The sequence below is a fragment of the Mya arenaria genome, chromosome 12 (genome assembly GCF_026914265.1).
Source record: "Mya arenaria isolate MELC-2E11 chromosome 12, ASM2691426v1".
Taxonomy (NCBI): Eukaryota; Metazoa; Mollusca; class Bivalvia; order Myida; family Myidae; genus Mya; species Mya arenaria.
Window position 1 is genome coordinate 65482987 of NC_069133.1, and position 121896 is coordinate 65604882.

General features: G+C 36.5%; 4 protein-coding genes, 1 non-coding gene and 1 pseudogene across 10 annotated transcripts; 4 read left to right on the forward strand and 2 right to left on the reverse strand.

Moving 5' to 3' along the window:
* Nucleotides 1-6758: 6758 nt before the first annotated feature.
* LOC128212657 (U1 spliceosomal RNA) lies at nt 6759-6896 on the forward strand (annotated as a pseudogene).
* A 374-nt stretch (nt 6897-7270) lies between these two features.
* Nucleotides 7271-7389, forward strand: LOC128212566 (5S ribosomal RNA). Its single transcript, XR_008257486.1, has one exon. It is a non-coding gene; the product is annotated as a 5S ribosomal RNA (ribosomal RNA).
* A 10097-nt stretch (nt 7390-17486) lies between these two features.
* Nucleotides 17487-45961, reverse strand: LOC128210279 (NACHT domain- and WD repeat-containing protein 1-like). 2 transcript variants are annotated; one of them, XM_052914514.1, is made up of 37 exons: nt 45820-45961; nt 40806-40987; nt 40235-40349; nt 39431-39500; nt 38537-38666; nt 37962-38047; nt 37110-37226; nt 36807-36922; nt 36381-36498; nt 35451-35544; nt 35167-35298; nt 34908-35033; nt 34589-34794; nt 34207-34355; nt 33827-33932; nt 33171-33383; nt 32788-32958; nt 32465-32624; nt 30063-30215; nt 29789-29938; nt 29280-29502; nt 28818-28974; nt 28398-28569; nt 28002-28172; nt 27450-27638; nt 26954-27205; nt 26194-26300; nt 25020-25189; nt 24303-24432; nt 23394-23559; nt 23080-23192; nt 22612-22711; nt 21971-22108; nt 21466-21627; nt 20898-21064; nt 19572-19740; nt 17487-19126 (listed from the first exon to the last, which is right to left on the reverse strand). In XM_052914514.1, the coding sequence occupies exons 2-37, from the start codon at nt 40960-40962 to the stop codon at nt 18960-18962; spliced, it is 5322 nt and encodes a 1773-aa protein (XP_052770474.1). In that variant the 5' UTR covers nt 40963-40987; nt 45820-45961; the 3' UTR covers nt 17487-18959. The 2 variants fall into 2 exon arrangements, with proteins under 2 accessions (XP_052770474.1, XP_052770475.1); XM_052914515.1 differs by lacking the exon at nt 45820-45961 and adding an exon at nt 44081-44170.
* Nucleotides 45962-46854: 893 nt separating this feature from the next.
* LOC128210894 (cyclin-J-like) lies at nt 46855-61413 on the forward strand. Its single transcript, XM_052915248.1, has 9 exons — nt 46855-46928; nt 53367-53509; nt 53984-54170; nt 54464-54657; nt 55427-55538; nt 56056-56215; nt 57392-57539; nt 57720-58022; nt 61267-61413. Exons 2-9 carry the CDS (start codon nt 53417-53419, stop codon nt 61411-61413), a joined length of 1344 nt encoding a protein of 447 aa, XP_052771208.1. The 5' UTR covers nt 46855-46928; nt 53367-53416.
* A 3845-nt stretch (nt 61414-65258) lies between these two features.
* Nucleotides 65259-80522, reverse strand: LOC128212229 (cilia- and flagella-associated protein 99-like). Of its 4 annotated transcripts, none has more exons than XM_052917570.1 (19): nt 80393-80522; nt 77411-77524; nt 77049-77193; nt 76632-76726; nt 76170-76282; nt 75579-75670; nt 75222-75280; nt 74326-74433; nt 72248-72400; nt 71461-71502; nt 70366-70454; nt 69888-70092; nt 69632-69690; nt 69273-69355; nt 68376-68569; nt 67987-68070; nt 67472-67551; nt 66820-66997; nt 65259-66458 (listed from the first exon to the last, which is right to left on the reverse strand). In XM_052917570.1, the coding sequence occupies exons 2-19, from the start codon at nt 77516-77518 to the stop codon at nt 66333-66335; spliced, it is 2013 nt and encodes a 670-aa protein (XP_052773530.1). In that variant the 5' UTR covers nt 77519-77524; nt 80393-80522; the 3' UTR covers nt 65259-66332. The 4 variants fall into 4 exon arrangements, with proteins under 4 accessions (XP_052773530.1, XP_052773531.1, XP_052773532.1 ...); XM_052917571.1 differs by lacking the exon at nt 80393-80522 and adding an exon at nt 79647-79668; XM_052917569.1 differs by lacking the exon at nt 80393-80522 and adding an exon at nt 79915-79950 and having other exon boundaries at nt 65260-66458.
* On the forward strand, nt 80091-121457 carry LOC128212230 (uncharacterized protein ZK1073.1-like). 2 transcript variants are annotated; one of them, XM_052917573.1, is made up of 14 exons: nt 80091-80241; nt 80436-80486; nt 82811-82868; nt 85901-86018; nt 99075-99137; nt 99834-99894; nt 103485-103571; nt 105966-106043; nt 110673-110691; nt 112595-112712; nt 115359-115394; nt 116778-116922; nt 117372-117423; nt 118547-121457. In XM_052917573.1, the coding sequence occupies exons 1-14, from the start codon at nt 80221-80223 to the stop codon at nt 118720-118722; spliced, it is 1083 nt and encodes a 360-aa protein (XP_052773533.1). In that variant the 5' UTR covers nt 80091-80220; the 3' UTR covers nt 118723-121457. The 2 variants fall into 2 exon arrangements, with proteins under 2 accessions (XP_052773533.1, XP_052773534.1); XM_052917574.1 differs by lacking the exon at nt 110673-110691 and having other exon boundaries at nt 112597-112712.
* Nucleotides 121458-121896: the final 439 nt, after the last annotated feature.

A 121896-nucleotide genomic window follows, 5' to 3' on the forward strand; every position in this document is an offset into this window, starting at 1 on the left:
TTTTGTTTAAATATTATATGTATTAAAATACGTTTTAATGCACGTTTTCGTGCAGTTACGTGTACACACTGCAATTATTTCACACAAAAATGCAAACTTTTGTGAAAATGCGTTACATATAGGACCACTATCGCTGAACAACGTTGTTATTCGTATTTATGACGTTGCGTCTAAGAGTGAACGTCTCTTGAGCGCAATGACGTAGAAGCGCTGCCGTCATGACGTTGTGACGCGATGTTAAATTTCAACTGACGTCGCAGACTTGGCAACGTCAGGAAGACATTAGTTTTTGCGTGGATGCGTTACGTTACGAAGCAAGTGTTTGTATTGACACATGTTTTTAAAATGATGTGAATTTTGCGCTTTGTTGTTACGACATACTTACATGAGTCATGGCTACTTATACACACATATTGAATGCAGCGGTTACGTACAAACCGGAAGCACCACTCTAACCTTGCATACACAAAATATGCGTTTTAACGAAAATGCGAAATGAGAACGGGGTTTCTGCCCAAACACGGAAACAATGTGCGCAAGCGAATACAGCGCGCGCGACAAGACCGCGGTACCCTTGTTTGACCAGGCCTGTACTCGGAAACTGTATTCATGTTGGTATATAAGTGAAATAGCCGCCGCTGCCCAGCATACTTACCTGGCACAGGGGATACCGTGATCTGCATGCAGTAATTTCGTTTTCCTCGTGGAGCTTTACTTAAAGTGTATTTCAGTGGAGTGTTAAATAAACATGACTAGTATTGCTGCATACTTTCCCGCATTAGTGGGAAAGGCAGTTAGTGCGGACATAGAAAATAGATCCGTGAAAATTTCATGTATGAACAATAGAAATGTTTCTATGGCTGACTTAGTCATGATGATGGGAAAGTATAATGTAGACGCAGGAGAAGTGGACACCATTTCCAGGGGACCTCCGGGATCACGATTTTTCGAAGTGTCTTTACGCAGCCGAGATGTGGTGGAGCGATTTATAGGAAATACTGATTTTTCATATAGAGGGAAAAATTTCAGTGTGGTTGATTATCATAATCAAATCGTTGAGTGTCGTGTGCACTGGTTGCCAGTGCACACATGTGCAAATGTACTTCATAGCATTTTTGAACGTTATGGAAAGGTCCTGGGTATTTCTGATGACGCGATCAAGTTCGGGGAAAATTCCGTTAAAACAGGAATAAGGATTGTCAAAATTTCAGTGAATGAAATAGAAAAGGGGCAAATTCCCCACATCTTGAATTTTGAATGTGGAACTCGAGCATTGGTGACAATGCGGGGACGTGCTCCTCTGTGTCTGCGCTGCCAGCGCATTGGCCACGTGAGGAGCACCTGCCCCGGCATTGTCACTAATGCTGGGGCAGTTGTTTCAGGTGAGGCAACGCCTGATCCTGAGGCTGTTGTGAACGAGGTCGGGGCCGAGGTCGTGGAAGAGAAGGTGCAGGATGTGCAGACAGGAGGGGTGGAGCAGACCAGGGAGGTGGAAGTCACGGAGGAAACTGGGATAGCTGCAGAGGTAGAAGAAACAGAAGGGGATAATGAGGGTGAGATGGAGTTTTCGTCTGAGGCCAGAGGGGAGAAGCGTTCCGCTTCCGAGGAGACGGACCCTGGTTGGGATGTCGTCGACCGTCGGAGGCGGAAGGCCAGGGGCGCGTCTGTGGCCGGGTCTGGGGACTCCAGAGGTCTCAGTGCGATCCTCGTTGAGGATCCTCTGACACCCGAGGAGTCCACGGCCCAGGACACGGTCATGGACGAGCTTCTGTCTATGCAGAGTCCTTTTCATAATTAATCCTTTTTCCTCTTTTTTCCTTTACGATTATGTCTAACGATTTAAAACCTTGTTTTTGCGGAGATTTACCTGAAATGTATTATGGACAGTGCCTTTGCCTCACGATTTCTATTTACGGCGTTGCCGGGTCTAAAATTCACTGTGTACATGTATATATTTTGCTTCTCTTTAGTTGAGCAAGGTTTATCGTTGACACACCATGGTCATATATATAGGCGTTCTTTTTCCAATATATGTCATTTAATACTGTCTGTTTATTTCTGTCTACACGGACAATGTACAGAGTTTACGATGTATCGTCTGCCGTCCATACTACTAGTATTGGATTTTCGTCTGCTAATAGTTTACACCTTTACTTCTTTCGTATTAAACTACTTTATCTCAGAATATTGTAAATTTAGCGTTATTGCCTACATATATCTGTACGTTACAAGGTTTAAATTGAGTGTTCGTCTGCTAGTTATAAACTTAAATCAGAAACAAACTATTTCGTCTGCTTTTGGTTTGATTAGTTTAAACTTAATCTCAAGATTGACAGGTACAATACGGTTTAAAATGATTTATGTACACAGTGTTTATTTAAAATGGCTTTAAATATATTTAGTTTAAATATTAATGGACTTCGGTCTAAACCCAAGCAATCCTTTATAAAGGATTTTATTTCTGCTAATAATGTAGATATACTTTGCTTGCAAGAAACGCATATTAATAATTTCTTTTTCGTTAAAGATATTGAAATACACATTTCAAATAAATACAGATATATATGGAGTTATGGTTTCGGACAGTCAGCTGGAACATGTGTCATAATTATAAATGATAAAATTAATATTGAAAGTTTTCAAACGGATTTTGATGGTCGGTTTTTATATTTAGATTTAGATATTTGTGACTTTAAAGTTAGATTATGTAATATATATGCACCAAATGTTCCTGGGGAACGTAATGAGTACTTTACAAATATTAAACAGTTTTTTGTTACATCAAGGAATTTAATTATTTTAGGAGACTTTAATTTTATTTTTGATACTAGGCTAGATAAAATTGGAGGTAATGTTGATAAAGGTAGTCTTGGTTCAAAAATATTTTCTTCAGTTATTAAAAATTATGGTTTATTTGATGTTTACAGGAATAAACATCCGAATACGGTTAAGATATCTTGGTGTAAAAATGGTATTGGGTGTAGGTTAGATAGAATTTATTTTTCTTTAAAATTCAAAGGCGAAATTATAGATACTGGTTATATGCCATGTCCTCTTTCGGATCATGATTTTGTCTACTTTAAACTTCCTTTAAATAATGATATAAGTATAGGAAAGTCGTATTGGAAATTAAATAATTCCATATTATCAGATGAAGATTTTCAATTAGGTTTTAAGTTCTATTGGAAAATTATTAGTAGAACTGATGAAATTACCCTTGAGTGGTGGGACAAGATGAAGTTATTGATTAAGGAATTTTGCATTGATTATAGTAAATGTAAGAATATTGAATATCACAAAGAGTTAAGAAATTTAATTAAAGAGTATCAAAGTTCAGCGTCTATTAATGAGAGAATATTTATCAAATCTAAAATAAGTGAATTATATAAAGTCAAACATACTGGTGCTCTGATTCGTAGTAAAGTCAATATGATTAATCATAATGAGAATATTTCAAGCTTTTATCATGATGTGGAATTTTCTAAAAATAAAGACAAAATTATATACAAGATAGTCGATAATAACAGAGAGAAAAATACATCTCTTGGAATATTAGATTCTTTTAGGAATTTTTATAAAACTTTGTATGCAGCTGAATATATTGATAGTTCATTAAATGACATTTTTCTACAAGATTTACCCAGAGTTTCTAATGATGACAATGATGATTTAATTCAAAATATTACTGTTACTGATATTGAAACTGCCTTAAAACAAATGAATCACGATAAAACCCCTGGTAGTGATGGGTTAACGTCCTTGTTTTATTTGACATTTTTTAATATTTTTGGTCCAATTTTAGAGAAATTATTCAATATATGCTATGACCTTGGAACTATGTCTAATTCTCAGAAATTATCTTACATTACTTTATTATGTAAAGATAAAAATAATCCGTCTGTTATGAAAAATTATAGACCTATTTCTTTATTAAACGTAGATAGAAAGTTGTTATCTAAAATAATTACTAACAGACTGACCAATGTTTTACCAAGTATTATTGGTATAAGTCAAACATGTTCTATTAAAGGTAGATCTATATTTGATAATATACATTTAATTAGGAATCTATTAGACTATATTGAACAGAAAGATATTACTGCTTGCTTTATAAACTTAGACCAGGAAAAGGCTTTTGACAAAGTGTCGTGGCCATATATGTTCTCTGTTTTACAGAGTTTTGGTTTTGATGATAAATTTATTAAATGGATTAAAGTTTTATATAATGATGTGTCCACATCAGTTATTGTTAATGGACATATTTCAAATCCGTTTCAATTAGAGCGTTCTGTTCGCCAGGGTTGTTCTTTATCTCCGTTATTGTATGTTTTATGTTTAGAACCATTAGCCAAAAAAGTACAAGATGATAAAAATATAAATGGTGTCATAGCTCCGGGTGGTAAATTTCACGTTAAAATGTCTTTATATGCAGACGACAATACTACAGTTCTAACTGACAATCAATCCATTAATTTGTTTTTTAAACATGTTCATAATTTTCAAAGATTGTCTGGTTCAAAAATCAATTTTAATAAGTCATCGGGTATGTTTTTAGGAAAGTGGAAAACTCGAGACGATCATCCTTTTGGTATTTCGTGGGTTGAAAACTGTAAATTATTAGGTTATAAATTTGGTTATGATTTAACTAATGATGATATATGGGGTAAACTATTCAATAATTTTAGAAATACTTTGAATTTATGGTCGTCACGAGCAATGTCGTTTAAAGGTAAAAGTCATATTTTAAATAGCTATGTTGTTTCTAAAATATTGTTTTATATATTTGCCCAGGACATGCATCATTATTACTTGAATAATTTCCAAAAATCATGTTTTAGATACATATGGAGTAGTACTTTTGAACCAGTTTGTAGGAAGTCGTTATACTTACCTTTCAGTCAAGGGGGTTTAAATATACCTTGTATTTCTTTGAAAATTAAAGCTTTCTTTTTGTCGCATATATGTAGATATTTAAATAATGATGATATTCCTTGGAAGTATTTTACAACATATTGGATTGGGATACAAATGCGTACATATAACCCCTTATTTGCTTCTAATTTAATTCCGCATAGTGATTTTGTTCCTCCCTTTTATATTAAATGTCTGAAATATTTAAAAGAATTTGAAGAAATTTCTTCCTTTGTGCCTAACCTATTAAATGCAAAGCAATTATATGCGACTTTTGTTACAAGGAATATTGAACCAAAGTGTGTAAAAGATAATCCATATATTAATTTTAAAAACGCTTTCAGCAATATTTTTTCAAGAGCAGTAGACCCGATATGTAGAAATACTTGTTTTAAACTTGTTCATGACGTCACATACGTTAACTATTACTTATCAAGATTTGATCGTTCTTTACCAAATAAATGCACTTTTTGTGATAGAGTTGAGACTATTGACCATTTATTTATAGAATGTAGCTTTGTTCTACCTTTGAACAAAGCATGTTTATATTTATTCAATCTACTTACAAATGGCAATTATTCATTTAGTAAAAAATGGTTTCATTTCTTTGACATTGAATGTAATCACAATGTTAAATATGTCCTTCTTATTATTTTGTCAGAGTCTAGACATATTATTTGGTGTAGTAGGAATGATGTTAAAAAAGAGAAGAAAACTTTAGCCTCAAGTGATCTCGTTTATAGGTTTTTTAATAGAATAAAATATAGAATTTTAATTGATTATAAAAGGCTACATATTGATAAATTTAAATTGTATTGGTCTGAATTCTGTCTAATAGAACACAGTCAAATCAAGTACTTTACCATTTTAAATCCAAAGTTTCATATTAAATAATATCTTGTGTATGCAATGCTTTCAGTGTCTTTGCTGTTTGTGTTTTTCTTCTGCTTTCAGGTTGATGGCTGCGCAGGAAGGGCATAGCTTGGACTGACGGTCATTTCCCTGGGGGCAGAAGATAGCCATATTATTTGCATTTTATGTATTGTTTGTATTATATGTCTTTTTTCATAGATACTCTGTCTCGCTCTCTCATTTCATGCATCTCATTCATGTGTATATATGTAACCCAGTCAGGGATTCATATCATTTCATGCATACTTTCCTCATTTCACTCACCCTTCATATGTATATATGTAACCCAGTTTTGGGACCATTATCTCATTTCACTCATTTAAGGTTTCGTCAGGGTATCTCTAACCTTTTCTTTATACCAAGGCATTTTTCTAAAATTATTGCTTTTTCGTAAAGTCTTCTTTTTTACATTTCATTTCATTGGTCGGGGGTGAGGGAGGGGACTTGGGGAGGTCCGCACTATGAGCCTCGGTGCGGAACTGCTCGGGTCGTCATCACCATCTTCTGCCAGATATCTTTTTAAATGACAATTCAAAATTATCCTGTTTTTCAAATGTTTGAATTTTTTCACCTTGGTATACTACTAACATACTTGCCTCAGCACCACCAGTTTATAATGTATATAATTGTCTGTATTATGTGTTATTTGCTTCTCCCCTCGACGCTGAGTTTATCTAAAACAGTTTAAATATATAGATATTGACTTTTAAAAATAGTTCAACAAGTGAAAGTGACTTTCAAGTGACTAATAGTGAAACGATATAAAAGTGATCGATTAAGTGAATATAACAGTGACTTTTCCAAACTTCAAAACTATTGCATTATGTTACTTTTGTTATTTATATCAATGTTAAGGTGCTTTCTCGAGGCAAGTTGGGCGGGGCGCTTTACACCCCACCCACATGTTATTTTATGTGAATAAAGTTTTATGAAAAAGAAAAAAATGGCGGTTCCCCCAGGAAGAGGCTCTTCCATTGCACTTCGGTTGGGCTGGCGCCTGCGATTACCCCAAATGTGGGTAACTCGGGTGCGCAATTTATTTGTGTGGGAGATTGCGTTCGCGCTAACTCCCGATCATAATAAAACAAAACTAAAAAATAAAAACATAATAAGAAGGGGTCTCGTCTGACAGCGTGGCCGCTCGTCATTCTAAACGGTAAACACGTGTGCGAGCGCACACGAACGATAGTGTATTAAAAGTGTTACGCGTACAAGCCTGGTATATGGTTATGCTGGTTGTACTTATAAATACGGAATACTTGTTCTATTACCTATTATTTTTAATAATGTTCACGTTTTATATCATTACCAACATCGCCATTATTATTATTATTACTACTATATAATTGAAATGTTGCTATGATATATAATTAAATGTGAAAACTAAAAATAGAACACCGTCTGCTTAAGCAACACCTATATAATGCTTCGTTTTACAGGTACTGATGTCTACGGCCATATCACGTTGAAAACACCGGTTCTCGTCCGATCACCGAAGTTAAGCAACGTCGAGCCCGGTTAGTACTTGGATGGGTGACCGCCTGGGAATACCGGGTGCTGTAGACTTTTACTTTTTGTTTAAATATTATATGTATTAAAATACGTTTTAATGCACGTTTTCGTGCAGTTACGTGTACACACTGCAATTATTTCACACAAAAATGCAAACTTTTGTGAAAATGCGTTACATATAGGACCACTATCGCTGAACAACGTTGTTATTCGTATTTATGACGTTGCGTCTAAGAGTGAACGTCTCTTGAGCGCAATGACGTAGAAGCGCTGCCGTCATGACGTTGTGACGCGATGTTAAATTTCAACTGACGTCGCAGACTTGGCAACGTCAGGAAGACATTAGTTTTTGCGTGGATACGTTACGTTACGAAGCAAGTGTTTGTATTGACACATGTTTTTAAAATGATGTGAATTTTGCGCTTTGTTGTTACGACATACTTACATGAGTCATGGCTACTTATACACACATATTGAATGCAGCGGTTACGTACAAACCGGAAGCACCACTCTAACCTTGCATACACAAAATATGCGTTTTAACGAAAATGCGAAATGAGAACGGGGTTTCTGCCCAAACACGGAAACAATGTGCGCAAGCGAATACAGCGCGCGCGACAAGACCGCGGTACCCTTGTTTGACCAGGCCTGTACTCGGAAACTGTATTCATGTTGGTATATAAGTGAAATAGCCGCCGCTGCCAGCTGGAAGAGTTTAACCTGCTTTTCTTTATTAGATATTTATTAGAGCATATACTTATTTGTTATGAATCAAAACTATGGACATGTGCTGATAAATGCACAAAAGGTTATGATAACTCCTTTCAGTTCTAAAAAGTTCGCGATTAACTGTCAAAATCCTATGTATTTATACATCCACTTCTCACGAACAGTGTCTATAATATGAACACACGGACGAGGGCAGGTAACTGTGGCCGTGTGCATGCTGTATTAAAAGAAAAGAAATGGTATACTGTAATCAGATTGGTGGCAGTTTCGAATTGCTATATTATTCATTTTATCACATTATATACCCTTAAATGACAGACCAAATACATTATATGCCTGTATATATTTAAAAATAAATAACGCAACACCGACATTCGTTTTGTTTTGTGTGTATTAAATTTTGGGATCCCCGGATACGTCAAACCTGCCAGAAACGAACTGAAACTGAAACAGATAATTTGGCGGAAAACGAAACTGAAAGTAGGGTTTGTATATATGTTCAACTTTGTGTAACAGTATGGGCGAAACCGTTTGCAAACGTGCGAACAAATCACAACGCCATCATTCTGGACTACGTGATATAAAACAGTGACGAACTACACTCGTGATTAAATGAACTTCAATAAAGCTATTACATAAAGAAATGTGAAAGAACGTTGCAGCTGTTGCGCAAAAGTGTGGTCATGTGTTGTGGGGAAACCCCCCGAAGACGCCAAATGGCGACAACACGAGCCCGTTTGATGAGCCTTTCACACAGTCATAATGCTTGTCCATGCAATTACAATACAGAATTACATGGAGGTTAACAATACATGGAACCTGCGAAAATACGCAGCAGCATGGTGGAACTCCTTTGCAAGATTTTTTTTTTGCATGGTAAGGATACAGCCCTACTAAGGTTCAGTTAAGACCAGTCCTATCAACAATACTTCTTTTGACATTAAACCTTAAAGTGTGACCTTAATCTTTGAGGTACAGACCTAGGTATTGTTCTTGAGGCGCTGCCTCATCTTGTTAAACCTTTATTGCATTTTTTTAAATGTTTCATGGTACAAACAGCCCGGACAAATTAAGTCCGATCAGACGGACGAAGTGACGCACGCAAGCATGCACCCACGCACGCACTCACGCACGCGCACCCGCAGATACACGGAACCACCATTGTGACAACCATGTTTCGTTCACCGCAAGCGGACTCGCCAAAAACGGAAGTAAATATTGTTTCGCAAAAAAACTTTAGCATACAAAATTGACCAAATCTAAGAAACTTTCTTCCTCTCATAGAACTTGTAGTATCGTTTGACAAAGTTTCTTAATCTATAATAAATGGAGCGAGCGCACTGGCTGAGACCAAAACGAACTTATTCCATGTAAGCACTTATTTGACCCACTATCTCCGCCCGTCTTGTAATCACATGATAGTTTGGCGCGAAAGTTCAAACGCCCAGGCGTTCGTTCATTAAATGAGTGTCGGGCAATAGTAAATCGTCGCAGATTGATGTTTGTACAAAACAAATGGAAACGCACAGAAACATGAAAGTTAATGGTACTTTTCGTTTCAAAATCTTAAATCTAGATCATTTAATTGCCTAGGTATGTTGCATAGTAAAGTACTTTACTGGGATGACCGTTAATTTAAAGGAATAAAAGTAAAAGCCTGATTTTAAATTGCCTAGCGACAGAGTTACTTATCCATAAAAAAATAATATTCACCAAAAAGTGCCTTGTTCACAATATCGTTGTTGTGAGAAAGTAATGTATACGATACGTATAATTCGACGATGGTTCGTATATCTCAAGGTCTGCCAACACGCAGAACATAAGTTTACACTGATGTGACCAACTTATTTAAGAAAGCGACATTTATGTGACTATGTTCAAGCTGCTTTTAGGGGCGTAGCTGGAGATACGTGCGTTCTATCGCGCAAACGGCAAACGTGGTGAAAAGGGTGCGGGGGACGGGTCATTACTATAAAGATTACCTGTTTAAAATTACATAAAGCTTGCCTGTATATATATACTTCTACATTCAACAATCGATACGTGCACTCATACGGTCGACAAATGAAGTAAAATACGTACTGTACAGTAATTGATTCCCAAATTGACAAAATAAGTGAAGGAGGGGGGGGGGGTCAGTTTGGCGAAATGCTCAAGTCCGAATGCCCAAGGACCCGACGCTGATTGCATCTCTTCTGTGCCAATACTATACAATTATACATCTCTGTGCTACATGCCCGATATGCTTTGCACTAAGTATAACACTTGGTGGGCTTTAAAAGTTTTGATTATTCCATACACAAAAAGGATTAAAAACAAGATATTCAGGTGGTTCAAATATTAATCGCTAGTGAGCAATTGTACCGACCGTATGCAGTTGTGGTGAAAGTAAGCAGTAGTTGTGAAAGTATGCAGCAGCGGTGACATTATTATGTAGGCTCTATGCAGTAGCTGTGACATTATTATGTAGGCTGTATGCAGTAGCGGTGACATTATGCTGTAGGATGTATGCAGTAGCTGTGACATTATTATGTAGGCTGTATGCCGTAGCTGTGACATTATGTTGTAGGCAGTATGCAGTAGCGGTGACATTATGCTGTAGGCTGTATACAGTAGCGGTGACAGTATGCTGTAGGCTGTATGCAGCAGCGGTGACATTATTATGTAGGCTCTATGCAGTAGCTGTGACATTATTATGTAGGCTGTATGCAGTAGCGGTGACATTATGCTGTAGGATGTATGCAGTAGCTGTGACATTATTATGTAGGCTGTATGCCGTAGCTGTGACATTATGTTGTAGGCAGTATGCAGTAGCGGTGACAATATGCTATAGGCTGTATACAGTAGCGGTGACAATATGCTGTAGGCTGTATACAGTAGCGGTGACAATATGCTGTAGGCTGTATACAGTAGCTGTGACATTATTATGTAGGCTGTATGCCGTAGCTGTGACATTATGTTGTAGGCAGTATGCAGTAGCGGTGACAATATGCTGTAGGCAGTATGCAGTAGCGGTGACAATATGCTGTAGGCTGTATACAGTAGCGGTGACATTATGTTGTAGGCAGTATGCAGTAGCGGTGACAATATGCTGTAGGCTGTATACAGTAGCGGTGACAATATGCTGTAGGCTGTATACAGTAACGGTGCCATTATGCTGTAGGCTGTATACAGTAGCGGTGACAATATGCTGTAGGCTGTATGCCGTAGATGTGACATTATGTTGTAGGCAGTATGCAGTAGCTGTGACATTATGTTGTAGGCTGTATGCAGTAGCGGTGACATTATGCTGTAGGCTGTATACAGTAGCGGTGACAGTATGATGTTGGCTGTATGCAGTAGCGGTGACATTATTCTGTAGGCTGTATGCAATAACGGTGACATTATGATGTAGGCTGGCTGTATGCAGTAGCGGTGACATTATGCTGTAGGCTGTATGCGGTAGCGGTGACATTATGCTGTAGGCTGTATACAGTAGCGGTGACAGTATGATGTTGGCTGTGTGCAGTAGCGGTGACATTATTCTGTAGGGTGTATGCAATAGCGGTGACATTATTCTGTAGGCTGGCTGTATTCAGTAGTGGTGACATTATGCTGTAGGCTGTATACAGTAGCGGTGACATTATGCTGTAGACTGTATGCGGTAGCGGTGACATTCTGATGTAGGCTGTATGCAGTAGCGGTGACATTCTGTTGTAGGCTGTATGCAGTAGCGATGACATTCTGCTGTAGGCTGTATGCAGTAGCGGTGACATTCTGATGTAGGCTGTATGCAGTAGCGGTGACATTCTGTTGTAGGCTGTATGCAGTAGCGATGACATTCTGCTGTAGGCTGTATGCAGTAGTGGTGGCATTATGCTGTAAGCTGTATGCAGTAGCGGTGACAATATGCTGTAGGTTGTATGCAGTAGCGGTGACAATATGTTGTAGGCTGTATACAGTAGCGGTGACAATATGCTGTAGGCTGTATGCAGTAGCGGTGACAATATGCTGTAGGCTGTATACAGTAGCGGTGACAATATGCTGTAGGTTGTATGCAGTAGCGGTGACAATATGTTATAGCCTGTATGCAGTAGCGGTGACAATATGCTGTAGGTTGTATGCAGTAGCGGTGACAATATGTTATAGCCTGTATACAGTAGCGGTGACAATATGCTGTAGGCTGTATGCAGTAGCGGTGACAATATGCTGTAGGCTGTATACAGTAGCGGTGACAATATGTTGTAGGCTGTATACAGTAGCGGTGACATTATGCTGTAGGCTGTATACAGTAGCGGTGACATTATGTTGTAGGCTGTATACAGTAGCGGTGACATTATGCTGTAGGCTGTATACAGTAGCGGTGACAATATGCTGTAGGCTGTATACAGTAGCGGTGACAATATGCTGTAGGCTGTATACAGTAGCGGTGACAATATGCTGTAGGCTGTATGCAGTAGCGGTGACAATATGCTGTAGGCTGTATACAGTAGCGGTGACAATATGCTGTAGGCTGTATGCAGTAGCGGTGACAATATGCTGTAGGCTGTATGCAGTAGCGGTGACAATATGCTGTAGGCTGTATGCAGTAGCGGTGACAATATGCTGTAGGCTGTATGCAGTAGCGGTGACAATATGCTGTAGGCTGTATACAGTAGCGGTGACAATATGCTGTAGGCTGTATACAGTAGCGGTGACAATATGCTGTAGGCTGTATACAGTAGCGGTGACATTATGCTGTAGGCTGTATACAGTAGCGGTGACATTATGCTGTAGGCTGTATGCAGTAGCGGTGACATTATGCTGTAGGCTGTATGCAGTAGCGGTGACATTATGCTGTAGGCTGTATACAGTAGCGGTGACATTATGCTGTAGGCTGTATACAGTAGCGGTGACATTATGCTGTAGGCTGTATACAGTAGCGGTGACATTATGCTGTAGGCTGTATACAGTAGCGGTGACATTATGCTGTAGGCTGTATGCAGTAGCGGTGACAATATGCTGTAGGCTGTATACAGTAGCGGTGACAATATGCTGTAGGTTGTATGCAGTAGCGGTGACAATATGCTGTAGGCTGTATGCAGTAGCGGTGACATTATGCTGTAGGCTGTATACAGTAGCGGTGACATTATGCTGTAGGCTGTATACAGTAGCGGTGACATTATGTTGTATGCTGTATAAGGCTATATACAGTAGCGGTGACATTATGCTGTAGGCTGTATACAGTAGCGGTGACATTATGTTGTAGGCTGTATACAGTAGCGGTGACAATATGCTGTAGGTTGTATACAGTAGCGGTGACATTATGCTGTAGGTTGTATGCAGTAGCGGTGACATTATGTTGTAGGCTGTATACAGTAGCGGTGACATTATGCTGTAGGCTGTATGCAGTAGCGGTGACATTATGCTGTAGGCTGTATGCAGTAGCGGTGACATTATGCTGTAGGCTGTATGCAGTAGCGGTGACATTATGCTGTAGGCTGTATACAGTTGCGTTGACATTTTGTTGTAGGCTGTATACAGTATCGGTGACAATATGCTGTAGGTTGTATACAGTAGCGGTGACATTATGCTGTAGGCTGTATACAGTAGCGGTGACATTATGCTGTAGGCTGTATACAGTAGCGGTGACATTATGCTGTAGTCTGTATACAGTAGCGGTGACAATATGCTGTAGGCTGTATACAGTAGCGGTGACAATATGCTGTAGGCTGTATACAGTAGCGGTGACATTATGCTGTAGGCTGTATGCAGTAGCGGTGACATTATGTTGTAGGCTGTATACAGTAGCGGTGACATTATGCTGTAGGCTGTATGCAGTAGCGGTGACAATATGCTGTAGGCTGTATGCAGTAGCGGTGACATTATGCTGTAGGCTGTATGCAGTAGCGGTGACATTATGCTGTAGGCTGTATACAGTAGCGGTGACAATATGCTGTAGGCTGTATACAGTAGCGGTGACAATATGCTGTAGGCTGTATGCAGTAGCGGTGACATTATGCTGTAGGCTGTATGCAGTAGCGGTGACAATATGATGTAGGCTGTATGCAGTAGCGGTGACAATATGCTGTAGGCTGTATACAGTAGCGGTGACAATATGCTGTAGGCTGTATGCAGTAGCGGTGACAATATGCTGTAGGCTGTATACAGTAGCGGTGACAGTATGCTGTAGGCTGTATGCAGTAGCAGTGACAATATGCTGTAGGCTGTATGAAGTAGCGGTGACAATATGCTGTAGGCTGTAGGCTGTATGCAGTAGCGGTGACAATATGCTGTAGGCTGTATACAGTAGCGGTGACAATATGCTGTAGGCTGTATGCAGTAGCGGTGACAATATGCTGTAGGCTGTATACAGTAGCGGTGACAATATGCTGTAGGCTGTATGCAGTAGCGGTGACAATATGCTGTAGGCTGTATACAGTAGCGGTGACAATATGCTGTAGGCTGTATACAGTAGCGGTGACAATATGCTGTAGGTTGTAGGCTGTATGCAGTAGCGGTGACAATATGCTGTAGGCTGTATACAGTAGCGGTGACAATATGCTGTAGGCTGTATGCAGTAGCGGTGACAATATGCTGTGGGCTGTATACAGTAGCGGTGACAATATGCTGTAGGCTGTATACAGTAGCGGTGACAATATGCTGTAGGCTGTATACAGTAGCGGTGACATTATGCTGTAGGCTGTATACAGTAGCGGTGACAATATGCTGTAGGCTGTATACAGTAGCGGTGACATTATGCTGTAGGCTGTATACAGTAGCGGTGACAATATGCTGTAGGCTGTATACAGTAGCGTTGACAATATGCTGTAGGCTGTATGCAGTAGCGGTGACAATATGCTGTAGGCTGTATACAGTAGCGGTGACAATATGCTGTAGGCTGTATGCAGTAGCGGTGACATTATGCTGTAGGCTGTATGCAGTAGCGGTGACAATATGCTGTAGGCTGTATACAGTAGCGGTGACAATATGCTGTAGGCTGTATGCAGTAGCGGTGACAATATGCTGTAGGCTGTATACAGTAGCGGTGACAAAATGCTGTAGGCTGTATACAGTAGCGGTGACAATATGCTGTAGGCTGTATACAGTAGCGGTGACAATATGCTGTAGGCTGTATGCAGTAGCGGTGACAATATGCTGTAGGCTGTATGCAGTAGCGGTGACAATATGCTGTAGGCTGTATACAGTAGCGGTGACAATATGCTGTAGGCTGTATACAGTAGCGGTGACAATATGCTGTAGGCTGTATACAGTAGCGGTGACAATATGCTGTAGGCTGTATACAGTAGCGGTGACAATATGCTGTAGGTTGTATACAGTAGCGGTGACATTATGCTGTAGGCTGTATGCAGTAGCGGTGACATTATGCTGTAGGCTGTATGCAGTAGCGGTGACATTATGCTGTAGGCTGTATACAGTAGCGGTGACAATATGCTGTAGGCTGTATGCAGTAGCGGTGACAATATGCTGTAGGCTGTATGCAGTAGCGGTGACATTATGCTGTAGGCTGTATACAGTAGCGGTGACAATATGCTGTAGGCTGAATGCAGTAGCGGTGACAATATGCTGTAGGCTGTATACAGTAGCGGTGACAATATGCTGTAGGCTGTATGCAGTAGCGGTGACAATATGCTGTAGGCTGTATACAGTAGCGGTGACAGTATGCTGTAGGCTGTATGCAGTAGCAGTGACAATATGCTGTAGGCTGTATGAAGTAGCGGTGACAATATGCTGTAGGCTGTATACAGTAGCGGTGACAATATGCTGTAGGTTGTAGGCTGTATGCAGTAGCGGTGACAATATGCTGTAGGCTGTATACAGTAGCGGTGACAATATGCTGTAGGCTGTATGCAGTAGCGGTGACAATATGCTGTAGGCTGTATGCAGTAGCGGTGACAATATGCTGTAGGCTGTATGCAGTAGCGGTGACAATATGCTGTAGGCTGTATGCAGTAGCGGTGACAATATGCTGTAGGCTGTATACAGTAGCGGTGACAATATGCTGTAGGCTGTATGCAGTAGCGGTGACAATATGCTGTAGGCTGTATGCAGTAGCGGTGACAATATGCTGTAGGCTGTATACAGTAGCGGTGACAATATGCTGTAGGCTGTATGCAGTAGCGGTGACATTATGCTGTAGGCTGTATACAGTAGCGGTGACAATATGCTGTAGGCTGTATGCAGTAGCGGTGACAATATGCTGTAGGCTGTATACAGTAGCGGTGACAATATGCTGTAGGCTGTATACAGTAGCGGTGACATTATGCTGTAGGCTGTATGCAGTAGCGGTGACATTATGCTGTAGGCTGTATACAGTAGCGGTGACAATATGCTGTAGGCTGTATGCAGTAGCGGTGACAATATGCTGTAGGCTGTATGCAGTAGCGGTGACAATATGCTGTAGGCTGTATGCAGTAGCGGTGACAATATGCTGTAGGCTGTATACAGTAGCGGTGACAATATGCTGTAGGCTGTATGCAGTAGCGGTGACAATATGCTGTAGGCTGTATACAGTAGCGGTGACAATATGCTGTAGGCTGTATACAGTAGCGGTGACAATATGCTGTAGGCTGTATACAGTAGCGGTGACAATATGCTGTAGGCTGTATACAGTAGCGGTGACAATATGCTGTAGGCTGTATGCAGTAGCGGTGACAATATGCTGTAGGCTGTATACAGTAGCGGTGACAATATGCTGTAGGCTGTATACAGTAGCGGTGACAATATGCTGTAGGCTGTATGCAGTAGCGGTGACAATATGCTGTAGGCTGTATGCAGTAGCGGTGAGAATATGCTGTAGGCTGTATGCAGTAGCGGTGACAATATGCTGTAGGCTGTATGCAGTAGCGGTGGCATTATGCTGTAAGCTGTATGCAGTAGCGGTGACAATATGCTGTATGCAGTAACGTCGAAAGTATGCAGTAGTGGCAACCGTATGCAGTAGTGCCGTCTTTATGCAGTACTGGTGATATTTTGCTGTAGGCTGTTTACAGTATTGGCAACGGTATGTAATAGTGGCAACCTTATCGAGTAGTGACGTATGTATGCAGTAACGGCGACCGTATGCCGTAGCAGCGACCGTATGCAGTAGCGGCGACTGTATGCAGTAGCGGCGATTGTATGTAGTTGTGACGTCTGTGTTTTGTAGCGGCGCCCGTACGCAGTAGTGACAATCATATGCAGATGTGGCGGATGTATACAGTAGCGGTGGCTATATGCCGCTAAGGCGCCCGTGTACAATACCGGCAACAGCGGCGACCGTAAAACAATAAAGACGACCTTACACAACAGCGGAAATAGCGGCGACCGTAAACAATAGCGGCGACCGTATACAACAGTGGTGACCGACTCTATAACCTAATTTACCTTCACATTTCAGCCAGGGTTTAGGTCTTGGGTGCGACTTTGCAAAGATAACATTCAGTGTTTGTGTAGTTGTTGGGTTTATTAACAATCTGCGGAATAATCTAAATATAAATTATATTAACAAATAATATCACAGTTTCAATCTTCTATATGATAACAATACTATAAAAACCGAAAACATATCCAAGTCTTAAAGTTTATGTTCAAAATATATATATAAATATGAGCATTTTATGGTATTCAAACGAATAAATTATACGGTCTTTTAAAATAAGTTGTTGACATATGTGAGCATTAAGAAAATGATAACATTTCCAACTAAAAATGACGGTGGCTTTGAAAACTGCACACGTTTGAAGTGTGGACAGCCAGCCTATAACAACTGAAGATTTAAATAAATGACATTGAAATAATGTTGACAAAATATTCGAAAAACAAGTGTATGTTGCGTAAGTGAACAAAAAGAAAAAAAATAGAGACGACCCTAAACATTGACCCTAATAATAACCTCATCTCTTTCCACAAGGTACTAGCGGAAAAGTCATTTTTATGTCAATCATTGAATATACCCGCTTTATACATGTATGATATCTCAAGAATCGCCATATAGAACACACCTTTACTCAACGAGTTCTGGGAATTTGTAAGTAAACTAATTGAATATAATTGTGTATAATTTGGCGACAAATGTCAGATTCTTTTATCACATAACCAAACAGACCTACCTGTTCTATCTGAGCTCATGATCTCATGAGCAGCCGAATACCCCACACTCACAAAGCAATGTCATTTCCCACGCTACATGCATTTCAAAAATGTAGTACCATTTCATTTCAAAGAAACTTGAATATTTAGATGGTATCCAGTAATAGTCACAGCATAAACACTATAAATTCATTTTGTAACATGTTCATGGCGTCATTTCAGTTTTAAAAACAGAAAGTGATGAATGTTTGAAGAATGAATTTCATAAAATCAAAGAGAAAATATCACGTGTGCAACTGGTGAGTTTTATGGAAAATGAACTTCTTTAATCGAACAACTCTTTATCTTAAAATATGAGAAAATAAAGTATGATTACCTGAAATATTACCAATAAGCAATTATTTCCAGTTAAACTGTTTACAAACACACCGGAGTGATATTATTAGACTACACGTGTGTTATTCAGAAAAATTAACGATCGTTATATTAACCTGGAAACAAGGTTTAGCATGTGAAAACATTTCAGCGGGTCTGTTTATCAAAAAGAAAGAAAACAATAATATATACAAGGTAATCAGGGAAGTTCTGTTGAAGTTGTCGACGTCGTTGCTGTGCCCCAAGACGAGCAATTGCAACTTGATAAACATGTTGCCAGATATACAAAAATGCTGGACACACCTTACAAGTTCGGTCAACTTGCAATGTCACCAGTATGTTATGAAAATGATTATCAGTTATTGATATCCACGAAAATAAACTCTTAATATGTTATTTCTAGCCACTTGATTCTATTTTCCTATGACTTAAATGTGGTATTAAAAAAGCAGTCTTAAGTCAATTGATTTTCAGTTCACTGCCCCCTCCTCGTCATCATCATTTTCATCATCGTCGTCATCATTATCCTCATCAGAGTCACTAAAGATCTCTTCGTCAGTGTCGGGGTCGTCGGCCTCGGGAGTGTAGTCTTTCGTCACTTTCGGCGAGCCGGTAAAGTTAATAGGAGGAAACTCCACTGCACAAGGAAGAAACAGAACAGTAGACATGCATGACGAACTTCGCTTCTCTACTAAAATTTCGCAAAACAACTAATAGCGTACCGTTATATATCATGCGTATTTATTCTTAACAATAAAAGTTTTTCGATGCCATAAGCAGTTGTAACCATAAGAAGTTCTCTGGATATAGTTTTAAAAAAACATACAACATAGTAACTTTCCATTTCGTAATTACTAGTCTAGTCATAATACACACTTGAGGATATTGCATTTGTATTTATTCCCACAACAGCTGTTTGGGTAATTGTTCTCACGCAAACAAAATTGACCAAATCTAATTGTTGAGCTGCTCGACAGTATCTCCCATCCGATGACATAACAATGACAAAAATAACATCATCATATGATATCTTACCATTGTGCATATTGTGATCATATAGTCACCAAATGTGTGCTTCTCACCTCTTTCATTGTATATTGGCGGCGCGGCCTCCGGTACCCTTCCAGCCATGTGGGCGTCCCCGTAATTCACAGTCCATCGCACCACCCCCGCCTCCGCTCGTCCGTCCCGTATACCGTTACTCGTCATGTAGAAATACGACCCGTCATCGCTCCAGTACGCCTTGTCCATCTGGAAAGGAAAATAACATAAATTATATTATGCGCTTACATCTACAACCAAAATATCATATTCCATTTTTTTCATTTGTTGATACCACTCATTTCTTTTTTCCTCTACGTACAAGTTATATTTAGACATTTACCAATGACTATTATCCGAAGCCCGTAGAATCTAATATTTCGAGGAGGGTAGCCTGAATTAGGTCTTACTAAGTGTCATAACTCATATACAAAATAACAGCTCTCGTGTTGTCCCCCTCATACAGAAGCAGTAAGGGGCTAGGGGAAACGTGTTGCACCCCTCTCGCAGAAGAGGTTCGGGATCAGGGGGGGGGGGGGGGGGGGGGGATGTTGATTTGTTTCGTTTATTTGAGTTTATCAAGGTCTTCCGCGCTATTGACTGAATTAATTTTGACGTGACCCCGCCGTGACGCAATGACGAATAAAAATAGATTTGTATGTGTGACATTTGTCCGAAGTGATTGTACTTCCCAATCAAATCCAGATATAGGTAGACTTGAAGGACATAGTGAGATAGACGAGATCGTGGTGCGATACCCTAGCTATTTGCGAAGAGACCGCTTGGTTCCTTCACGTGCTCGATACACGGAATACAACTTGCCTAGGTTTAACCAGACTGAGTACATCATTGTATCAGTTATAACCTTTTTTAATGCCGATCGCTAGGCAAAGGAGCTACTGGTGCCAAATGTTAACGTCTTATGGTTTTGTCGCGGTCGGGGTTCGAACCCGCCAACTTCTGCACCGAAGCGAGTGCTCTACTACTGAGCTTTGGGACACGTTCACGCGACCATTCAACATTTATAAAGACATAAGGACTTCATATTCAGAATTATTCACCTCGTAGTATCTGACAAGTGTTTCAAATTATTTAAACTTATGCTTCAACATTTGTAAAACCCTATGCTTAGAAAATAATGTCAGCTATAAAGCCATAACATATATTTGTGAAAAGTGACTATTGAAGAATTGTCGAATTAAAAGAGAGGATAAAATCCGTACATTTTGTGAAAACAGTCTGTTTTTTTATCCAGGAAACGCAACTAAGCGTGGTTCATAATCATCTTATAATTGTGATAACAGTGAAATCGAATACGCATATTTTAGTGGTTGAAAATATCATCAATATGTTTTTTTCAGGGTTACCTCGCTATCCAGGCTGTAGGTCGCGACCCGAGCATACGTGACCTTGTCCCACAGCATGAGGCAATCCTCCTCCGAGAAACAGCCGTACGTGACAATATAGGGGGCGCGCGGACACAGCGCCATCTTCACCGACGTCCTGTGGCCCTCCAGCCGGGAAAGCAGCTTCCCTAGGGACAATGGTGATTCATATTCATCAATTAACTACGTTTAAAAGATCGCATCAATACAAAATACGGATAGTTTACATGATAATGGTCATTTTAGTTTCAATGTATTCTACATTTAAACAATAGTTTCTACTATAGAATGTAAAGCACACGTTTCTACGGAATATCATTATTTATATTATATTAAATCAAACATGTTTCCTAAAAGCTTCCTTTTGATTTGTAATTAAGACATTACAAGAGAAAGCTTATAAGGTCTTTTTAACTTATACTAAAATTACATAAAAAGTACTGACTTTAGACCAATACACGGTGTATGTTATCTGTGTGTTTCAATACATTCTTTGTGTATGAATTCTGCTTGTTCTTATTTGAATACTATTCAGAAAGATGGGCTTCACCTGTCTGTATATCGTATATGCGACACACGTTGTCATAGCATGGCGTGATGATGCGGCTCTTGTCCAATGGGAATACGTCCTCTATTGCCGTAGTTTCGTCATTCTTCTTGAGCTGGTGCCGACGTTGGCCTTCTAAGTCAAACATTCGGAACAACTCGCGATCTGACGGGGTAATATATTATGAGCATGACTCTTTGTATACATAATTCAAATCGTGGAAATATATCAATTGTTATAAATAACACGTATACATAGCATGGCATGGCATAACATCTTATGCGAGTTAGTTTGTTCTAAACACTTTGATGTTGTCAAACAGAAGCTGCTAATCTATTTCATTGGAAAGTTGAAATAAATACATATAAATATAAAGTATAGAATATTATGTATACAGAGCTTTAGTGGTGATCCTCATAAGGCACAGGTTGAAATATGATTTCAAAATATTGAGCTCTATCTCTTTTATCTCACTTCCATCTCATTATAAAATTACTGTAAGACCTACTTTCCTTCACATCCCAGGCAATGAGATGTTCTACGTCTTCCTTGATGGCCTGGTCTATCGCCATGTCGGCACTGAAGAACAGCCTGCTTCCAGCATCGTCCAGCCACAGGTACGTCCCGAAATACTCCCCGTACTTCTCTGGTGTAAATAGGTCGGAAGAGTTTGAAAATTATATAAAACATGAATTGTGTGCATATACGAATATGTTTATACGTATATCTAGTTAACTGCCCTTAGACGTAGGGTATTTATTGTTACTATTCATAAAATATCGAAAGTATCGGTAAACATATTGTGTTCAGGCAACTGTTGAATTGTTCAAGAACTTGTGTACAGTCAGTAGCCAGTATGTAGCCACAGCATATAGCACAGCCAGTAGTCACTATGTAGACACAGCATATAGCACAGCAAGTAGCCAGTATGCAGCCACAGCATATAGCACAGCCAGTAGCCAGTATGTAGCCACAGCATATAGCACAGCTAGTAGCCAGTATGTAGACACAGCATATAGCACAGCTAGTAGCCAGTATGTAAACACAGCATGTAGCACAGCTAGTAGCCCGACCATTTCTGTATACTTAAAGGAAAATTGTATAACTGTTTGGTATGTTAAGTTGTATGTAAATGAAAAGTGTACGTACCAGTACCTATGGTACATATTACAGCCCTATTGACCAGATCAAATACCAGGATGGGCCCCTCATCGTAGGAGATGGCGGCCACTGTCCCTGGCTCATTCACCTAGACAAACACAGGCAGTTAGGACTTACCCTAATATTTCATATTACTTACAAACTGGTTGAAGGCTTTCACCTGGACCCTTTGCCGCCGTTTCAACAAAAGTTGGGTATCTACAGTTTGCCATTACAACTATAATCCAATAAAATACAGTCTTAAATAATTAATGCCACGATTTATATTTAAATTGAACCAATTGGTTTATAAAGATTAGAGTTCAGTTGTGTAAACGCAGTGTTCTCATTGACTGTACAATGATAAGTTGAACTAATAATCAAAATGGCTGGAGGCTTATGTAAAGCCTATGTATCTCAACTTTTTTCACATTTTCTCTACAAATACATTTCAATAAAAATGTATGAACTAAAAACCTTTAATTCCTGTGCCACCTTCTTCTCCGTGGTTTTGATGATGAAGTCAACTTTCCCACTGTCCAATGTGTACGCCTTCAAATGATGTCCTCCTCGCGTGCAACACAATAACCCTGTAGTGTACCAGTCAAACATGAATGATAAATGGCTGTAAATGCTGCATGTACAATGCCATTTAAAATTGTAGAATTCATAGTCTGTTCTACTCAAAAGTTTGAATAAAAAGTTATTAAACATAGTTTGCTTCATCATTTAATTTTGAAAATATATATAAGATATTGTAATTCCGTGCAACTTTTATTGAAGGACCTTACTGTTCTTCCCAGACGCAAACACACTGTTGTTACTGTCATGGATGCCTTGCAAGGTCACGGGAAATGTCATTGTATCAAGATCAAGGACGTGCAGTTTCCGGTTGTAACCCAGAATGAGGCGCCGATCATCCAATGGGTAAAACTTGCGTATTCCATCCAAACCGACCTGGACAAAATGTAATGAAGGTAACTTTTATATGAGTTTTATTCTTTTTTCCAACACGGCATTCATAATATGATTATAAATGTTTATTTTTTTTTTTATAAACAGTGCTTAGAATACATGTTTGTATTAAAAGAAAAAAAAAAGATTAAATTCCACGGTCACACGAAATTCATTTCTTGATAATTTGACAAGATATAAAGTATTACTAATATAAAAATAAAGTAGAAGTTTCTACGTGTTGTGACATTCACGCTAGTTTGATTTAAATAGGAGAGAATTAATGTAAAGGTGTGTATCTGTGTTTTTACCATAACATAAATTAGTATGACGACTTTGCATTGCTCAGGGCAGTTTCTTCTAAGCCAGTGCATGCGTGAATCATTGCAATATAGTTTTACAACCCGCGATCACGGATATTCGCATGTCACGTAAAAGACAAACAAACTTAGTTAATATGGAATTTCTTTTTGAAATCATATCACCATAATAATCAGCAAATTTATGTTCTTTCACCATCGCCTGCTCTTAAAATATCACAATTGAATAAAACTCTCTTTTTTCTCTCGCTCCATTTTTACAGATTAAATCACATGATCATGAAATCCATCTTATCATTTTAAGGTTAAACTTGAAATAGAAAGTATGTATATGTCAGATGATGTGAAGTTGCAAAACAAGGCATGTAAGTAATAACAATAATAATTATACGTGTTCATTCAACAAAAACACAAGAAGAAACGTACAAACGTTCTGAGTTTCACGTATTTCATCTGTCCAACGTCATACACGCCTAGGATGACGTCATCGTTACTGCTTCCACTTGCGGTCCCGTGTACAAATATGTAGCCATGGTACGGCAGGGCAACAGGGGTACTACAAAACACAACACACGTGTTAGCTATGTTGTCTTTGAACTGCATTCAAATAACATGTTAGCATGTACCATTTACGAGTTTCCGGTCAGGATAAGAATTACCGAGCGCACTTGCGGAAGCCTGAAACTAGGCTTGCAGGACGCTTAAGTCACGAATGAGTAAAACACATGATATATATACTCTTTCTTACATACCTTTTAGACTAAATTGTTCTGAAATTCATTGCAAGAGATCAGAAAGGCGAAATAAAAGTGCTTGTCCTCAAATTGAGCATACAACTTTGTTTATGGTGTCATGGCACGCACTCATTTCAATTCAAATATAATATAACATATATATTATAATAGAGCGTGATGCTATCACGAGGTTCTGTCAAGGTTGTGAAGACTCAGAAGCAGGTATATATGCATGTTAACGACATCCTAAATCCATGGCAGATGGACTAGTAATACAATTTAAACGTTTCCTCTAAACAATGTGTTAGGGAAACGTAAATAATATAATAATATAAATTAAAATTATACTCAATTACAGTCGAACATGAAAAAGAATAGTTTGATTAATTAGTAATGGGAAGTTTTGAACCTGTATTTCTTGATTGGTGTGAACGGCTCTACACACGTGGTGGAGGTGACTTTCTGTCGGCGGCGGTCCCACACGCGCAGGTTGCTGTCCTCCGAGATGGTGACCACGTTCAGTGAGTCGGTCGTCCGCACACCAATTATGTCGCTCTTATGCTCGAGCCGGTCAATCTCCTGCATGGACGAACGTTTACTTCAATAAGGCTCTTAACATATTCGGCCCACAGAAAACAGGGTGAGGAATCACGTGACTTCAAAGGTGTTCTCACATGGGTCACCGCGGGTCACAACCGATGTACAACTTAAATTCTAAATAACTATTGCGACAGAAAAAAAATACGAAAATATGTCTATTGCTTGTATTTTAATGCTGCAATCCTTGGCCAAAACTTAAACTTGACGGAAATTGGTGGAGCGATGCCCAAGAATTGCATCATCAAAAGACTTGAATTGACACAAGATGTTTTTTTATTTGACATATAATGGTAAGGAAAACCCTTTCGAATGTATCCACAACTGGATAGGAAAAATATTGCTTATGGCTCAATGTAATAACACGAGCTCTTTCCGTAAGGCTGAAGTCGGTTTACGACTACGCGTAAAAAAGTATTCTTCAGTTTATAACTGATTAAATGTATTTTATGTCAGTTGAAAAGTTCGATATGTTAATTGCACTGTCGCATACAACTGTCATTATCATGCTAAGTGATTATGTTAATGGCATAACGATGAACTTTACATGTTCAAGTTAAAAATAATCTAATATTCTCAGTACTGTTCTCTTCTCTTCTGATAATCATTAGCGGATTTAGACGAGGTGCACCCGGCGCGCGCACCCTCTAAAATTGTTAAGGTTCACTTTTTTATGTCAATATCCGAGGTACAATATGACAATGATGGACTAAAATGCAATATTTCAGACTCAATGTCTCAATATTCCTTGGGGACGACTTAAAGTCCCAATTAACCCATTGAAAACCATGGATTGTTCGTATTCTTTGGGAAGCGAGCGTTCGTTCTTTGTTGCCTCTCCAAACTGCGCCCCCTCTAACTCGAACTCCTTAAACCGCCCCTGATATTAGTTATGTTCACATTTCCTACGAACTATTCTTAAGTTATGAGGTGCCTTCTTTGATGTAACATATATGTTGATATCTCTTAATTCGGTATATGCTCACCAGTAATGATGCTGTGTCGTAGAAAATCACAAAATTGTTGTTTGTGACCCAGAAATGTTTCCCATCTCCGTCAAAGCCCAAGTGATTGAATGACAGTTGTTCGTTTGCTGCAATAGGAACCACGTCTGTCACCACGTCAAACTCATACAATATAAGGACATATAAGGAGATCCAACATGAATTTAAAAAAGGTCAAGGTTTACAGACATTGCTTTTGACTTTCAGCCGTATTAAAGATAATAAGTGAGGATGATGTGGTCGAGAGAGGTCTATATCCGATACACAAATGTGTGAATATTGATAACTGGTTATCCCAAAGTATCTCGATATAACCACAGTGATTTTTGGAAATTTGTTGTTATAATTGACCATTCATGAGTTGTGCCCATTCTCGAAGTCATTGTTCATTATTCCATCGACAACATTAGTATTAATTATGCAATAGAAAAATACGTACCTGGTACTGGTAGCAAGCATTACCAGTTTCAGGTACGTATTTTGTGGAAGGAATAATGAACAGTGGCTTCGAGCATGGTCACAACACATTAATGGTCAATAATAACAATTGATTTCTGAGAATCAAGCCAATTTGCATGTTTATAACATCTAAGTTTCTCTTTCCCGTTTGGGCGGCTAACGTATCTCGTTAAAACGAGGTCGGATTTCTGGCGTACCAGTATATTTGTCAAATATAGTTCGTGCGAGCTCAAAGTTGGCTTATTACAGTTTGGTATAAAGCGAAAATCAAAAACAACTATACGTGGAATGGAGCGTAGTCGGTTGCCATGGAAATCTGCGAAGACGATCTCGCTGGTGAACAATGTTGTATACATGAGGTGGGTCTCGTCCGGGTGTATGGAGATAGCCTCGACCTCGTGCTCATCGAAATCACCGTCATCTGTGGGGATCTTCTCAAAACCACGGAATGGTGGAATAAATTGGAACGTCTTATGGTCAAGGACGGTTATGAAATATTGGTTCGCATCGCACACCGCTAGAGCTGTGTTGCTGGCTGAAAAAGGAGCGTCAATCCAGTAGCCAAAACTTATACACACCAGGCAACACAAAATGACCGCATTGAAACTGTAAATGAAACAAGAGTTCACTGAGGGTTTAAACTAGTTCATCAGTTCTCGATCTCACACTGGTCTCAACTGTCACATGTTTAAAAGCATGAAATATACTTATAACAAATGGTAACAATTTTATACCGTAGTGTGTTTCATCCATCTATACTGCTGGGATACTGAACTTACCAACAGGGTAGCTCACGGAGCCGAATGTAAGCTGGGAGTCGAGTGTGTGTGTACACGTCTGTGTCTCTATGTCGTTGACGAGACATTGATTCCGGTTGAAGGTCACCACCAGCCCCTTATTTGGTCCCGCAACACAGAATGTCTTGGACGTGTTGCCCCCAGGGTAGGGGAATTTGGCACATAGTTTGCCTGAAAAAATGAAGGTCAACTTCACCGCTTTGAAGCATAACAGTCAGCATTTGTGTTGTTCCTATATAAGCAATATCACCATGCTTGCAATCAGTTACGTCTCGAGTTACGTTTCGTCTTATTTAATGGAATTCTACGCAAAAAGAGCCGAGAATGACAGTAATATGGTATATCATAAATTGTGCTGACGTCATTTCGTCTTTCAAAAAAACAACATTAAAACTTAAGTACATGTTTATAATAAATTACATACTTCTACGCACGTACATTTGCAATTTTTCAACATAACATTATAAAGAGATCAAAAACTGTTAACATGTCCATATCAACGCCCTAAATTCTTTTGGTTTCTGTCAACCATACCCGTTTTGACTTCCTCCACGTGTATGGTGCTGCCGGCCTCGGCTACGACGCATGTGTCCCCCTGGCAGAAGTAGGCAGCCGTGCACTGGGCTTTTCCCGTCACCTCCCGTAGAAGGCGTGGTGGGTCCGACATCATGTCCCATATCTTTACACGCTTTTCAGATTGACACACTGAAAAGAGTGCGGGGAAAGTAAATGAATATATTGTTAAGTTTATCGATTTGAGCTGCATTCGATGAAAAAAATACATTCAACTATTTCACGTATTGTTGATACCCTATGCAGAATGTCAACGTCAAACGAATTCACTGCGATAGTAAAGGTTTTAAACAGCAACATAAGTGCTCACGACCAAACAAATTTCAACCGGCTATCAGTCACCGCGAAATGGCATACCTGTGACGACGTACATTCCATCCGCGGACATGTCAATCATATCGACATCGCTACCATGAGCACTAAAGCAGTGAATTAGCTGACCGCCTGGGCGCTCCAGAATGTCCAGGTGCGGCTCTAACCATGGCTGCTCATCATACGCCCGCAGACGCGCCTTGAACTCCGACACGGCCTTTGACATGAAGATGATGAGACCGAGGTTACAAGGTGATTTGCATTGATCTTTGCTTTATCAAACAAAGGGAAGTGGGTTTAGGTAGAGAAATAAAACATTAAGTCGGAATCATCCTCTCAGGTGTTTAATCCCACATTCGCAGCGGACTCGGCAGGATAAAAAACTAATAACATATCTATTATAATACACACATTGTATACACAAGCTTTGGTTTCAGTATTTGTCTTTGTAAATATCATGCATACCGGCGAGTCAGCGAGTCGCCCTAGTAGCTGTGGGACGAACTGGACTTGGTCCGTCTGCATCCCCTTGCGGGAGAGCAGCAGTGCTTGGAGCACTTCCTGTAACAGCTCGTCATCAGGGAATCGCGATGTAGCCGCAATGTAATCGTCCAGGAAGTTCCTGGATGGAGACAAGAATGGCTGATAAGAATGAAATTTCGCGCTTACAAACAAACGGACAGTTTTCCTTTTATATCTGACAACAATGTTTGCATTAGTAAGTGTGACTGAATTTAATGGAACTGAAATAGTTAATCATTTAGGTTTTCGCAGTATTTATTATGTTGACTTTCATATCTTCCGGGTTGTTTTAACACTGAATCAAAACACTTGCTCGTTCAAAATGTATTTTGAGTATGATATAATTTATGGTTCTGTTAAGTTTGATTTGAGATTTAAGAATCCATAACATCCATTATAACTCACTCTACTGGCTGTGCCTGCAGCTTGGTGACGGCGAACTTGATGTTTGCGAGACACTCGTCCTTGAGGAGCTGGAGCTGCCCCGCCCACATCCGGTGGTAGGGGAGGTTGTTGAGCGTCCGCAGGTTGAACTCCCCTTTCTCCCCGAAACGCAGGGGCTGATCGCTCACCATCCGGTCCTCCTCCAGGTGCTGTCCACTAGCATTCGTGTAGGCCTTCTTCCGGCCTGGTGGAAAAACATAATTTCAAGCATTGTCTTATAACTATAAAGACCCTGCTGGTGTTATTCAACTGTGTATTGCTATTCATTATAAACATGTATAAAAAAGAATGATGCAATTGAGGATGTTTGGTCGCTGTTTGCACCATTAACGTCTTATAATGAAGAACGTTGTTATCATGTAAGGATATGGGTATATGCTTAATAAGAAACCATACTTCACATATTCTTTTTACCAATTTGAAAGATGTTTCACTATACTTTTAAATGTGGGAATATTGTGTTCAAATACCGTTTGCCCAGGTTCCATTAAAGAAGTCCGCGAGGTTGGCGTGCATGACCTTGGTCTGTTCCGGGTCGCTACAGTAGCGGTCCGTGGCCGCTTCGATAAACTGGCGGTGGTACCAGCACAACACGCGCGACCCGTCCGCTCCCCGCTCAGCTGAAAAGGACAAATCATCATCATCATCATCATCATCATCATCATCATCATCATCATCATCATCATCATCAAATTTATCTTTAAAAAAATTCTAGATGGTAATTAAGGTACAAATTTGCTTTACCGATGTACTGGTCTATATCCGTCCGCACCCGGACGAGGAGAAGTGGCGGCAGTCTCCGCATGGGCGGGGTCCAATACATGTATACGTCATTTAGCACGTCATCGTCACAAGATAACACGTCCTCCAACTCAGATTCCGTTATTCCATTACGCGCTGAAGATAAGAGGGTGATATTTTACTTTTGCAGGGTATGTGATATAAAATGGTGATATTCTACCTTCACATGGCATGCGCTATAAGAGGGCGATATTATACCTTCACATGGCATGCGATATAAGAGGGCGATATTCTACCTTCACATGGCATGCGCTATAGGAGGGTAATATTCTACCTTCACATGGCATGCGCTATAAGAGGGGTTTATTCTACCTTAACATGGCATGCTATATAGTAAGGCTATATTCTATCTTAACATGGCATGCACTATAGGAGGGCTATATTCTACCTTAACATCGCATGCGCTATGAGAGGGGTTTATTCTACCTTTATATGGCATGCGCTATAGGAGGGTAATATTCTACCTTCACATGGCATGCGCTATAGGAGGGTAATATTCTACCTTCACATGGCATGCGCTATAAGAGGGCGATATTCTAACTTAACATGGCATGCGTTATAGGACGGCTACATTCTACCTTAACATGGCATGCGCTATAGGAGGGCTATACTCTACCTTAACATGGCATGCACTATAGGAGGGCGATATTCTGCCTTCACATGGCATGCGGTATAAGAGGGCGATATTCTACCATGCAATATAAGAGGGCTTCATTCTACCTTAATATGGCATGCGCTATAAGAGGGCTATATTCTACCTTTATATGGCATGCGCTACAAGAGGGCGATATTCTACGTTTATATGGCATGCGCTATAAGAGGGCGATATTCTACCTTTATATGGGTGCGCTATAAGAGGGCTATATTCTACCTTCACATGGCATGCGCCATAGGAGGGCTATATTCTACCTTCACATGGCATGCGCTATAGGAGGGTAATATTCTACTTTCACATGACATGCGCTATAAGAGGGTAATATTCTACCTTCACATGGCATGCGCTATGAGAGGGCTTCATCCTACCTTTACATGGCATGGGCTATGAGAGGGCTTCATTCTACCTTTACATGGCATGCGCCATAGGATGGCTATATTCTACCTTCACATGGCATGCGCTATAGGAGGGTAATATTCTACCTTCACATGGCATGCGCTATGAGAGGGCTTCATTCTACCTTTACATGGCATGCGCTATAAGAGGGCTTCACATTACCTTTACATGGCATGCGCTTTAAGAGGGTGATATTTTACCGTTACATGGCATGCGCTATAAGAGGGTGATATTCTACCTTTACAAGGCATGCGCTATGAGAGGGCTTCATTCTACCTTTACATGGAATGCGCTATAAGAGGGCTTCATATTACCTTTACATGGCATGCGCTTTAAGAGGGTGATATTTTACCTTTACATGGCATGCGCTATAAGAGGGTGATATTCTACCTTTACATGGCATGCGCTATGAGAGGGTGTAATTCTACCTTTACATGGCATGCGCTATAAGAGGGCTTCATATTACCTTTACATGGCATGCGCTTTAAGAAGGTGATATTTGACCTTTACATGACATGCGCTATAAGAGGGTGATATTCTACCTTTACATGGCATGCGCTATGAGAGGGTGATATTCTACCTTTACATGGCATGAGCTATGAGAGGGTGATATTCTACCTTTACATGACATGCGCTATAAGAGTGTGATATTCAGAGCGGTGATATTCTACCTTTACATGGCATGCGCTATAAGAGGGTGATATTCTACCTTTACAGGGCATGCGCTATAAGAGGGTGATATTCTACCTTTACAGGGCATGCGCTATGAGAGGGCTTCATTCTACCTTTACATGGCATGCGCTATGAGAGCGCTTCATTCTACCTTTACATGACATGCCATTGAGAGGGCTTCATTCTACCTTTACATGGCATGCGCTATGAGAGGGCTTCATTCTACCTTTACATGGCATGCGCTATGAGAGGGCTTCATTCTCCCTTTACATGGCATGCGCTATGAGAGGGCTTCATTCTACCTTTACATGGCATGCGCTATGAGAGGGCTTCATTCTACCTTTATATGGCATGCGCTATGAGAGGCCTTATTCTACCTTCGCATGACACGTGCTTACTGAGAGGTTGTTTTATTTCAAACCATATTGTATTTTAGTTTTTCAGTTATAAAGTAAATCTGCGATTGTTCGAGCAGGCGATCGTTCGAGACCTGTCGATTTGTTGAGGTCGAAGTTAGGTCCCGACCCTTCTATTTTCATATAAATTATTCTGTACTCAGACGTTAAAACACACAAATGATAATTAACCTAAAATGACCTTATTCATTTAGTTGGGAACGTACCGAGTGTGAGATATCCGAGCGCCCTGCTGGTCAACATTTTCCCGTGCATCTTCTCCAGACGTGTAAATAGGCTAGTGACGGCCGCCCGGACCGTGGTCTCAAGCACCGTCCGCTCCCCGGCGTCAAACGACCGCCACAATATTGCCTCCTCCACACACAGCTGAAATGATACACGTACATATTGCGTAATTAAAAAGTCATTTAACTTTCTTTAACTGCAGTTAATATTAAGACAAAACTACGAACATTATATGAATGTGGCGATTTTTAATGCTTGCCGCCATATTGATCTTCAATATGAAAACAAAAAATCATTGACCTACCTTCAAGAAGAGCGGTGTCGGGTTTTGTTTAAAGGTATTAAGGAGGATATCCGTCTGTGCGTGTGTGAGGCGGCGGTTCCGACCCTCCAGTAAGGCTGTTACGATGGTCCGTGCCTCACCTTCTCCCAAGTCCGGCACCCCAACATGCTGACCCTCGTCCGGTACCAGAGTCTATAAGGTTTATCGATAAAAAAAATCAGTGTGTGATGGCGACGTCCATGGATGTTCACAACTAAAATACTTGTTACGATTACCAATGTGTTGTTTTCTATTGGAACAGCTTAAACCGTTTGTTGTTGAAGAAATCAATCATCTACCACATATAGTGGTCACACAGATATAGGCGTAAAGCACCCATTATAGGGTTGTGAGGGCAGACATACCTTGAATGCGGGAAATGCCTCATACTTGTCGTCTGGGAGGGTGGAGACGATGATCTTGCAGTGAGGCGGCAAGACAGCCGGGAGCCACGCGAGGCGGCGGCCCCCGTGGGCGGTGTCCAGCTGGTCCAGGGAGTCGATTATGAGCACCAGAGGCTTGGTGGGCTTTGCCGCTTTGAGCGTCAGTTTGAATCGCATCTTAAGCAGCTCTAATACCTGGTAGATTATAGATTATAGTAAGATGGGACATACGTAAATTAATATTTTAGATTCCAGAAAGGTACGAGGCTTTAATAACTGGAGAACCAAGGCTTTTTGAAAAATTTGCTTTATTATTTTTATTTGAAGGTAGTATGTAGGGTTGAACAGCTTGCAACACTGTAATATTTCATGTCATATATTTATAGGCTCAATGTTTATAGTATAATACACGATATAAATAGAATGAATAACGCAAATTGCCATGTGAACCATTTACCTTGTACCATTGTGCAGGTACATACCGCCCGAACAGCAAAGGTCAAATAGATTGCTTAAATGTCTTTAAAAACATAAGTAAAATGTCTGTACTGTAGTATGATATTTGACAGTCAGGCAGAATGAATAAATCTACGAGGTTTTTCGTGTATATTAAGGTATAACGATGGGTACGCGTGTACCTGAGAGGTTTGGATGGATTTCAGCCCGAATACCCGTATAATTTGGCTGAGTAAGGAGTAGAGGAGTGGAACCACGGAGGAACTGAACCGAGTCGTACCTAGGAACCTGTAAAGACACACGGACAGACACAAGTATAAACTTGAATAGACACACGTATATGTACACTAATTATAATTCATGTACGTTATTTAATTGCTCTATTTTGTAACCAGCATATGATTTTATTGTGAATAGTATGTTGACGAATTGACGAAATACATGTTATAGACATATCTACAATGTGCCATTATACGCTAGCCCATAGAATATAACCAAGCTTCTGGTGATTAAATATTGTATCGGTATAAACCACCATTACACCGATACACATTCCATTTACCTGAGCATGACGACTGCATTATTATTGTTGAGCCAGGTTCGGGCCTGTTTGGCGACCATGGCCATGATGGACGTTTTTCCGGTCCCGCTAGCGCCGTGCAGCACCAGTGGCTTCGTGTTGCCTGTGTCTGTCACGTACGCCTTGATTTTCTATAAAACAATCACTCCATGACTTAGATCTAGGATTATACAATTAGCATACTAGTAATTGTATTGTTAACACAAGGCCAAAAGTATATGTATCCCAGATGGGCACAATAATTAATGTTGTTTTATTGAGTTTCTGTGGTTATCTAAATGTACATACATCCTGTTTAGGTGAAAGTGCCATGTAAGTCGTACTGTGTGTCCCTACGACATGCTTACACAGAAAGCTAACTCACTTCGAGTATTTCCTCACGGCCCTGGAAAGTCTCACACTTGGCCTGGCACATGCGCACGTGCTGCAGGATCTCTTCCGGCAGTGCACCGTGCGTGATATTCTTAGCCTTCACTGCCTGTTCCACCAAGGACACCATGTTGCGTACAAAATCCTCGCACATCGAATCCAGGTATTTCCGGTGGGCGGCATTCGCGTCCGGGTCGATTCCTGTAGAGTATATCTATGTGTTAGTGTTTTTGAGCGTACTATAGGTTTGCGATTGTTTATAGCTTCGTTCAATAGGCAGAGCAGTCTATGAGCAATGACGTTGGTGTACGTACCCCCGGACCATGTAACGTGGTAGTTGAGTATCTGGTCAGGGGAGAGAACCTTCTGCATTCGCTGTTCTTTAAGCTCTCGCAACATTCGCTGGGCCCTTTCAACCTTCTCTGTAGGACCCAGGCACTCTGTAAGAAACAGGAAACCGGTGAAGGAATGAGAGCAAAAACTTCCTGAAAGTTATCAAATATGTGCAGATAGACCTTTCTCAATGCCAACCTCCACCCAGTGAATAAAATGTATTCTTGACCACTGAAATACCCATATATCTGGACAATGCGTAGTTTTTCTCCTGGTTCTCAATGTCGTCGATGTCCCTCTTGAGCCAGAGGGCGCACTTGACCGCGTCGCCGGTCGCTGTTAGGAGCCCCTCTTCCACTTCCGTCTCCGTTACTAAAACAATAACATTAACATTATCGAATGAAATGATATTGTCTTACATAATTGACAACTAAAAGATGATCATACGCAAGTTTAGGGACTCGGAGGTCGGACTGAGCGTGCTATATGAACTTCAGCTCAGTTGCGACATGGGTTACATTTACCTGACATGATGAACTTCCTGGCGCGTTCATGGTCGAAGGCTGCCCGGGCCGCAGCGTCCAGCCAGTCCTGCATCTTTCCGCTCTCTTCCCACCACTGACATGTGTATAATGAGCAATATTTTAGAAACAGTTCTGTTAGGACTGATAAGCTTTCCATCCTATGTCTAAACTCGGCAAATAATGAGCTAAGAGTCACCTATATGTAGAAATTGAAATCGCATGTAGTTTATTAGAGTTCATTGACACGCAGTTTGCAATGAGTGGACTTCTGTAGTGTATCTGGTGATAGGGGTTGTTTTTTTTTTTCTCATTTCTTGTACATGCTTAGTATTGATTTGTCAAAATGTCCTTGATCTTGGCCTTCTTCTGGGAGATTCAGTTTCATTCCGAAGTTATTACATTACATATAATAGTGTGAACACTCAAACAAGGATATCTTGATCCCGTTATATTATGAATCATTCGCTGACAACGTAAAATGAACCATTAACGTGTTTCCAAATGAGTCATTTTCACAACTTTTAACGTGATGATGATACTATTATTCACGTATTTAAATATAAGTTTTGCCCGTTGACCAGCATACACTAATGTAGTAGTAACTACAGAGATACTGCTTCCGTATTTGCCCGTTGACCAGCATATACTAATGTAGTAGTAAGTACAGAGACACTGCTTCCGTATTTGCCAGGTGACTAGTATACACTAATGTAGTAGTAAGTACAGAGATACTGCTTCCGTGTTTGCCCGTTGAACAGCATATACTAATGTAGTAGTTACTACAGACACACTGCTTCTGTATTTGCCCGTTAACCAGTCTAACGCACACATTTTGGAATCATACTCAAATTGAGGAAATAGTGTAAAGCAAATCCAATCAACTGATCAATAAACGAAACCCCTAAAGACAATGCAACGTCGTGTCTATACCTGCTGCTTGGCGACCTTCTGTTTTTCGCGGTCTGTGCTGATGAAGTCTGGCAGGTTCGTGCTGATGGACGAGAGAACGTAGGAGGCCGGGACATTGTTGTCGTCGAGCCGGTACCACCTGATATATAAAACTATTATTTTTATTTTTGAAAGCGCTATATGATTAAGTTAACTGAATATGATATATTTGACGTTCTTTCTTTCAAAGAATATGTGTAGATTTGTATATTGAATGTCAATGTATTAATTTCAAAAACTTAACTTTGCACTGTCATATGTACGTGTAAAATAATTCCACGTCCCTGTTGACGCGTTTTACGTATTTTGTTTTGCAATTGAGCTTACCCTCGAGTGGAAATAAACAGAAAAAGAAAAGCTTAAATGTATGAACATTTCCAATGGGTTAATAATACTAGTATCACAAACTTGTCGAAGAGTGTCTTGGTGTCAGCATCCGTGACGTGTTCCATGAGCGTCTGGAACTCTCCCGCCTCGATCACCCGGGGAAAGGCCGTGTACCCGTACTTGTGTGACAACAGCGACTGCAACAAATCACTTGTTAAAACTCCGCTATATTGGAAAGGTTAATGATTGTACTGTAGTAATGCCTCAGATGCAGCATCAACGTAGTTGACGTTACAACATATCTTTATTACTTCTGTATGATTATAAGATTATAATATTACACGATAAGGTGTTTGAATATTTGCCAATGTTCCAAGTACGTACTACAAACGATGGCCCTGTGGACAGTTTCCGGCAGAGGGCGAGCTCCTTGAGACACAGCTCGGTGCCCATATGGTCGTCCGTCGCCTCGTCCCGCACTCCCCACCGCATGTCAACCACCTGAAACAAATATAAGAAATATGATTTAATAATTTGTGATCATATTGCACGAGTCCGAATCGGAGATAAAGCTCCTGGTGCTACAGTTCGCACATATTGAAACGAAATCGGAGTCAACCTGTAGTATAATTGCACTTACACGGTACCACATTTTCGAAATATGTAAATTTAATAAATATGTTAGATAAAATGTAAGTCAAACTTATGTGTGTACAAATAAACAAAAGGCACAGCTGCACAACGGAAGTGTCCTAAGCTCATTGTCTTTGCATCACCGATAAGTGGTAGAGCTGGCGTTTTGTAGGCGTGTAATGGCTAATTTGTTTTTGTCACAATCGCAGATTTCAAATACTGCTTTCGTCCAACGTGTATTACATTAGTGAAGTAACAAACTTGAATGTGCTTGCGACAAATTACATGTAATTCCTGTGCAATAATTCAAATTGTATATTCTTAAACGAAGTTATTGTTTGACCAATCACGTGCATGTTTATTGCCCCCTTTTCATGGGAATATCTTAATACGCTGGATCAGAGGGTCCTTGGATCGAGCCCCATACGGAGCTTTGTCGATGCTCAGTAGAACGAGAATATTAATCGCACATACATGTAAGGATTTAAAACTGTGCATATGTCCGTATCTTCGTCGCTATAAAAGTGCTTCAGACATTACGTTACTTGCTAACAATTGCGTCGTTAAATAAATCTTACTCTTACATTATCTTATATTTATTACCTGAAATTCGTATCCCAATTTTCGGCAAACCTCCTTTACTTTCGGGTAGGCGTATTTCATCAGCATATTCCTTTCATGCTTTGTATCTATAATAATAAAAAGCACACAATGATCTATAAAATTGGAATGTACACAATCATCTATAAAATTGGAATCTACACAACCATCTGTATCAATGATATATACACAATAAAAATGTGATTAGTTAGAATAAAGGTTTGAAAAAAAACACATCAAAATACTCTACAGTTGTTGTCCTATTTTACTATCAAGTTGAGATTTACTTTTGTTATAAAGCAAAAGCATTGACTAAAGATTCATTGGACTACCAGTATTTCTTTCAAATATAATTTAATGAAAGTAGAACTTAACTTACACATTCCCCTATACAAACCACAAATACAGTAGGCCAAAGAGGTACACGACGAATTGAAATGTTATGTACAGTGGATTAGAAATTATCATCCCTGCTAGACGCACAACTCCAGTACAGTGCACTTTCAGGTGCTGGAGGTCAGCGTCTAGCGGGTGTTGGTATTTGGCGAAGGGTTGCATGTTGTCAACGGCGGGTATACCTGTGAATGTACTGCTGGTGAAAATGCGGACGATCTTTGCAGACGGAGGGCACTCAACACCCATGTTCCCGCCAACAACCTCGTTACCGAGCGCCGCCTTTTTCGCCTGTCCGTCCACAGTTTTTAAACTCTAAGAACAATAAGGTTTCTGATGTCATGTGATAAGATATAAATTCATTGTGAACTAACTTTGATCGTTTTATTAATAGTACACATGGCAATAGTTAACTCTGAAGCAGAATTAAACTACCAAACAGATTTTTTTTTAAATTTAATGTGTTATTTACATGACTTTGAAATGATGGTTAATTTAAGACCATTACAAGGACCTTCACGTGTGGGATCTGTTTTTGCTTTTTTCATGCTGATTCAAAAGTAATTGCTAGTCTCGAATCCTTCTAGAGAGTACTTACAATCACATGTACACCTAAATAATTGGACTTACAAAGTGTGAGACGTTTTCAGGCTGTAGGCCACTTAAGTACCGCAAATCAAAATCAGGTATTGTCAGATCTACTTTTTGAAATGAAAATGCGTTGACTAAAAGACCGTGCTTTATTTTACTAATTACAAAAAAAGTCCCCAGGCCCAGCCACTATCGGGTTTCATTAGCAATAGACATGCGAGATGAAAGTATTGTTCATATATCCTAGTACATATTGGTTTAGCAGTTCCTGTTAAGAAACTGGCTAATTGTATTCAAACATCATCAATTTTTACCATCATTACCTTTTCTTAGCTATAGTTAATGACAAGCACTTAAAGGTTACAGATTGGGGCCACTCAAAATAGTTTCTGATTCGAATTTCATTGCCTGTGAACAGAGTAGTTAAAAAAGGTAAAACAACGCTTGTTGCGCCTACAGCCTTTCAACGTTTTCAGCGCGTTCATTACCCCTCTTAACATTTTTTCAATTTCGTCGATTTGCTTCAGGAGATCGTTGCATTTCTTTTTCTCTTCCTCTCTGAAAACAAATAGACACGAACAGTATGTGTTAAGGAACAGCATCTTCCTGAATGATGATATGTTAAACGGTTTAACAACATTTATTTGAACCATGCTTGAATGTTCTACCACATAACATTACATTGACTAGCATACGAGTGTCGGTTCATTCTTTAGGAATCCACACTGGTAGATATGCAACTAGCACTATTCCTAAAAAAATATGTTTGGAACTCCCATGATTTAGATAATTATCGTTTTAAATTTGTACGTCCTTTTTAAAATGAAATTAGAAGTTAATAATTAAAAGATATTATGTAAGGCCAAGTATTACGTTATGTGTTGAAACTATTGAAGTCTTAAAGAATAAAATCTGTATTCAAACTGTCCAAATATATATATATATATATTAAATAACCTCTGAAACATAGATGTTGTCTTATTTTTGTTGTATACTTATGTATTTATATTTATATATGATCTGTAATTGGTGACACGTTGAATTAATTAATATACATATATGTATATCAAAATAATTAGTATGGATGCTATGACTTTGTCTTATGTCGGTATAGGTCAAATATACATTTATCTTTAAATTCACATTTTATTCTGTTCTTAAAAACCACGTGTTACCTTAATTCATAATACATAAGAGACATCAGTATATATGATTCAGCACAGTATGATTTCGCCAGACTGCCGCGCGCTTTAAACACTGCCATTCATCACATACTGGACAGGCGTACGTACATTTTTTCCCTTTGTTCCGGGGTCATCTCCTTCTTTGATGCACTCTGACCTGTGATGACAGGCTGAACATCGGATGGGCATCCAGGCGCTGTGCCCGGCGCGACAGTTCCGACACCTTTAGAGAGCCATCTCATGGTTAATACTACTAATTCATTTCTCTCTCTCTCTCTCTCTCTCTCTATATATATATATATGTGTGTGTGTGTGTGTGTGTGTGTGTGTGTGTGTGTGTGTGTGTGTGTGTGTGTGTGTGTGTGTGTGTGTGTGTGTGTGTGTGTTTATAGGCGTAGGTCTCTCACAAAGAGCTTAACCAAATTTCTTTTGGTGTCTAAAAATTGACATCAGCTCCGAAGGATATATTTGTTTGATTTATTAACATTTTAAACCGGCCACTTTTGGTCAACAGGAAGCAGAATCGAAACCGATACATTTATTCTGAATGTAGCAACCGTACTTGATATTTATATTATAACTTTAAATATGTTGGTATTTTTTGAACGAAAGGTTTGTTGAGTATGTAAATATTAGAAGTATTTTATTGATTTTTGATAGTTAGTTTTTGTAAGAGTACCTGAGCTCCCATTTCGGGTGGCAACATGTTGGCTCCCAGCGCCGACAGCCTGCTCGTGTCCCTCTCTTTGTTCAGTTACATTTGGCTTGACCTGCCGCTGGTTTAGTACGGAACCAATCACCTTTAGGTCTTCTTCACGTTTATAAGCTCTGTACATCTTGTTCGATTACCATGACCTTCATCTGTATGTGTGTTTTTAGTGAAAAATGTTATAAGTACTATCCTCTAGACGGTTCTGAACAATATATAAACTTTTGTATTATGTAAACAATTAAGAATTCGCTAAGTATTGGATATGAATTTCTTTAGGCTAATGCTATTTTTCTACTAAACAAGATCTAAAAAACTTAACGATTATTTTCATAAAGTTTAACTTAAAATATGATTTACTACAATTACTTTGCTAATTAAATTAGGGAAATCATTTATTTCTGCGTTGTGTGTTCTCAAATTCTAAAAAAAAAAACATTTTCTGAACGATTTGTCGGTGAAGATTACAAAACAGTTCTTACAAAGGTGTTAAAATTCCGCCTCATTAAATGGTCCCGCGAGCCGGCCTACGGCTAGTGTCTATAGTCTTCAGTGCAATTAACATGAACTTAAACGAACTCTGTGTAATGTAAAAGTTTAATCAAGTTGTTGCAAAGTACCTAAATGACCATTGGAGTAATTTCAAAATGTCGTATGGAAGTGTTTCAAATTTAATTCAGCACTGGAATATTGACATAATGGCGGTTAACACATGTAAAAAAGGTACGAAGATTCGTTTAGAAAATACATTGGAATTAGAAATTAACAAAGCAAAGGATTTACTTAAAAGTGATGAAAGAGAATTGGCATAAACGGTGCATCAGTGTATGGGAGGATTCAAGTGTATATTGAAAAGGACGGTGTTAAGAGCGAACAATTGGTATCGAGTATGGACAATGTATATTTACATACATTGTACTTACATAGAACTTAAACAGCTTAAAGAATATTTGTTTCAAATCAATCAGAAAGATGTGAGTCCTAAACTTGAGTCACAAGCAAATTTCAGAGTCATCGAAATTGTTCAGTTGCATCAGGACATGCATCAACTTTTATCAACTAAAATGCAGCAGCAGGAGTTTACACGTAAACATGAAGTGTATTTTTTATATTTTACTTGAGTTGTTACAAGTGAGGGCGTGTGTTTAATGTGGTTTAATGAATGTTCATCAAAGACGTTTATGTCCGAAGAAGTTTCAATTGAAACACTCATTAGCAAATGTGATGAATGAAGTAGAAAAGACGAAAGATGAACATGATGAAATTTGACGTACGTCTATGAATGACATGATGTTATGTTGAAACTTTTCACTACTGGGCTTGTTTCTGTAGTTTTTCATATCGATATTAATGTAGACAACATTGACAAATGTATATCATCCAATGACGAATGAAACTACACAAATTCGACTTCCAATAGCTCATGACCTCATAGCAGTAAAAACATTAAATGAATTATCATCTGACCAAGTTCAAGATATTGTGAAAAGTGTGGATCTCGCAGAGGTTATTCCTACAGAAAATTTCTGGAATAGAACTGTTTGTAGGAAGTAACTACTATTTGGACTTTATTCATTGTGAACAAAAGAAGTTTTCCCTGGATCGTATTTAAATGCGTTAAAACTGGGTTTGATATTGAGCGACAGAACTATTGATACGGATACTTATCTCGAACTATCGCGTCCATTGATATTTTACAAAAAAAGTGGCATCACCAATTCGCATATATTTGCAAGCATCGATGCCTCAGTACCAACAAATGTTGATAGTGTGGACTTGTGGAATATTGTTTCTACTGGAATATTTGACAAATGTGTTGACAAAACAGCTGATGCCATTGTATTTGAGGCATTCAAAGACAATTTAAAGTTTGAAGAAAACATATGTACAAAGTAAAATTATCATGCAAAGACGATGATCCAGATCTTCATACAAACAATGAGTTAGCTATGGGCCATTAAAAAGATTACAACAGACGGAGCCCAACAGACTAGTTCAAAACATACCGCATCACAGTTAAGGGTGATAAACAATGCATTTACCAGACCAAGAAAGGAAAACAAGAGCTTGAACGAGTGTCTATATTGGGGCCAGGTGATGATGAACGATTTGACAGGTTTTCTCCAACGTTTTCGGACTCACCCTATTGCAGTTGTTGCCGATATTGAAAATGCATTCTTACAGATCGGATTACAAGAGGACCAACGTAATGTCAATAGATTCCTTTGGCTTAAGAGTGCTGAAAATCCCGAAACGGATAAGAAAACATGCAAGAATATCGTTTCAAACGAGTTTTCTAGTACGTTCTTGTTAGGGGCTTCCGTACAATTGCATCTGGACTCAAACACCAGTGACGTAAATGATACAATCAATACTAGTACTGTTTCGGAAGCAACATCATCGTACACTGCATCAAAACAAATGTTTAACGAGGGTTCAATGAATGAAGGGAATGGTTTGCAAACAATGATTATGTTGCTAGGACATTTGCAACAACATATAAAGCGGATGGCACAGTGAAAAAGATTTTAGGTCACAAATGGAATAGAATATGAAAACAGATTCGTTTATAAGATCAACGGCCTCGGAAATATTTCAAAAAGGTGTGTCAACCCATAATGTGAAAGTTGATTGGGATGAACTTTTGTCTAATAAGGACATAGAAGATGGAAACTATCAGCATCCTCAATCATGAACAATTTGAATATCGCCTCCTCTGTTTCTGCAACGCATCGAAAACGTAATATTCAACAATGATTTTCTTTTAATTGCTTGCTGTTGTGATCGCTGTTCGGTGTATGAACTTTGTAAAGAGACACATGAATTTGCCAATTAAAAATGATTAGCTAATCAATATTTCTGATAATGTGCTTATAAATCCACCTCAAGATGTCAAGGATTGTAAAACTATACACCAACCGCTTGAAAGTCCACTGGGGATTGAAATGAACCGAATTTCGTCAGTTACAAAGCTTCTACCAGTTACGGAATTAGCGATTCGGTTTATCTCGAAATAGTAAAAGCGAAAACGAATTATTTTCGGTTCATGAAAATTAGTAATAGAGACCAAAACGTGTCAGTGGATTCTGTTACTTATGTGCCTCATGACAAGAGCTAGCCATTTAAAGCTCGTGTGTGATATGTCTACATCGGAATACCTTCTATTTTTCATCATTTAGTGAAAATGCAATGCAGTGTCACAAGGCTAGCACTGTTTTTGACGGTATTAGGAATAAATTACATACATGTGATGGTGTTCGGAGATATGTGCCAAATGCTGGAGTTAATTTGACGTTCAATGTTGAGCTCGCTACCTGGAAGGGCTCTACGAATGTTTGGTCGGGTGAGTAAAGCGCTCCCTACGAAAAACAACTGAGAGACGATTGTCGACAGTATTCTAGTTTCAAACACTACTAAAAGAAATCGAAAATTATCATATCATTCCTCAATAATGGAACCTTGTTATATCAATTCGAAATCTCTTATTTGATCCAACACTTAGCCAAAGCCTATTTGTTTTGACCCCGCCTATTCAGCACATTATGTATGATTGGAACTCGATGGAAATGATATAATTGTTATCTGGTATGTTTTCTGGATAATTTTCACAAATTTATTATTTCCGCTCATGAAAATGTGTATAGGCTGAAGCAGTAATATCTATTTTTATCATTTGTAATTATTTTGAGCGGTACAGTTTCGAAAACTGTTGAAAGATGCACTAGGGAGAAATGCCGCTATTTTTGAAAACATTTTGTTTTTAAATCAACTACAGGGGGGAGGTTCCATCCCCCCCCACCCACACACACACCACTTAAAATACTAATCGTCTTCCGGGGGGACATTAAATGGGGGTACCGTGTGACAATAGCTCTAACCTCTGTGCACCATGCCTCAAAAGCCTTATATGACTAGCAATCTTATCGGGGCACTCGCCGAATGAGCTTTGGCCGAGTGAAAGTATAAAACTCAAAACCACCTAGTTCTTCATCGCTTCATGCTCGTCGAATGGGTAAACTTGAACCGATTGCTAGGGTAAATAAGCGCCCCCCCCCCCCCCTACCACACACACACACACCCAAGCTCTTCATTCTTTCATTGTGGTGATGACAATCATTGCGTTACATTACATGGTATATGTTAATAAATATTTGAGCTCTCTAATAGGGTTTACACACTGCTTGTCCGAACTATACATTTGAACTCTATGGCTTCGGTACCGAACTTTCCATCATAGCGAAAAGTATAAGTGAGGTTTGAGCTCTAGAGAATCAAATTGAAAAGCCGTATAAAAAGAGTCTATTAAACTATTCCAAGTTCCTAGTTGTTTTTTTAAACATGAATATCCTTATAACAATAGGCAAGGAGAACGGTAGCAAAGTCCCCTATTTTTATGTAAAGTGACGTTAGAAGATAAAAGTCAACAATAATTACTTTCACTTTCAAATAATGTTACCAAATAGTTGGCAAAGTGCATGGCCAGAGGAAAATTGTTGTATAAAGCTGGAAACAGGCTTGCCCCGGTACATTGCATTTTATTTCTTTATGTTTTATTATATAAAAGGGTTGAGGGCACACCCTCCCCCCGCAGACTGTTTTTAAAGTTTTACTTTGTAAATTAAATGCTGCTTGAATTATAAGAATGACCAGTAGTGTTCGTTATCGGTTTCTATTGTACATTGGAATGGTGCACACTAGAAATGATTAATGCATGTATTTAGAAGATTTTAATCTTCGAATGTACATTACACATTGACATTGTTATTATTCGATAAAGTTCAATTAATCTATAATCAAAACATTTAATGAAATATACATTGCAAAATCATACAATATATAGGAACTTGTACATGTTCAAAATGCTAGGAGTACATCACTACGTGCGAAGTATTTGATCAAAACTGACAATAAAGTAAATGTGTTATAATTAAAATGGATGTCTTAATTCGTGAATAGTCAGATTAATCAGAAAGAGTGTACTCACAGGAGTGTCAGCATCTTCTTGTCGGATAAAGGTATCCGAGTGCTTTTACAGCTTGTAAGTCTTGAAATCATCCAAAATAAAATATAAATGTAGTCTATATATTTGTAAAAAAGATCATTCCTCCGTTCAAAGTATTGATATTGATCACCAACTGAACATTGACATTTAACATATATATTGATAGATACTTATAACAAGGTAGTAAGAGCTATTTATAGGAGTGCTCAATAGCTTTACCGATTTCCAATACGGGTAAGATTCCTGTTTTGAATAACAGTTTTGAAGCATTACTTTAAAACCCCGCTCTCAATGTTGGACCTATAAGAGTACTTTCAGTTAAACAAATAGATTGCCTTGGCCCTCATTCAATACTCATCCTAGAGACGGTATTGTGATGTACACATGTTTGGCTTTTGAACATACAACTGAATGCCTTGCATACAATTACTGAAGTTGTCGTCTTAATCTGTAAACTGAAGTAGCATGCACTAAATTAAAAGCAAGTTATTCGTGTCATTATATATATGAGACAGAGTAGTATTCATGTAAGGAATGTCACGTTGTACATGTTATGGCCTTAAGATACAGTTTAGTGTTCAGGCTTATGCTTCCACCAATGAGATCGCCGGGCAGTTTCACACTTAATTATTTAGAAGAGTTTTGACAACTAAAAATTATTTCAGCAGATAGAAAATCGTCAAATTTTCATTTAGTAACAAAAACAACCGTTAAACTTCCATTTTGTCGCTGATTGGTTTTATTAAGTGTGTTTTTAAGAAGCTATATAACGCATGCGCCTTGGCTAATATCAAGGCATTCGCGCGGCATTTGGCACTGAACCTTAAGAAAGTATTTATTGTCGGTGTTCTAAACGATCAGTTGTGCCTGCGTCCGGTCTTTTTAAACTTAATCGTTTAGAAGACCAAAACTAACGCGAACGTTACTTTTTGGTAAAAACTTTTTGGAGAAAAGAGAATGAGCCCACCAGTCTACTTAAGGCTAGACCGGTTCATTCTGAGCCGATTTATGTGTCAAGTTTTATACGGTGGCGGGTTTTAAAGACTTCCTGGATGAAAGTTTATGAAATGCTTTGATTTGAAAAATAGATTGTTAGTAAGTTTGGTGCACTTGTATATGTAATGAAAAGTATGATATTTATATATTTGTTGTATTTTTCTATTGCCCTTATTATTACAATTAATTGTAACTCTGAAATTGAAATTTAATGATGGAGTCTTGAGAATAAGAATGCGACTTGTTCACAGGGATAATTTTTTGGAAATTAAATGTTATTATTGACAATACATTTGTTGTGACCATGCTCGAAGTCATTGTTCATAATTCCATCCACAATTTACTCATGCAAAAGAAACATACAAACCTGATACTTGTAGCTATGTATGAGCTTTATAAAGTCAAGCCAATCATGCCCAATGTGAATTGTATTGGAAATTATAATTTTACGTATATAAATTATACTGGTTGACGGTACATTTCCTAACACTTTTTGAGGTTTTTCACAATTATCGAGGAGAGTTTTTATTGTAGTAAGTTAAAATTGCATATGAAACATCTTAGGTTAATGTGACAACATCTGTTAATGTACAGATTCACGATCTCATCAATTTTATGTCGAAAATCGTTCATTTTATAGACAGTAAATCACCCTTAAATTCATGCTATGGAGGGCACAAATACCGAGCACTTGAAAAACGAAAATACATGGTCATACAATAATTAATAAGTATGCTATATTAAATAAACACTTGGCTGCAAAGTTATTTATTGTTTCCGATGTTTTTCAAAACATGAAATTCAAATGTAAAGCGTGATTTCTATTTATAAATATCTTGAATGTAGGTCAACATAACTGCAAAACCTAAAGATGCGCATGCGCACTCTGACGTCATTCCCCGTGTGCTACATTTTGATCTTGAAGCGTATAAACATTGAATGGCATTTAACATTGAATGGCATTTTTTAGAAAAATACTCAAAACAAGATGAAACTTCGCAAGTGTGACCAAGGCAAGCCTTTCTATTGATCTAGATCATAAAATAATCGATCACGGTAAACAAACGTGTGTTTTAGCTGGTGTTCGGGATTTGTGCCCTGCTCGGAAATGTACCATCAACCAGTATGCACGGTTTACTTTAAGAAATTCTGTGCCTAAGCCCTTGGATGTTTCAAACAAATAATGTACACAACAGGTGTTTTTCATTTTAGACTAAAATTTAAAGTGGGGTGAAATAAATCTTTAATTATCACAACACTTGCAGATTTGAAAGTGACTCGCTCATGTTTCTGATAAAAATCAGCTTACCGGGTAAATGCATCTGAAAACACTCAGGTGCGCGTTATCTTGCCGCTCAATATACTAAGCGCTGCGATCTGTCATTCTTGGCTAGGAAAAAAGTGGGATATGGACGCGTAGAGTCGCCAAAACAAAAATTGTCAATGACTCTGTTTATACGGACTAGGCCCCATGAACTTATTTAACAGTGATGGATATTTTGACCTTTTAAGAATAAAGTTACGATGACATCATTTGATAATGTTAATTTACTCACACAACAATAAATTGCTGAAACCTGTTAGTGAATTGTGGTCTTGGAAGAGAAGATTTGACCATGTCCTTTAAATAGGTGTGGTGGGAGAGCAGAGACCATAGTAGGGGGAATTCAAGCAAGCCTGTTGATTTTTTTTTTGAAAAGTTATGTATAGAATGCACCAAACTGCACCATTTAACTTTTAAGAGTAGTATTTGCTAAAAACTTGTTTGGAGTGACTGTTTCAAGGCTATAAATTTCAGTTCTTGAGGGCCAGACTTTCATGTGATTAAAAGTATTAATTACAAAAAACACTGTTGTAAAATTGAAAAAGGAAAGCAGCTACATCCAACAGCTTACCATTTACTTGTACACCTTTTTCAATTAACATGACACAAACATGAACCAAGCTCTGCCTTGTTACCAAACTATAATCCCTTTATTGGACAGTTAAAAATGACAATGTATCAATGACAATGTCATATTACTTTTTAACAAGTGAGAAAAACGAGGTTAAAGTAGATCCCTGATCTATTATTTATAAATATGTTTTACCACTGCATGAAACTTTGTGTGTACTTGTTGAAGGCTTGTATATATCCATTGGCAAGCCAGCAATTGCACGGATAATTTTGACGATTCAGATTTTGGGGATTGTTCAATCAACAAATTGACAAATGACACTTTACAATAAAAACATAGAGCTTGACCAACAATAGAGTACTTAAAATTATGATAAGGGCTGCAACAGGATTTGGTGTATAATATAGAGAAAATCACTGAAGGGTACCCCAGATTATAGTCAACAAATCATTTATAATAAGCTACTGTGAAAGGTTCAATTGACATTTTCATCTGAGTGTTTCAACTGATCAGCAAAACTACAGGACATATTTGGCATACAGGGACTAGGTGTACATGCAGCATGTTGAGTTTATTTGTGGTAAGGTCACTTTAACATTTCATTTATTTTTCATCTAAAATTTCATTAAAGTGCCGTACCTATTCAGTTGTATTGAATATAATTATCTTAAGGGTTTATAACAATTTACTATTGTGTATTAGGGTTAAAAATCCTTTTGTATTAACAAACTGTGATAGCCTAAAGTGGATGCTCAAGTGGCCATATGATGTTCAGCGTTGTGCTGTTTTACATGTTTATTAGCAGACTATAAAAAACACAATGTTGTTTCAGAAGCATTATTTATTAACCAGGTTGTCACATAGTGAAACCTGGTTATTAGAATGGCGAACGTCGTTGTTCGGGCGGGCGGGCGGGCGGCGTCAAACTCACCTATGAAACTGAATAACTTTAGTAAGGGTTGACATATCTTGACCAAACTTGGTCTATAGAAATAGTTTATGGGTACCTTTCATGGGATTGCATTTGGGGTCCCTAGGGTGAAGGTCAAGGTCACTGTTACTAAAAATAGAAAAACAGTTGAAACTGAATAACTTTAGTTAGGGATGACATACCTTGACTAAACTTGGTCTATAGGAAGAGTTTATGGAGACCTTTCATGGGATTGCGTTTGGGGTCCCTAGGGTCAAGGTCAAGGTCACTGTTACTAGAAATAGAAAATCGGTTGAAACTGAATAACTTTAGTTAGGGATGACATACCTTGACTAAACTTGGTCTATAGGAAGAGTTTATGGAGACCTTTCATGGGATTGCGTTTGGGGTCCCTTGGGTCAAGGTCAAGGTCACTGTTACTAGAAATAGAAAATCGGTTGAAACTGAATAACTTTAGTTAGGGATGCCATATCTTGACTAAATTTGGTCTATAGAAAGAGTTTATGGGTACCTTTTATGGGATTGCATTTGGGGTCCCTAGGGTCAAGGTCAAGGTCACTTACTAAAAATAGAAAAACGGTTGAAACTGAATAACTTTAGATAGGGATGACATACCTTGACTAAACATGGTGTACAGGAAGAGTTTATGGAGACATTTTATGGGATTGCGTTTGGGTCCCTAGGGTCAAGGTCAAGGTCACTGTTACTAAAAAAAGAAAAACGGTTGAAACTGAATAACTTTAGTTAGGGATGCCATATCTTGACTAAATTTGGTCTATAGGAAGAGTGTATGGAGACCTTTCATGGGATTGTGTTTGGGGTCCCTAAGGTCAAGGTCAAGGTCACTGTTACTAAAAATAGAAAAACGGTTGAAACTGAATTACTTTAGTTAGGGATGACATATCTTGACTAAACTTGGTCAATAGAAAGAGTTTATGGAGTCCTTTCATGGGATTGTGTTTGGGGTTCCTAGGATGAAGGTCAATGTCACTGTTACTAAAAATAGAAAAACAGTTGAAACAGAATAACTTTAGTTAGGGTTGACATATCTTGACCAAATTTGGTCTATAGAAAGAGTTTATTGATACCTTTCATGGGATTGCGATTGGGGTCCCTAGGTTCAAGGTCAAGGTCACTGTTACTTAAAATAGAAAAACGGTTGAAACTAAATAACTTCAGTTAGGGAAGACATATATTGACTAAACCTGGTGTACAGGAAGAGTTTATAGATGCATTTCATGGGATTGGGATTGGGGTCCCTAGGGTCAAGGTTAAGGTCACTGTTACTAAAAATAGAAAAACAGTTGAAACTGAATAACTTTAGTTAGGGTTGACATATCTTGACCAAACTTGGTCTATAGGAAGAGTTTATGGATACCTTTCATGGGATTGCATTTGGGGTCCCTAGGGTCAAGGTCACTGTTACTAAAAATAGAAAAATGGTTCAAACTGAATATCTTTAGTTAGGGTTGACATATATTGATCAAACTTGGTCTATAGTAAGAGTTTATGGATACTTTCATGGGATTGCGTTTTGGGCTCTCTAGATTCAAGGTCAAGGTCACTGTTAATAAAAATAAAAAAAACAGTTGAAACTGAATAATTTTAGACAGGGTCTACATATCTTGACCAAACCAGGTATTAAGGAAAATTTTATGGATACCTTTCATGGGATTGTGTTTGGGGTCCCTAGATTCAAGGTCAAGGTCACTGTTACTAAAAATAGAAAAATGGTTGAAACTGAATAACTTAAGTTAGGGTTGACATATCCTGACCCAACTTGGTATAAAGGAAGAGTTTATAGATACCTTTCAATGTATTGCAATTGGGTTCTCTAGGGCCAAGGTCACTAAAAATAGAAAAACAGACACAGGCTGAAGTTCTTCCGTCAATCATTAAAAACCTGGTTTTGTTGCATTGCGGCGTTTCTTGTTATTTATTTATTATATATAATTAAGGGGATGCAGAGTGAACTTTCAATATGGCAAATAAACTTGATTACCCTGAAAAGTTAATGCCATTTAACTCATATCATTTCAATATGACAACACCTCTAAATATTCAATGTTTTAGCTCACCAAATAATATATCCCATACTTTATTCATCTAAAAGGCTTTTACATTATTATATCATCATGTTTCAATAAAGAAATTTCTTTCTGTAGTACTGATAGGAAAACAAATGTTTTGATAACCCCTAAAAAAAACTATCAAAAGTGTTCCTAAGGAATCAATGAGTACAATACCGTTTATTTAAGGGCCTGTTAATGATGCATGATGTAACCCTATTTAATAAAGTTATCCTTAAATATGATTGAGCATCGAATCATTCTCATCTTACCTTGTGATAATTCTCTGTATGCTCAGTCTTGATGTAATTTACATGATTTGTCCATATCAAGAAATCAAAAGGCAAACTTTGTTAGTCAAATCGCCCCTATATGTTTCCATACTGAGCACAGAAAATGCAATTTTAGCTTGACTATTAAGTATTAAGTTGGCGTTTTCACTTCATACTTTGTTCAGGTTTTGACCAGCACACAATTGGGTTACATTTAAACTCCATATTATCATCCTAAATACAAATTATGGCCCCTGATTGGCTAAGGATTTTAGGTTTGGAAAAAAAAATGGGCAATGAATACAGTGTCTAGATAAGATTTAAGGGCAAGTTGGGATTTTCACTAATAAGTTCTTTACCCATCATACTTGAACGCAATTGTTGCCGGCCATCATAAAGTTAAGTCATTTACACCCATGTAATCGTAATACAAATTATGGCCCATGAACAACTAAGAGTTTAGTTCAAGTTTTAGGTCAACTCTGATCTCAAATCTAATTGACTTCATATTAAATCACACAGTTATTTACAGCCATCACACAATGGGGTTACATAACTCCATATTAACACTAAAATTAATACAAAATATGGCCCTTGATTGACTTTTTTGTACCTTTTTTTAATAGTCTTTTTTTGTAGCTTTTTTATTTCTTTCGACAGGCACATATGACATCATACTGAATTCATTTCTAAAACAAAGCGGCTTATGGTTGAGAATGCTGTCCTACAACACCTTCATCATTGATCTGTATATAAACAAACTCATTTTTAAACGGGTTTTGTGTACTAGTGAACTGTCATAGAGAAACCCAGACATCATTTGTTGGACTTAAGTGTGCAGTTAATGTATGTGTAACATGTTAAAGAATAATGCATTTGATATTCTGCTTGATATATATATTGTCAGCATCATGTTTTATATAGATAGTGTTGTTGAGCATGCTCAGCTTCTTCTGGAACTGTTGTGGTATTTTCTACATTATCTTTAATATAGCCCCTTAGTTATGATGCAGGAATATTTGTAAAGTCAATTGAATTATATTAATTGTCTTGTTTTTATTGCAGTTGTTTCATATTTGTTATCATTTCATATGGCATTGCATTTATATTAAATATTAAATTATCTAAAATTTTATTTTAACTATTGATAAATAACAATGAAAGCTAAGATTTTGAAATAAATATATTTATAAACACAATGCACAATTATGTTTAAAGGGACTATTATAACTTTAACTATTATAATCTCATACTTGTCTGGTAGAACATATTACCTCTACTTTACTATGAAATCAGTATTTTTTTGTATTTTTGAAATTTGAATAAAGTATGAACAATTGAATCAAATGATATTTTATTTCAGATTGCAGATGATATGTACACATAGGTGCCACAGATCAAAAAGAGGCGAGGATGACTGTAGAACAGGAGTGGTGGCGGAACAAGCTAGCTGAGGACATCTACGCCACATTGCGGCTCAAAGAACAGACACTTCCACACTTCCAGGTCAATATCTGTAGATGTGTAATGCATACATGCTATCTTTGACGTCTCTCATATTTGCTTTTAACTCAACTCAACTCAGAATGATTTTATTATACACAATTTACAATTCAGTAAAATATGTAAAATATACATCTATCAATCAAGATATGTTAAAAGTAAAACAACTTCAGGTAGAAAATATAAAACAGTATAAAGTCAGCAACAGGTTACCCATCTAAAATTGTTACAATTTCCCTCAATCTTTATAGTTGTGACAGAACATGGGATCATGCAGGCTAAAGGGTCATTAGCCAAACATGATGCGAATACAACTTGTACTAAGGGATGTTTTGCTTGATCTATGGTATGTTTTGACAATGTGTTATGTCTGGCACTGTACACAGCTTTTCAGACAAAATTACAGAATATTTCTAAACAGTGTCCATAACAATTTTCTTTAGGAAATCAATTTATGTTGTCATTACGCAACTCCAGGGTGTGTCCCCGCAGCTGTGGATCCGTCGGCACCTGGTGGACTGGTTGTCTATGATCGTGGGTGAGCTGGATATTTGTGCAACAGCCCAGCACCTGGCTGTGTACCTGCTGGACATCTTCATGGAGGGACTAGAGGTGGAGCTATGCTACCTTCATCTGGTGGCCCTCACATGTCTCTTACTGGCAGGTAAATGAGTGTCCTACATAGTTTATTATCCCCTGCCAAACCAAAGGTTTCTGGAGGAGGACATTGTTTTGGCATTGTCTGTCTGTCTGTTATTCTGCCATTCCAACAGCAGAGTAATGGGAAGCTTGATTGTTTAACTATTGCTAGCAGTTTGAAAAAAGTATATTTAACATCTATAATATGAGTATATATGACTTGAATAAAGAATGGCTTTGAAATTGTAGAATGTCAGTAATGTGCATGTCATATCTGTATCACAGTTTGTATATTTTCCTAATGTAAATGTTTTCCAGTGAAGTTTGAGGAGCACTGTGAGCACGTGCCGTTGTACAGCACACTGAACTCGTACGTGCATGTGAACCAGTACAACGGTGGTCAGCCATATACAGCACGCCAGTTTCTTCAGATGGAGCTGAACATTCTCAGGTTCACAAACTTTGAGCTTTGTGTGCCCACTGTACCTCACTTCCTCCCATACTTTCTCAAGGTAACATGAGCTCGTGTGTTTTTTAAGAAAAAGGGTCAAGGTATTGTCTTAGCCTTGGTGTCATTTTCTAGGTCGTCATCAGTGTTGTCATCATGCATTACCTTCGCAATAACTCAAAACCCATTTCATGATTTGCGGGTTTTAAATTTAACCTAGTTCTATTGTTGCAAGAAGCAATACACACATGTACAGCAAGACCCATGACTCTAGCTTTAATAACAGTTGAGTTATGCACCTTTTTTAACTGGAAATTTTGACCGTTGGCATTCACACTTTGGCGCTCTTGTTTCATAATGCAATGGGAACTTGAGGGACAAGCCCAGTAGCCAAACATTAAACAAATACCCAGTTTAACAGACGAAGGTCATCAAGTACAGTCATGGGTTAATCGTAATCAAGTGATTGTAGTATAATGCAAGACTACCATCAATTGCTTGTCCGGACTCATTCTTTTCATTTGCAAAATACTATTTTATTTCTTGTCTCCACACAAAGTTCTGATCTTGGTGATTCAATTTAAAGGATTATTATGACTAATAATATTGTTTCAGCAATCTTTTAATCAACAAATTCAAATCCTTGGTTTATGAAATTGTAAACAACCTGGTATTTATAATATTAAACTTCCAAGTCTGAGAATGCCCTATAACTGAGTGAAAGCTCTAAATTACGGGTTCTTGACCATTATGTTTCTATGATTTGCCATTTATTTATGCAGAAGTAGTACAATTTGCAGCCATGTTTTATTGTCCAACTCTGCCTTCCCCAGGTAGCAGTAGACGAAGATGACCTCCGTGACGGTATACCCATCTCCTCAAAACTGACTGTGGAGACCCACCTGGAGAAACATGCAGCATACTTCCAGGAAATTGTACTTCAAGGTGAATAGGCAATTATAGCTCCATTTCACTTTTGCTTCTTAAAATTGAAGCATATAAAAAAAAATCCTTTTTTAACTAGTTTTGTTATAGTTTTCACACAGTCGTCTTCAGCATTGTAGTCGTCAGCATGTACAAACTTTAACCTTGCCATACACTGCTAAAGTTATTTAAATGAAACTCATGGTACACATGTTGCGGTAAAAAACATGCAAATACATTGTAAAGTTGTCAGATGCTCAAAACTCTGGCTTCAATTATTGTGAAGTTTTGTCCCCTTTTTTGACTGAAATTAAACAACGCCTATTTTCACTTTTGTTAGACAGATAAGTTTTAAAGAATAAGTAAGTAATCATTTTTTTATCATACTATGACTCTTAAGGGTGGAGAAAAAAAGTATTAGTTTGAAATTTCACCTGACATGATAAATTTGTTTCTTTGATTATTTTGAGAAATAATTAAGATTACTGTGTATTATATAAAAAGTTATTGTCTTATTGCATTGTCTTATCTGCTACAGATCCAATATATCGTGACTACCCACCATCCCAGGTGGCAGCCTCCTGTGTGGCCGCCGCCCGAATCTGTCTTCACCTCACGCCAACCTGGCCCAAACAGCTTGAACTCATGACAGATTTCTACCTAGAGCAGCTCTTGCCGTGCCTGAAGGCCATGCTGGGGTACATTATATCATTCATTTGTAGATGATAATGCTTAGAACTTCACTAGATAAAATTTAAATGTAGATGAATTTTTTGTTGGTCAAATTTTATAATTGTACTTACCGGTAGTTTGAATTGAAGTGAGAGAGTACATTTTCATATTTTGCCGGTGTTAAATCTTACCCTTAATGTACTGTATCAATATTTGGCCCCTGGCAGGCATGTAGTGTCTTAAAGGGACTGTGTCACAGATTGGCACCAAAAAAAGTTTTTTTCTGTAACGAATCTCAGGACAATTATCTAATAGAATGTGTTACGCTTTGATATCATAATTGTAAAAAAAGTACCAAAATGTAAAAAAAAATTGTGTCGGAGACCGGGTTCGAACCCGCGTCGCCAAAATTGAAGTCCAGCGTCTTACTCACTGAGCTACAAAGGCTTATTCTGATCGGGTGACATAATTAAGCTATAGACCTACCTCGGTAATATCACGTGATAACACAGACTAGCCAATCATGCAAAAGGAATGAATTCCACCTGGTAGACATACCCAGTAATCTTTTTTAATGGAAAAATACGAAATAACTGCTAAACTTAAATAAATTGTAAACTATGTGGTACTTAAGTTAGTAAGTTTCAATGCATTGTACACATCGATGCCAAGTTTATGTCAGTTTTTGACAATTTTTTTTTTTTTCGCTATTTTATCATATGTGAGACAGCCCCTTTAAGACAATGGGTGATTCCAAAATAGAAAGGTTTATAAAGGCCTGTGAGACTGCCACCAGGGAAAAAACTTTGCCGCAATATTTTCTAAAGGGTTTTCAATGCCTCAAATATTTCCAATCCGGCTGATTTTGACTAATTTTGCCTCTCCAGGGGTTGTAAAATGTAAGACAGTTTGCAGTTCTTCTCAAAAAACCCTGCGTGTACTAATAATGTTCATTCAACTGATGAATCTCAAATTGGTCAAGATGGTTATTTCAATGTACCTTGCAGTCTTTTCTTAGATTTGAAATTGTAAAAAAATCTGGGGATTTAAGTAGAAAGAACCTCTCAAATTGTGCTTTTTAAGGTATACATGTATGCTAAAAGTCTTTTAGTATTAGGCATTAGTTTGTAGGAAATTAACTGTTGTAATTGTGAATATTTGAAAGGCCTTGTTATTTAAAAATCCCATTTTATTCACCTCAGAACTCATCAGCGAGACTCAGCCTCTACAACAGCAGTGGGAGGAAGTCTTCCTAGCCAGAGTTACCTCCCATCCATCTCCAGTGTTCAACAGAGTTACTCCCCTTTACACACACAATTATCAAAGAGTAATCCTTCCTCACAACGTCAGGTACAACAGAGTAACTACCCATTGGAGAGTCATTTACATCAGAGTTGTCCCCCTTCACACACTATAGACAGGCATAATCCATTAACTCATACGAGTTACAAGAGTTGTGCTCCTCCACACGCTATAGACAGGCATAATCCATTAACTTATACAGGTTACAAGAGTTGTCCACCTTCACAGACTGTAGACAGCCATAATCCATTAACTCATACTAGTTACAAGAGTTGTGCCCCTTCATCCACATCTCAACGTACCAGTGCTTTCCAGAGGTACAAACCTTACCAGAAATCTGGGTACCTACCAACAAACCTGCCACGTGAACAGGTCATTGTTGGAACACTTAACCCCGCTGAGTTCCAAGGACCAGGATATTCAAATGCCAACGTTTATTCAAATGATGGTGCTTTTTCACATAATGGTGCTAATATTGCTAACAGTGCTTTTAGACATTTTGGTGCGCATGACGTTGCTGTTCACTCAAGTGTAGGTACTTATACAGACAGTGTGCCGCAGCTTTGTCCTCGTATTAGAGGCTCATAGACCCACATGTATGTTTTGTAATGTAGTGATTGTATTTAGTATTATAGTGTGATACGTGTAAAAATATTGTCAATTTAATATCATTAAAATGCTGTTTATATATACAAGAACCTGTTGCTTGCAGCCTTTTGATGGACATCACTGGTATTTATATATAATTTTATGTTCTATTATGAGTTATGTTCAAAATGCGCTTGTACACAAGTACATTATAATATACAACATAATTTACAACATATGGATGAACAAATTCAGTTAGACAGTTTTTGTTGACTATATTTTTGAAAAAGACAGTTTTTGTTGACTATATTTTTGAAAATAAACCATCTCTGTGATTTGAATGTCATTTAAGTAAGGAAAAGATGTAAAAAGGAAATATATTTATTTAGTTATTTCTGCTCCAAACATCAATGTAACATAAACCTGCTTTATGATAATTGTCCTTACATACATGTTATGTAATGTGTAATAAATGTTGTAGAATTTAAAATATAAATTCTGGTGCATAAATGCTGGGTTTTTTTTTATTTTTTATTTTTAATAGGAAATACTACCAGTATGTGAAGTTTTACCATAAGATGTGACCTGTTTCACATGGTACAAGGAAAAGATTTCACTTTGTCATGTTGTTGTAATTAATAACCTTAGGATGTGATCTATCTAGGTTTAGGTTCAAATGTAATTTGCGGTCTAATTGTCTTGTTTTTATAACAGTTTCATTCTTCCTAGTGTTGATGCAGTATGTAACTAACCTATGATTGTAAATGATTCCCACTAAATTCTAAGACAACATAATTTATACTGGATGTCTAAAAGTTTAAATAGGAAAAGCTGTATTTTTTAATGTGTTATTTAAAATAACAGTATACTTTATTTATTTGAATTTTTGTACATGTATGTAGCACTCAACTGCCAGCAATGTCAAGCAACTACTTTTTGAACTGTTTCAGATTGCCATTTGATTACTATTTGTTAACCATATTGTGTTCTGTTTAAATAAAACATCTCATTTCGTGTGTACTGTGTTGTTTTATATTTCCTTTGAGTCAGATTTCAGGTCCAATATGTCCTGGCGGTGGTGTAAGAATGTTGTACAAAAGTTTCCTTCTTTTTAAAGATTTCCTTAAGATTGCTCTTAACATGTAAGAAAATATCGAAAACTGTATTTAAATGTGATTTTAATCGCAGATTCACCCTTACAAGTTCAGGAAGCATATTTAGGACCTACCTTAATTGTTTTAATAAGAACAAACTCATTATTATACAGTCAGTTAAGTATGTATCAAAAACCAAGCACTGTTTCAAGAAAGTACCTATAATTCAAGGTGTGCATGCAAGAGGTCAGTCCTGTGAATTCCGATAGTTATATATAGTAACTACAGTCATGTAGGCACCGCTTGATATTAAATGTATTAAATTGATATACAGGATATGTTTAAAGAACCCAGTAACGATCACCCTGTCATCTTTGCAAGTCTCTGCCTTTTTTGTATTTTTGATTACGTTCTAATGTTAACAATAGACAAGTATTTGCGGATTATAAATTTTCTGATGATACATTTACTGTCCATTTAACAAGTTTATTTAGATTAATTGAGTTTGATGCCTTGTCTTAATTTACATAGTCATCGTCTTTGTAATTAAGCAAAATATATGTTTGGCAGGTTATATGACAAAGCTGTTACAATTTATGTTCACAATGTGAAAATGTGAAAAAAATAAAAATAAAATAAAGAGTGCCATCTGTCACATAATACACCTGTTTTAATTTTAGGATTCCAAGTTTGGTGATAAGTGGTTGTACATAAAAACAAAATTAGAGAGTGGAAACTGTCAAGACACTTTTTGCAATTCAAGGACCATAAATATGAAGTGACTGAGGGAACACAGTAGTTTATCGAACCTGTCCAAGATATTCTGCCTGTTAACGATTCAGACCTAATTTGGTGATGATTGGAAAAAGACTTCTAAAGTTATTGATTGGACAAGACCAATTTGAGGTAATTTTTATAATTTAAGGGTGATAACTCAAGTGGCTAGAGTGATATGGCTGGTATTCGAACTTATCCGAGATGAAATGCCAATACATATTCTGACCAAATTTGGTGATGATTGGACAAAGGCTTTTCAAGTTATTGAGCAGACAAGACCAATTTAGGTAGTTTTATTACTAAAGGGCAATAACTCTTGAGTGATTTGACACATGGCTGGTTATCGAAATTGTCCAAGTAATGATAAGACATAGATTTCTAAAGTTATTGAGCGGGCAACATTCCAGACTCTGCCTGTTAAAATGTTTAGCTACCTGAAAAAATTAATGTTTCCAATACTTTGTAACAATTAGACTTGAGACAGATAGTAGGGTTTGAGATGAGATATATATCTCCTGGTCTAAGCTCTACTTAAATACTCATCTTAATAAAAAGAAACAAGACAAAATGCTTTCACCCGACGTGTTATTGTAATACCGGCATGGTCGAGATACAAATAGTAATGTATACATGTATATATGTGTTATACAGAAATATATATGATCTACAATTGAGCCAGTTACCAAACAAAAAATATATTCAGCTGTGACTCGAATCGCCCACGCAAAACCAGAGATAAAAATGGCCTTTTTGAAAAAGTCACTCTGGAAACGTGTGCCCGTTTGTCCCTTTTGCCGATAAAAGGTTTCAAGTCACCATGTCGGGCCTCACTTGCTGAATATGTTAACAATATGACTGATAAACTAACTATCTGACAAAAACAATTATTGTTTAAATGTTTTGTATCAAAAATACATCAATAAAAATATTACTTTTTTTTTGAAAAAATTTGATGTGCACTGTAAGCAATCGTCCGGTAGAATGAACAATATCCAATATCTTTCCTGCACGAAAACCTCGTGCATACAACTAATCTTTATAATACTGTTCCGCATAAGACAATATTTTCTTCGCTATTCTACGAAACGCTTGAAAATTCAAGTCTAAGCTCTACTTAAATACTCATCTTAATTAAAAGAAACAAGACAAAATGCTTTCACCCGACGTGTTATTGTAGAAAATAAAAAGAACGGGCTGAGAAATATGATTTTAAGTACGTTTTGCAGCTCTTTTACAATTCCAAAACTCGAGACACTTCCAGTCTCTTTTCAACAGAATCTGCAATATAGCCGTCTTTGCTTGAATCGCATTTCCAGCGGCCATGCCGCTTTAAACAACAATCAGAAACCCCAGAGTTTGCTGCCCTTGTGGCGCCACCTGAGCGTAAAGAGTGCAAGCCTAACTCTAACGTGCCGGCGACTTCTCTTAGCCGACCGACCAAACACTCTCGAGCCCTAGTGTAACTAAGTGCTTTATCCTTGTATATCAGTTTACAATTTGTTTTTGATCGAAAACAAGGTCGAAAAAGGAAATTGTCCGAAAACGTGTTCTGTCCAGATAATTTCATATACTTCTCTAACAAAAGATAAGGACAAGCGGCAGAATTCCCTTTACAAATTACTATTTCGTTAATAAATCTGTATTGGTCAGTTTTACTTTTTCTTAATTTTAAGGAAAAATATGAATCAAAGAATTTCATATCAGAACATCTCAAATTGCTAAGTTCATCGATACGTAAAAATCCAGCATATGATACAACTATCATACATAAATCTCTGACAACAAGTAAATCACTTACATGCGAATATTTGTTACAAAGCTGAATTAACATTTCTGAAGTAACTGGCTCTTTCTTAACTACAGGTTTTGAACACGATCGTTAAGCAGTCTCTAAAAGATTCTTTACAAACATATTTTCTGTAGGATCCGATAAATTTCGCATGTTATGCGCCCACTTAATTGCATAAACAGTAGAAGAAATAACACTAGTTGAACACTTGTTATCAATCAAATCTGTCAAGTAAAGTGCCACATAAATAGGCGAAGCTGGTAAAGCCGATCCGCCTTGTGGCACAATAAATTGTTACCACTTATTGAAATACGAAAAATACTTCACATTTGTATTGTCACTTTTACTCTGTGTCATCATGGTAGCCATCTTCTTGGACAAGTCCATAAACCGGCTATTGTCTGCCTCCCCGGCGCGAACTTCCGCCTCTATGGCTTGCTCGATCCGTAGGCCTGAATATATCATAAACAAATCAAAATCTGCATTTTAATGCTACAAAGCCGAATTTAAGCGGCCTTCCATCAAATATGCCGTTTCTACCTCGGCCTGATGACGTCAAAACTCCGGGCTGAAAAAACTCAACGCTAGTAACAAAGTACGCGCGATCTCGATCACCTGCAAAAAGCAAAGGCCAAAAAGGCGCACTTTTCCATATTGGAACCATCAGTGTACATTTACATTTTTCTTTCTCAATTTTTCGAATACATTTGCATATAAATGCGGGAGGCGGAACAAGCCAGTTTATATCATACGACCAAATATGTGCAAAAGCATCAACACCGGAAGTACCCGGACACCAGTACCTAGAATTAAAGCATAAGCACTTTGCATTATAGTCTGTAGCGAATCTATCGCAAGTGTGTGGGCCCCACAACTCGTCCAGCGATCTGAAAATCCAATTACAAATAGACCAGTCGTCACAGTCGCCATTTCTACTTAACGTATCTGCTTGAACATTGTCACAGCGTGGTACCCATTTGGTTTTAAGATCAATGTCTTTTTCTTGGCAAACTTCGTTAATTGTCAAAGCAATTTCATGCAAATATGGCTTTTTACTGCCGTTAGGAATTATTTGTACAACATTTTTGTTGTCGGTGTTAACAAGAACTGCACTTCCTTCCAGCATTTTATTTTCACTACGTACCACACGATGAACAGCCTCTAGCTCACGCCAGGTAGAACTCAAAATAGCTTCTTCTACTGACCAAGAACCTACTACTTCACTGTTCTCGTAGCCCTCAATATAACCACCATAGCCTGTAGAGCTAGCATCGCAGTAAACCTGCACACTATCGACTACATCGGATACTGCTATACTAGCAACATTTAGAGATTTTAAATGTTTCTTCCAAAACAAGAGCTCATCTAGAGCTTTACTCGTCACTATGACGGGAGCCTTCCAGCTCGCTCTTAACAATATACAGTCATATAAAGACCTGGTTCGGAGCCTTACAGCAGTGCCTACAGAACTTTTCATTGACACAATCTGGCCAACTAATTGTGCCAATCTACGGGCAGGAATTAAAACGCCTCCAGCGACAACAAGATTAATAATCTCGTTTAACAAAACCAAAGCTCTTTCGAGCCTTTCGTCCGTAACATAAATCTCACCTTTTCCATATCCCAGCGATAACTAAGCCAAACAAGCGTCTGACAAGGAGCCCAGTGACAATTTTCATCAGCTATCAAGAAACCAAAGTTTACCAAATCCGAGTGTATATACTCACTAGCCTGCAACGCTCTTACCAACTGTTGTTCACCTCCAAGACCATCATCTAAAAACATTATTACCTTGTAACCCATGGCTCTCCATTTGCTAATAACAGCTCGCAAACATTTGGAAAAAATATACCCAGCTGTGCTCAGTCCGAAAGCTAAGACATTGTAAACAAAGTAAAGATCTTTTCCTGGAAAATGCCATAAAAACCCAGATATCTGTTATGTTCTGTAAAAAAATGGATATGGTGGTATGCCGACTTTAAATCAAAAGTGAAAATAAAATCCCCTTTCTTTAACATCGTTTTTGCAACTTCTTGATTTTCAAAGCAAAATTTGAATTTGTACAAATGCTGATTAATATGTCTACAGTCCAATACAAGACGAGCTTTACCATTTTTGCCATATGCTACCGTAAGCGGGTTCACCACGTGCGGGACGTCTGTCACTTCACTTATACATTCCTTAGCTAAAAGCTTGCTTATTTCAGAATGAACGAAACTTACGTTGTCCCTGGCAGATTTGTTATTATCCAAAACGACCCTATCTGGAATGTCCTTGAATGGAATCTTATATCAGTTTCGGATAACATCTAAAACATGATCATTTGCTCCTGCCTCAGCCCAATGTGCGTAACTGGATTTTAATCTACCAACTGGAGTTTCAGTACCAGAACTTACTGTTTTGCCTGAACTTGTTTCACTAATTAGCACGCTTTTACAAGCTGAATCAGTATTTGAACATATATGGTCGCCATCAGCGCTAAGAGAGCAAACCAAAGTGATACTTCAATGTTTAGTATTATCCGACACCGCTGCCTGGGCCGCCCCGGAACGAGCCCCGTTGTGGTCGCAACGCCAATGCCCGGGCTTGCCGCACTGGAAGCAAACGCCTGGACGCCTGGGAGCCGGAAGTGACTGCGACACTGGCGGAGAAGGAGCCGTGGAATACGGGTTGAAACGCCTAGAACGAACCCGACGCTCCTCTCGGATATTGCGGTCTGCCTTGAGCTGCGCTTTGTATATTTTCTTTTCGTCGTCAGAATCTTCGGCGAGAGGGTGCGCTTCATACTCCTGAACCACTTTCCAGCCATGCTCAGAACTGTCAGCCAATTTTACCAACTTTTGCCTATGTTTGAGTAAGTCTATACCTTCTACAATCTTTTCACGCGCTTTCAGAAATGCCTCTTCCGGTTGGGCTGAGGTGACATCTTGTAGACTAGAGCCCGCCTCCTGGAGTTTCTCAAGCACGTGCGCGTTAGCCTCGAACTGAGCCTCATTTCCTTTTTTCTTAAACACATAATTATTGCTGGTTGACAAAGAATGTTGAATTTGCGTACTTAAATCCCTGTGTACTATTAATTCTTTGTTCAAAAAACGAAAATTTATCGTCAATTAGTTTTTCAATGCTCGTCAAAAGCACGTTTTCAGAAGCCATGCCGATAACAGTGGAAAAATTTGATGTGCAGTGTAAGCAATCGTCCGGTAGAATGAACAATATCCAATATCTTTCCTGCACGAAAACCTCGTGCATACAACTAATCTTTATAATACTGTACCGCATAAGACAATATTTTCTTCGCTATTCTACGAAACGCTTGAAAATTCAAATCCTAGACTTGTATCATTTATAATGATTAAATAAATGACAGCTGCAAGAATCCTGCTTAAGGATTTCAAGGATGTGTTTATGATGTTTATGTTTTTTTATTGACAAATGGCTGAGGCCAAAACATGTTTATATTTCAGCATCAACTGTGTTTCAACACCAGCAGGTCAACCCATACAGATTATTTCTCTCTTTTATTGTCAACAAAAACTAGCATTATCACCAAAGTATTTATGATTTTCAACTTTGTTTCCAGCAATATATAATCTTAACACCAACCGCTCAGCTGTGGCAATGTCTAAATGTTCAAAACAAGATCACTGTAAATGGAAGCCTATGCAGAACATATCTCTCCTTTAATCAAGGGACATTACTCAATTGATATTTAAGCCTTTGGAAACGGCTTCTGACACAATACATAGTCACTGGATACTTGTTAGTTCATTATCTTTTTCAGGGTATTCTTTGAAGAGAAAAAATATACACTTATTTTCATTTAAATTTATTATAAATAATATAAAACATCAACAAAGTTCATTTATTGGACGGAGGAATTTTACGCCAATCTAACAGCAAATGTTTATGAAACATGGAAAATTGACATTTAAATTGTATTTTATCTGTATAATGGATGGTCTGAAATCCACTCATTGGAAAAATAATGTTGCCATTAAAAATCTAAATACACAATTTTACTTTGTAATAGAACACAGAATACCATAATGAAATGTAAAATGTAGGGGTAATTTTTGGCTGTATGCCCACAGAAACATAACTTATCCCATGTCATGTAAACCCACATAGTTAATGGTTGGAAAAAGGAATTCACAAAATATTCTTCACTTATCATCACATCATCAATATTGTAATGTACATGTAATGTTCATTCTGAATGCATAAACATAACCATTTAATACATGTATCGTTATCACAGTGGCATCTATAAATACTTTGGAATCTGAGTTTAATTACAACACAAACATGACCAATACTGTCAGAGGAAACATAATTTATACACAATATATCACAGACATAAATATAAGTACAAATAAATTTCTTCAGAATTTAATAAAATGTTTAAAATACTGTTTCCTTTGACATAGGTTAATAAAAAATAATCAGCAGCAATATCAAATACTAAGCATTTTGACAAATTCGTTTTAAAATATTTTCTTCTAAATATCGGTAAATTGAACAAAAAATGTCATGATTCAGTTCCTATGCACACACACATACACACACACTCCCACGCTGTGTACAGCAGCCATGTTACGTGACGGAGGTGAGAGCGGTGTTGAGACGGGTGGCCGACCGGGCGTAACTCTGCTGCATCACCTGGGCAGATCTCTCCCTCGTAGCCTCTAACTCCCGCCACCGACTTTCCTCAAGGTTTTTCTGGAAAAAAGGAAGAGCAATGCGTGTGAATAACACTGAACTTGCAGTAACACCATTCATTTTACAGCTACACTTGTAGTCTTTTGTCACAACTTACTATTTAGGCTCAGATGAATACATCAAGACATATTTGTTATCAACCCAGGCTTTTGAGTGATTGTTAGTTTAAGAAATAATATAACAGTCATAATGTCAGTCAGTTAACAATCTTTAACTTCACAGTTCACAAATTTAAAATGAACAAAAGCAAACAATTAATCACTTTGTATGGATATTTGATTTTTTTTATCAGAACAACTCTAAGATAACAACATCCAAATGGTAAGCCAAACATATCAGGAAACATCGTAAATTGCCCAACCTTCTGGTTAATGAGGCTCTTGGTTCTCTTTGCAGACTTTGCGTTTGGAGCCAGTCGTGAGGACTCCTGGCCGTGCAGTCTCTGCTGTCGTCTCTCCTCTAGCTTTTGTTGTAGGGCAGATAACTCTGGTGTCTCAACAGTCATCTTCCTCGGCTCGCCTTTCTTACGACCCTCCAACCTGCAGGCAAAATAAAAAGAAATTTGTAAATCTCAGGCCTTTTTCATTCTGCATTAATTTTGGTTTAGTATGGGTTGATGACCAGTTAACAGAATACAGCAGATGACTATAAAATCAAGGGGTGAATGCCAGAACATACCAAAGTACTATAAATTAGCATTGGGAGTCGAACAAAATTTTAACTATTGATTATCGAAAAATGCATCACATCTGATCAATTTCTAATATTAAAAGTTTCCATTCCTGTACAAATATGTCCAATTCTCTTGCATTTTTTGGCTGGTGTTATGTTAATTTCATTCATTTAGCATTAATCCCAAATGGAAGAGGTATGGGACAAAATGGTTTAAAGAACTTGGAACAACTCATTATGATATATTTATTATCATCAATTATGATAAAATGGCTTCCTATAGTCAACAATGTTGACATAGTTTATAATTATTATATAATAAGCAGGAGGAGGTGACATACTTGACGGCTGCAGCCTTGGTCTGTTCCAGGCGGTGTTTAGAGATCCTCTCCAGTGTGTCCAGTAACATCTGATCCTTAGCCTGCAATACACAATACACTGTCAAGTGGACCCACCTCATTGACATATCAACATCATTCTATACGACTAATTGAAGTTTTCAGTTTTGATTTAATACAAAGTTATAAAAAATTAACATTAAATGATGGTTAGTAGATTTTTAAGTGAATATAAGGTGTCATCAGTATCTACATCTTTGTGAACAATATGGTGCTTGAACCAATACAGTTAATAACAAAAATGTGCTGAAAAATACCAACATATCAAAACATATTAGGAGGATTGCTTTAAATGATATCAGATATCGTACATATATTATTATTTTTAAGCAATCAAATTTTACAAAATTCATATCTTTTTCTTTGACAAATTATGACAATCCCACAATTCATTCTACATTTCTGCCAATGTTATTTTTCACTCAGCTTGTTGAACCACAAGCCAGATCAACTGTTACCTCTTTATCCATGAGAATGTCATCTCTCTTCATTTCCTCTGCCTCCTGCTCTGCTGTCCGTAGAAGTGCAACCCTCTCACGCAACTACAGGGAATTAACAATACAGAAGGTTTAAATTAACTTCTTTATATTTATATACAAGACTGTTCTACTTTTAATGTATTTTATATATTCAAATTTCATGTGTAATCGCATGATACTGTATTTCCAAAACAAGTGCAGAAATGTAAGCAAAACTAAACCTAACAAGTCTATAGTATGACTTTTTATTGGGGAAATAATTTGTTAATACATTTTTTAATAATGTATAATACAAAAGTGCAAGAGACATTTCAAACCATAATAGTCAATATTAATTAGTTGCCAAACTTTCTTTTATCCCAACATACCTCAGCAATAGACATCTCCGACAGCAGCCCATGGCCGGCAGTGGAGGTGGTGTCAACAAACTTTTGCCGGATGACGGGAACCGCCTCCATGGCGCGGATCTGGTGGATGAGCTCCATCCTGCGCCGCATTTCTAGTTCAGCCTCTTCCACGGCACGAGCCATCATCTCACGGCTTTCCTCGGCTACCTCCGCAACTGTAGGTAAATATAGTATGGTGTCATAAACAGTTCTTGCAGTTTGAAAGTTCGGTTAAAAATCATAATCAATCATCAGAAATAATCCAACATATCATTGAATTAATGATTGATTATGCAAGAGAACTAAAAAGCAAAATTCTTTTACAATTAAGTGGTAAGAAAGTGTAACAAACTGCATTTACCTGCAGACTGATTTACTTAATGATGATAAAACATTTTAAATGTCTGCAAACAATCAGTGACCTCGGTTGTAAAATTATCCATTTTTAACAGTTTTTGATCATTACTTTGAACAAGTGATGAGAATGGTACATGGCAAATATTATCGACTAATGCATGAACAATATAGTATTGCCACAGCAACTAAATTTGACAACTGAGATAGTATAAGCATATTCTTAGTAATAATGCATACTTAATTTGAATTGACATTGACATTTCAAACAATTGAAACTTGACATTATATTATGAGGCATCAGGCATTGACGCTGAAATGCTTGAAATGCTATAAAATGTACATTTGTCTCTCTTTATAAGTAGATATATGAGAATTTTAAACTGAACTTAATTTAAGCGCTCTCTCAAGATAAATGGAATAAAGGTTCAGTTAATTAATTGTTTTGTCACAATATGGATGCTGCAAGTCAAGGTTCGATTTGTTTTGCAAACAACGTTACCGGGTTTTGAAAAAGAATGTTACCTATTTTTTGTTTGTACTCCATCAACTTTTTCTTGGCTTCTTTTGCATTTTTATGCCCTTTCATGGTATCTTCCACTAATTGCCTGTAAGAAAAATATGTACATTCAATATGAGTTCTCATTCAATGTGGTGCTTTATTAATTTAAAAAAAGAGCATTATGATAATTCTTAAATTTTGGGAATATCATGTCATGCCAAGTATCTCATGGCAACATAATGTCAATCCTGTTTTAATATTGAAAATTTGCATTCATTATTAAACTTGCAATTTGCATTCATTCTACATGTCAACATGATTATAGCAACACAGTAAGGCTGAAACAATATATGTATTACAACTAATGTTAAATAACACTTACTTCATCTGTTGTTCTTCCTTGAATTTTTCTTCCAAATATCGTTCAAACATCTTTTCGGTCTGAAAGGTAGACATTCAAATTCCATGTTAGAGACAGCAGTTAGGCAGATTTCCATAATGCTACTCTTATTTATTATTTAATGTAATTGTTTGAAAGCTTATTCCTAGCATGATCAACTAAATAACAGTGTTACTGTTTTGTTAAAGCAACATTTATTGATTTCAAAATGGTGTTTGCAATCACTAGCACTACCAACCTCTTCCTTCATCTCGGTGACCCTCTGCCTGTTCTCCTGTACGATGTTTTGTCGCGCCAGTATTGCTTCCTCATGACTGATCTTTCCCTCGAGTCTCCTTCGCTCAATCTCTGCGAGGTCCAGCTCTGTATCCTTACGTCGCATCTCTGTCTGCCATTTCTCAAAGTCTGACTTGTCCTTCGCCCCAGCCTCCAGGTTCTCCAGCCTGTGGTGTAAATAATTTACTTTGAGGACACAGCCCTCACCATCTTTAGGGGAAAGGGGTTGCTACCCTTATGATAGGCGAAATCTTAAACAAACTTTCAAAAATAATATTTACTAAAATAATACTGATAATTCTCCTTGTTTACCATTTATCATATTGATAATTCTACACTCTTTAAGTAGGCTATGACAAAACATGGACTGCTTTTTTTTAATTTGTTTGAAAGAAAAGACTAGCAGAAAAGTATGACTGATGCTGTGAGAATTTTTTTACTTCTTGATCTCCTCTGCCTCTCGCTGCTGGTAGAGGAAGCCTTCTCTGAGAATGGCTGCTGCCGTCATCTTAACTGGTACCTCCTGGCTCTGTTAAACATAAAAATGTATATTTAAATATTATGAACAAAGAGTGCCGGATACTACATGTAGAAAATCAGTCTAATATCATTATCAATCATCTCAAACAATTGCCCACGCCATTTTGATTACTGGTAAAATATTTCGATTAAAATATTATACTATGAAAAAAAGCTTATTTTTTAAAATTAAACTAATCTAAAAAGAATACCTGTAACCAGTAAAAAATACTTTTAAATGTTTATAAGCAAATTGAAAAATGGATGAACATTAAAAAGCAAATTCTTAAGGTGTTTTTTGTTATTTATTTTGAAGTAATTTTTCAAAGATAAGCTTGAGATATTTAGCTGAATAAAACATAATTTGTACTCTTGTTCTACCCTGTTTCTATTTTTAAACGATCATTGATTCCATGAGTGTGCAATGTTCATTGCTGACTTCAATCATTCAATTTCCATCTTCACAAAGATTGAATAGAATAGTATTAGATGAGTTTAAATTGCATTTATTTTATTATTATATAAACATGTTTTTCATATTTTCTTACAGAATTTTTTTTTTTTAATAAAGCACTATTTATTCTTTGGCCTAAAAGCATTTTTTGATAATGTTGCAATCAACAGCAGCCAACATTGACACATAGCAAGCACATATAGACACATGTCATCTAGTGACTGAAGCAATGAGAACATCTCCTGCACTAGTTTCTGTTTAGAAACTCCATCAGTACAATGATGAAAAAGCAAGCAAACAGAAATTTGTAGACTGTGATGACCAGGAACTTCTGACTTGTTTAATACATGCTGAAAATGTATCACAGTGTGAACAACAACCTTCTTCATTGTTTCATTAAACACACAAAACACACACCAACATTCCACAATGCCATATCACTTGAAAAAAGCAAAGATTGATGATGCATAAAGCTGAAAGTAAGCCCTCCATTGACAATTCTGAACCGTAAAGCGAACACAATGCACACACTTCCAGATGCTGCTGTGTTAAAGCCACTTACATGTTTCCGTGACGACGTGGAACGATTAGAGCGAGGTGTATTCTGGTATAATACAGTGATATAGTATATCAACATGTGTTTTTAAAAGAGGATTTCAAGGAATATTGAATAACTGTCCATATTCATTTTAAGCAGAAAGACAAAGTTTGAATGTTAAACAAAAAACATGCTAGTGCTATAACAGTACATATAGAAATTAAATATTTAAGATATAAAATAAGTAAAACAACATTGGCCAAAAAACGAAGGATTGAAATTTCAGGAATTAAAATGCACAATTTCAATGTTATAACTAATGGTTAATGCGGAAACCCTATTAAAGCCAGATTTTTTATTTGACAGATGCGTTTTTGCTGCAGGATTTGTAAAGAAAAGGTAAATGCTGTTGACCTTATAATATTCACAATGGTTCAACCAAGTTTTTGACCTGAGCTGAAGCATAAAGTATTGGATAAACACTATTAAATTTATGAAAGGATTAAGAAACTTTAACACAAAATATTGGCTTTATATGAGATGACCTATATTTGCACTGGTCCTGAATATTATGCTGACCCAAATTCTGTCCAAGTTTCATAGAGATCTGATAAAAACTGTGGAATTTATGATAGGAAAACACATACTTAAAAGCAAAAACAGAATGATAAAAAGCCCACCAAAAACCCTGCATGGTTTTCCCCAAATCCAGGAATTGTCTATTAGGTTTGCCTTTTTTTAAATACTCAAAAGATAAAAAAATATTTTTACTGCAAACATTCCAACATGTTAGCAAAAACTAACAACATACCAGGAAGGATGGGGCTTTGTTTGTCTTGGGTTTGTCAAACTCCAGTTTCTGATCTGCCTCATCTAATATCCTCTGTATTTTCTCTTTTGTTTTCAGGGATTTTTCAGGGTTGGCACAGGCGAATTGCTTCCTTGAGGCATCCATTAGTCGTTCCTGAAGCATTTATAAAATGCATGAAAAAATGGATTTGTTTCCTTTATTACATGACGGAATATTAAAAAAATATTTTTTAAGTAGGAAAATGCAAAAATTGACATAACCTCTTTTTTTTTTGTTCTGAGTAGCTAAGCATTGAGTCTGGTTTCCAGCAGATGTTCTGTGTATAGTTGGATAATAAATATTTACACCTCAACTTCCATTCCTTAAATGAACTGCCTTTCGGTAAATGCATTTATCAATCGATGAACGCAACATCTTCTGATATGCTCGGATTGCAATTCATCGCATAACAATATACATGAAAAATATTGAACTTGTTATTGTTTGTACAGTAGAAACTCACTAAACCGGAACTCCACAAAACCGGAACCCCGGAATTCCGGACAAAATATCGAGAAAATTTGTTAGTTGTCAACGTAATTTTACCTCACAAAACCGGACATATATTTGTTCCAACATGTCAAAATGATTTTGTGTATTAGGAATTTGCGAATCGCGTGTCACTTTGTTTTGACAGCTGGTGCGTCGTTAAATATTGCACCTGTGATGTTGTGTTAACTCGATAATCGATAATGATGATTGACCTCCGCATGATAATCAAACTTGTGAAAAGAAAATTGATTGAAACATTAATTTGTTTATTGCAGAAAATAAAGAACTAGAAACGGTTATTAAGTGATCATTTTGGAGAGTTGTTTTATCTAAAGACTTCTATGATTGAATCAAATTAGAGCGGTGCATTAATTAAACTATCAAACATACTTAACAAGCATTAAATTACAGACAATTGGACAATTTGTTTGTTTGTTACTCAAATCAAGAACTTTGATTGGTGATGAAGTGGTCATTTTCGCCAGTTGTTTTATTTTAAGACTTGGAAAAAAAGATGATAATAAAAACGCAGAAATGTTTAATTATGTTTATCTTTATGTGTTTTCATTTTATTCCAGTTTTCAACTTCCCTTTAAAGGTTAACTCAGTTAATATTATGAGTAAACTTTCTCCGTACATCAAATATTCACTAAACCGGAATCCTCACTAAACCGGAAATTTTGCCCAGTCCGGACCATGTCCGGTTTAGTGAGTTTCTACTGTATTATGACAGCAGGTCCTGTAATTTATAGGTCAACATTTTAAAAAGTGTTTATTTATTATATTTGAAATAATTTGTTGCCGTGAGTATTTCAATTTTACGTTTAAAAGTGATTTCAAGTGGTTGATCTTTTCCCGCGTTATTGTGATGTGATTTGAAAAAACTGTTTCCGGTTACAGTCGGATCGTTCTATTTACAGAATGGGTAAGAAAGGATTACTGAAAGGTTTTCTTAAATGAAATGAAGTATTTTTTTTAACAATTATTGAATGAAATTATAAATTATTGGTGTAAATATAAGTAATGAGGGATTGATGTCATTATCGGGGATATGGACGCAATTGGGCTGGTCAAAGTACCTTCGGACTCCACACACATTGACCAGCCCAATTGCGTTCATATCCCGATAATGACATCAACCCCGCAATTTCTTTCCTTAAATGGTCATATTTATAAGGCACTTAAATTTTTTGGCCTTCCCATGCAATTGACATTAAATAATATCCTAAACTGCATTATGATAATTGTAGACAGTTCTTGGTGCGATGTGGTTTTAACTGACTAAAAAAATACTATAGCTTTTGGTAAAATATCTGATTTGTCTTGTTTGTTTGAGAAATATTGACCATTTTAAATTTCAGAAATGCATTGAGAACAGTCCCAGGTTCCCTAAGAACCAGGAGGCTGTTTCGTCAAACATTCTAGAAGCCCTTTTCATTCTTAGGAGAGATTAACAGCAGCGCAGTTTATAAATACTGTTGAAAATATTTCATATACGAAACTGCATTAAAGATTCTTATTGAGAATGTTCCCAGTACCCTACTGACCTCAGCCCTGCGCCTGTTTGCTTGGCGGACCTGTTCAATCTTCCCTAGTTCAGATGGTTGTTTGTACAGTGTCTCCGGAGGGGGGCGACTACGCTCCAACTTGGGAATCTGCAATCAACACTCAACTGCTGGGAAAGGGTCTTTAAGCATGTGAGAAATTTATTGTTATATTTGGTAAGCCAACTACAGGGTATATTGCACATCAGCATCAAATTCAAAATGACAAAGAAATGTAAATGAAATTTGGCGGACTGATTTATAAAACAAAACAGGTACAAGTGTGTGTACACAAAACAAGATAACAACTTTTTTACAATGTAAACAGTTGTCATGTAAATATCTTATTTTTCAGCAGCATGCCTGTAGAATATTGTTTATAAAGAGAAAACTAATCATGCTGATGGTGAATTCAAACTTTTTTGAGAAATAATCAACTCTGTGAGGAACTCTCATTCATTTGCTTAACCTCTATAACTATATTGCATTGAGAGAAAATATACAACAAACCACAAATTTATAAATCTGGCATGAAAATAACTTTCATAACAATCTATGTCTTGTTGTGCTTTACAACTAAATTATGTGAGGACAACATAAATTCTAATATAAGTACCTCCTCTTTTATAATCTGTAAAACATATCATTTAATAATTTATCTAAGATTTTTATTTCAATAATGATTCGGAAGAGAAAGGTTAGATAAACATGTCAATGAAATTATTTAAATAATAGTTACTTAAAGTAACCTTTCCTTTCATATGTACTATCTGTATATTGTGGCATATATCTTATACATCATCAGGGCAAACAAGCAATGGCACTAAACATTCTATGTAAAATGACATATTTTAGAAATTAAAATTGATGTTGAGTTTGATAATGGCTTCGTTACTTACCGGTTCTGGGACAGGGACACTCTTTGGTCTTGGCTGTGTGATTTTGAAAGGTTTGATCTCTGGAACAGAAAACAGTGCAGTTTTGAGCCTAATTATTAAATTACAATAAGGTTTAAATCTAGTTCACACAATGCATTAACTCATATTTGTAACTGATAGCTCTTTACATTTAACTTTTGTTGACAACTTTGCTTAACTGAATGATAACCAAACACTTTTTATTCAAACAGATACAATTTAAATGTTAGATATATAGTATTAAAACATTTTGAACTATGGAAACATAGTATCAAATGTCAAGACACATTTTCCAAGGAGGCAGAGCAATGAATTATGGTGAACTTGAGAGAGTATTACCTGTGGTGGTGAGAGCCTTGCGGCGGGGCTTTGTGATGTTGTCAATCTTTTCACGCATCTGTCCAACCATCTCTTCAAGCTCCGGAAGCCACCTGTAATGTGAAACTATTTTTAATGCTGTTCCAACTGCATTACTTGGTGGTACATAAGATGTTAAAACAGTATTGTCTTAGGCCATGAAAAATCAGCTTCACTCACAGTGTACTTCAGGGAGAACATCATTGGCTGGAAATCATTTTCAAAAAGCCAAATAGTAATGCGAGGATCCAGATATCTTATAGATATAAATTCTAATTATGATGACTGAATAAATGGAAGATTTGTTATGAATTAACAATATTTAATGTAAAATGCAAAGTATTGAGCAACAAATTCATAAATGTCTGTAGACATCAATGCATACCTACTGTTTGTTATAATGCCAAGCTTCATTATTTACACTATAAAGTGTTAACAAATAATTACCCTGATTCAAAAACTTAGCTGTACTATGGTGGTTTTGTATCTGTGTAATGATGGTTTTGTACCTGTATTATAGTGTTTTGTACCTATTTATGGTGGTTTTGCACCTGTATAATGGTGGTTTTGTACCTGCGTAGTGGTGATACAAGCTTTGTCTGTACAAATGTGTGTTCATAATACTTCTGCCATGTGTCCTTCATCCAGCTCGTTACACTTTTCTCATTGAAGAAGAACTGGAGAAACTGGAAATCAACCACACAACTGGTAGTAGTTTTATTCGTGTATGTACTGTCAATAATTCATAGTACAACAGTACATGTTACAACAAAATAACCAATATCACAAATTGTATAGTATGATACTCTGAATCATAATAAATTATATAACAGAAAGTTAACATGAATTAAATCATACATGACACTAGAGCCCCTCAAGAAAATACCAACATTTGTCTTTTTTTTCTAGATTTTTTTTACAAAAAAAACATACTGACACAACAATGTTAAGATGTTAACAAAATCCAGTAAATCTGTAACCAATTTTCAAAAGGTATATTCATACATTGAATATCAATGTTGTAAAATTCTGTACCTTGAACATTTTGTTAATATCCTGTGACCTGACAAACTGTCTTAAGTTTGCCATCCCGAGTTCATCTAGTCGAAACAAGGCAAGATATGCTAACACTGAAAAAGACATATTTGTTCTTTTAAACGGTATATAATAATTAATAATAATTTTTAAAAATAAACTGACTAATATCTGTATGATGAATTTTGTAGAAGATAAAATTAAAACAGGTTCATATAGTTAAGTACTGATTAGTATTTAGTACATTGTTTTGCAAATATATTTTTTAATTAATATTTTCAAATAATTAATTAACTTCTGTTAAACATTCCAGATAACAACAAATTTGAATTAAAAAGTTAGTACAACATCATTTAACAATATGCTCTAGACAGGAAAGTCTGACTGTCTTACTTAGAATGGTGAGACTTCCTTTACCTGTGTACAAGTTCTGTTGTGAACGTAATGCTGTTTTGCCATCTTTTGCATAGAAGCCGTTGACCACAACAGACATGACATTACTGTAGCGAACACATCCGGAAAATACCTCAACAATAAATGTCTGCTCATCCTCATCATAAATCTAAACAGATGAGGAAAAAAACATAAACCAGTTAGAAAATATAACAGCATTTGGTCCTAAGCGATTTTTTGATCTAAACTTGAACAAAAGCATTTAAATATTTTAGTAAATCTACCGTCTTACGCTTTGTAAAATTTTGTAGTCAAAGTGAAAACACAAATATCATGTTAACACTGGTTACAGACTGTATCTGTATCTTACTAATCAATAGACTCACCCCATAGTCCTTAAGATACTGGTTTACATGGTCATCTACAGAGTGGATTTCTTGATTGAAGGTGTCCAACACACCAACACAGTGATCTAGAAGTAGCTTGTGATCCATTGTTTCCTGAAAAAATCTAAGCTGCTCACTTACAGTGTCTAAGGAAATATCACATTAAGAGACCTGCCTTGTGTACAAAGATGCTTGGAGATTTTTGTAAAACAGGCTCCTCTTGCAAGGATTTTTGTTATTGAAATCTAACAGGCAGTTTCAGGCTGGTAAAGAGTAAACTATCATACATGTATGTTATATAATTAATAACCATTCCTGTATACCTTAAATGACTGGTTATAAGACACACTTTTTTCCCTCAGATTTTGATTTTAAAACATGCCTTCGTCTTACAAAAGGTAACACGCTTTTGACATTCTTTTCTGAGTTCGATTTCAGGCCGAAATTGGCTCTTCAGAGAAGTAAATGGTGAAAAACTATTTTGTTTAGATTAATGTGGAAAGGGATGTCACCAACATCATCTCGATTGAGTTTATACAGATTAAAATGGCAGTTGAAGATTGGGATATGGTGTTTCATAAAACGCTATTCTAAATTTTTATTTTTGTGTGGCAATGTCCTGTAGGTGTCGACATTTTGAGAACACTTACTTTTCATTACCGACTAGTTATCGTTCACGATACACCGTCAGAAAGAAATCTTACAAATTGCCATAAAAGGTGCCATCCACTTACAAATTGTCACAAACAGAACATTCAGTGCCTATCTTACATGCTTCCCATAATGGGGAAAGTTCGAACATAATACACAGCATGATAAAAGCTAGCTATCATCAGCTGAAGAGCACAGCAAACATACAGCGTGTCCCCAGTACACCATGAAGCTAACATATTGCATGGTTTAAAATAACCATTGCCATTTTCACGAAAAAAAATCGTCACTGTCAACAAACATGGTGGCCAATGGTGGAAGGCGATTTTAACATGTTTTCAATGCGTCCTATAACCCATAACATTGATTAAAAGGTTTTTTGACAGATTTGTTTGCTTGCGTCTTATAACAAGTCATTTAAGGTACTGTGAAACTGGTTTGAAGAATTATTATTAGTTAAAAGTCTTTTAGCAACAATTTTGAAGTAATCAAATGTACAATATTTTTGAATATTTTCAAATACACATATAAAATTTATCATTTATATAAATGAAGGTTATTCTTTATAAACACATTTCATAATTGTCATGTAGTCTGTCAACATTCCAACCACAGTTGTCAACATTTCAATTCATTCAAATGTTTATTGTATTAGGTGAATTGAACAGAACTATAATAACTTAGGAATTTTAACACTTTGATATCAGGTAGAATGTCAATAAGAAATTAAGAAGTGTGTTCAAGGGACCTAACGCATCCATTTATTTCTTTTATTATTCATAAATGCAGACAAATATGGGCACATCCAGTTTAGTCATCCCTACAAATACATTTTTGTCCAAACAGCTGAAGAAGTTATCTACAATATTTTATGACTTATTTCAAATACAAGAAGAACACATGACCATTGGAGCACTAGCCACAATAATGCATGTTTAGGGAACTTCTTTAACATTTGGATATTTATTTTGTTCCCTAAACGCCACAAGTCAACTGAGCAGTACCAATGTAAAATACATTCTTTAACTATTACTCCACAATACTTAACACTTCACTGTTAAATTAAAACACAAAAGTTACACTTTAATTATTTTAGTCAATACCTTTTTTCTTATTGCACTTAAGTGTTTTATAAAACACAAATAATTAGTTTAATTTAGATTGACACCGTCAATAAAGCATCGCCATTTTGAAACCATCTAGCAGGTGCCCATTACCTTTCCGCTCAATATACTTAGCACTGGGATCTGTCATTCTTGGCTAGGAAAACAAGTGGGTTATGGACGCATAGAGTCGCCAAAGCAAAAATGGTCAAAGACTCTGAAGCGGCTGTTTTTATGGACTATTGGAACACTAGCCCACCATCCTACTGAAATTGGTTGCTGTGAATATCTTCCACACAAATAGGAAACCATTTCCACTGTAGTACATTTTTTTATCAGCGGGAACAGCTGTATACTGCAGACTATCAAACAAATATTTTGACTGGCTAAACAGAATAATTTTTATTTGCTTTAAAATCGAGAAATGAAAAAAACAAACTCAAACAAACACACTAAAAACGAACAGGAAAATCAGCACATACATTTACACAGTTTAACTTTCTTTAAAGACAAATATGTGATAAGAATAAGACCAATTTTGTCAAATTGTTAACAATCTTATGGGCGCAGCCATCTTTGTTTCCATGGAGATTAACCAAATTGCAATCCGTTTCCGTTCATTACATTGAACACCTGCACGATATGTTATTGATTTTACTGTCAGATACAAGCACATGTTCATAAGTATTCAAATTATAAATAGTATGCTTTTTAGTCCCATATAACACGAATAAAATAAATAATATTTACTTGTTTACAAAAACTAATTTTCTCTATCCACCATGATGACTGGAGCACTGTGGGAAATCAGAAACTTTTTTTAATGTTAATTAATATACCCAAAAAGTACAAATTAATCTGATAACATTATTGTAAGAAATCGAAAATTACTTTTGTTTTGAAAAAATATTTTTCATTAGAAAAGTATTTTCTCTGACTTGCGAGTACTCACGGAATACGACGGAAATAGCCGAAAATTGACGAGGTTTACCTACAGACGCGGTGTTGTTGAATATAACTGGAAATTTAGCCGTTAGATTCGATAAAGCTTAAAATATGTCAGGGCAAAGTGAAGAGGTGAGGACATGGATTAAGTTTAACAGCGCTATATTGTATTTAAACAATCATGGTAGTACGTGCTGTCTTTACGTGACAGTCGTTTGTTTATTACCACTTTATGTGGAGGCTGGAGGCTTCCCGACTCAGCAGCATCGTTTTATTTACCAACCTTACTACTGAACTGGACACTGTCATGATTTTTTCCCTTTCAGCACAGAGAGATCTCGGCCCCAAGGGTCAGCAAATTCAACGTTTACATTCAGGTATTTATTCCAATTGAAGCTAAGACTGCTTGTATAATTTGTCCTTGAGTCAGCATCAGCAACATTTTTTATGATGCTTATGTCATTGACATAAAAAAAATATTGTACGCAATTCGAAGTGTGTTTATTCTAGTAAGTAGTATTGTGAACCATTGCTTTAAGGAATTTTTTTTCAATATTCAATACTGCTGAATAACCAAATATGTATGAGGAAATAAATTTTAAATTAACTTTTTTATTCAAAATGTAGGAAGTAGGATTTTTTTAGGTAATATAATTTTAAATCAATTTACGTAAAATATGTTTGCTGTTTGCTGGCTAACTTTGATTAATTTGAGTTAAAAGGATGTTCATGAGATGATAGTGGAATTGATACATTTCATTTAATGTCATGTACATTTATAATAGACAATGTCATGGTTGTGCCGTTACACATTTTATGTCAGTGAAAACTACATGTATAATAAGTAATGATATTAATGATGTTATTATAATAAAAATATAAATAACAATAGTATTTCAAGTAAATAACATTTGGGTAGTCAGAATAAATCTTCTATGGGTCCACTGTAACAATTAAAAAACATGACAAAATATACATGTACCAGGTATGATGAAAATAAAATGACACACATAAATCAGAGGACCAAAATTAAATAAAATATGTCAAAACAAACAAAAAGCAAAACATTATTTTGAATATTTTAAGGAAGACATATAAAGTAAGGTATCAATGGATGTGTAAGACAAGAAGCAGGAGGTTAAGCCGTCTTTGTCTGTTTTACTAAGAATTTCAGATAAAAAAAATAAAATTGTTGATTCTTTAGTTTTTAAGTGTCTTTCACCTATTAATATCTGCTTGAAATGAAGATGAATAGTTGGTTCAAATCTAATTTTCTTTTTAAAAAAAGTTGGGGCACCTTACCTGGAGGTTCTGCAAGGTGTGACCCGCTATGCTTTTTGGTGTCTTTAGGATCTAGGAACACCATTCTTATCAAACGCTGTAGATGATGATAAGGAGTTGGACCACATGTTTAATATTATATGATAGGATGACTTAATGTGTTTGTGGATGTCCTATGGGGAAATGTCTGTTCAATGAAAGAGTTCAAAGATAAAGCTATAAAATTGCCATAATTGAGAGATAGCAATTTCCATATCATTGGCCTTGAACAGCCCTTCTTACAAGATTATTAATTGTTAAACCTGAATCTACAGTAAACAGAGTCCCGTTGAGTGAACGATTTGTGGTGAGCGAGCTGTTAAACTCTAAGGTGTTCTGACTGAGTTTAATTAAAAAGTAGGTCAGTTGAATCCAATGCACCAAATAAATCATTAGGTAAACATGTTGAGAGCTTAAAAGCGAATCCATGACTTGTCACATCAATGCGACAAAATTTCCTGTATGCTAATATTGAATAGTTTTAATATCTTATAGGTGAATAATTAAAGGGCAAGTTAATTTTAGTCAACTTCTTAATTCTGCAGATAAAGAATCCTTTTTGAATTTACCTATAACAAGAAGAAATATTCTTATTAAATTGTCTGATTATGTTCAAAACTAATGTAAGAGTTATGCATTAATAGCTGGAGGTACGATTTTTTTCATGCAAGTTACTGTCAACAGGGCTGTCTTTCAACGAATTTTTGGCCCAATTAATGACCCATATCCCAAGCCAAGGACTTATTCCCCAAAATGTTGATTAGAATTCCTCTCCATAATCTCAAGAAATTAACTTTTAAAGAATGATTGCAAGTCAAATGTAAATAGAAGATTATTATTCACAAGTAACATTGCATACTGTGCTTTGATACATGAATATTACATCAATCCACATTAAAATGGCTTATTTCTGTCAAGTTGAAAAAATTCCCTTTTTAGCAAAATTTGAAAACGCTAATTTTCCCCCTTTCTGACGGCCCGAACCCAATTCTCAAAATGTAGAAAGACAGCTCTGGTCAATGTACATGTACCTTCATGAAGCTTACATTGTCTGTGTATAATCTTCATTTATCATAGTTTATGATATCACCTGAAGTTAGCTCTTGCTGCTCTAATAATCAGTAGTTAAAGTGAAGTCTTGTCACTTATCATTTATGAAAGATGTTTCTTTGTTTTTTGATGTGTTTGTATTGTTATGATCATGGTCTCTGTTAGATTTCTAATCTCAATGTGATCCAGGTCATCATATGTGTCCTGCCATATGTTGAAGTTACATTACCATACCTTTTATGTTCTTTGTTCCATGTTTTTAAATATATTCAAATAACGAACTATTTAAATGTTTTGTTTAAGAAATAATTTTGATATTTATGCTTTTTAGGGGGACCTTAAACATAGCCACTTCACAATTCTGACAGTCCATGACTTAGGATGCAATCGTGAGTATTTCTGTCTGGAGTGATAATCATTAATCATTCATTGAGAAGGTGTTATCGGTCGCTGACCTGTTGTGTATACCAACTGTTGTATCAGGTACTTGTTGAGAGGTCATGTTTACCTGCAGAATAAGGAAAGGGTTATTTCAGGTCATGGCATGGCGGTGTTCTGAATATGGATTGTAAACAAACCATACAAAGGTTATAAATCTGTTTATGTATGGGTAATGTCCTATTATTGTTGCTTCTGTTAGGAATGGTTTAAGGAGTCTTATTACTCAGACCTTGTAAATATGAATGTAAACCATCTGCTTTACGAATAATACATTCTTTCAAACCGTTATTAGATGTTATCAAAGAACAACTTTTTTTTTGTCTTTCTAGAGTCAGTCGTCAGCATAGTGTCGTCAAACAGGATTTCATTTTGGGATTTTATAGCTTTTTAGTAGATTGATTGGTTTTCATTTACAGTCAAGTATTCTTATAATGCTCTTGTATTATTTTGAAAATTTCTGTCTCGGAATTAACTGTATTACTCAGTCTTTAAAGCAAGCCTCAAGATCAATCAAATGATTGGAGCGACAATAGGAAAACGTATTGATCTCTTGTAACTCATGGTCAGTTTCAAACATGTTAGTGCAGCCTTTTAAGTGGAGTTTTAAGGGTTATTGGAAAATGGGTTTTCTGTAAATATTTTCCTTGAGTACCAGTGAGGAAAGATTGTAGGGCAGTTTGCTGGCAAATATTATCAGAAATAAAATGCTGAGCAACAGTAACAACCATTTCTGTTCATCTTCATATCAGAGTAGAACATGAAATAAAGTTCAAATTAGTACTTTCAAAATGTTTGCAAAAAACAGTCAGTCCAATGGAAGGTTGGTTAGTTTATAGATCAGTTGACCAAATCTTGTCCACACAATATTATAAATGGTTTGACCTTAGATAGTACATGACCATATTGTTTTTGAGGTCAGTAGGTCAAAGTTTACAGTTTGAAACAGTCTTATAAAAACTTTGTCCGCTCATTAACTGCAGAACAGTTTTACTTGAAACTTACCATGAAACTTCAGAGGTAGATCTATACTCATGACTAGTAATTAATGCTCTTGTGGGATTTCGGGTGGTGTATCAATCAATCTAAGTCAACAGACTCCTGAAAACTTTGAACTTGATCATTAGAAGTTCAAATTTTAAAATGTTTGTCTCAACTTTCATAAAACCTGTGTGCATACATCACTAATTAATGCATTATTTCTTAAATCACATTTATTCCATCTTCCAAAATCTGACAAAGGGGTGCTTTACCTACAAGGAAAAAGTATTGCAAATTTTGGCTTCAATGAAATTATGAAAAACAAGTTTGTTTTTTAAGATGACCTATAGTTTTTGATCTATTATGTGACCTCAGGGCTTTTTCTATAATACCCACAGGTCCGACTATCGGACCCATTCCCAAAGCAAAATATATGATATTTTTTTCCAATCTTTAGAAAAAAATCCCAACAAAAAAAAAAAAAAATTCATCACATTCAGAGATCAGTATGAAATATTATCTGTCATGATTTATTGCAATAGATATTTACACCCCAAGGATTTATATTTTTGGGGTCTTTAAAGTGAAAATAAACTTCTATTAAATCATTTCCTAATTCGCAGGAGACTAGACAGCTTTTTCTTTTAACTGTAAAATTTCCCAATTTCGGCATTTTCATGACGCAAAATTAAATTTTCCCAAAATGTCTAGTGTTTTTTTTTCCCAAATGGGCAGAAAAAGCCCTGGACCTAGTTTCAAACAAATCCAAGATTTAATTGAGGCAAAAATCTGTCTGACCAACAATAAAACTATTTGGTTCTGGAAATGATTTTTTTTTTTAAATTTGGCCTATAGTGACATAGTTTCTGACCTCGGGTAACCCAGTTTTAATAAGAATTGGACTAGATATATAAGTAATTGCCTCTAGTATGTTCCCAAAGATTCTTCTAAGGTTTGACCTAGTGACCTTGTTTTCGACCCAATGTTACCCACTTTGTTTTTTTTGAGATTTGTTGTCAGATTCCATTGGAACATTCTGTCGAATTTTTAATAAATTCTGACCAATAATTACCATGATATGGCTCCAGACCACAAAAAAATCTTAAGATTTGAGTTAGTGAACTTTTTTTTTAATCACATGTGACCCAGTTTTAAATTTGTGCAAAAGTTCATGAAGGAAAACATTCCCATTAATGATTATTGAACGAAATAATATGAATGTCTCTTTAAAAGTAATTTTCAACGTTTTTTTTTTAAGATTTGACCTAGTGACCTAGTTTTTGACATGTTAACCACTTTTAGAAGTGGTCTTTTGGAGAACTGGGCCGATGGGGAATTTGGCGTTGTTTTTTTGCTATATATATAAGGGAATTTTGCAAGTTGATAGAATCAAACAAAAACAACATTTAAATGCAAATTGGTGTATTCACAACAACCATGTAGCTTCAATTATAAATGAAGAAATTTTTATGATCCTTTTTTGAGATTCTGGAGGAGAAGTTAAATTGAAGTTTGGGGGGACATGTATATTCCTTGGCTCGGGGAATGGGGACTTCTTTCAGCCATAAAATTTGTCAAAAGACAGCCCTTAACAATTTCCCCTTCCTCTACTTGAAGATGTAAGACCTCATTTTGCTAAAGGTTACAGACATACATTCACACTTCAAACTCAATTCAGGCTTTTTGTGTATACATGACTAATGTCTTAAATGGAACCAATTCTTTTTATTTCTGTCTGACAGTCTTTGGAAGAGTAAAGACACCGTAGTGTATATGGCTGTCATAGACAGATTACCTTGATGTCTTTTCTCTGTATTTTCCAATGACATTTGTGTTACTTTATCGTGGAGACCATGAAGCAACATAATTACTTTGATGTAAAACTTTATTATATTTATTTAATAATTCATTAATATAAGATATTCCCAACCAGTCTGAGGAGCCCTAAATCAGAAAGAGATACAGGTTAAATTCAACCTCACCATAAGGTTCTTTGTTTCAGACAAGAGCTGGGAGCCATTCCTGCAGCATGAGTCGATGGTGAACATCACCAGCCGATGTGCCTTCATCCACGTGGATATTCCAGGCCAAGAGGACAGTGCCCCGAAGCTCCCCGCTGAGTATGTAGCTCATTATACAGGCTCATGTCTATGTAGACACTCACAATTTTTTCTATATGAAGCATATTATTATAGACTATATATTTTATTTTTTATGGTCTTAATGGGTCACAAGCTTTATTATAAAGAACTTTGCTGTGAATATACTTTTAATTTATAAATAGAGACAGCCAGGTGAACCATTGATTTTAATGTCAGCTCTCTGGATACAGTTAAGTTAATCTGATATGATATTTTAAACTTCCATTAGTCCCAAGTTACTTGGTCAGCAGTTAAATTTTTAGTCAGTGTTATCTTTTGCTTGTTTTTGAGTTTGGCCATTCTCCTTGGAGTCATTCAACTTTGTCAATGGGAAAAAAACATATGATGCAATAACTGAAGAGTGCCTAAAACCAGGCTGTTCAGAATAGCCTTGCTGGAAGTATTTGACTCAATATATTACTATCACAGTTTGAGCACACCGGACATTTTATCTGACATCTTTGTAACATTCACAGGACAATTTTATGTCACGAAGGACAAAATAAGGTTTAACACAGAAATAAACTTACTCTAGAGACTTCATCATCTTTGTCTTTTTTTTTTAATTAATAAAGCACAAAAGATTGCATACAATACAAAAAACAAGTTGCTATCCAAAATACTTGTTCCCAGGGTAAAAAATGTTTGGTTACAATTTTAATTTTATTTTATATTTGGGTATCTTACACGGAAAACAAGGATAAGCATGTGATAAAATACCAAGTTACCTACTATCTGAAAAAGTTGTTCCCAGGGTAAAAAAATTCTGGTTACTTAATCTTTGCCCAATTGATACAGCATAAAAAATTGGCAGTATTGTGTGACAAATTGAAAATTCACCATCAATGTCTGATCGTCTGGCTTGCTTCGCATACACTGCTATCAGTTAAACTATTATTTGTTTAATGATTATTGTTACATTTTTGGCTTTTGAGTGACTCAAATTGGAATCTCTCTTGTCTTTTAAATTTGAACACTATCACTTAATATCAACAAAATCCACAATCGTCTCCATTAAGAATACATTGAGATGTTTTTTTCTGATTTTTCACTAAAGACAACAGATGTGTTATAAATATTACAAGTTTACGGGAATTCCTTCAGTCATAATATGAAAGGATGCTCTCTGATCAATAAAAAGTAGCTTAGCAGTGTTTTATGATTGCTTTTCAGACTTCGAGACATTCTGTAGTGCAAGTAACAGTTCTTGTCTGTGATTGTGTTCCTTTGAAGGCTTTTCTAGAGATTGACCTTTACTTGACTACTTAACTCCACTATAATGAAGCTACTTCCACCACCTTATAGAAGAAGCTTAACTTTAAATTCATTCCATCAAGGACTTTCATCCCTAGTTTGTAAATAATGGAGTTTTACTGTCCTTAATTAAACTATCATGAACAGAAAAAAATCCTAGAATAAACAGGGATTGAAATAACTCTGATTACCAAGAGTAATGATGTGATTATGTTATAGTTATTCAGAAGGGGAAAAATCTGAGGCATAAATATAAAAAAATGTGATGTTTTTGTATATGACAATAACAAGGCCATCTCTCTGGTTATTTTCATGTTCTTGAACTCATCCACTGGATTCTGTTTTATATATTAAAAAAAAGTAATAAACAACTGGTTTCCTACCGGACACACAATCCCCAATGCAAAACTGAAAGTACGTTATCCCATTATCCCGTGTTATATTTTATTTTGTTAAATTGATTCTTTTAATTATTGCCAGTGATTATAAATGCAGTGAATAGTTTGAAATAATATAATTTATAATTGAAATAAAGAAGTGCATGCTTGATTGATAAAAAACAACAGAATTTGCCTTTTCCTGACAATTGGCAATGAAATATTATTACTCGACTATAAATTATATATTGTGTTTTACCTGATGTCATATTTATATGATATTTTTGCGGGAAAAAATATGTATTTGAGGAAGACATTTATGTTGTGATGGATCTCAGTCATATCATGCAGCAACAGTAAATGTTAATGTGAAGGTCAACTTGTGATCTAATTTCTTGGTGAAATACATGTTGATGGTGAGGCAAACTAGGTGTATAGTGCTTATTTACAGCCTGGTGTTATAACTACCAGAAGAAGTGTTTAAATTTTGACATATTTTTTTGAAGTGTCTAGTTGATGTTTTGTTTATGTAGTGAGCAGTTAACATGTTCATATTAGCTTAATGCATTAAAAGAGCTACCGTAAATGACTTGGTATTAGACACCCTTTTTTCCCTCAGATTTCGATGCAAAAAAATGCCTGCGTATAATACCCAGTTACAACTTTTTTAACTTTTCTTCTGAGGTCAATTTCAAGCCGAGAGTTTGTTTAGATTCATGTAGAAAGGGATGTTACTCGCGTCATATTGATCGAGTATATATACGAGTTAAAATGGCAGTTGAAGATCGGGATACAGTATATCGTAAGACGTTTATAATTTAAACAAAAATATTTTTCGATTAAAGTTATTCAATATTATTTTGAATAAAAGATTGAATTGAACAATAATTAAACTTGCATATAAAAAAGCAAAGTTGGGCACTGTCAAAATATTTTTTATCAGTTGTAAGAGAAGGTGTGAAAAACTCGACTGCCTTTAACCTTTTTAACATACTACAAACTGTTGCGATTATGGTCTTGTTTTTTCGCACTTTGTCACATTCTTTATTCTTTTCTGTAGGTGTTGACATTTTGAGAACAAACCCATACAATATAAAGTTTTTGCATGACTAAACTTTTCATTCTCGACAGTTTATCATTGTATGGTTTTAAAGATAACCGTCGCCATTTTCACGAAAAAAATATTTTTCGTCACTGTCAACAAACATGGTGGCCGAAATTGACAGACGTTTTTGACATCTTTCCTATGCGTCTTTTTACCAAAAACATAGATTAAAAGTTTTTTTCTTGAACTTTTCACAGATTTTTTTCCCTGCGTCTAATACCCCCTACTGTCTTATACCCAGTCATTTACGGTATTTTCATGATATTTTCATCTGTTTAACAGGATCTCCTCCTTTAAGCTATTAATAACAACTGCAAGGTCATTGCTGAATATGTGTTTTGCCTTTTTCCAATTGCTGCTATATGTTGCCATGCAGGGTTCCCCCTGGGTTCTAAAAAGTTGTCGCCACTTTTTCGCGGGGGGTTAAGGGGGCCGCGATAGGCCCCCTTACGGGTCCAGGGCAGCGCCCTTGTGGGGGCGAAGCCCCCTGAAGCTCATGGGGTTTAAGCATTTTAAGAGCCTTAAATTGCATTTAATTAGCACATTGTCGTGCAAAAACATAACATTTTGTTGTACATGAAGCACAAGATATTAATAGCAAATTGTTATTCTGTTGACAAAATTCATTGTATATATGGACTAGTATATAAATAAAAAAATATTGCAAAAAATGTGACATAAACATCAATATGTTGATTTCAGTCTAATGCCTGCATACAATAAAAGAATACATTTGTGAAATTATGAGATAAATTTAAAATAAATGGAAACTCAAAGAAATATACATTGTCAAACTAGGGCCATAACTTTCCTAATAGAAATTTGTCTACCTACTCTTTACTCCAGCCAACATATTAGGAGCCTTATCAAATGGGGTTTAATCCTATTTATTTGATTTCTGTTAATCTTTTTGACACTTTTTGAACTCTTAGAATGCTGCATTTATAGCAATTGCGACAAAACCGAAAGCAAGTCTATTTTTAGCGCGTAAACGTCATTACGAAATTTGCATATCACGTGACTTTCCGACAACATAAAATTCTATGATTTGCATATTTAAAACTAACACGATAATTATGCAACAACAAGGCTGTTGAGCTAAATATTAAAATTGTTTGCTAATAAGAGACATAACAGTTAAAGGATGTCATTGTTTATCCGTGAAAGCAATAAAATTCTGCAATAATTAGCGAGGTGTTGACTGGGCCGTGACTGCTTGCCCTAATTATCGGATTAATTTTTGTTGTCGCACCAGCAGATGCGCTTGATTTATGACAGTGACAGAATCGATTATCATGCAGGCCGCATGGTCACCACTTACGTCATTTAAGAAAATATTTTAGAAAAAAATCGTTGTCGCCATAAATTCGCCAAATTTGAAAAGTTGTCGCCACTTTTGCGATTTTGTCGCAAATGGCGACAATGGCGATCGCCAGCGGGAACCCTGCCATGAAGTGTAAACTGACTCTCTTATAAATTTACAACCAGATACTTAGATTCAATTTAAACAGTATATTACTTGAACATGACACTTTTCATTAAACATGCCTTCGATTTGTTTGTATCTTCAATACTTACGACCGATCTATACCTTAAATTTCTTCTTGATCATCAATCATGTGAAAGCTAATAACCTAAAAAGTATAATGTTGTCACTCATTCGTTTATAACTTTATTTTGGTATATAAAGTCAAGTTTGTCAGTCATATAATATGATATTGGTCTATGTTTACAAAATAATAGATAAAGACACGGATATCTCTCAAATTGTGAAAAAAATTGGTTCACAAAGTGAGATTTTGACATGTTCGTTACTGTCGCCGTCCCGCAGTCAATGTTTACATATCAATGTATAATGTTAAATACAACAATGCATGTACCTTTTGCAGTATATTTAACATGTCCGAACATTGTAGTACATAATAAAATTCGGCTCCATTCCGGTTAGAATTGTGTTTTACCAATGCAGGTCAGTAAGAGTTTAGGTTTAGGAAAACGTTTTTATTTGAAATGTTCGTGTTGCAGCTTTAGCATGACATTATTTGGCAGGCTTACTTTGAAATTTGTATATATCTGCTATCAGCGATGAAGTAAACCATAACGGAATTTAATAACATTTCACCCGAAGAGAAGAAATCAATGTTCTAGACAGTATATTGTGTATTTGACTGTGTCTATTAAAAAACGACATTAAGATGACATGTTCGTTACATAAAATATCTTGAAATTCATCATAATTGTTTGTTGTTTATTAACTTTAAAATGTATGATATGACGTGGTAGTCCGAATGAACATGCTGAAATCCTCACAAATTGAAATTTTTGAAAGATATACTATAATAAATACTGCATTTGAAGTGTTCGTTATGGACATGTTCATTACTGAAATGAAGGTGAGACGAAAACAATGTGTATTTTGACAGTAGGGCATTGTTTTAGTTGGCAGTCTATATGACGTCACTATACTTGATGACATCACAACTAATATGGCTTCTATGAAGGTCAGTCGCCACGTTTTCAATATTTAGAAGAATAGTAACAATAGAGAGGTGAGTACATTTTCTTTAAACACAAATTCCGCTTAAATGTGTTGTTTGAGAAAATTTCATTTGCTTAACATTATAAAATGGGATTGAACATTTATTATATACATGAAACTTATTCATTGTTTACTCGTGTACATTACATATGGCACGTCAATATCATGACATGTTCGTTACTAAAAGGTAACGAACATTTCAGTGGCTTTTGAAGGCCACACAAACACTTGCACTTCAAATAAGTTGTTTTGTTCATTGAAATAATATAATTCATTATATTTTTAACATATACAAGTGTGTACCAACAAATTTATGTACTCGTAAAATAAAATAATTTCTATTCAATAATTCATTCAACTGTTTGTATATGTATGACAATACTTACGAGTCTTTTTACTCTTTTCTAGTCTTGAATTTATTTTAGAAATTATTTCAATCCAAGTCAAAATTGTTAACAGAATGGTAAATGTTTCAGCAACATGCACACAGCTTTTATAATATGTTCATTTAGATAAGTTTGACACTCGTGAAAATGTAGTAACGAACATGTCAAAATTTTAACGAACATTTCATATTGTTTCTATTATAGGTATGGTGAAATCACAAGCAGAGATTCAAAAGGCATATCGCCAACGCCTTAAAGAAAAGAATAATGATGAGTATCTGACAAAAGAAAGACAAAGAAGGCAAAGAACCTATGTAGAAAACAAGTTCCTATCAGAAGAAAAAAGAGCAGAAAGAAATAGAAAAAATAGAGAATATTTGAAACTGTACAGACAGCGTAGGAGAGCTCAAGCGCAGCAAAATGTACAAAATAGAATTCAAGAAAATGTTTTGGACTCTAGTGGCTATGAAAGTGCACACGCTGAATTACAAAACAGAATGTTTATCAGAATAAATTTCCGAAAAAAAGCTAATGGACCTAAAATGAGAGTTGCTAAAGAACTGAGAAGAACCAAACAAGAATTAAAAGATTTGAAAGAGGCTCATGAGAATCTTAGACGCAAGTATAGAAGTACCATGAGGTCGATCCAAAGGATGAACAAGAAAAGCGACAAACACTCTAACACCCCAAGTTCTAAAGCTAAAAGATTGACTGAAAACATGAACTTATCAAGACAGCAAAGACTAACCGTAAGAAAAGAATTAGTATTCGCCAATGCAGTATGTGATGAGATAAAAGATGCCGCACATAGAGCCCCTATCAAAGCAAAGAAAATCTTGCAAAATTTAGTTGCTGGCAATGTTCTGAAAAAGTATAAATTGCTTCAGATGTTCGGAAAGAAAACTGGTATGAGTCGTAATAAGTTGTCTAAGGTCACAAGCAAGAACGTGGACGTCGGCAACATGTCCCGTAGAAGAGAAGTAGGCAAGATGAAAGAGAAAGTGATCGAGTTCCTCGAAAGAGATGAAAACTCAAGAAACATGCCTGGAAAAGGGGACTTTACAAAATCAGAGACGGGTGACAAAAGTCAAACAAGAATATTAACAGATTACCTTTCAGCACTTTATCTGAAGTTCATGTCTGAAAACCCTGATGCAAAGTTATCATTTACTTCATTCACTAGGATCAGGCCCGCAAGAATACGCCTCACATCTATGATAACCAGAGATACGTGTTTATGTACCAAACACCAAAATATGTCACTGACTCTTAAATCACTGAAATCTGAGAAAATTGAATGTTCTATCAACGGAGAAAAAATGTTAGATAATAAAGAACAATTGATTAAAGAAGCAGAACAATCGTTGCAACATAATGTAATTATTGGACAGTGGAAACGTGTTGAAACTGAAGTGAAAGGTCAGAAGAAGAGTGTCATGAAAGTTGTGAACATAACAATGAATCCAACAGAGTTTATGGTTCACCTTAAGAATCAGTTAGAAGATTTTGAACAACATGTAATGAGAATAAAAAATCAGTTCACAGAAATGAAGAATCTAAAACAGAACTTACATGACAACCATTGCATAGTCCATATGGATTTTAGTGAAAATTATTCGTGTAAGTCAGTTCAGGAGATTCAATCAGCCTACTGGAACCAGTCAGCAGTTACACTTCATCCTGTAGTCGTGTACTTTAAGAAAGGAGGGTCTGATGAAATTCTGCACAAAAGTCTAGTATTTGTGTCTGACGAGATGGGACATAACGCCAATACCGTGCTTGCAATAGCTGACAAACTATTACCAGAGATTAAATATCTCGTGCCCGGGTATCGTGGGTACATTATTGGACGGACAGTCCAACGTCCCAGTATAGGAACAAGGCCATATTTCATTTTATAGCAAACCACAAGGATATGCATGGTATTAACGCAAGGTGGAACTATTGGGAGGCTGGGCATGGGAAAGGGCCCTGTGATGGCCTTGGGGGCAGGGTAAAACGCATGGCTGATGAGGCGGTAAACTCGGGCAAAATATGCATTCAAGATCCATCTGATTTCTATGCCTGGACCCAGTCAACAAGCTGTTCAATGAGAAATGTTAGTTTTGTGTTTGTTTCATCCGAAGAAGTTGAGAAGAAAGCTACAGAAACTAGTAAACATCAGCTCAAACCTATAGCCGGAACAATGAAAATACATGCTGTACAGGGTAAGGGTGAAAACAGCGTCTTTGTTCGGAACACTAGTTGCTACTGCAGGATATGTGTCGCTGATGATGGCGAAGTTTGCGGCACTTGGAGAGACGAAAATCTTGTTCCAAAAATTACAAAATCAACACCAAAAGTATCAAGTAACCAAGTGAATACCACTATACTTACACACGATTCTGTCCCGGATTCTGTCAGTATCGACACACAGGAAAAGTATCATGCTGGTGATTACGTAGCTGCGTCGTATTTGAATCGCTGGTACATTGGTAAAATCATGAACTGCGATGATGAGGACAACACTTATGAAATCACATTCTTGGAGAAGCGCAAAAAGATGTTTCAGTGGCCAACAAGACCTGATGAGATCTGGGTAAACTATGATGATATTTTATGCAAGGTATCAACTCCTGTGGCCAGTGGAAAGTCAAAACGCATGCTAGTGTTACCTGACAATGACTTTGAGAGAGTTGAGCGACTCTTTGATAAAGAATAATGGGTATAAATGTAAAAGACATGTTCGTTACGATCATTTCAGCAGTTATTGATCTTCATGCTTCTTTTCAAAGCTGTACATGTTTTGGCCTGTTCATGATCTAAATCATACATATTTAAAGTTAGGAATAAGCATTTATATTATTTCTAGACATATATTCGTAATTATATTGAGTATAAACTTGACAATGTAAAAGGTAACGGATATTTCAGCATTACTGTGTATGTAAAATTATGGTTTTACGTGTGACATATCTGAATAATTTGTTTAAACAAACAAACTCGGCATCAATTAAATTCAGGAAAAGAAAAGTAATACCATATTTTACTGTAAAATGATACATTATGTGTCAATATAACGCTGAAATTGTGTTAAACAAGTTAGTTTGCCAGTTTTTTTTCATTAATTGAGTTGAAAACCAGTTTCAAATGTTTTTTTCGTGTTAAATTGTTAGATTAACTGTTAATTCGATTTAATTGTTGATTGTTTCAATGTTTCAAAGTTTTTTGACAACTTAACGTGTATTTTTCAATGGGGAATTATTTAGTAACGAACATTTCATATATCATTACTCTTGTACTCTCGTTAAACAATCAATTTAAGTAACACTTTTAAGTCAATATTTTTGCTTCTCTCAACTTTCAAAATGTTCCTGTGCTCGATACAAAGACAACTTTAGGCAAATAATAAAAACCGAAAATTTTATCATCTATTAAATGTTAAGGTAATGTTGTTTTTCAAGAACGAGAGTATACACAGTTTGACAAAACACATGAGAATCTGACTTGGTTTATAAATGGGCATGTTTTTTTTCGTTTTTTTCTAAAGACTGACTCATTGTTTGTTTGTTAGAAATAAATGAAATATGTATTTAACGAAATATTTGTTTCGTGTTGTGCTTTAAAACCACTGTAACGGACATTTCAGAGTATCGTTTGTACATCACTACCCTCGAATTTTGAATAGATATCTAGCAAAAACCATTAACATCATGTTCAAAATATTTTAGGAATATAAAGTTGATAGATGTATCTTATCAATAAAAATGTTTCATCCAGTATTTGAAAACTTTGGTTGTCTTGTCTTTGTTACTGCTTAATTGCACCCGTTTATTGAAAATGAGTGTATGCTCTGTTAAATGCATTATGAATCACAAGCAAATGGGTCAAGGTCCTATTTCCCAATAGACGGGTATTTTATCAATTATAAGGAGATGAAAACTGTTCATTCTGAATTCTGAAATAAATTTTGTTTACCTGCTATTCGACACCTATTATAGAAGTATACTGAATTAATTGAATTTTCATTCCAATCTGATAAATGAGTTGTCATGTTGAATCTTTTTCTCTTATCATTGTAATTGTTACCAGGGTAGAAAGGACTGTCTTGTCATCTTGAAGTGGTTTCTCCTGTCATTGTAATTGTTACCAGGGTAGAAAGGACTGTCTTGTCATCTTGAAGTGGTTTCTCCTGTCATTGTAATTGTTACCTGGGTAGAAAGGACTGTCTTGTCATCTTGAAGTGGTTTCTCCTGTCATTGTAATTGTTACCAGGGTAGAAAGGACTGGCCTGTCATCTTGAAGTGGTTTCTCCTGTCATTGTAATTGTTACCAGGGTAGAAAGGACTGGCCTGTCATCTTGAAGTGGTTTCTCCTGTCATTGTAATTGTTACCTGGGTAGAAAGGACTGTCTTGTCATCTTGAAGTGGTTTCTCCTGTCATTGTAATTGTTACCAGGGTAGAAAGGACTGTCCTGTCATCTTGAAGTGGTTTCTCCTGTCATTGTAATTGTTACCAGGGTAGAAAGGACTGTCTTGTCATCTTGAAGTGGTTTCTCCTGTCATTGTAATTGTTACCAGGGTAGAAAGGACTGTCCTGTCATCTTGAAGTGGTTTCTCCTGTCATTGTAATTGTTACCTGGGTAGAAAGGACTGTCCTGTCATCTTGAAGTGGTTTCTCCTGTCATTGTAATTGTTACCTGGGTAGAAAGGACTGTCTTGTCATCTTGAAGTGTTTTCTCCTGTCATTGTAATTGTTACCTGGGTAGAAAGGACTGTCTTGTCATCTTGAAGTGGTTTCTCCTGTCATTGTAATTGTTACCTGGGTAGAAAGGACTGTCCTATCATCTTGAAGTGGTTTCTCCTGTCATTGTAATTGTTACCTGGGTAGAAAGGACTGTCTTGTCATCTTGAAGTGGTTTCTCCTGTCATTGTAATTGTTACCTGGGTAGAAAGGACTGTCTTGTCATCTTGAAGTGGTTTCTCCTGTCATTGTAATTGTTACCTGGGTAGAAAGTACTGTCTTGTCATCTTGAAGTGTTCCTCCTGTCATTGTAATTGTTACCTGGGTAGTAAGTACTGTCTTGTCATCTTGCAGTGTTTTCACCTGTCATTGTAATTGTTACCTAGGTAGCAAGGTCTGTCTTGTCATCTTGCAGTGTTTCCTCCCGTCATTGTAAATGTGACCTAGGTAGCAAGGACTGTCTTGTCATCTTGCAGTGTTTCATCCTGTCATTGTAATTGTGACCTGGGTAGCAAGGACTGTCTTATCATCTTACAGTGTTTCCTCCTGTCATTGTAAATGTGACCTGGATAGCAAGGACTGTCTTGTTATCTTGCATTGTTTCATTGTAAATGTGACCTGGGTCGCAAGGACTGTCTTGTCATCTTGAAGTGTTTCCTCCTGTCATTGTAATTGTGACCTGGGTAGCAAGGACTGTCTTGTCATCCTGAAGTGTTTTCACCTGTCATTGTAATTGTTACCTGGGTTGCAAGGACTGTCTTGTCATCTTGAAGTGTTTCTCCTGTCATTGTAAATGTGACCTGGGTAGCAAGGACTGTCTTGTCATCTTGCAGTGTTTCCTCCTGTCATTGTAAATGTGACCTGGGTAGCAAGGACTGTCTTGTCATCTTGCAGTGTTTCCTCCTGTCATTGTAAATGTGACCTGGGTTGCATGGACTGTCTTGTCATCTTGCAGTGTTTTCACCTGTCATTGTAAATGTGACCTGGGTAGCAAGGACTGTCTTGTCATCTTGCAGTGTTTCTTCTGGTCATTTTAAATGTGACCTGGGTAGCAAGGACTGTCTTGTCATCGTGCAGTGTTTTCTCCTGTCATTGTTAATGTGACCTTGGTAGCAAGGACTGTCTTGTCATCGTGCAGTGTTTCATCCTGTCATTGTAAATGTGACCTGGGTTGCAAGGACTGTCTTGTCATCTTGCAGTGTTTCCTCCTGTCATTGTAAATGTGACCTGGTTAGCAAGGACTGTCTTTTCATCTTGCAGTGTTTTCACCTGTCATTGTAATTGTGACCTGGTTAGCAAGGACTGTCTTGTCATCTTGAAGTGTTTCCTCCTGTCATTGTAAATGTGACCTGGTTAGCAAGGACTGTCTTGTCATCTTGAAGTGTTTTCACCTGTCATTGTAATTGTGATCTGGTTAGCAAGGACTGTCTTGTCATTTTGAAGTGTTTTCACCTGTCATTGTAATTGTTACCTGGGTTGCAAGGACTGTCTTGTCATCTTGCAGTGTTTCCTCCTGTCATTGTTAATTAGCAAGGACTGTCTTGTCATCTTAAAGTGTTTTCACCTGTCATTGTAAATGTGACCTGGGTAGCAAGGACTGTCTTGTCATCGTGCAGTGTTTCCTCCTGTCATTGTAAATGTGACCTGGGTAGCAAGTTCTGTCTTGTCATCTTGCAGTGTTTCCTCCTGTCATTGTAAATGTGACCTGGGTTGCAAGGACTGTCTTGTCATCTTAAAGTGTTTTCACCTGTCATTGTAAATGTGACCTAGGTAGCAAGGACTGTCTTGTCATCTTGCAGTGTTTCCTCCTGTCATTGTAAATGTTACCTGTGTTGCAAGGACTGTCTTGTCATCTTGCAGTGTTTCCTCCTGTCATTGTAAATGTTACCTGGGTAGCAATGACTGTCTTGTCATCTTGCAGTGTTTCCTCCTGTCATTGTAAATGTGACCTGGGTTGCAAGGACTGTCTTGTCATCTTGAAGTGTTTCCTCCTGTCATTGTAAATGTGACCTGGGTAGCAAGGACTGTCTTGTCATCTTGCAGTGTTTCCTCCTGTCATTGTAAATGTGACCTGGGTTGCAAGGACTGTCTTGTCATCTTGCAGTGTTTCCTCCTGTCATTGTAAATGTGACCTGGGTAGCAAGGACTGTCTTGTCATCTTGAAGAGTTTTCACCTGTAATTGTAAATGTGACCTGGGTAGAAAGTACTGTCTTGTCATCTTAAAGTGTTTTCACCTGTCATTGTAAATGTGACCTGGGTAGCAAGGACTGTCTTGTCATCTTAAAGTATTTTTACCTGTCATTGTAAATGTGACCTGGGTAGCAAGGACTGTCTTGTCATCTTGAAGAGTTTTCACATCTCATAATTAGCAGGGACTTTAGTTGTTCTCTGTTCTTCGAGGTAATCAATACAACATTCTGAAAAAAAGTCTGTGTTGTTTTATTGTTTTTCCCCAAAAATGACAATATACAATTAAAATAAGCGCGTATTAATGAACCTGTTTTGGTATCTGTTTTTAAACATAGTACAGAATTGTTATATGATGTATATGATTACTGTTCACTGTGAGTATTATCTAACATTTGGTAAGTAAGGAGTTTTATTATATATTGTTTGCTTTATGTAACTATTTTGTATATTATATATTTCAGCTACACTTTCCCAAGCATGCAGAGTCTGGGAGAAGATTTGGTCTGCGTCCTTGATCAACTGGAGTGAGTGTTGGTTATTATCTTATTGATTATTAGCTTGTTGTTTTGGATGAAAACAGGTTGTCATCTTACTCAGCTGCATTCCAGTCACAGACAAACCATCTGCCTTCTAGTCCCTGAAAAACTGTGTGTCTTGTAGTCATTGACTTCTTGTTGTCTTTCATTTAAATAAATGTAAAATAAATCTGTAATTGAATCCGTAATGCAGCTAATGGAAACTAGAATATGTCTCCTGAGGGCTGTCTATGCAAATTTAGTGCTTGTGTGGGTCTCATTTTTTTAGAATAATATATTTTTTTATATGATCTTAGTAATTCTGTTTTTAACGGCACAGCATTCTACATAGAGGAATGCCACCATCCAACTATGAAACAGATATTTCCAGTTTATTTATCAGTTGTTTTTTAACTAAATGATGCCTTCAAATCTGTTACAAGGAAATTTGGCTTTTCTAAGTTTAGATTTGTACAAGAATGAAGGTTAATTGAGCTCATGAAGGCTTCTGTTGGGAAATATAGATAGGGAGTTTTCTTCTTCACATCAGAATGACAGCATAATAGAAGATTAAATCACAAAAGCTTCACTCTGAGAATATGTAGGGTATATTTTTCTCTAATGCAGTCTGTATTTGATGTTCTCCTACATTCAGAGGTCATGTCAAGTTTTCCGATGGATAATTCTACTTCTGTGTGGTTTCAGCGTGAAGAACGTGGTTGGGCTGGGAGAGGGGGCAGGAGCCAACATCCTCGCCAGGTTTGCTGTAAGTACCAAGTCTTATTATGTCCAACACATGGCTGCCATATCCATTTTTAGCTTTCATAAATACAACAGATGAGCATTGGTGTTTGTCCGGACATGCTCTTGTGTGTGAAGCAATGAGAGGTCTTGCTTGTTTCATATTCATATCCTAGAAAAACCTGTAATACTTTACAGTCATTATGTATTCACTGATACCAAATGTAATCCAAATTTGGTCAACCACAACACAAGGGCTCCTGGTCAACCTCAACGCAAGGACTCCTTTTGTATGGGGGACTTGTAGCTCAACTATATGAAGGAGTTAGTTGGTAATTGTCTATATGCAATCATTACTTGGTTATTTATTTTATATGGATTGAAGACTATGACAGAATAGTTGTGCATGCAAAATTCAATATATAGATTTAAGCACTTCCTGGTCCCTTAATTAAAGGAAAGTTCTACTTCCTCTGTTACAATCTTTATGATAGACAATGGAAGCTGCCAATACTATGCAATATTTATTAGTTATATCAATATTTATTTTATTTTTCATGGTGTTTTAATGGCTGATAAAATATGAAAATTGATTTGAGTATCCGTAATACGATCCTTTTCAAATCCCATATTGTAAATATAGCGTCCTGATAACCATCACTCCAATATTTACTATTAGAGGATGGCCTATTTACCAGAAATCAATAGTCTATTGCTTGTACAGACGTCATACAAGGGAAATATCTGTTTCATAGTTGGAGCAGCTATTTTTCCGCTCATATTTCAAACTGAATGTCTCTAGTGAGTAACAAATTTGCATGTTCTTCAAAACAAATTGCATTAAGAATGGAACAATTACCATAACACAGCTGTTTTTTTCTATGTCTTATCTTGAACTTAAAATTATTTATCAGTTGTTGACAAATTCTTAAATGACAGTTATATTGGTTATTATGAGTCAAGATGTCCCTTTTAGGCTTCAAAAATAATCCAGATCTTGGTGATTCCAACTATAGAATCTTGCTTCCTTTGCGGCTCCTAAGAATCGACTTCTAATATCAACTGAGCATTTGTTCCAAGCTTTTCTGGGACTATTATTTAAGTAGCAATGTTATTAAAGCAAGACAAATAACCATGCAAATGGATAAATGATGTTAAGAGATATTTACATGATATGGCTTATTATATAGATATTGACCAACTTGAGGTGAGGGGACATATTGTCAACCCGAAGTAAATACTGTCATCGAGGCGAATATCTATTTTATTATACGGAACAAAAACTCAAATTGTCAATTTCATGATGTCAAGAGGGTAACAGTGTGGCAGAGGGTGGTAGTCGAAAACATTGCCCTGGCATTTTTACTATATGTTCAATAGAAGTGAGGTATAATAATATGAGTTATTCAAAAAGGCAAAAGCTGAGTTTGTCAAGAGATGTACTCCTTAAAAAATCATTGATGTCTAATTTTATGATAATGTTATAAATAAGGTAATGTTTGTTAACACTAGCAGACAAAGAATTAATTTCTGTCAAGTGAAAGTGTATTAAATTATGACCGAAATAGGTTTCACTGACAGCCTACATTAAGCAATAACCTTGAGCTGACAGATTCAACCTTTAAGTGTGTTGTTGTATTCACGTATTTCAATAACATCAGGTTTTCTTACACGTAATTCAAATGTACTCCAATTACTGAAAGGTTTTCTTCTTCACATAATAAGTTGCAATATTCATGGTCATCAAAGCATATATTGCCTTTTCTGGATTAGAGTTTAATTTGCATAAATACTAAACTTGACACTTAAGATTATTTATTGGGAGATTTAAAGACTGTGCTAGACGCAACCACTGCATTTATAGGCATCATTGAACACAGCTCATTACAGATACTTCAAAACAGTGCTTCATTCCGTCAATGGGATCTTGCAAATAGACTTAATCAACTATTATCAAACTTCAGATGCTCAGATAACTCTCATTTGATTGAAAAATGTCGGCACTTGAATGAAATGTGAGAATTCAGATTTTGCCCCAGTAACGTTTTCTAATCTAACGTATATATTACTTTGAAGATGTATTTCTCACATTGTCAATATGCCCTTTGTATTCAGACTTTTAAACTTTAATAGATTACTGAAATGCCAACAGAAGCAGTATTCTTTAACACTCCTAAACAAGTATGGTATGATTGCAAAATTTGGAATGCATTGAAACAAGAAAAAAGTTTCTTAAAGCTGCACTCTCACAGATTGAACGTTTTGACAACTTCTTTTTATTTTTTTGTCTGCGAATGAGCCAATTTATGCAAATATGGAGGCAAACCAGTGATATCATACATGCCATATCCCCCGGCGGGGGGAAAAATTCCCCGGTAGTTCGACCCATCCCCTGGTCCCCCGCCGGGGGATTCATATCCCCTGGAATTAAAAAAAAAAAAAAAAATTAAACTTGCTTAAGGTTGACAATGTAAAGCATCAATAATATTATGAGTGTGAAATTCCATGAAGGTCCATGATGACTTAATATATTCAGACATATCGTTACGCTGTATACAATATGCTTTAATATATTCAGACATATCGTTACGCTGTATACAATATACTTTTATTAAAAGTCCAAACATTATTGTATTTGAGTGTATTTCTGTATTTATTCTTATATTATAAATGCAGATATTGCGCAAATTTTCGTCGCGTAAAAATCCCCTGGTGTAATATCAAAATCCCCTGGAATTCAGACCAAAATCCCCTGGGAAGCCTCTCAGAAATACGGCATGTATGTGATATTATAATTCTGACAAAAAAACAGAATGCAGATTTTTATATTTAAGTTCCAAAATTGATGTTTTATGCATTTTTCTTAAACCGTTAGTAATGCTTTTAGCCATAAAACCTTAATTTTCAAACAGAAATATGTATATCTGCAATCTGATCTTTAGTCAGCAGTCTTATATCCTGGTTTGTAGATACTTACACAAATATTTGCTCATTCCAAGTCAAAAAATAAAAAAAGTTGTCAAAACGGTGAATATTTGAGAGTGCACCTTTAACTGTCCAGGTGACATTTAGAATCATTATGTTACCATTGTAGTATGTTGTATATATCATAACCACACATGTTCAACTGCATCTTTACCCAATGATTATGTAAGCATTATGTTGATAAACAAGCTTATCATCAACTAAATTACATAGCATAATCATAAAACAGGTGGGAGAATTCAGCCAATTATTTATTTGTCTACATAACTGTATTATGAGCTAGAGGCCTTACATTACAATAAACAATATGTTATGTTATTGCCTTTTGAGCAAAAGAGTTTCATTTGCATAAATACTGAAAATAAAATTTAATGAGTAGACCTGGATTAAAAATGCATTTATTACCTTTTTATGGAAATTTAGAAATTGAGGCCCTATTGTATATTGTGATGATTTCATTTGTTCAATAGATATTTTTTAAATTGGAGTAATCTTAATATTTTACACATGATTAAGTTCTGAATATCTAGCATTTGATGTGAAATATTGCATGTGTTTCTGTATTCTGTCAAATATATGTTTGTTTGAGCACTTATTGTGTATAATATAAGCACACCACTCTTGTTTCAGATGGTCCAGCCGAACCGTGTACTTGGTGTATGTCTGATCCACTGTACTGGAACCTCTGCCGGCTTCATGGAGTCTCTCAAGGATAAGGTAAAGTGCACACACAGAAGAGGTTTGAAGCTGCTTTGAATAGGTGTCTGTCTGGCACCTAAAAGCTCTTGGTTGTTTCCTGAAAGGCAACATGTAGATACCTCTTTTAGTTCAAAAAAACCTGTGTAGCTGATTTCTGAATTTTTTATCATCCAATTTTTTCAAAAATTTAGTGTTTTTGGACTTATGTCACGCTCAAATTCAGTTGTGGGGTTAATTGAATCAATATCTCCAGAGGCCCCTATTAAGTTTTTTGTATAATGTAAATATACATGACAGCAATTTCATAACTAAATTCTGTTACCAAATTATAAAGAAACTTGGTGATAGTGTTTCTAGGCAAAATTCTCTATTAAGTTTGATCATGTGAGCAATTGCCACAGTAATTCAATTAAAACAAAGTTTTGCTCCTTATTATGCCCCCTTCGAAGAAGAGGGGTATATTGCTTTACACATGTCGGTCGGTCTGTTGGTAGGTCAGTCGGTCCGTCGGTAGACCAAAGCTTGTCCGAGTGATAACTTAATAATTCCTGGACGTATGGTCATCAAACTTGACATGGAGGCTGGGCCTGACCAATAGATGACCCCTATTGATTATAGGGGTCTTCGGGCCAAAGGTCAAGGTCACAGTGACCTTGAATGATAAAAGGGTGTCTAAGTGATAACTCAACATTACCTGTACCCATGGCCCTCAAATTTCACATTGAGGCTGGGCCTGACCAGTAGATGACCCCTATATATATAAGGGGTCTTCAGGCCAAAGGTCAAGGTCACAGTGACATTTAATGATAAAAGGTTGTCTTTGTGATAACTCGACAATGCCTGCACCCGTGGCCCTCAAACTTGACTTAGAGATTGAGCCTGATCAGTAGATGACCCTTATTGATTTTGGGGGTCACAGTGACCTTGAACGCGAAAAAGTAAACAAACCTCCTCCCAGTGATATCTCAACAATGCCTGGACCTATGATCATCAAACTTGACATGGAGTCTGGGCCTGACCAGTAGATGACCCCTATTGATTTTAGGAGTCATCAAATGTGAAAATGTTCTTAGAGTGATAACTTGACAATGCCTGCATCCCTGGCCCTCAAACTTGACTTGGGGTTTGGACCTGACCTATAGATGACAGCTTGTATTTTAGGGGTCATCAACTCAAAGGTCAAGGTCACAGTGACCTTCAACTCAAAAAGCTTGTCTGTGTGTTAACTTGACAATGCCTGCAACCATGACCCTCAAACTTTACATTTAGGTTTTGGGTGACCAGTTGATGACTCCTATGTTTTTTTGAGGTAAAAGGTCATGCTCATAACTCATATTCATCATTAAAATTTGGTTATATTTACATATTTTCTGCTGCTAAGAGGATGCATTTTTATCTGCAAATATAAGTCATCATCTGAACATGATTAAAAACTGTACCTTCTATCCTCACACTTTGAATGGTCATGTGTTTAAAACTGCTTCAATGGCATCTAATGTCAATGACAAATCAGTTATCATTTCGGTCCATGCATATTTCATTCAATCAGTGGTCCAAATTAGCACAAGCCCACAAGCCCTGCACTGGTAAAATGTCTTTCGGGCTTGCTCAAATTCTGACTTTTATCTAGCAGGGCTTGTTACAAAATTTGATGCCAAGCATTAGTATAAGCATTCTGGCTTGTTCATCCAAAAGTCTAATTTCGATGACTGTTCAATTGTCCAAATAATCCTGACAACATGGCCCACAGGGGGGCATAATGTTGACAAACATCTCTTGTTCAATTTGTTTTATTATATTATTGGTATGACCATGATTGGCACTCCAGTCTGGTGACACATCCAATTCTGCGGAATTCCAGTTTGTTGAAAGATACAGACAAGTGATGGCGTTCCCTTTGAGGCACTTGTTTTAACAAGCCAGGGCTCGGAGTCAATTCAATCAAGAAACAGGGTTGAATATGATTCTGAAAGCAACAGAGACAAAACTTTGGGATTTATCTCAGAGTTGTTTTGCAGACATTTTGAACTGTGTGTTTTCCTACATTTAGAGTTCTCATTTCCCACTGTTTAGAGATGATTTTCTTCCTGTGTACATTACCAATTAAAAGAATCCAAGCAAAATAGAATGAGGGCACGGTGTATATCATATTGATAGAAATGATGTATCTTATCTTAAAGTCTGTTAATAGCTTTTGTAAAGTTGCCTCTTGTAATTTACTGTGTCAAGTGTTTTATTGTATAAGATTTGCATCATACAGTTTTTTTATTAACTTTCATAAAGTACATGCTTTTGTGTAAATTGACGGTTTAAATGAAGTACACTTTTCTATATGCCATCAAGCTTTTTTCACAATTAGCTCTATTAAGTATACGTGTATAAATATTTTAAATGGTCATCGTCTCCCTGCAGATCCTGGGCTGGAAGCTGGAGCATATCGGGATGAACCCCACGGCAGAGTCGTATCTTGTCCTGCATAGATTTGGATCGGTACGTATTAACTCTCTCCTCTCATGGTTCAGACAAGTCCCCTATATCATTATAAATGAGTTTAATGTTTAAGGCTTCTATCATGAAATGCACATCTTCACAATTAAATATGAAGCAGTTAACCTCATTTAAATTACATAATAATACCATTCAAGACTTTTTTTCAAAATTTAAGAAGATTGATTATTAAGTTGTTATTTATACTTTTGTCTCCCATCTTTGATGTGTCTCTATGCTGTAATGTTGCAATGCTGTAAACTTAAGAAATCTTTATTACTGTACTTAAGTTGAATTTTATTTCCCCATTTGCATTTTATGCTTTATCTATTTCAGTTTATTGTTGAATGTTCTAGCATTAATGAGCAAGCCTGTTCTGTTTGTCAGACCTTTTGTTTTAGTACATGTTTTTTTATTTTGCTATTTTATAAGCTTGTCTTTTTTAATGAAAAAAATGTGGTATTGTGAAACCCTTGATGACGCTTTTAGCGTGGTCGTGCAAACATCTATAACCGTTGCAATAATTCACTAATCATTCAAGATATCCATTCAAATTAAACTTGATACAGATGTTGTCAGACACAATATGCATATGTACAGCAACGCCTGTAACTCGACCTATTTCTAGGAATTGTTCAGTTTTGTTCCTTTTTGAACTTGAAATCAACAGAGGAGTGTTGGCGGTCCACTCTGTGGCACTCTTGTTTAATGCATGCTCCATATATGTTGCATCCCTATTAAATTTGCCATCACTCACACATTTCTTATTTTAGCCTGACTGAGAATTTACAAGATATTTAGTGTCTTATTTCAGCTGTTAAAATCTTGTTTTCTCAGTTAAGATTAAGTCAATGAATTTGCTTCAGAGTTGGACAGTACAAACCAAGAGCACATTGCATACTCATGCAGCAAGTTTTTCCTTATTTGAAACATTGTTTACTTTATCTAATTTCATTTGCCTTAAAATGATAATGATCTTTAAGGACCTTTTAAAATATTCAGAGGCACGGATGGGCTGTACTTCCCTGCCGTAGCTAGCTGCATAAATGTTTAAAGGTTGAGTTTTGCAGGTTATGCTGAACTTCTCTAGCCAGTTAAGATTGAGATTCAGAACCTGAACACTGTTAAAGAATGAGATGATATTTTCTTGTTGTATATGCACTTTTTATATTTCAATGTATACAATTATGATAAGTCTGTTCACAGTCAGGTTTCGGTAACGTGAAATACAGACTTTTATCTCTGCTATTTCGCTAATGTTACAATATGACAGGGCGTTATTAATAATGTGTCTACCAAAAAAGCTATGAATGTATTTTTTCCATTAATTATGTTAATAATGTGCTGTTTGTCTTAAATTGTTTAAAGCTTCCCTTCAAGTATTGTCATACATGTACAAGTTTCTCAGCAACTAAACTATTGTTCTTTACTTCTGGTTTTATAATGTTGCAATACCGTAGTATGAAATCAGTAATATATTTTGTATCACATTGGTTCAAATATACATGCCAGTTGCAGTAGTATGAGGTCCTATTTGTACAGTTACAAAAATTATGATCAGCATTAATCTAGGATTTATTCAATGTAGTTATATGTATTTTAATGAATGAAAATAAACTGTACATTCAGAACAAATCTTGTTGGGTAAATGTGATTAAGCCATAAATCAACATCATAATGATAATGTGTATGATGCCTTCTTGCATTTTACCTGCCTCATGATTTTTAATTTGGCATTTAATGTTTGTCTTTGAGAACTTGTTCTTTATGCTGTATCCAAGAGTTTGAATGTATTCGGGCATGGCATAAGTCCCGCCTCCTTGTTCTCCTAATGATGATTATGTATATTATGCTAATTTTCCTTTGCAAGTGTCTAGTATCACATGATAAACAATGGCCTTTTTGTTCATGAAAGTCAGGCAAGCAAATTAATTAAACTGCCTGTACTGCATAATGTGGTTATTATGAATTAAACAGCCTGTTGATGACTTAGTATGGCAGAAATAATACACTCAGTCTTACTTCTTCTTATGAAATTACTAGTGTAAGACTGCATGTATTATAACTGGACAAGTGAAGGCCAATTTTGTCATGTGATGATGTAGAACTGTTTGAAACCGATCTGCTTATAATGCTTTGTAATTTCTGTTGTGCAGTCAAGTTCAACGGTGAGTTACAGACAAGCTCTTCCTCTTTACCAGTCTGTACATGTTTCCTAGCTAATGTTGTCTATGTTAGATGTTGTACGGTGGTATGCAAATTGTGATTGATGTTGATGGAAATGTACTGCACTTTCTCTTCATTTATATTTGCTTTAGTTTGTATTCAATTATCATAGCTGTATTGCAGCTATAGATGCATCAAGTAATGGATGAATGTTTATAACACTGTCTGCATTGATGTTTACACTTATGTTTAAATGTAGAAGTGGTTGAAAGGGGAAGAACTTGTGTTTTACTGTGTGTTATTTTTAGGCCTTATATCTATCATTTCATGCACTGTATGCAGCTTGACAGCCTTGTTAACGTACTATTAACCATCGTTGTGTCTAGTCAGAGTTGCCACTTGAGTTTTAGCATCAGGTCATTACTAATGCCTAAATACTAGTTTGTTCTCAAAGTTTTGAAGTGATGCCTTACTCTGTGTACAATGCTGTGTGTACCATGCTAACTTACTACTAACTGTTTTTGTTCTCTTTTTTCAGATTTTTTTTATATAGAAATGATATCTTTATGATATCTTAACTGTTCATGAAACTTTATCTGTATTTGTTCTAATTTCAAGGTCTCGTATTAGCTGATTATATGCCTCTATGAAGAGGAAAATGCATTAATGGGTTCATTTGTCAGGTAGCTAATAGAAAGAGGATATTTTAAAAAAGAAGACATTGTGACCTTCTTGTAACAAAGACATGAGTTTACCATCAGTGTTAGAGGCATACAGTGTTTGTGCAGTAGAAGTCTTCATTGATTTAATTCCAAGTTAGTGTTTAATTTTAATCTTCTAAACGATTGAATTGACAGGCTGGTCACAGCCAGCTCAGACTTATCGTTTAGAGGACCTAAGATAGATACTAACTTTCTTACTTAGAGGGATATGCCCCATGGATCCCTTTATCTTAGCTAGTGTGCAAGTGTGCACGTAAGTAAGTCACTTGATTAAATTAAACAAAGTTAATGACAAATCAGAAATTACCCACTTGTTATATGCTTACTGGATTTTTGGTTGTCAGAGCACTTCTGAATCTGTCCACCTATGCTATTGATGTAGGCATGATCTTGAATGCTAATGCATCATATTGTACAGTATTCTTTTGAATAAACTTAATGCTGTGTATGCTGTTCTGTTTACTGCACAAACAAGTCCGTGGAATTAAAACATGGGTATTTCAATATAGAGTAAATTGAATCCTGTTTTTATAACATTTTTTTATTGAATTTGAGATAGCATAACAGTCCTATTAAAAGGCAAAGCCGTATAAGATGTGCAAGGCGGGGGTCTATTTTCCTATTCTGCGACTTGAATCATGCTTATTCAAAACTTAAAAAGATGTACATTTTGTTTGCTTGTCAAGCATTTTATTAGGCTATTTTGATTATAGCAAACCTGCTCAGGGTGCTTATGTCATGCATAAGGCATGAGGCATACCCTTTTGTATAATTTAGGCTACACACCACCTACATGGATTATAAAAGAAGCATTACTTATTCCTGCCAAAAGTTTCGTATTGATCTATGGAAGCAAAATGTTCAGTGACTGGCTTTTGACTGAGTCCACCTACCTTTTAGATGATGGTTAGTTGTTACAAGTGATGTCTATATTTGATATTTACGACTCTAAGCATTATTGAATTTAGCAGATTTTAGGTTTGGTGATTGGGGAAAAATGATTCACATTGAACACAAAGGGTTCTTAAAAGACAAACATCAATTCAATTGTATCTCATAACTGTTCTCGTATTGAGTTTAAATTGATAGAATATCAAACTCATTGTAGAGAGTTGCTTCCTAATGCATTGAAATAAAAAACAAAAACAAACACACATTAAAATATGTGCATTGTATAGAATATTTCATCATGAGACAAATATCAACTTTGAATGCTAGCTGTTTTATTTTACACTTATATGATCTGTGTATTTTATTTTCCTTTCTGACATTCTGGAAGATGAACATTTTGAAGAAATTAAAAAACGTATATTATTATATTTTTTACCTCATTATTTTTCAATGGATGTTGTTGCGCACAGATTCCCTGAACATGTTTGTATTATCACCTGTGATTTTTTTAAATATCTTACTTGTTGTATGTTAGGATGTTACACTGTTAAGCTACTGCAGCTATACATTTATCATTGGATATTAGTAATGAAATCATGTATGCATTGGTCAGTACATGTAGCTAGGAGTCTGTTGGGTCATGTGTTCAGCTTGCCTATTTGTTTTAAGAATATTGTCGAGATTCTATCATAGCATGTTGTTAGTTTCGGTGAAATAAAATAATTATGTTCTGTGTCAAAAATATCAACATGGAACTTAGTACACAGGCACATGTTACACAACTACGCAATATATAAATAAGTGTTCTAGCTGTGACTATGATTGCCTATGGTTTCAACATTTCTTCTTTCAGTCTGATACCTTCAAAGCAGATAAGTTTACTTATTAAGAGAAAGAGAATACTATAGTCAGTTGTGTAAATTAGACACAAGGGAGCTATACAAGGATGTCGATGGGACCTTTTTAAAAATAACTCCTTACTTTTTTATGTTATTTTATCTAAGTATATACAATATTCCCTACAAAGTCATGTATTTAAGTCACAAACTAACTCAGAGTAAGTTGAGACAGAATTCCTGTTCATGTCACGCTGATGTCTCATTAACATCCTTCAAGTAGGTATTTTTCTCTCTTGTCACTCTCCATTAATTAGAATTTTCAAGTTACAGCTGGGGATAGATAGTTGTATACAGATAGTGTACTATATTGTAGACAAGAAGATGAATGCTTTAACCATATAAATGTGTACAGAAGACATTTCAGCATTAAGTGTATACAGAATGATCTTCAATGTGTTATGATGTAAACCAGTGCCAATCTGCTTCAACTAACCCAGTGAATGCTTGCAGACCGAGTGCCGCATTGTTGTGCATGATACAGTGCTGCATGGTGACCCTGTAGACGGACAGTTCTTGTATATTACACATTCAAAAGGCTCAGCGTAGTTAATGAATATCTAATAGTATTTTTATGCTTTTGTTCCTTATTAGTTCATAGGTCCCTTGGACCACATACATGCATAAGACAACACTATGATTACCTAGTAAATTGGGCAGCATTTTGGCCGATTTTCCTCATGTCTTTGTTTGCGTACATGCATTTCCATAGATTAATATTGTGAAGGGAATATTTCAGATTGTTTCAGACTGTTTCAGTAGGTATTATATAAATGGTGGCCTTTCCTTTCAGATGTGAAACATAACATGCCATGGACATTTAATGTTACCTCCCCTAACATTCCCATTGGTATTTCAATTAACACTTATAGTTAACACCTTAATATTATCAACTCACTTAAAACGTATATTCTCACAGAACCATTTCTATTCCATAAATGATCTTCTCTTGTTACTAGTTTAGCACATGGTTTTTGAAGAAGAACACTGTCTTTTAAAATAATTCACCCCCAACATGGCCACAATAAATGGTCAACGGGACCAGTTTCTGCCAAGGTGACATGTCAGCCCACATGTATATAATCTAATATCTGTCTTCACAAATATGGTTCAATATGCTAAACTTGTTATTAATAGGCCAATCATTCTTTAGTATATTACATTCCAATTGTAAATCTGCAAAAGCTGTACATATCGTTGCTGATGTTCTATACATTTTGATTTATTTAACTACTGAACTTTAAGTCAGACTTTAACAAGACAACACAAGAATAGGAGGTTTAACATGGTAACAGGGCTATTAAAATTAACCCATAAGATTGCAGTGTGGAACAATTTTGTAAGAATGGTCCAGTGTACTGTTTGCATCAGTGTTTAGCATGCCACATTTAGTAACCCTGAATAAACATAGTATCAGTGATACCCAGTAACAGAGTTGTTCTAACATGGTGTACTTAGCTTAGCATAGTTGATTTTTGATGACATTAAACTACAGATATCTATAAATAGCTTCAAAGCATTTGTTTCAAGCATTAAAGAATGCAGCATTAAATCTCATTGATAAGGTCTTGATTTTGCATAGCATCTTGGTATAAGCTTTTGTTAAGTTTGACCCTTTCTTGAATGAATTAAACAGATTACTTTTATAGAAGGACAGAATCTGACAGTTTGTTTACACATTTTTCAATTTAAATTGAATAGGATATCTCCTAGAATGGAAACACATAATTGACTTGAAAGTGAAAAAGTATTTTTATTGTAACTGTGATACTAAGAATTGGCACACTCATAGAGAAAGAGAAAACGGTCAGATTCTGTTAACCATGGACGTTGTACCAGTCATGTATGAGGTATTGATGTGTGTGATTTGTGTTTGCACAGTTTGAGAACGCCAATGACAAGGAAGAGCTGAATGGGGTACTCCAGTCTTACCAGGAAGCTCTACGCTCCAAGATCAACCCTCACAACCTCAACAACTTTGTCCAGTCATTCATGAAGTATGTACTCCCACCAAATGCTTCTTAAACAAGTTTTATCTTTTGTTCTTCTTCCAAGTTTAGTCTGATGGTCCTTTACCAAGTTTATTCTGATGTTTAGTCTGATGGTCCTCTACCAAGTTTATTCTGATGGTCCTCTACCAAGTTTAGTCTGATGGTCCTCTACCAAGTTTAGTTTTAATGGTCTTCTACCAAGTTTAGTCTGATGTTTAGTCTGATGGTCCTCTACCAAGTTTATTCTGATGTTTAGTCTGATGGTCCTCTACCAAGTTTATTCTGATGTTTAGTCTGATGGTCCTCTACCAAGTTTATTCTGATGTTTTGTCTGATGGTCCTCTACCAAGTTTAGTCTAATGTTTAGTCTGATTGTCCTCTACCAAGTTTATTCTGATGTTTAGTCTGATGGTTCTCTACCAAGTTTAGTTTTAATGGTCTTCTACCAAGTTTATTCTGATGTTTAGTCTGATGGTCCTCTACCAAGTTTATTCTGATGTTTAGTCTGATGGTCCTCTACCAAGTTTATTCTGATGTTTAGTCTGATGGTCCTCTACCAAGTTTATTCTGATATTTAGTCTGAGGGTTTTCTACCAAGTTTGTTCTGATGTTTAGTCTGATGGTCCTCTACCAAGTTTATTCTGATGTTTAGTCTGATGGTCCTCTACCAAGTTTATTCTGATGTTTAGTCTGATGGTTCTCTACCAAGTTTAGTTTTAAAGGTCTTCTACCAAGTTTATTCTGATGTTTAGTCTGATCGTCCTCTACCAAGTTTAGTCTGATGGTCCTGGACCTAGTTTAGTCTAATGGTCCTCAACCAAGTTCAATCTTATGGTCCTCTGCCAAGTTGATCCTATTTTTTTAAAGTCGAGTGTTATGGCCCTTTACATGATTAATCTAAATTGTAATAGTCCTTAATGTTTTTCTACCAAGTTTAGTCTAATAGTACTTTACTAAGCTTGTGTTATGATCCTATACCAAATTTAGTATAATGTTTCTCTACCAAATTTAGTCTCAGTAACGGTCCTCTACCAATTTTAGTCTAACCCTCGTTTACCAAATTTAGTCTACTGGTCCTCTACCAAATTTAGTCTATTCATCCTCTACCAAATTTAGTCTACTGATCCTCTACCAAATTTAGTCTACTGATCCTCTACCAAATTTAGTCTAATGGTCCTCTACCGAATTTAGTCGAATGGTCCTCTACCAAATTTAGTCTAATGGTCCTCTACCGAATTTAGTTGAATGGTCCTCTACCAAATTTAGTCGAATGGTCCTCTACCAAATTTAGTCTACTGGTCCTCTACCAAATTTAGTCTTCTACCAAATGTAGTCTACTGATCCTCTACCAAATTTAGTCTAATGGTCCTCTATCAAATGGAGTCAACTGATCATCTACCAAATTTAGTCTAATGGTCCTCTACCGAATTTAGTCGAATGGTCCTCTACCAAATTTAGTCTAATGGTCCTCTACCGAATTTAGTCGATTGGTCCTCTACCAAATTTAGTCTAATGGTCCTCTACGGAATTTAGTCTAATGGTCCTCTACCAAATTTAGTCTAATGGTCCTCTACCAAATTTAGTCCTCTACCGAATTTAGTCTACTGATCCTCTACCAAATTTAGTCTACTGATCCTCTACCAAATTTAGTCTAATGGTCCTCTACCAAATTTAGTCCTCTACCGAATTGAGTCTACTGATCCTCTACCAAATTTAGTCTACTGATCCTCTACCAAATTTAGTCTAATGGTCCTCTACCAAATTTAGTCCTCTACCGAATTGAGTTTACTGATCCTCTACCAAATTTAGTCTACTGATCCTCTACCAAATTTAGTCTAATGGTCCTCTACCAAATTTAGTCCTCTACCAAATTTAAGCTACTGATCCTCTACCAAATTTAGTCTAATGGTCCTCTACCAAATTTAGTCTTATGGTCCTCTACCAAATTTAGTCTTATGGTCCTCTACCAAATTTAGTCTTATGGTCCTCTACCAAATTTAGTCTAATGGTCCTCTACCAAATTTAGTCTTATGGTTTAATGGTCCTCTACCAAATTTAGTCTTATGGTCCTCTACCAAATTTAGTCTAATGGTCCTCTACCAAATTTAGTCTTATGGTCCTCTACCAAATTTAGTCTACTGATCCTCTACCAAATTTAGTCTAATGGTCCTCTACCAAATTTAGTCTTATGGTCCTCTACCAAATTTAGTCTTATGGTCCTCTACCAAATTTAGTCTTATGGTCCTCTACCAAATTTAGTCTTATGGTCCTCTACCAAATTTAGTCTTATGGTCCTCTACCAAATGGAGTCAACTGCCCTGAAACTACTCAGCTTAGTCCCAATATTTAACACTTTAACTAATAAATATTCTGCATATAATATACTATATTAAATCAGATGTTGTCTAATATTTGGAAAAATTTTCATTTACCAAGATATTTGTTCATTTTCTTTGAATAGTCTAAAACAATAGACTTGATACTATGTTAGTTCTGAGGGTTTGTTACAGTTTATCAGGAAATAGTCCAGGATGATTAGGTGATAAATTAATTAGATAGTGGCAGCAATTACGTTAAAAATGTCATGTTGTTGAAATAATACTGTGAGGTTCTGACAGAATGGAGTGATACTGACTGTATTTCTTCTTGCAGGAGAAGCAACATAACGGACAGCATTCAGAAGATCAAGTGAGTGATTTATCTTTAAATAGAAATCGAGATTGTTGTAGGTGATAAAAAAACAATCTAGAAATTCCAATATTTCTGAGATAGACATTGAAATGATGGGTTTGAATGTTTTACCCCGAAGTTGGTGTACCGTATGTGGACATGCAAATTACTTTCATAATTCCTTTCGAAAACCAGCCAGATCGACCCATGCATGCCTAGATTATGGGCCATGATAGTATAAAAAAATCAGTATGTCAGTAAACAATTCCTTGTGAACACGATACAGCCTTCAGTTATAATTGTATCTCGATGAAACTTGTACAGTATCTACATAACCATAAGAGCTCGGTTCCTTTTGAAAACCAGCCAGATCCGCCCATGCATGCCTAGTTAATGGGCCTTGATAGTATAAAAAAATCAGTTTGTCACTAAACAATTGCTCGTTAACACGATACAGCCTTCAGTTTTGATTGTATCTCGATGAAACTTGTACAGTATCTACACATCCATAAGAGCTCAGTTCCTTTTGAAAACCAGCCAGATCTGCTTATGCATGCCTAGATAATGGGCCTTGATAGTATAAAAAAATCAGTGTGTCAGTAAACAATTCCTCGTTAACATGATACAGCTTTCAGTTTTGATTGTATCTCGATGAAACTTGTTCAGTATCTACATATCCAAAAGAGCTCGGTTCCTTTTGAAAATCAGCCAGATCCGCCCATGCATGCCTAGATTATGGGCCTTGATAGTAAAAAAAATCAGTTTGTCTGTAAACAATTGCTCATTAACATGATACAGCCTTCAGTTTTGATTGTATCTCGATTAAACTTGTACAGTATCTACATATCCATAAGAGATCGGTTCCTTTTGAAAATCAGCCAGATCCGCCCATGCATGCCTAGATTATGGGCCTTGATAGTAAAAGAAAACAGTATGTCAGTAAACAATTGCTCGTTAACATGATACAGTCTTCAGTTTTGATTGTATCTTGATGAAACCTGCACAGTATTTGGATATCCATTAGAGCTGGGTTCCTTTCGAAAACCAGCTAGATCTGCCACTGCATGCCTAGATTATGGGCCTTGAAATGATAAGATTATGGGCCTTGATACTATAAAAAAATGCTATTGTGTAATAAATGCTTGCGAACATAATACAGTCTTCAGTTTTGAGTATTCAGATACCCATAAGGGGTTGGTTCTTTTTGAAAACAGTGATGTTGACCACACAAACCCAGCCAGTAGAGCATAGGCCCTTTTGGGCCTCTTGTATTATATAAATATTTTATATAAATAAATATCTACCAAATTGGGCTTTATTAATGATCAGGCTTATTGACAGAACCTATGCTTTCGATGATTCTATATTAGATTAAATGAGACACCTTGTATTCCTGCCCAGGTGCCCAGTGCTGATGGTGACAGGAGACCAGGCTTCCTTCAACCACACTGTGCACACCCTGTACTCGGCCATGTCACAGAAGATGGACAAGGGCAAGATAGAGCTGCTCGAGGTGGAAGGAGTTGCTAATGTTCTCGAGGAACGGGTATGATATTGGGAAAATTTAATAGCATTCTTTTTCAAAGTGCATATATCAATTTTTTGCCCGCCAGCAGAACAGATGGAAAAGGCATATAGGCAATCTTTCCTTAGCTTTTGATGCCTTGAACATTCAACTTATGGGATTGTGACATACCTCTGTTTATTTTCATATGTATCTGTGGTCTTTAATGTATTCAGTTCTCGTTTAGTAGTTAATCAATGAATAAATCAAATAGCTCATATACAGGAATGTGTAAATTGGATCAAAGCACCAATTTAAATTTCACAGAACATGATTGTGACTGCTGAATCCTGTTTTAAAGTATTGATTAGCTGAAACAGAATGAATGTATATGCAGATTCATGTACATCAACATCTGCCTTTACTACATGTGTGTATTCATGATCTTGAAGATGGTATAATGTGTTGTTTTTTCCATTTCTGCATTACAGCCAGAGAAGTTGGCAGAGAGTTTCTTGTACTTCTGTCAGGGTATTGGTGTAGGTAAGTCCAGACCAAGGTTGAGTCAAAACTTCTCTCAATTGACTGATTACAAAACTTCAGTAAAATAACAGTTTACGTTAAATTGGAAGATTATTGCCTAAACTGACAGTGAGTGAAAGTAAATTTTGGTGGTTCAACTTTCTTGTCATTGGTTTAGTAACTGGACAGGGCAAGCATCTGCTGCATGGTTTACTGTGTAGAAGTACCAGAGAAATAAGTTGTAATGGTTAAATACATCAAAACACAAACATGAAAAATCAAAAATACCTCAAAAATATGTTTATAAACAAGTTGCAGTAAAAGTTTTGCTACTGCAATAATGCAAATTAAAGATAAGCCTACTAAAGTGGCAGTCCAGAAAGCCAGGTTTTGATCCCTGGCTGGAGTGGCAGTCCAGAGAGCCAGGTTTTGATTCCTGACTGGAGTGGCAGTCCGGAGAGCCAGGTTTTGATTCTTGGCTGGGGTGGCAGTCCGGAGAGCCAGGTTTTGATTCTTGGCTGGAGTGGCAGTCTGGAGAGCCAGGTTTTGATCCTTGGCTGGAATGGCAGTCCAGAGAGCCAGGTTTTGATCTCTGGCTGGGATGGCAGTCTGGAGAGCCAGGTTTTGATTCTTGGCTGGGGTGGCAGTCCGGAGAGCCAGGTTTTGATCCCTGGCTTGGATGGCAGTCTGGAGAGCCAGGTTTTGATTCCTGGCTGGGATGGCAGTCCGGAGAGCCAGGTTTTGATTCCTGACTGGGATGGCAGTCTGGAGAGCCAGGTTTTGATTCCTGGCTGGGATGGCAGTCCGGAGAACTAGGTTTTGATTCCTGGCTTGGATGGCAGTCTGAAGAGCCAGGTTTTGATTCCTGGCTGGGATGGCAGTCCGGAGAGCCAGGTTTTGATTCCTGGCTGGGATGGCAGTCCGGAGAGCCAGGTTTTGATTCCTGGCTGGGATGGCAGTCCGGAGAGCCAGGTTTTGATTCCTGGCAAGACTGGCAGTCCAGAGAGCCAGGTTTTGATTCCTGGCTGGACTGGCAGTCCAGAGGCCCAAGTTTTTATCCCCAGCTGGATAGCAAACTTTTTAATGTAACTCTTTGTTAATGTTAGTACATATCTAACAACTGCTTAAAAACAACCTGTTTCAGTTGGAGGCGTGCCAATGCCAAGGGTATCTAGGACAAGCTCGATGGACGCAGAGGCTGGTAGAGCGGCCATGAGGAACAGATCTATGTCTATGGAAGAGGCTGACCAGCCAAAGGGCATCTACTCCACGAGCCCGACACACGTTGGCTCCCCACCCAAGGCCAATATCGCCGAGTAAGGACCTAATCATCTCAACCCTCAAACTGGGCTGTCGTCCGATATTTTCACAAACATCAATGTTCTTTCACCTTGTAGGATTGTTATTTGTATGTTTTGAAACGCAAATTGGGAAACACTCAAGTGATTTTGTGGCAGTGTACAGTATAAGATTCATATATGAGTTAAAGAGAGAATGAGATTTAATATATCAGTGAAGCTGCACTGAGTTTGAACATCAGGAAAGGATTAGGTTAAAATGGAATTGTTATGGTATGCAAGGAAATAATAAAGATAGTATAGCATATGAGTGGTAATAAATATTGTGTTTTTCACAGACTGCTAGTTGTACACTGACTCGTGTTTTGTTCCTTATTTTTTGTATTTCTTACTAAGATAGCATAGCAGATGTACCTGAATAGTGTTGGTGGAGGGAAAAATGGTAAATTGTAACTTTAGACATTATGTGTAGAATTGTATAGCTGTTATAGAAACTTCAATGACATGTGTATAATCGAGTTGTGAATAATTATTTTAACTTGAAAAAAAAATCTTGATTTATAGGATGATTGAACGATGTTTGTTAAGGAGTTTTTACCTTAAATCCCAGTATTCCCTTTGTGGAAACTGTTGCCTTTAACGGAGCTTACGGTGATTGGAATTGCCTCATTTTAAACCATATATCAATATATTATATTCATTTTGATACTTTGGGATTCAAAGGCATTAGCACACATGTTTAAGAGGCTGGAAGTATCTGATATGGGCAGCAACTGTAGTTCTCATACAGCCATCTTGGCTTTCAAATGCATCAAAATGTACATATTTGACGATGAGCTGAAGTGTGGTCATTGAAATGATAACAGCGCTCATGCAACATTTGGTGCCGAATACTAGAATTCAATTCTAGTTAACTGTAATCAGTTGTGAATGTGGCTACAAGTGTGCCCATTTTTCTAGTCGGGTTCTTATAGTTGTATCTAGAAGCATGTTAACCTTTTTAGGAGTTGCATCAATAGGTACAGCTGGGGTACTGAATCATTCCTTTTTCATTATTTGCCTAATTACTATAGATGTTTTTTGTTCCATCACTGTAAATTACATGTGTATCAAAACCGTTGAACATAGAGTACAAAACCCAATTACATGTATGATCCAATATTTTGACGTATTTTTGCAGCCTTACTAACTTCTAAGAATCTCATAGAATGTTGAATGCATACTCAATGTAGTGTCAGCAGTTTTGATCACAGTCATATTAAAGCATCCCACTGTAAATTATCCCTTGTTTTGTTGTAACAGCAAACGGTCCGTGTCAGGTAGTGATATAGTACTTGGATTTTTATTTAGTTAAACTAGAATATGAAGTTTACAGTTTTTGATTTCTGTTAAATGTATGTTGGTTGACTGTGTTCCTGTTTTGTGAAGAAAAAACATAAAACATGTACTTAAAAAATGTAACTTTTTACAATTAATTACAATTCAGATTGTGCCTAGTTTACTATGACCAAGTTATAAACACTATTTTGAAATAATTGTAAATGTCGTTGTTTTTGCTAATTGTAGGTGTAAACATACATGTAATGTGCCAGTTACAGTCTATAAGAAGTTGTTCCGCCTTTATCAGAAGTTTTACAATGAATTCTAGCTACTTTTATCTTGATTTTGCAGATTAATACATAAAAAATTGGCAAAATTTCAATGTTAATGTTGACTTCAGTGTTGTTTTACTGTAAACAAAGTGTCCTGTCATACTGTATGCCTCCTTGCAATAAAACTAGTCCACATACACTCATTTGTTCTTAATTTCATGGCATTCTTGTGTTATACAAGAGTCTATATATTAAGCTTTATCAATGTACACTATTGCCGGGTATGTTTTTATTTTATAAATTTGAGTTTTTTTCATTGCCTTGGTATCATCAGCCTGCACAAATCTCATCCTTGGCCATTATGCAAAAACTGTTCACATTCACATCAAAGATGTTCACACAGACTGTGAATTGCCAGAGACAATATGTACATGCAAAGCAAGGCCCATAACTATGACTTGAATAATTATTGAGTTATTCCTCTGTTCAAATGAAAAACAACAACAACAGACAAACATTGGTATAAGGTCCGCAGAGTTCGTGTATTGTACATAACTTTTTACAGGCTGATATGAATAATTGTGATTTGTATCAATATGTAAACATGAATCTATATTCGGAGCACTATTATGTGTACTGCAAACCGTCAAATAATGTTCTTGCATTCTTTTGAAAGATTTATTCATGAAATGTGTATATGTTTAGTTTGATCCTTAAACATGTTTACAAAGGATTGTTATGTGGTTAAGTTGACTTTGTTTTATGTGTTATCATTTCACCCTGTTGTAAGACCATGCAATGATGACTCCATCAAGGTTCCCCTCACCTCCTAGCAGTTACTGTCCTTCAAGGGTAACTTGCCAGCAGTGTGTATGACAGTTCTTGTTACTATGTTCATTCCAGCGTTCACCTATTCAGTGTTAGTTGATAGCGAAATAATATCTCAAGGAACTGTTTTCAAACTAAATGTTACTGGACACCCTCTATGTAAAATACTAGAGTAAAAGTATTGTATAGCTGAACCCATGTAAAAATGCTTTAGTCTTGTGCAAATACTGTAAAAAATATATGAAAATGGCTTTTTCGCAATAATTTGTATTCACAACATTGATGTAGATCTACTTATTCATGTTTGTGTAATAGAAAAATAAACCACAAAACTGGATGTATTACTTTCGTTTGCGCTCTGTTACCAAGGCAACTGACTGTTACATTAACTTCAATTTGCAGAAGTGTGACATTGGTACTGGCTTATTTCTTTAAACACAGTATGATGATAATATTTCATTCATGAAAAGGAGAGCACAAGGACTGATGCTGCGATCAGATTTTCTCGCCAATGGAAATTCGCTCATGTTAGTGCTTTTTTTTTAAGGAACGACACTCAGGACGTCAGCAACTACATACATTTTCGCCTGATTATGCGTTCTTAGTAAGGTCACTATACGCATTATTTATAAACATATTTTCATTTTCTCTTTCAAAATGTTATAACGACACTTCAATCTTGGTTTTCCGGGTCAAGCCCTCGATGAAGGAATATACATCAGGGCAGTATTTTGTGGTATCTCCGAAGCCTTTGATAAGAGTCTTGCATCGTGGTC

What these genes read in the sequence shown, in the direction of transcription:
- LOC128210279 (XM_052914514.1), bottom strand. Translation starts at nt 40,962, where the DNA reads ATGTACAGAGCTTATAAACGTGAAGAAGACCTAAAGGTGATTGGTTCC. An exon ending in CACCCGAAATGGGAGCTCAG is followed by an intron (nt 40,350 to 40,805) that starts GTACTCTTACAA and finishes GGCTCTCTAAAG; the next exon opens with GTGTCGGAACTGTCGCGCCG. An exon ending in GGCGACTCGCTGACTCGCCG is followed by an intron (nt 28,570 to 28,817) that starts GTATGCATGATA and finishes TTCATGTCAAAG; the next exon opens with GCCGTGTCGGAGTTCAAGGC.
- LOC128210894 (XM_052915248.1), top strand. Translation starts at nt 53,417, where the DNA reads ATGACTGTAGAACAGGAGTGGTGGCGGAACAAGCTAGCTGAGGACATC. An exon ending in TCCTCCCATACTTTCTCAAG is followed by an intron (nt 54,658 to 55,426) that starts GTAACATGAGCT and finishes TGCCTTCCCCAG; the next exon opens with GTAGCAGTAGACGAAGATGA. An exon ending in ACGTTGCTGTTCACTCAAGT is followed by an intron (nt 58,023 to 61,266) that starts GTAGGTACTTAT and finishes TCGCATTTCCAG; the next exon opens with CGGCCATGCCGCTTTAAACA.
- LOC128212229 (XM_052917570.1), bottom strand. Translation starts at nt 77,518, where the DNA reads ATGGATCACAAGCTACTTCTAGATCACTGTGTTGGTGTGTTGGACACC. An exon ending in ACAACAGAACTTGTACACAG is followed by an intron (nt 76,727 to 77,048) that starts GTAAAGGAAGTC and finishes TGTCTTTTTCAG; the next exon opens with TGTTAGCATATCTTGCCTTG. An exon ending in ATATTAACAAAATGTTCAAG is followed by an intron (nt 76,283 to 76,631) that starts GTACAGAATTTT and finishes GTTGATTTCCAG; the next exon opens with TTTCTCCAGTTCTTCTTCAA.
- LOC128212230 (XM_052917573.1), top strand. Translation starts at nt 80,221, where the DNA reads ATGTCAGGGCAAAGTGAAGAG. An exon ending in ACATCCTCGCCAGGTTTGCT is followed by an intron (nt 99,895 to 103,484) that starts GTAAGTACCAAG and finishes CTCTTGTTTCAG; the next exon opens with ATGGTCCAGCCGAACCGTGT. An exon ending in GACAGCATTCAGAAGATCAA is followed by an intron (nt 115,395 to 116,777) that starts GTGAGTGATTTA and finishes ATTCCTGCCCAG; the next exon opens with GTGCCCAGTGCTGATGGTGA.